This window comes from Argiope bruennichi, chromosome 9 (genome assembly GCF_947563725.1).
Source record: "Argiope bruennichi chromosome 9, qqArgBrue1.1, whole genome shotgun sequence".
Lineage (NCBI taxonomy): Eukaryota > Metazoa > Arthropoda > Arachnida > Araneae > Araneidae > Argiope > Argiope bruennichi.
Genome location: NC_079159.1, coordinates 3441642 through 3585820, shown reverse-complemented (window position 1 = coordinate 3585820; position 144179 = coordinate 3441642). Strand labels below are relative to the sequence as shown.

Here is a 144179-nt window from a genome sequence, read left to right as displayed (position 1 = left end):
ATAGAAAAAACATGCCAGGCAGAAAAAAAAAATCTAAGCAAGTGTTTAATAACAGGCAGATGAATTCAAATAAAAACATTCGATAGGATAACTACCAAATAAGGAAATGACTCATTAACTTTCTTCAACAAATTCTCAATCAATTTGTTACAATTAAACAAATTCATTTCATAAGTTTTATGCTCATATTAACCCTTCACAAATCAAGAAAAAATTACAATTACAAAATATAATAACACAAAATTTGCATAATCACAGTAAGTTAACATTTTTCATTTAAACATATATCATATATAATATATTTCCAATAAAATTTAATAAAGGCAAAAAAAATGAATAAAATTTTTAAGATAAGCAACAAAGAGAATTCATGTGTACAAAATTACTAAAAATTAAATTAGAACATTAAAACAAGATCTTTAAAAATGCAAAAAAAAAAAATGGAATTATGCAATTATTTTATATAATTCAAGTTCAATTCAAGTAATTTTATTTAAATTAGCAAATATTAATGCGAACAGAAACGTTGGTTCTTCAAAAGTTAAATATAAAATTAATAGAACAGAAAATATTTTATACATTTCAAAAGTATTTAAAATGATTTTTGTTTTGAATACTTCATACATAATGGAGAAAAACAGAACTTTAAAGTTTGAGAAAATAAAATAGAATTGTATAAAATTCAACAAAAAGGATGGGGCTCCTTCCAAACAGAAGTATATCAAACACTAGCCAACTTTTGCTGACCCATTTGATTCAACATAGGTTGTTAGAGTTGAAAGTGCTGCTGTCGTGATAAGTGAATCCCGAAACCAGCATTTGGCATCTTCTACTGTTGTGGTTGATGCTTCTTCCTCTGGTGCTTCATATTCTTCTTGGTTTTCCTTTATGGCAAATGGCGCAAGTGCTGTAGTGGCCGCACATGCAGTGGCACCTTCTTCAACTTGCCATGATTGGGCAACATTTGAATCAACAACTACTTCTTGTTCAACCATTACATACTCTTGAGGTTGAGAAACTAAGACAATAACATTATTTCCAATCCAGCCCATATTCTCAGGGGCAACATCGGCGACCAAGACTGAATTATCGCAAAGATTGATCGATTTATTTTCATCCTGGATCAATACAATTTCAGATGCTGGAACAGCTAACTGGACTTGGGCAAGGTTAACATTACTAGTGTCCAATACATAGGTCATTTGACCAGTAGGGTTAACAGATAGATACCTTGGGGCCATGTCGGTTGACATACCCATAATGTTTTTAACAGTGCCAATACAGCACTGTAGTACAATTCTACGACGCTACGTCTATTGGGTTGCTCTTATGTTGAATAACTACAGCTTCTCCACTTTTTTTCTTTACAACTATAAAAAAGAAATACGAGCAAATAAGCAACATATTACATAAATTCACATTATATATGAATCTATGGACAATAATAAAATTTGTTGCCAATCTAAATTTACTTTTTACGAGGGGCGATAAAAAGTTTAGAAGATAAAGGAAAAATGCTTTATTAACAACAGACACAGGATACAAATGATAATTAAGAGACATGTGTGATGGTCACTTCTCTACATAATCACCAAACCTGTTAAGGCATTTTTCATCCGCTGGACCAGTTTGTTTAACTCGTATTTTTAATAATCATGTTCTCGGCACCTTTTTGAACACCACCCTCCAATATGAACTTTGTTTTGGATAAGTATTTCTTCAATGCTGGGAAAAGGAAATAGTCTCTGGAAGCCAAATTGAGTCAGTATGGGAGGGGTGGCTCCAGACCTCCCACCTATACGTTTCCAGCAATCTCTCTGCCTGCTTCAAAAGAACGATACTATTTCACCACCTGTTGTCTACTTATTGCTTTGTCCCCCTACCCTTCAACGATTTATCTGCGAATTTCTGATGGGGACACATTCTTGGCCCCATAGAAATCGTATCATGGCTAACACCTCTGTGCGAGACTATTTCTTTAGATGTCTTGCCAGTACTGTTGCTGTTTCAGGTCTCGGTACTAACACTATCTGCTCGAACGACCGGTCTAAGACAACTAGCGCCACGTGTCTCCACTCTGGATAACAATATTCCCATCTACAATTTCTACTTTCCAAATACTGCTGCTTGTAAACTTTTTTTTTGGATCACCCTTCATATTTTAAAACAAATTCTACAATTGTAAAATAAAAATTTTAATAATTAAAAGTCTGAAGTTTTCATTAATTATATTTTTTAAATTTACATTTGAGAATACTATCGATAACATAAAATGTAAATTCTGACTAATGACTATACCAGATAGTTGACAATCAAAAATGTATACATTTTAAATGCATGTTTGGTCATTCAGCTTTATTACTCAATAAATTTATTAAAATAATGCAACTTCCAATGGAGAATACATTTCAGTTTTTACTAATATCATTATAGGCCTAAGAACTGCTCTTGTATAGCAAAACTAGAATAAAATGCTTGTACTATTCAGTCGCATGATATGCACAATGTTTCGAAATGCAAGGTCTCGAAATTTAGAAAGTGGAAATTTCCTTATATCCATAGAACTAAAAATTTTGATCCCTTGGAACACTACACTGTTAAAAGCCATCAATTGTTCAAACGTTTAATCTTAAAGTAAAGCGACTATAAAATTCTATTCTACGATATCTACAATCCCCCCCCACTGTAAATTGGGTTTAATTTCGAGATTCTTCGAGTCATACATGCATATTTTTCCCTTACACATCTGAATTTGTAATTTTTGAAGTAAAAAAAAACAGTATAATTTTTTTTGGACCATGGAACTTGTGTCTTTTACATGGAAAAAGAAATTGCAAATCGTAACACATGATGCAAGAATATAATTATGCAAATTAACAATAATGCCCATATTTAAAAGAAAGTGCAATAACTTACTGATCAAATTGATTCCCTAAAGGCCGAAGGAATAAATTTTATTTAAAAACATTGCAACTAACTAAGTACTTAAAATTTAATTTAAAAAAAAAATCAAAATTATAGCATTTTTCTGTTAGTAGTGCCAAAAATTAAAATTATTTGAAACTTAATTATTCTCATCAGCATTTAATCTTGATGATGAAAGATACTATTAAAAGGCATAAAGCCAGTATTTAAACTTGTTGGAACACGAGACCCACTAAAGGAATAAACTATATTAAATATTCACATTTCACAGAAATTTTAAAATTAAAGAAAAAACAGTATATAATCATGAATTTGTTTAAACTTGTAACTGCATTTTCTCTTGTGCCAAATGTTTAAATAGAATTGCTAAAATATAGAAGAAAATATATTTATTCAGTATACATTAAAAAATATATTTATCAATTAAAAAGTGCCCTTTTATTCTTTATAACATTCGCTAATGCTCTGTGCAACACAAGAGTTCTCCAAATATTTAAAATGCCATTAGCTTACATAGTAATAAAAAGTAATATTGTGATTAAGAGAATCTTCATAATAAACAGAATCAATTAAAAAAGTATATCAATTTATCATTATGTACTGATATCAATTACAATTGTAATGTTTTTATAATTAACAATGCTAACGTAAATACTTTTTATATCAGCATTATTAATAAACAAGATAAATTTTTTAGAGTTTTCTATTACACCAAGTAAAATCTTTCCAATATATGAAAAAAAAAATTTCTTTTTTATTAATTACAAGAGTATTTCATTAAAAAAAACCTTCCTTGTGCTTACAATATTTAAAAGTGAAATCCAAAAAAAAAAAAAAAAAAAAAAAAAGAGACTTATTAATATATTATTTTTATGCATGTTTCAATTTTATTGATATAGGCACATAAATCGTTCAGCTTGCAGATCTGAACAAAAAAATTTTAATCCAAAATACTTTGTTAATAATTCAGCAAATTAATTGCAGAATGAAATGCAAGAAGCTATATCGGCATGTAAAAAGTTACATAACGGATGGTATAATTCTTGTGAAAATTTTCTAGGTAATCTAAGAGAATGCAAACAAATGCTTCACCTAATAAAAATAATTATAGCACATAGCAGAAATTAATATGTATCGAGATAATTTATCAACACATATTCTAAGTAAATTATTTAAAATCCCCTAAATTATTTTGCTCTAGAAGAAAAATCTTCCCGAAATTAAAAATATACTAATAATACTAAAAATCATTTCAAAATAACCTTGCAATACCCTTAAACAGCCCAATAACTAAATCTCTGCTTAACATAAAGTGGAATTTAAATAAAATAGGTTTATTATATTACATATCATACCAGATATATATACATGCCAGAAAAACCATTTAGTTTTTGCATTAATAACAGGTAGTATCGTAACAATAGTCTAAATGCATTAAGATAAGTTAAAAAACAACTTGGAAATAAATTATTCAGTTGGCTTTCTGCAAAAGTTTTAGAATTAAGAAACATATGATTTTGTTACTAAGTTTGCAAACCTCTATTCTCCCCATTAAATACAGTTTTTTTAAGTGTATATATAGATAATAAACATTTTCAGAGCTGAAAACAAACATCCATATCAAATATAATAAATCTTATTTCAACTACTCCATAATTTAAATACAGTTCTTCAAAGATCCTAACAATTCTTAGCTTTTATTAAATGGCCTTTAGTTCTTTTAATAATAAATTTATTATTGAGAAATAATTAATGGGCAAATGTAATTTGCTTGCACAATAAGCAAGATTTGTTGAAAAATTAAAAACCAATAATAATTCTAACATTATTATAAATATACAAAGCCTTTTACTCAGCATGTACAACTGCTATTTTACCCAAAATTTTAACAATATATATCATTAATGAAGTAAATGGATAATTTAAGCTACTCTAATAAAATTTATGTTTTATCAAATTATTAACAATAAAATTTATAAAAAGAAATAATATTGAAAAGAAATACATTACTGGTGATAATTCTGCAAATATCTAGAAGTATTCAAATTATTTATTAATACAAATTTAGATATTCAAAAAAATTTACAATTATTATTTCTTCCAATAAAAACTTTCCGTTGATGTTAATAAACTATATGCATTTTTAAAATTTATACTAAATTTATTAATTATCAAAATACCATTTAGATGCTAAATATTTCACATGGTAAATATCAGAAGAGGTTTAAAAACCACAAGAAGTGACATAGTAAACAATCTAAATATAAAATAAGAAAAATTTAAATTGAACAGTTACTACTTATCAATATATGTGGTCTGAATTTTTAAATTGTAAAATGTATTGCATTTTTCTCCAAATTCAAGCTGTCAATTTCCTAATTAATTATCTATAAAAGGAAAACTCGAAACAACTGCCTTTGAATTTGAAAGCATTCATAACTTTATGATATCATTCTAACATGATATTCACAGTTTCAATGATAAGTTTGAAAAACAACATTTTATTTTTCCTGAATACAATTTTCGTTATGCAATAATAGATGAAGAAAATTACAATAGTTGTGTGAATCAAGAAAATAAAATAAATATACATTTTTTAAGCGTATATTCTAAGATCATATGAAGAACAAACAATAAGAAAAAATGCAACTTCCAAAATTTAGCTTTATTATTGTATTTAAATTAATAGGAAAAGGAAAAAGACGGTAAAAATTACTATTTAAAAATATACCACGTTCCGAGATAAATTTTCAGATATCAAATTCTCTACATATCTGTAAATAGCATACCACGGACTAGAACATTCAACTATGTAATGTACATTTCTTACAACATGCATTATCGTCCTTCTGTTTTAAAAATTAAGAATAATTCTGACAGTTATCTTTCCTTTTCTATTATTTCAGGTCATAAGACGAAAAAAAAAATGTAAAAAATAAAATGTAATACAAATGAATTTAAAAATTGAAGAAATCTAAATAACCATTTATAAATAAATTTCATACCTGAAGAATTACTATCCAATGGCTAACTAAATTAAACTACTGACATAACAATGCAATTTCTCAGAATAATAATTCAACACATAATTATAAATACCATTCAGGATGACGTAATAGATTTACCTAGTTTTCCATTTAATTCACAAACACGACGTCAATAACATGATGCGATGAAAAGTCGAAGTCACACTCAAAACAATATTATTATGTCTTGAAAATTTTATTATTTTGTAAAAAATTGTGAATATTGCTTTTAAATAGGTAAATTGCTGACACATTCAACTTTTAATACAGCAAATAAATAGTTTTAATTAAATTTATATTTTATATAAAAATCTAGAATGTTTAATAGTCTTTGATATGGATTTCCAAATTTTTGTCGCTCAATAATTAGCAGTTCATGAACAGAAGAAGGACTGCAGAAGAGTTCAGAAAGTAAGATATGTAAGTTGATAGTCTGAATCTTTGTTGAGATAGATTCGTATTGCTGCCGATAATTCGCTGATCAAATCCATAAGCATTTCAATAACTATAACTATGATTTAGAAAGACAAATAAAAATGGTACATAATTACTTTTAGAATTGAATCACACTATAACACAAACATGACATTAATAGCCTAAAATAAATCTAAATGAGAGATTGAAGAACACGATTTCATTCGGGATTTAAAATCATGTTCTCAATTTTTAAAAAAATTACTGTATAGAAAATCACAAACCACATGTTTTCCATTTTTTTCATTTCTATTGATACTATTTATTTCTGATTCAGCAGAAGATATCTCTATTAATCGAAAATACTAATCAATATTGTTATCATATCTTCGTGAAATTGAACCGTATTCGTATTATCGAGCAACAGCATAGCAATGTTGTTCCCCTTCTGAAACCAAAGGTGTGATCTTCTTGGAACTTCTTTCTATATGAGCTCTAATAAAGGTATTTAAACTGTCGCATAAAATTGTAAACTTCGGGTAACGCTATGAGTATTCAGATTTTTATTTTTAGATTCACGCAAATAAGAGTTTTGTGTTTCGTAACATAGTAAATGGGAATGAATATGAGTCTGACACCTTTCTCTCTATCGATTGAAAATATACTTTGATGCAGAGTCACAAAAATGTGGTAATAAGATCATATATCGAATTTCACTTGGTCATTGTGTTTTAGAATTATCGCATTTTCGTGTTTGTGAAAGTAGATAGACAGATAGTCGCCCTCTTGAAAGATTTGGTTCAAAAATTGATAAGGATCGCTTTAGATGCTAAAAATGCTTACCCAATTATTTCTCTTTCTTTTTTTCCACCAATTCTTTCTTTAAATTTTTTACATTTTGAAGTTACCGCGTTCACTTATATTCGGACCACTAGATAGAACAGATTTTCTGCGAATGAATTTCATTCGAAATTTAATAAAAATCTATAAGAATTTGGTATAAAGACCAGCATAGTAAATTTTTTCCGACTTGATCAAAGTCTTTTTTATTTATCGTATTCTCAAACATACAGAATTATACACTAATTAATTTCAAAAATATTTTTCGAATATTTTAACATCAAAATATTCAAAAATATTTTCTAAAAAATAGAAATATGTCAAAATATCGAATTCGAGTTTTTTGGTGATTACAATACTTTCTTTTTGTATATTTTGTATACGAAAAAATCAAAATGAAGTTGTTTAAAATTTTTGCTTCTAAAGATTGAATCCACAATCAAAAACCTCACCAGTACTTCTGTGAAAATTCAGTTCCAATTCTACCAATTATTATTATTGGTAGAATATTATTATTGGATAACAGTATTATTGATTATTATTATTGGATATTAGTATTATTATTGTTTAACAGTATTAATAATTATTATTGGATAACAGTATTATTGATTATTATTATTGTATATTAGTATTATTATTGTATAACAGTATTATTGATTATTATTATTATTATTTTTAGTGAGAGAGGGAGGGAGAGAGTGATACAATTATATGAGGCATGAAATAGTTTCATTGCATTGATATTAACAAAGAAAAAACAAAAATAATAATTTAAAAACAAATGTATAAAATTTTAATAAAAATAATAAATAAATAAAATTTCCAATTCATTCATGTATTTAAACTCCAAGAGGAAAAAAGAACATTTCCATAAAAAATCGAAGGCTTGTAAATTAAATTTTTCAATTCAAAAAATTATTCATGCCATTGTGCCGAGTTGAAGGTAAACCAATAATCTGCATTTGCTGAGAAAAAGAAAATAACCAAATACAGAAGATTATTATTATGACTAATAATTTCCCACAATGAGCCTAGCAATTATTTTATTGTTCACATTATTTATTTATTTTGCTTTATTAGCGATTCCAGTATTATGTATAAGTATAAGCCTGAATGCATACAGATCTGGAAATATTTCATTATTTAAAAAAAAAAAAAAAAAAAAAAAAAAAAAAAAAAAAACCTTTTGTGAGAGCATAATTCTGGCATTGCATCCGCCAACTCGTCAGAGTCGGGTTATAATGATTCTTTTTATTCTAACAGGACACTAATAGTTTTTTTTTTTTTTTTTTCGAATTTTCGAAGATTGAAAACTTTTGAGCTTTTGAGATTAAAACTTTGAGCTGAGACACAGAATAGTTAGAGACACAGAAATGCCGCCTTTCTCAGTTCTGAAAGATTTAAAGATAATTCATTGATAATACATCATTTTTATTTATTCAAATTTTTTTTTGAAAAATTGGGCATTATAACAAAAGAAAATAATAAATAATATTTTTTAAAAAAAATGAAATATTAATTCTAATTTTGATGCTGACCATCGACTTATTTTCGCATTCATTTAATATTTTTATATGTAAAAAAACTATTTATTAATTCTTTTTTTCAAAAAAAAATTCATAGTAAAAGAGGAATGTATAATCACTTGAATTTTCCTAAGACCAAATTTCTAAAAATACAGAAACAAGAAACCACGAGGCATATTTATCCTAGATAGGGATGACGAATATTTTCAGAGCGGTTATTACGTAACCAATATCAAAAAGTCACAAATACAAGTGATCAATACTTTTCAAAGAGGGGTGTGATTCAAATCCTTGATACGATCTTACTGATGATATTTCGATTACAGGTTTTGGATCACGATAGAAAGTAACAATCGATACGATATCACTGAAATTTGCCGGAGCAGTGACTTTACTGGAAAGTAAGAATCGATACGATCTGTCCAATGGAAGCTCTCGAAAGAAATCTGTGATTGGATTGAAAAGTGAACGGACCGGTTATTGGAATTATCGTATTGTATCATTGAATTGCATATCACTGAAATTTATCGGAGCGGTGATTTCACCGGAAAGTGCGAAGTCACCGCTACACTTTACGGGAGTGACCGATATTCGTATTTGATGATGCGTTATTCCATACAGATCATTTTTAATTGCTCGTGGCATGATTGATTTTGATTGCATGTACTCTGTTTACTGCTGGCGCCATCTATTGGTAGAATATAGGACTAAAGTAAACATTTTAAAGAAATGACATATATTTTAACTCATCTTTTCCAGAAAATGGTTCACTCTAATAAATTAAATAAATAGTTTTGAGAAAAAAAATTTAAGAAGTAAGCTGAAACAGATAAATTAATTCAATCACACGTTAATTAAATTAGTAAATTAAGTATTAATTACAATTAATAAATTTTATATTTAATATTAAATAATAATTTTTAATTAAAAATATGATTGGAATAACAGATATTTGGAACGCATATTTAAAAATAACAATAGCAATATTATTTGTTATTCAAAAAATCGTGGATTATGCATCTCTAATCCTAGAATTTATTTCCAACATAAAAAAAAAAGAAATTAATACATTTCGTGTAGTAGATTTCATTAAAATATACAGAGCGCACCACAAATTCGTACGAACTTCAAAAAATCATAATAAAAAAAAGTAATGCTGGAAATCAATTATGTTTTTGCGTGGATTTTTTCCCATTAAAAAAACTGCTTCAAATAATGAACTATGGATGGCGTTCACACGTCAAACCGAGACGATATATATAAAACACAAGGTTGGAAATGGGTCCATCATTCTATGCTAGCAGCATGCTATCATTACCAGATCGAGCATTAATAATTTAACTTTTCTATAAAAACTTCGAATCCATGACTAAAGCATTGCGAAGTTCCGCACGTGGAAAGAAATCGAGGCGAATAAAAGCCCTATTTCATGAAATGGGATATTGAATTTAGTAAACCGTTTATAAGAAAACGGGGAATTTGGAGGTTCATCCATGAAGTGGTAGATCTTCCGTCAATCCGGACTGCGTCCTTGTTGTACAAAGTGTTCGTGGAAAATTTAGCAGTTGGGACATCAGCGGGAGTAGCAAAATACGTGAATCTGAGAGAATAGCGGAGTTTCCGGAAACCTCGATCCGACGCATTCAGCACGGAATCTTGAAACTGCATACGTAAAAGATACAGGCACTGTATTAATTGTTACCTGCAGATTCCAATGAAAATCAAGTCTTTATTACATGAGCACTTGTACAAACGGAACGTGACCCACGATGATTGCTGAACAGCATTCTGCTCGTTGTTCATTGTTTTGGCAGAGTGTAACGGATCTCAGTTATCCCCGCTTGATAATTGCACAATACGTACAGTATTCGTAAAATGGTCTTGGGGTATGCTTAATGTTTTTTTAATTGACCACAGTGAAAATTTCAAAATGGGTGATAAACGAAAAAAAAGTTGCAGTGACTAAACACGCTATACAGCGACTAGACTCTGGTGTAACATCAAAAAATATAGCTTCAAAGTTAGGAGTTGAGAAAAGTACTGTAGAGGACTGGAAAAAAAATCGGACAGAAATTGAAAAATGGTGCGTTGCTCAAGCTAGTGGAAGTGGAATAATAGTAAGATAAATCATGCTGAAAGGTAAGCTTAAAAAAGTTTAGGAAGCTTTGTTTTTGTAGTATGGACACTTAAAAGGAAAATATGTACCTATAATTGGACCAATATTCAGAGATTACTACCAATGATGGATGGTTTAAAACTCTGTATTCTTTTATTGGTCGACAAGGAAATGAGTTCATAGAGATCCGGCCCTCCCGCCACATTAGGCCGGATACTCAGGAGTATATTGTACCTCCATATCTGTGAAAAAGGGGGTTAAAGTAGACTAAGACGTCATAAATATACTTTCGAGGCAAATGCATTTGTCTGTACATCGCAGAAACCCATCAGCCGACATCTGCTCTTTTGGAGGGATCACCTCAGCTCTCTTTGGACAACTATCTCCACCTGTTATCAATGATTCAAGACAACGATGTTCGTAACAAAGACAATTTTTTCCCTCGGTTTTTTTTTTCAGCCAAAATAGTTGCAAGAAGTTAGAAAAAATATTGCAATTTGTAGAGCTAAAGCTAAATCTGTTTTGAAAAAGGTGAGAGAAATTTTTATCATTGTTTTATTTTCTTAGACTGATTTTTTAGTGTTATGTTTTTTAAAAAAAACAATCATTAAAGTAATGATTGAGATATTGGTATAAATTTGTGAAATATTCATTTATCAATCATGCATTTGATGCACGTAGATTCTTCTCTTACAATTAAGATATATTAGAAAGAGAAAAAAGTGTTTTATAATTATTATTTTAGAAAAGTAAGCTTACTAAACAGAGCAAAATAGAGATTGATTTTATGCTGATAATAAACTTAAATTGATATGAATTTTTGTTTTCCAATTATATTTTTTAAAATTTTGCAACTGAAAGCTCTGTTAGCTGAACAGATATTACATCAAATGTCTGCCATTTGGTATATTTATAAACATATCTTACAAACTAGTGTCTAAATAACATGTTGGTGTTTTTTAGTAGCTTTTGTTCTAGTGATTGTAAAGGGTGATCAATTTTAAATGTTTTATTTTAGATTTGATCTTTTAGAATTAATCGCTGTAACGCTTCGCATAACCATGTAAGTCGATGAATCAAATTTTAAAGTAATACTTCTAATATTACTCCAGTTATGAATCTTTATGAAAAGGTATACATTTTTTTCTTTTATTGTTTTGTTACATAATTTAGTTTCTATCGGTCCTTAAACGTTTTACCATTCTACTATACTTTTTCTTTTTGCCTATTTGAATTCATTGTCGATTTTCTTGAAATGCACTGACTATAAAGAATAGATTCCTTTTTGTAATCTGTAACTAACTGAAAAGTGGCAAAAACTGGTGCCAGTTTAGTTAGATTATTAGCAATATTCGACAGTTACGAAATGCAGGCAAATGAAACAATTGGTGTCCATTGTAATGATGAGCCAATGTATATAGCTAGGTAGAATGGGGTGGGATGAATTTCGAAGACGGTAATATGAAAGATGTATTTTGAGAAAAAGAAAAATTGAGGGTCGAAACATCGTTGCCTATTCTGGATTTGTTATGTTCAGAATTTTTGTGGCGTCAAAAACATATAGAAAAATTAATTCTATATTTGGATTTTTGATTAAGGTAAATTTATTAGAAACAAGGTTGATAATAAGGAAACTGCCTAAAAATTTAAAGCACATTAGCTGGTACCCGGCAGGTTGCTGCCGCAGAAGAAATAATTTAGGAAATATCATTTGAAATTTGAAATAGCTATCTTGTTTAATTAGGAATGATATTTATTTGCTTGTCGACAGTGAATATATTCATTGAAATTCAATGATATGTAAAGGATAAGTATAGATAATATTTATCCTATTTTTTTATACTTTATTATTCAAGTGCTTTAGAGCAGACAATATTTTTTGCTTTTTCATCTTCAGCAAAAATCCATTTCTTGGCTGTCCGATTCATAAGCATCCGACATACAACTGGTCATATGAAAAGCATGGATTTTCTAGGTTCAGTCTGCACATTTGAAGTGATTGGCCTTGCGCCTTATTGATGGTCATCGAGAACGCAAGAAAAATGGGAAACTGCAGTCGCTTGAAATCAAAAGTGGGAATAATGGGAATGCGTGGAAGGACCACATCTTCTCCAATCGACTTCCGTTAAGAATAGTTGCCTCTCTTCTTGTCGCATATTGGTCTTTTGATTCTAATGCGCTTGATCAAGTAGCATATAAACGTTGTCTTTCAATTCTTGCCGCATGTTGATCTTGAGATTCTGAATTTGCAGTTCGTAAATGATTTACTTTATTTCTCGCTGGTCGTTCCTCGTTTGTTTAAGAAGCTCGAATTGGCTTATTTTTACGTGCTGCACTAGTAGATGTATTAAGTAACGAACGTTTGGGAACTTTTTTTTTCTTTGTCGAAGCAATCAACACGATATACATTTGTATAATCGAAATATTGTTTCTCGATTCACTGAATAAATAGAAAAATTAATGTTTGCACTAAAATTTCCATTATATATAACTTAACTTGATCATTATCGATAATAATAATTCGGTTTTGTATGTGTGAATAAACTCTGAATGATATGTGCGGGGGGTTGTCGCAGACAAAACATTATACATGCTGAATGACAACTTCCAGTGTAGAAGACTATTCATTAATGAGAAGAAAGAAAAAAGAAAGAAAAAAAGCGCTTGCCCTAAATATTTTCGATTTCGCTTCACTCACAGTGATTGGCATCAACCATAATAATTTTATTTTGTTTGACATATGTGCGATTAACTCCGAGTGACATGTGCCGTTTCCTGTTTGCCAATTTTTTAAAATAACCTTCGCGCGGGTGCCAGCAATAAGTTGACCAAGTTTCATCGAAATCTGTTGAACGGTACGACGGCGCATAAGGTACGAACAAACAAAAATTCATTTTTATATATCAGATTATGGATGAGATATTGAATCTGAATTCGGTGATGAAATGGTACATTTTAAGTAATTTATATGATTTTTCGAAACAAATGAAGGAACAATAATATCTGCAATGAATAAATTCTTATCAATTAATGTGGGAACATTTTCACTAAATCCCCAAATTCTTTCTAATTCTAACGATTACACAGATGTATTATTTACAGACAATAGTAGATCGTTCTTCCAGTTCTCTTCAACCATTTCGTTGAAAAGCTCTTAGCTTCCGTTCACTTCGTCAATAACCCGTTATTGACTCATCTCCGAATTCAAACGTGAGCCACGAGAGATTCTGTTCAATCACGATTCAAGCCAGCTCCCTTCGGAACCAACCGTAAAGAGCACCACACTCGCAGTTGCTACTGCAATCCCATATTATAGTCTGTGCATTTTCTGTAGGCGGTTCAAGGTTACATTTTCTACTTCATTACTGCTTGTCTGCCTCGCAACACTGTCACTCTTTTTTTTTTTTTTTTTTTTTTTTTACACAGTTGTTAAGGTATTCCGAAGGTAAGGTATTTCCGAAACGTACCGGCGTGGGGGAAAAAAAAAATACACGCTACATTGAAACTATGTGAAGTGTTCTATGTATGTTCTATGAAAAGCATACAGAAATTACATTGACTATAATATGTGATAATAAGGTACAATCAACTTTTCGATATATATTAATAGCGCTGAAGATTTACATATGTCTTATGTTGACAAATTCTACGAGTGAGCAAAATTTTAAGAAATTGTAACTACAGAAAAACTATTATATTCCGTCCACAAATCAAGAATGCCTGAATTCTAAGGCTGCGTTATGGCCCGTGAACATGAAGGCAAAAAAACTAAAAAAAGTTTGATTTCCAGAATATTTTAACAGAATATATATAAAACAAACCGAGGAAAATTACAATATGCGATTGTAAACATAACAATATAAATATAAAATAGGATTTGTATTATAATTTCATAAAATTATAATGTTTTAAATTTTAAAAAGTGCAATCCTATAATTAAAAAAGTATTTATATGTATTAAAAAGTTTGGGTATCTTTTTACTATTTGTTTCAAATAAAATATTTCAGTAATTTAAGTTTGTTCCACAATTTTTTTTAAACTTAAAAACTCTTTCATTGAAAAATATTTTAGTAAATCTACAAATTTTAAGTAATTAATTCAATTATTGAATAATAATAAGTTTAATAACTTAAATTTAAAATAAATTAAGTGTTAATTAATTTAAATAAGATAATAACTGATTAAAAAACATAAAATTGATTAAAAAATACCATTCACTACTTAGGACAAAGAAAGTTGATATTGTTTATTCCAGAATATAAATAGTAATACTTTCCCTTAATAGTTTGATTTATAATTAAAAAAATCATAATAGTTGGTGAAAGGTTGATGATGTAAGCAAATTCTTTTTTTAATGAGATCAATTGCCTTAAAATAAAAATGTAAAATAAAATGATTTTGTTCAAGTTAATTTTTCTCAAATTAAATTTTAAATCAAAATTTCTAAATAAAAATTTCTAATTTCTAAATTCTTGTAATGCCCATTCCATTTAGAAAATATGCAAAAACAGAAAGAAATCATTGTATCTTTATTCTTTTATATTATAAAAACATTAAAGTAATATATATATATATATATATATATATATATATATATATATATATATATATATATATATATATATATATATATATATATATATATATATATATATATATATATATATATATATATATATAGTGTCCGCCTTCAATTTAAATAATGTTTATTAGAAAATTAGCAAAGATAAATTTAAAAGCGCAAATTAATTTAGTTCATATTATTTTCTTATCATCACTACAACCTACCTAGGAGAAATTTCAGAATAATTTAGCGCCCGTGGTATCAAATTGTTAAAATCTGCAACTATAGTATATATAACACTAAAAAAAATGAGTGGCCGTCTAACCGTGACCCACGAGGTCTAAACGAGCCTTTAACCAGTCAATCAAACGGTTAAAAGCGGTTTGTTACAAATTTATTCGCGAAAGTTAATGGACAAAATCACATGCACATTGGCAGTGTTTAAAAATAATTCCATTACCAGGGGAAAAGAAAAAACATTTACAAAAACGAAAGAAAAACAACTGAAAACGAATATTAGCTGTTGTATACACTTTTGAACGAAATTGGATTATTATATTAAAATCAAAGAATATATATTTGGTGGTAGTTTAACTACATAAACTTTTAGCCCACCAGCCCTAATAATAATTAAAAAAAAAGAAAACCAACACGAATTTTAGCAGAATTCTTAATAAAATTGTACCATACAAAGAAAAGTGGAAAATTGATCCTTATCAAATTTTTTCCTTTATTGTATAAAAAGAGAAAACGATTTAGAAGTATTTACTTTCGCTACGCTTTGTATAGGAGAAGGAAAAAAAATAAAGAATGGCATGAAGGAATTTTAGTGACAACCTATTTCATATACATCAAAAAGTATAATTAAAATGCTACATCTTTTCTTGCGAAAATATCCAGAGAAATACGTCCCTCTAATATATAAAATCACAAATTTAAAGTGTTTAATATTATTTTAAAATTCAGAAACATTATAGCACAGGAGATATTCTGAAGATATACAGAATAAAAATATATTTAAAAAATAGTTGCAATGCCATGCATTCATTATTCTGACGATGTCTTATTTATTCCCTAATGCTAAATAATAAATAGCATTGACTATGTAAAAGCATGAATGCTAAACTGAAGCTCAGTTGCGACTGAATTAAAAAAAAATAATGCATAAAAAAACTATAATACTTTCGGATTACCATTATAATATCAAAAATTGTGAAAGAAATAGTGAGGAAGGAATGCATTTTTAAACGATTGATTGAACAAATGTATATAGTAAAGAATATTAAAATAGGACAAGTAATGAAATGGTTAGTTGATTCAAAGCAGTCAGCACAATTTGTAGCAGAATCTATTGTAAATTAGATGCTTAATAGCTGCGCTTCAATTTTGATAGTACATGATGCAAAAAATATTAACAGAATTTGCTGTCATAAAATTATAACTATGAGAAGAAAGAGAATTAAAATTCCCCAAGCCACTTATACATTATTTTTATTTGGTGGAATATTTACTTGTAAGTGATGTATTTCAGATGGGCGACATATTTAAATGAGACCATTTATTTACAACATTGCATATGTAAAATTGGAGTTGGAGTTTGAACCACTTCGGAAAGTTGGTGCCGTGTCTTCTTTTGAATAGTTTTGTACTGATATTCTTGAAGTAAAGAGAATTTGCTCTTATTTCTTTTGTTCATTAAAAGTTCTATTTTCAACTGGTGGTTGACAAAGGACATTGAAATCTGGAGAGACCTGTCCTTTTTTCACTATTGTTTTTGAAAATTAGTAAAGCTCAGCCATTCAAAGATTATTGTGGCGGAAGAAGATTTTAGTTTGAATTCTGTAAGCATTATGCAACCCATAATGGCGGATAAATTCTTCAAGTGTGGAAAATCCATAAACGAACTGGTAGTACGTCTCGGACAGAGTAAATATGAAGAGATAAATATTGTTATGACAAACGCAGATACTACATCAAGAATTCCCCAAATGAATCCTTTTACTCTACAAACCTTCATTAAAGGGAAAATAAATCGCCATGCAAATATATTGTTACAAACCAGTAATTTTGCTTCCCAACACGAATAGATTCATCATAAGAAAGATCGTTTTACAGTCATCCGTATTGGATGCTGTCGGATGTCGAGCCAGTGATTCCAGAGCTTGGAGACTTTAGTGCCAAAATGGATGATACTCGAAACTTCAAGAATTTTGTTGATCCATCCATTAGGAACAGAGATACGCCTGATTGGTCTAGAAGATTCTAGTTCCGCCTCCCGGAACTATAAAAAAACCGGCATTCTCAAACTGTGGTGTGTCGTCGTCGTGTCGAGTAGTCGGAGTCGCCGACAAGTAACGAGCCTTCCACAGATTAGCGAAGAAACAGCGAATTACCAGCATTGTGTGAAGCGAATCCTATTGTCTACTGTGGAGGCAGCGTCGTATATTGTATGTAGCCAGTTGTAAGAAGTAGTGAATCGGCAGCTAAAACAAAAGAAGACAGCGAATTCAGCCGTTTGGAGAGATCGTAGAGCAAAGCTCCGAGCAACCTCTCTCCTGCTAGATTCTGTCTAGCCGCTTCGTGTGCTGTGGACGATTACTACTTGTGGGCTACTGTCTGCTGTCCTGTGTTCGTCTCGGCTGTAAATATTTGTCATCTGTGTATTCGCCTTCTTTGTGTTCGTCTCTTCGTGTGTAAATAAACGTTGTTGTTTTTCTACTGAGGCCTGCTGATTGTGGTCTTTTCACACCATATCATTACCACTATCAAACGAACCTGACGGTGAAGGAAAATCCCTAACGATATTAAACATGAAATTTACCCGCAAGGGGAAAGTCATGTTTACAACACAAGATCCTGTCTGTGCAGCTCAATTACTTAGCCTAGACACATTAGTAAACATTCAAGTTACGACGGACCTCATATGGGAAAATATAACTACTCGTTTTCTCCTCTACGATATCCCCACAAAAGTCTCGCTGCTGGAAATTGCCGAAGAAATAACAAAAAAAAATAATGAGATAGAAATTGAGGAAATGAGGTGATTCTTAAAACAAAACGACCCTCTGGAAACATTACCCGTACTTATTACGAAACTAGGAACACGTTTGCCGGTGGATATTAAGATTTGGTTTACAAATAAAAGGGTGCAATTTTTCATTGATAATCCGCGACAATGTTCAAATTGTTACAGTTTCGTGCATCCTTCAAGGATATGTGAAAAGCAAAAGATTTGTCATCTTTGTGAGGACACTCACGCAGGCATCTGTAAATCACAACAAAAATGCGTAAACTGTAAGGGCGAACATTCAGCCACGTCGAGAGGATGACCATTTTTTATTACAGAAAAGGACATTTTAGAACTAAAATGTAAAAATAGTATTACAACAGCTGAGGCAAGACGAATCAGTCAAAAAAATCTAATTACGCGGCAGCTATTCAAATAAATGCATCAATAAAAAATATCGAAGAAATAATATGCGACAAAATGGAAACTGTGCTCAACAAAATGATTGATTCAATTTTGCTTACAATTAAAATCAAAATGGAAGAGCAAATAAACGCAATCCTAGGGATGTTCGAAAAATTGATGGAATCGTTATCGCATAACTTTGTGGTGGTAATATTATAAGCCAGATAACAACTTCCGGAGAAGAGAGTACTCTTTTGTCTAGTGGTTATGTTACTCGGCTATGAACCCTAACGTTGCCAGTCCGAACCTCAACCCGCACAACTTAAACGTTATGAGTAATCTTGGAAGCGAAACTCTTTCTCCATCAAGAAAGAAAAAAGCCTTAGAGAAGATTCGGAAAGCATCTGCTAGTCCAATGCAATTGGATGCAGGTGCTTTTGGTTAGTTCTTGGAATCTCTCATTCCTTTTTTTTTCTCTCTTGTGTATCTTTAAACGTTTTCGTTTTCCCATAATTCCACTGGGTTTAGTTTTTTCGTAATTTATTGTTGGTTTTCTCTTTTTCAATGACTTTCGTATAGTGGAACTGTAGAGGTCTTAAAAACAAAAACAAAAACAAAAAAAATTGGCTAAAAGTTTCATCCTTTTTCTACATCCGAATTCTGGATTTTCCAAGAAACATGCTTCAAGCAGAAATATCACTTCTTGTGTTCAACAAAAATTTTGTTTTATTTAGACAGGCAAGATCAGCCTGGAGTTGGTTTAATTACTGGTATACCGAATAACTCATCTGGTAGAATTATCTCAAATAGTGCTACACATAATAGCAACCTTGAAATACTTGCAGTTGAAGTTTTCCTTAAAGGTTCATATTTCATTATCATCAACTTATATGCCCCAAAGGTCTCAATATAGAAAATGTAAAAAGTTTTTTTTATTCTTTTTCCGTCCCTGTTTTTATGTTTGGTAACTAATCTTCATCACCCTCTTTAGGGATCAAATAAATCATCTCCTCTAAGTAATAATTTCGTAGAATGGCTTCAAAATTCCAATTTTATCTTCCTTAATACTTTGAACCCTACATATGCCACTTGCTCTAGATCAGCATCGCTGCTCGATCTATTTCTCATAGCGTTGATTGTTATGTTTCGGATTCATTCTTTGAAAGTGATCATTGTCCGGTCATAATTATATGGTCAAATTTAGAGCCTAGTGCAAGGTATTTAAAGACAATTGTTTGGAATCGGACTATGGTGAAATCGGCAAAAGTTTTGACTACAAAAACTGATCTAAATACATTTATGCGCAGAAAATACAAAAAATAATACCATTGCCGACAAAAAATCATCCTCCCTGGTGGAACCTATCTTGTCACAGTTTTCAAAAATTGAAAATTATGTTTCGAAAAAGAGCCACTCGTTTCATTTCAAAACCAGACTGGATAAAGCATAAAAAATATGCAGTAAGACTTCGTTTTCATATTAAAAAGGCTAGTCGGAATTATTGGGACAAAATTTGTAATATTTCTACAAATCCCAGAATGTTTTACTCGATACTCAACAAATTTTACAATCATTCAAACCAAGAATTGAATGTCTCAAATCTCATTCAGCATAACAATCGTTTTATAGCTAATCCATCTCAGGAAAGCAATCTCTTTGCTGATTTTTTTGCTGACTGTGCTTTCGAGCATGAGCCAATTCCAGTTGATTATAGCGAAGACGACACTGCTTGCCTTAATTCCCTTTTTCACCTACAAGAAGTCGGACACGCTATTAAAAAAGCAAGGAATTCCACACTTGGAGCTGATGGTATTACAGCAAATTGGTTTAGAAATCTTAGCATCACAGATCTAATAAATATCACATCTGTCTTTCAAAAGATTCATACAACATCTTTTATTCCGGAAGAAAGAAAACATTCACTCATTGTTCCAGTTCCTAAGCCTAATAAGGACGAAACAAAAATCACTTCTTATGGACCAATAGCCCTCACCTCTGTTTTCTCAAAAACATTTAAATGAATTTTGATTCAATCTATCATTTAGTAACTGAGAGAAAAATTCCTTCTTTTGTGAATGGTTTCCAACCCCTCAGGGACAATCAGAAGGCAGTATATAAAATCCATACAGCCATTATAAAAGCCCACAATCTAAAAAAATATTTTATTGGAATTAGTTTAGATCTTAAAAGTGCTTATGACTCGGCTTACATTGATGGTCTTATGCTGAAGTGCCTTCAGCTTGGTATCAAAGGCAATATTGCAAAGGTCATGCATAATTTTCTCCAAAACCGAACTTTTCAAGTTCGTAGGAGAAATTCACTTTCTAGAAAAAAAACTACCCAGAAAGGTTTGCCTCAAGGAAGCGTTGTATCACTCATATTCTTTGTAATTTTCCTTGCGGATTTCTTTGAAACTCTCGATGTTGGTGTGGAATGCTCACTCATCGCTGATGACATTTTTATATTTTGTGCGCATACATCTTTGGACTACATTTCAAAGCTGCTGCAAAATACAATGGAAAATGTCCACAAATGGTGTAATTATTGGAAACTTAAAATCAGCCCCGAGAAAGGCTCTATTGCTGACCTATCCAAAAAGAAATTGCAATTGACAACTCGAATTATATATGCTGATTTCCCTCTCCCTTGGAAACAATATATTAAATATTTAGGCATAATTTTTTTAATATAATCCCCCCCAAAAGGGGATTATATTAAAAAATATACGTGATAAAGCGCTTTGAAAAATTAATGCTTTAAAATCTATAGCGTATAAAACTTACGGCCCCAGAACAACGGATATCATAAACATAACCAATAATAGCATTTTAAGTCTATTTTATTATAGCAGCTCTATTACCAATAAATTCTCCGAAACTCAATATAAAGCTTGTAATTCAGTACAATCTATAGCTCTTAGAATAGCACTTGGGCTGCCTAAATGGATGCCAAATATTGTCCTAATGAAAATCACGGGCCAGGAAATGCTATCAGAAAAAATTAAAAGATTTGCTGCGCAATTCTTTCTCAGGCAACTTGGCAATGGCATTCATTCATCTATTTATCATCAAAGCTCAAATCTTGGAATCAAATTAGCTAAAAAAGACGAAATTGTAATTGAAAATTTATTTGCAAATCTGAATGCTACTACAAATCATATTATTGCTTTGCCAGACCCCATTGTCTTCCAAAACAATTTTTGCAAAATTCATCTTTCAGATTTTAGTTTTCAAAGTAAGGCTCTTCCTAGTTACATGATCAAGAATCTCTTTGAAGAAACTATATGCAAAGAATTTCAAGATTTTTTCATTATCGCAACGGATGCTTCCAAATCCTAAACTTTCTATTCAAACTACTGCGGGCATCTCTTGTAACCAATCCTTCATCTATAGAATTCCACCCTTTCAATTCCATATTTACAGCGGAAGCTTGGCACTTTGTCAAGCTCCAGATGAACTTTCAGTTACAGGAAAAAAATCTGCTTTTATTGACAGACAGCTATTTGGCTCTTCAAGCTTTAAAATGTCTCTCAATTCAATTCCCAAACGTCATTCATAGTCTTTTAGCAAAATTCAAGCACAGGGAAAACTGGAGACCACACCAAACATATTCAAAGAATGTGTTTGGTGTGGTCTCTAGGACATTCACAAATTCATTGGAATGAAAAGGCGGATGTACTCGCAAAAAAGGTCGCGGATTCGCACCCGTTGCTGAAGTGGATTGCTTCAGAAGATCTAATCTCTCATTATCAGGAACTCTCACTACAAAAAATGAATCACATTTTCCAAAATAGTAAATATCAAGAAACTATTGGCGATGTCCCCCCCCATACTTTCCCTTAATTCTTTGGCTCAAAAATAGGAAAAGATATCATAATTGCATGCCTTTTAACCCGAATGATTTTAACTCCAGCTCTATTGAATAGATTTGGACTATATAATTCCCCTCTCTGCCAAATTTGTAATCTTGAAAATAACATTGAACATATCATCCTGTTTTGTTCCAAATACGCAAACCATAGGTCAAATCTTTTTGCAAAACTTAAAATTAACATTCATACTTGTTCGTTTCTCAAAGTGTTTATTCGAATAGCTGTCTCTAAAAAGCAGTATCTCCGGATTCTTCTCCAATCTCTGAAGTTTTTTAATATTTATTGAATGAACTCTCTTGGATTTAAAGGATAACGGCCTCTGTTGCCAAAAATCCCATTCTCAATCCATTTCAATCAAATCAAATAAAAAAATATGTAAAATTTATTGCAATGCCTTTTAAAGAAAAGTGCAACATTAACTATATTAAACGACGATTACTACACATATATATTGGAATATAACTCAAAACCAATTAAACTTCATTAAATTATCTCTCACAATATTTTAAAGATTAATTCAATCTGTAAATCAGAATTGATAGTTGAAGATAGAATCTTTTTGTAATTTAAACTCTATTTTTGAGAAATCGATAAAATTCAATATGTAAACATTATTATTCTAAAAACATTTGAGTAAGAACTTCACAGTCAATTTTATTAATTCTATTGAAGAATTTATCTTTATTGGGAACTAAAAATTCGATTGGTGGCTCCAAAATTATTCACTGGGGGGGGGGGGAAGTATTAATATACAAACATGCTATAAGACGTTCTTTTCTGTAAATTGCACGATATAAAAATTGCCATGCACATGATGCAGCAGCTAATACTATCAAGTCTAAAACATTATCATGCAATATTTCACAGCAGAGGTTTGAAATTTCTTCTTTTTTTTTACAATTCAATTATCAGAAGCCCAAAATTTAATATTGCATAAATTATTTTTTTCTGCTTGCAAACATCACAAGTTAATTTTAATTATTCGAATTCTTTGCTAATGCGTAATACATTCAATAAAACATTTATTTATTAAAGAAAAAAGTAGAGTATGTTAGAAGTAAACCACACTCTTTATTTTAAAGTGCATCTTAAAGAGATTCCACTAGCAGTCCCCATGACTCATTTGGCAGAACATCAAACTATTAATTTGTGGTTTGAATCCCAGTCATAATAGATTAATATAAGAGCTGATATTTTAATTCAAATTATTATTTATGTTATTAGCAGCCTTTAATAAATATTTCAGAAAATTTTTATAAGTGGATAAATTCCAAGTCCCAGAAATCATGGGCAAGTTCTTTTGTTATTTGATTTATACTAATAAATCTAATTTTTTGTGCCATTTGATTCATTGCATTTTAACAGCAATACTGTATTGTTGATTTATTAAAATTTATTTAATGATAAATTTATAGCTTATTATATATTTTTAAAAATTATTTTTTAAAATTATCATAGACAAGCAATTAGTACAAAGATAAATCAAACCATTATATTTATTAATCCTAATATTGCAAAGTTACCTTGCAAATCAAGAAATATATAGGCAGAAAAATACAATCATCAGGATAAAGAACATTTTATTTTTAAGTAAAAAAATATTAAGTGCATAAAAAAATTATATATATAATGAATACATAAAGCAACTATTAACTTTTTTACAAAGTTCTTCACAGAGAATATTATTAAACAAATTTAACACGTCTATATACAAATTATCCAAGTACAAACACCAAATATGAAACATTATCAACATAACAAAATGAAATTTTGTAATTTGTTTACTTTAATTGGAATTTTCATAAAAGTGGATTTATACTTAGACACTACAATCCACCAGTAAGACCACTCATGCGCAGAAACTTATCTAATTGAGACAAGAAGTTGTTATTGTCTGTTTTCTCAGTGCATGCACAATCTTCTTTCTGTGCATGTGTGACTTATTGCAATCTTATAACTTGCTGAGTGTAAACCCAGCTTAATGCTGCTCCTTACACACTCGATAAAATAAGTAATAAAAATATTAGTAAGTTTTTAAATATAGAATTCAATCTTTTGTACAGTTTGAAAGATATGCAAAATAAATTTTACACAATGTTAGTAATTAATTTTTCATTCCAGACAACAACAAAAAATCATAAAATGTTTTAAACATTGAGTTCAAATACTTTTAAAACAACAAATTAAAAGGTCATTATTTAACATGTCACAAACTCTTTAAAAAGTTAATGAAAATGTAACATATGCAGTTCTAAAAATATTGTAGCAATCTAACAATTAATGGATAAAATACTAACCAGACAAGTATTATTTCTTTCTTGGAAAATGTAACCTAAGAGGAATTCTAACAATAAAATAACACCAACAAAGCAGACAAAGAACACATACACACAAACAAAAATTGATGAAAATATAATAAGTTCTTAAGAATAATCAAAATTTGCAAAATACCTTACAAAAAAAAAAAAAAAGAGGTTTTATACTATCTTCCTTATCTGGAATTATTAGAAGTAGCACTATTTTGGTTATTGGATGAAAGTCTAATAGATTTTCTTGAAGATTTTGCAGCATTTTTCTTTCTACACTGGCAACTCTTCTTTGAAATTCGACTACCAGATGGTCTACGTGTTGCTAGTACAGAACTTCGTAAGCAATGTCTAGCAGGGCTGTTCAGTTCTTTGGCAAAGTCTGTGTAGGTTGTACCATTAGGTGAAGCTTTCATGTTAACTATACCAGACTGGTTTCTTTCCATTAGCACCTTTTTTTTATTTTTTTTTGTACCACTTCCACCTGTACAAACATGCTGCCTGTCACATTTTCCAACTGTACTGGGCAATATTTTACATGGTTCAGAAGATGGAGTAAAAGGTATTCCAGCATTTGATTTAAGTAATTTACCAGGAGCAGAATTGGGCAGTGCAGATGGAGGACGTTTCCCCGGTGTTATAGCAGTAGGCTGTATCTGTGATCCAATTTTGTGTGCTTTTTCACTCCATTGATTTGTTATCAATTTTTTGTAATCTTCACCGTCATACAAAAATTTGCAATTATTCAATGTTTCATATTCTTCAATGTCCCTGACAATGATGGTTTCTAATGAAGGAAGATCTTTCTGTAGTTTTTTTCGCTCTCTCTCTTCTTGAAGCAGATTTCCTTTTCTGTTTTTAAACCTGTTTGGATCAGTAGCTTTGCTTTCTAAAATAGTTTTCAAATTCTTCAACTCTTCTCTTTTTAGTATATTTTTTAGAATATGTTCCACATCTTTATAATATGTTTTCCATTTTTCAACCTCATTTTCATAAGCTTCTAATGCTTCCTCTGTCAATACTTTTATAGAAGAATATTTAAAGCCTTGTCGAATAATTTCTGAAACATGACATTTGTCCCAGATTTCATTCAATTCTTTTTTAAGACAATCAATGACCATTTCAATCTTTTCCATTTTGATTTTCTCATAACGTTCAAGCTCCTGCTGAATAGATTTCAGTGTGGAGAGACGGCAATCAACATGCCTGGAAAGAAACTCTTCTCTTTCATTGTAATCAATTTGGAGTCTTTCCCACAAAACAGTTAGCTTTTTTAACAAGTCCTTCTTTTGAACTTCCAACTCTGTTCTTTTGTGCTGAACTTTGCTGATCACTTCTTCTAATGACTGAAAAGTTTCATTGGAAAGTGAAAATGTTTCAGTAGCTGAAAAAATTTCATTTTCAATGGAAGTTTCAGGAGGCAATTCTGTTGCTTCCCAAATTGCTTTTAATTCTTTTTTCATTAAAGAAAGTCTTTTAAGGCGTTTTTGTTTTTCCTCTTTTAACAGTTCAATATGATGTTTAATTTCATTTATATCTTTCTCAGAAGGAATCCCAGAAGCGTGTATTAACTTATGATCTGGCAAATTTAAAATTTGACAATATTCCAATTCAATGTTTTTCAAATCTTGATAAATTTTGATTTGCTTATTTTTTAATTCACACAAGTTCTCAAATTCACGGGATAATATTTCTTCTTTCTTTAATAAAGAAACTTCGCTTATTTCCTTAGGCTTTACATGTAAAATAGATGATAATTTTTCTATCTTTATCTTGTAATTCTCAATGCGTTCTACAGTTTCTTTATGCAAACTGGCCTCTTCCTCTAAAATATCTTTTGCCAAGTTCAATATATGAATCCATACACTCCTTGCTCGCTGTGCTTTCTGATCTTTATCAATACCAAAGTCTTCCCAAATGTTATATAACTTTTGCAAACATCTTTTAACATTTTTTATTCCTTCGTCCTCAATTTCATCCAAAACAGTTTCATTTTTATTATTCTTCAGGAATTCCATATTCATCAGAAGGAAAAACCTAAATGCTGTTAAAAAAAAAGGGAAATTCAGCAAAAATTATAGTACAGAATTACTTAAATTTCAAACAAACTTCTTCACAAATAAAATGACAAGATTCTTATATTTATCAATTAGTTTTTCAGTATAACTGCATAGAAAATCATTGAACTACAAAACTGTTGTAATAGATATCTGCATAAATAACATTCAATCAAACTGGATGACAATGAAGCAAAATAAATGCGAAATATGAAGACACTTTAAAACTCTATATAGTAACTTGTTAGCTTTAGTCTACAAATGAAACAGTTTTCCACTAATAGTTATTTATAAGAAATTATAAATTCAGTCTGATTATGAAATTTTTATTGAAATTTTTGTTATTTATATATGTATATTTACTAAAGATTAAAAATATGCAACATTGTTAAAAAGCTAAAAGCAAGTATAGTAAGAAGTTCATTTTAAAAATATGTTTCACTAAAAAAATATTTGAATTTTGTCAATAAAAATATTTAATCATCAAAATTTATCTCCTTAAAAATAAATCCTACTTGACGTAGTACATACATGCCCAAGCACTGAAATATTTTTTCGAACCACATCCCTTCTTCAGCAAAGTTTTCAATCAACTTGAAAGAATTCCTACAAAGTGATAATTTGAGTTTTTCTTTTGTAAAATTAATGTCTCCTTAAAACTACACAAGAGCTATTTTGAATTTTAGAAAGAAAGGAAATCAGAATTAATTCTGTTGCATTCAGTACTTAATGTATGGCATTTGTTACATTTTTAGTCAAAAATTAGTTTAAAGTACTGTGTTGTGTGATAGTGTAAAATACCTGAATTGTCTTCTCATAAATGTAATTGTTATGATAAATATTTTCATAAAAATGCCATACAATACCCAAATAATACTTTAATGATTGTCTATCCAATTGAAATGTATTTCTTCTGATAGTCTTCTATACTTATATAAAGCTCAATGTGTGTGTATGTTGGCACTCTATAGGCCAGACCGTTTGACCTACAGCTACCAAATTTAGTACACGTATACCCTAGAGGTCGGGAATCTGCATCGGGGGTTCCTTTTTTTGAATTTTTAATTAGATTAATAATTAAAAACTAACTTTCCCGCCAAAAAATCTTTTTCATTTTCCCCACAGCCAAATGAGTAAGGCTTCAGTTATTATTTTTTTTTCCCCTGCAGTAATGAGGCTAGGGTTAACATTTTTCAGCCGATTATTTCAAACGATTGTTTATTTTCTTAAAGTAAGATGCATTTAAAAAAAAACATTGCTAATTAATCAATCTTTCAGATTCATTCTGAAGTGCTTTTGAATTAAAACAAAACAAAATAAATAAAATTAAAAATTTCTAAACTGCATAGGTTACCCCAACTCACGTAGAATAATTCACACATTTGCATTACCATAACTGGCGATGAAAATTCACGCATATGCATTGTGTTCTGATTGTTGAGAACGGATGCGGATTTGATTTAAATTATTTTTAGGTTAGTTGTATGCTTTTGTAATTAAATTGTTTTTTAAGTAGTTTTTTTTCATCCTGTTTTCAACCGATTATTTTAAACTATTCGTTTTAGTTTTTTAGTGTTTGATGCATTTAAAATAAAACATTATTAATTAATCGATCTGCTCATGATGAGCTGAGAAAATTTTGTTGCGAAATTCTTGAGATACTATATAAATTAAGAAAGATATTCTTTAGTGCCTATAAAGTTTAAACGCTCAGTGACTCTGTTTTCAGTAATCATATTATAAAAAAATGTTTTGTTTCAGTAAAAAATATTATTATATTAATTGCAAATTAATTCTTTCCACTTTAATTTAAGGAATAAATTCTACGGGAACTTAGAGAGATGCATATTATGTTTATATTTAATGAGAAATTATGATTCAGTGAATATTAAATGTGCACCTGGGGCCCCTTTTTTTGAATTTTTAATTAGAATTTTAATTGTTAATTAAAAACTAACTTTCCCACCAAAAAAAATCTTTTCATTTTCCCCACCGCCAAATGAGTAGCCATTAAAGTAGGAATTACATAAAATATTTAATTAACGGGAGCTAACAGAAAGTTAGAGAGAAACATATTACGTTATGACTGAAGGTCTTTATAATATTATGAGTGAATTATGTGACTATCAAAATTTGAAGTTTTAAAATATTTTGATAAAGAAGCTATTAAAGTAGGAATTGCATAAAATATTTAATTATTAAAATTTTAACGAACATTAAGATTGGCGAAGAGGCTGGTCGCCAAATCCGGCTAGTAATAAATAAAAAAAAGAGTGCTATTTACATTAATGAACTTAATTTTTCCAAAAATTTGATGTCCTCCCTTTTTACATCAAAGGTGATTGCTTAGTATACATATATATCAATATCATGCTTTCATATCTCATTATTAGTTATAATATGTAACATGCATGCACGAGCAGAATTTTATCACTTGAGTATATGTCCATTGATCTATCTGAGATGAAATTTATGAGGAAAATTTACTTCTTTTAGACAAGCATATGACAACACAATGTGCAATTAGATGTTTGTTATATAGAATTATAAACTTATTCCTACAATAATTTTGACACATTAACAGATAATAAAAACTGCAAATAAATTTTTTTTCCTCTATTAGTTCAGCACAAGCAAAAAGTCACTAAATAATTTAGACCTGTGCCCCTCTCCCAAATTTATAAACTTGTATGTAAGTTGATACAAGTCCTGGCAGTGTCTTTTTGGTACAAGCACAAATCATTTGCTGACCTTTCACTTTCACTTGAAACCGAAGAGTACCAAACTACTTATATTTAAGGAAAGTAAAAATAAATATTATACTTTAGATTAAAATTGCTAGCCTCTTTTAATATAGTCCAACAAATAAAAACAGTAACCAAGATAAACATATGTATAGAAATAAATTTATAAGGTTTTGGTAAGCATTCAAAAAACTAATAGATCAAAATATCAGTAAATGTAATGTAAATGTAAATATCTAGTTAAGCATTAAAAATTATATCGTCACATTAAAATTGTCAAACCATAAAATATATATGAAAGATTAATCTTTAAAACAAAAAAAAAGTGTCATTTCTGGAGTAAAAAGAGAGCAGTTTTTTAAAAAAATAAAATAAACTGCCAAACTATTAAGGAACATGCATTTTAAAACCAATAAATTAATGGTAAAAATATCAGCAGCAAGACAACGTAATATAAATATGAATCATAAAACCCTAATTTATGATATTTGATATTTCATTTATTCAAAACAATAACAGACGGCGACAGGTGCCAGCATACTTTTTAAATGTTGCTTACATATGAATGGAGGAAAGTGATGAAAACAAATGCTCTAATCATTTCTATACGATTATCCTGTTAGTTCATTTAAATGATTTTTCACCTTGCTAATCACTGCATAACTCGTTTCTTTATATTAATAGGAACTGCAAAAAATATATATATAATTAAATTAAATGTCAACATTTGAAAAATATAAGCAATATACCTTATAAAACAGAAAATACAATGTAGCAAACACATCCGATTGATCATAAAATTGTTTGTATCAAACCGCGGTTTTAAATTTAAACATGAAATTAATAATGCCAGATTTGTTTAGAAATCTATACGGAAGTAAATTATAATAATGTTTAATGAATAAAAATTGATGCTAACATTTGTTTTACGCTTTTGAAAATCTTCCAGAATTTTTAAAGCTCAAAATAAGGTTTTTTAAGATTAACAGAGCTCCTGAATTAATATTTCTTGAGTTTGTAATCGAATTCTTTTTGTCCAAATTTTGATTCTGCTTAACTGTATACTGTCAAATACTTTGTTATTGTTGTGAAATGAAAAGCATGTTTATTATTTTCTGAATAAATCATCGCATCTTTTCTCAAATATTTGTCAAATAAGAAGTTCATAATTTCAAAATTATAGTTAAAATGCTTCTGAGAACTTTCTTTCAAGGAATATTATTCAAGAATAATATCACTAACTTTTCGAAGTTTTCATGTATAACGTAAGTTGACAAACACGAATTATTTTTCACATTGAGTGAAGGTTAAAACTATTAGTTTTGTAGAAAATAATACTGTAGAGATTTTATTTAGTCATTTTATAACCGTATATTTTGTTTCTGTACCTTCGAATCAAGTTAAATTTATATCACATGTGTTCTGCGGAATCTAGAATTCATATCTTGCTTTTCAGCTGTGCTAATGACCATTTGGGTGATCGAGTTATCTCGATCGGCTTTCTGGATGAATAGCTTCATCCTTATTAAAACAAATGTCATAATATTCAGTGACTGAATATTATAAGACATTTGAATATTCAGTATAACTGACACACCAAATTTTAAATAAATGAATGAATGTTTCTATTTTCCACGATCAACTAAGACTTATTTATAAAGTTTTGAATGTTAAAAATTTAGAAAAACTTAACATTTTCATAATCTTAGGCCAATTAATCTTGAGAAACCTGGGCGCTGATTGACGTATTTTCTTTGAAACGATCGACGAAAAATCTAAAATTATCCTTTTTTTATTGAATAGTGATATATAAATATTCATAAATCAGTCAGTTTTAGTGATTGATTTAGTTGATTGGAAATTAACTCTTTTTATTTAAAATATTAGTGTTTCAAGAACATTTTGTTATTCGTGATTTCCACAGCAGAAGCTTTATGTAAAATTATGAAAGTTACAAGTTTACGAAACGTGCTCGTGCAGCTTAAATTTTATTTTTATTTTGTACGAAAAAAATTGTTGAAAAATATAGTTAACATTTTTATTTAAAAATTCATTAAAAATAGAAATTTAATTTTAAGGTTAAAACATTGGTATCATTTAAAAGATAAATTTTTGATCTTTAACTTCATGTAAAAATCTTTTTTGTGCGGTAATATTTTCGGAAGTTATAGCAGAAACACACCAAAATTTCACTTAATTTTTAAATAAATAAAATTCTAATTAAAAATTTGAAAAAATAACCCCCAGGTGCACATTTCCGGCCTCCAAGATATACACGTGCCAATTTTGGTAGCTGTAGGTTGAATGGTCTGGCCTGTAGAGTGCCAACACACACACACATTGAGCTTTATTATAGGTATAGATTAATCAAAAATTTCTGCTTGTACTAATTTCTGCCATTTTCTGTATTTTTCATGTTCTTAATTCATTTTGAAAGTGATATTTTTTATGCAAAAATATTTATTTAAACCATATATTACATCTGAATAATATATATAAATGAAAAGACAAATTTCAATTAAACAACAAAGGAATGGTAAATGTTAAAATATCTTTGTATATAGAATTATTTTATTAAAATTGATAATAATTTGTGATCTGTTGCAATTGCTGTCACCAATTTTTTTGTAATTAATTTATTATTATTTATTTCTTTTTTTCATTTTTTGTATATAAGACTTCATATATGAGAATCTTAAAAATAAGTTTACTTGCAGTCAAAAAATAGTTGAAAATGTTGGATTATATAAAGAGAATTTCTGTGCTAATTGATTTAATGTAATTCCTCTTTTGAAAAATTTCAGCACTTAAATATTTAACTTGAAATTTCTTCCAGCTTTTATGAAAATTATTTGAGACTATCCACATATGCAGATTCTAAAACTAAAGCGGTTTCAACCTCTCGAAATTTTCATACAAGCCATCCTAGACAAGATTTAATGGAATTTTTTGATGATCCTAAGAACTTTGGTGAAAAAGAAGTTAAATCAGGTATATTTTTAAAAAATTATCATGAGATTATCATAAGAATAAAATTATGTTATGAATTTTATTGTACTAATTTGGAAAAAAAAAAATTATATCATTAAACAGTAAAGCAACTCTATGAATTTTGTAAATAATCTGTTTGCATTTAGATAAATATATTGAAATATTTTATGTAAGACATCAGGTTAAATAAATCTCTAATTCAGATAGGGTATATAGTTAAATTGAACTCTAAGCTTTATTATAGGTTTCTCTTAGAAAACAACTAATTTTGTATGATAATGCCATAATAATAGTTCAGTTTTTTGCTAAATTTGGTAATGAAGTATTGATTTTGTGAAAGTTCTTTTATATATGGCTTGTTGAGAATATATATATTTAAGGAAATAGAAATGTCAAGTTGAATTGTTTTGGTTTAAGTGGCACAAAAGGCTTTGTTAATATAAATCATGTTATATAGCTTTCGTTGCTGAAACCTCCTGTTGTATTGGGAGTTTATTTCTGTTAATATTTAGAAGAAGAGAAGGATTCTTCTTGGTAATTTTTGTTGAAGATTTAAATAGTTTTATTTTTATTCAGAACTTTGCAGTGTAATTTCAATCATCTTATTTGAATGCTGAAAATGAAACATCTTTCAAGGAAGTATTTCCTCTGGAGTTATTCAAAGTAAGGATGATTTGTCCACTAGACATTTTGTGAAGAAATAATTATTTCTCTCTATATAATATGAAGCCAGGAGAAAAAAAGAGGGATTAATTTGTGAACAGCTGGAAACTGTTAATTTTTTTATTGATATGAAAAGATAATTATGTCAACTTTACTAATTTTCTGCGTACGATGTCTAAATATAGTCTCTTCAAAAACCTGATTTTCTGCTTTTTGGATTTTAAGCCTCATTTTTTTAAAATGTAAAATGCTTAATATATAAAATACAATAATTTCAGTTTGCTACCAGATCAAATTTTATATCTGACTCTATTTTTTAACCTAGCTATTATGTTTTCAATAATTGTCTATCACCCTACTAACAAAGTACATACCCAGTTTTGTGCACTTCTAGACAACACTTATGATCGCTTTCTCAGAAAAGGTCATTTAAGCAGCTATCTTGACTTTGAAAGTCTTGAATAAATCCTTATCCTATGCGATAATGAATGAGTCAATAAAAGAATGCTTTTGTCTTTTGTTTTCTTCCATGCTTACAGAGAAAAGAACATTTTGAACACAGGAAGAATTTTGCCTTCAAAATATATATAATTCTGTTAAAAAAAATGCCTTTTATGTTTAAAAAATAAATTCTGATGAATGTTTACAAAAAAAGGCATTTTCATCATAAAAAAAAAAATCTGATAAACTCTGATCAGGAATTTTAGTTTGATATGACTATTTAACATACATTGATAAGAGTTATATAAAATCCTGGAGATTTAATTCACTGGGGAGGGATCATCAATTGGCTAAATGGGTTGAAACTGTGTCTCCATTTCTGGAAATTTCCAAACAAGTGGAATTGTTTTTGTTTTTTTTAAATCATTTTGCACCATTGAATAACATATGGAGGTGAAACGTATCTAGAATAATTAGGTATAGTAATGACCGTAAGAAAGTAGATTGGTTCCTTTATAATAATCCATTCCCAAATTGATAGTATATAATCTAATTATTTTTGATGATAAATGGGAGTGAATTGTCTGACTGAATTGGACATTCAATCTTGGAAAACATTATTTTATAAAATTTTCATCAAATAAGATTCTTTCTGAAGAAAGAGAGAACAATATAAGGCTTCGGCAGTACTTTCAAGTGATATGAAATTGAGAACACTTTTTTCCCCTCAATTTCTGTATGTGTACCTACTATTGTTCTTTTATAATATCCACAACTTTAAGCTATTAATGTTTTGCAGAATGTTTAGCCACAGTTAACATTAACAAATTTTTTACCAAACTAAAACTTCTTCAAAAATTTGATTTGGTATACAGCTGTTAGAATAAATTATAGCTTCTGAAATCTTCATAAAATTAAGTTTTATTGCATTGCAAATCCAAAGAGAGTGTATTCCTTAAAATTTTATTGAATACTCATTAATAAGTTATTTTCCCTTGGCATAAAAATTATATATCTTGGATGAGGTCATGAATGCCTTGAGAGCTAAGATTTTTATTTCAGAATCCTATTAGTGAGTGTTTTGTGTAACACAGCATCAAAAATTAGTATACATTTTGGATGCCTTTTTGAGACAGAACTATAATTTTAGTTACAAGACTACTGACATACCAAATTTCTTTTATCTAACTTGTTGTATTTTTGAATTATCATGTTTGCATGCATATGAGTATACAGGCTGACAGATGATAAATTCAGTGACAAATTTGATTCCAAATTTGATACAGATCTATATTTAAGTGGAATGCCTCTTGAACTAAGGAACTGTTTTGAAGCTGGGAATCGCCAACTATTCTGCCAGCTTCTGTCATCAGAAATTCTGTCAAATTTGGATCTTGTTTTGGCAATACGAGCTATTTCCAGCAAGAAGTATAAACTGTGAAGATCATTGAGGAATGATGGCCTCTCTTCTACGTTGGTAGCCACATTATTTGTTATTATTTACATTTTTTAAAAATTTATATTTTTGATTCTTGTTGTCGTATCCATGGAAATGCAAAAAGTGAGGAAAGAAAGTCTCAGACATGCACTATCCATAGAAAGAGGTTTGCCATGGCCTCAGAGAGTTTGGACTTCTACCTGTTGGTCTGCTGGAGGTATTTTATTTCCCTTCTACCATCCAATGATAAACTGTTGGTGAGGCATTTCCCAATCTGCCAACAGTTTTGATTTTGCAAATATATGTTTTTGCTACTGTTGTTCAATGATATTTTTTGATTTAGAGACAGACCCCCTCCCCTTCCCCAGCCACATAAGATGATAAAACTTTGTTTCAAGTGTTATCTTTCTGGTACTTTATGCTTTATAATTATAATATCCATTTGCTACAAATTTAGTGTAAAGGCCACATACCAACTTTCATTCACTTAGTTCAAAGTGTTTTTGAGTTAGGCAGTTTGAGTTTCAGGCAGAGTGACAGACCAACAGAAATAATTCCAAAAATGTGTTATTCAGATTTGTAAGTCAGCTCTGAAACATAGAGATTTTTGAAAATCTCGAGGTTGAAGTTTTTGATGATCATAAAGCTTTCTTATTGTATACTTTGCAGACAAGGGGGAAAAAAATGGGAAAAGGCATCCAAAAAGAGTTATTTTTATGTTTGGATTGATGAGTGGAAAAGATTTAATTATTTGTGATCAATAATCACACAATTATTTAACAATGTTATTGTTAAATAATTGTTCGCCTCACATTTTCCAGATCTGTAGATCATACATAAGATTAAATAAATTTTATTTCTCTTCCTTAAATAGCATTTTCTACAAATTACAATTTCAAACTAGTATCCTCGTGTCTTGGAATTTATTTAGTGAGGTTTTGTATAGTAAAGAGCGAGTCAGTCATCTTATTATATATGCTTTATTATCTGTAATATGTAGTTGTCACATGTATCTTAAAACACTTTCATTATCTTTAATATAGAAGACGTTGATTTTAATTGTTAATATTTTTGTTAACACAAATTACTTTCAATTACATTATTTATATTTAGATATTCAGTATGAATAACAATGCTGGTTTTTCATCTATTAAATCCTTTATTCAATTTTTTTGTTTAATGATAAACTATTCTGTGACAATGTATCTGTTATAAAAAGATTATATTATTTAATCGTTTTTTAAAAGAAGGGGGAGGGGGAAAAGACTAATTTATGTTTTCCCAGTTTCATAAATAAGTTTAATGGTATTATTATTAAACATGATCTTATTTTTCATATTTCAATAGGAAGAGCGTGGACAATTGATGAACTTCGTATAAAAAGCAATTCTGATCTTCATAAGCTATGGTGAGATTTTATTTTTATTGTTTTTTAATTAATTTTACATTAATAAAAAGTAATTGATCACAAATAAGGAAGTTCCCTGTGCCTTTCCAAGTTAATGTTTTTATTAATTTTTATTTCAGAATGAAATACTTTTTTTTGTAGATTTATATTAATTTCATTCACTAACATATTGTTTTTTTTCTAAACTGGAATATAATAAAAAGTTTTATATATCAGATACATTGCCTCATAAACTTTTGTTAACAAAGGTATTTATTATAATTATTTGCCAGGTTTGTGTTGTATAAAGAGAAGAACATGCTTTTGACAATGGAACATCACTGTAAGGAAGAGGCAGAATATTTTCCTAGTCCTGAACGTATTGATAAAGTAAGTTTATGCATCGCACTTTATGTGGAAATAATTTAAATTTTTTTTCTTTTGAAAGTTAGTAAATTTTATGATTCATAAGACCCATGTACAGCTATTACACCATTTTATTCTTAAACGTTTTGTTTTATGTTCAGATAAGATCATCTCATCAATATTTATTATATATTAAAATGAATCTATTGTTTTAAGTTCTTTTTAGGTCTGTTATGGGTTTCATTTTTAACCTTTATGTCTTAATTTGTTTTGAAGTAAAAAAATCTAGTTAATTTCTATTTTATTCATGAAAGGAATAAAATAGAAACTAGTTAGATTATTGTGTTCTATTAACATTATCTGACTAGTTAAGCATTACATTTGGATAAAAATGAGTATAAATATTTTCCTATGTCAGCACTCTTCTTTGTTATGCATTCATTTCTACTAAACAGTCAGTTACATTTTCAGTACTTGATTTCATTTTATGAAAATCAGTATAGCATCATACTAAGAAATATATGCTAATGTGTAATAAAAATTTTCTGATATTTTATAGATCTCAAATTCTGAAATAACAGTAAGAACTTCTTCATGGCCTCTCTATTCTTTTTCAAATTAATGGTATTTCTGTACACTTTCCATTTATCTCATTATATTAATCTCTGACTATTCAATACTTAAACTCTTTACTACAAGTGGAGGAAAATTGTAAACCCTCATTAACAAAAAAATCTTTTAGCAGCTAAGGCCTTAATCAGATTTGCTGATTTTAAACAGCCATTTACCACAGAAAATCTCATTCAAGCATCAATATTACTGGTTTTTGCCACTGCCAATTTGACCATGATTAAATAAGCAATGTCAAAAATCATAGTTGTTTAAAACTAAAACATATGCATGTTATATTTTATATTGGAGAGACAGAATTAAACAATTATAAGTAATTTCATAATAATTTATATATTTCTTAGTGTGATAGCATGTAACTTCTGATTTTTTCTGCTTGCCATATTGTCAGTTTTGTTTTGAAATTCCCTATATATACAATGAAGTTTCATGAAACTCTGTTTTGTTAGGTATTGATATACAAGTGAAATTTTGTAAGTCTATAGTTTTACAGAAACTAGTCATTTCATTAAATCATAGTTTAGTTTTAAATATTAAAGGTTTTTTAGAGGTACAGAGAGAATATTTATTATTAAAAAGTCATAATTCTATAAATTAAATTTTGAACTAAGTTGATTGATTTATTGAAAGAATTTTCAAATTGATGCATTGTTTTATACTTATGTAAAGTTTTCATTATAATATGATAACTCATTTTATGAATGATTGCATATCATTATATGAATGATAACTTGTATAAAGTTGTCATTCATATATATTTTTTGTATTGACCTATCATTCTTATAAGAAAAGGAGAACTTTAAATAAATTTATAATAATCAGTTGTCTTTAATTTCTAATCTTCAGATAATTTTATATTATGAAATATATTTAACTTTTCTTATCAATCATATAGAAAAATCGAAAATTTTTCATCTCTTAAATATATTTGTTAAGTATATTCAATTTATGAATTGTAGGTTGAAATCAGTATGGAAAATTTAGAAGCTGTAGTAAGAGAACGAAATGAAGCTTATTATTTATTAGAAACTGGGAAAACTGGGGAACGACCACATGGATGGAAGGAAGATTATTTTGGAAGATTTGACATGTAAGAAGCTTTTTTATTTCACACATTTTTTTAAAAAAATTTACAAAATGATATACTTTCTGAGTATGAAAAACATGTATTGTTCCTTTTAAAATGCAGAACATTAAAAAAAATTATAAAATCTTATAATTTTCTTGTATGTTCTTAATTATAATCATGTTTTATATTGCTTCCCATCTTTAACTGATATTTTTTCCTTCTGTAAACCTTAAATTGTTTATTATAATAATTTTACTTATGATTTTTTTATGGTTGTATGAGGAAATCATAAATTATAGTTCCTGATCAAAGTGCGACAATGAGTGATGGTTGGGTGTACATGTGATTAAGTTTTTCATTTTACTTGATAGTAAGGAAAAATAAAAATTTAGAAACTGAATGACTTTATTTCAAAAAATAGAAATCTACATGATTCTACAAGTACAATACGAAATGCAGTAGATTCCTGTAGTCAATTTCAAAAATAACATAGTTATGTGGTATAGAAAAAAGTAGCAATAATTTAATTTTTTCAAGTTTGAAAGTAGTAAATCATTCAGTAAAATGTTTTGTGTTCATGAAGGTAAACTATAAAATCACTTAGGCTCCTTTTTGTAGGAGTCTCAATTGTATGCTCATATGTTAATGAAAGAAGAGTGTGAATTAGAATAATAAAATCTGTTTATTGTATGTGAGTGTGTGTGCGTGCGTGCATGCATGTGTCATCTTAGTAATTTTAGATTTAATCCATTTGCTATCCTGGCCAGAAATCTTCAATAATTTAAATGGCAGTTCTTTGACTAATTACTAATAGTTTTAACATAAGAAATGAAAAATTAAGAAAATATTCAATCTTCATGTTAATTCTTTGCTTAAGCATTTCTTAACAAATTCTTGCTTTAAAGTCTTCTTAAATTTAATTCAGAATTTCCAACTATGTGGCTATTTAGAAAGAAAAAAAAGTTAAGCTACCAAAAGTTAAGTAACATTCAAATCAAAATATATAATCTCTAATGCAGATTTTTCTTTTATTAAACCTTCATGAGCAAATTTAGCACCTAAACTTTCAGGATGGCACCATTTCTACAAATTAAATTAGTTTGCTTATAATTTTTAAACATGTACTCAATATCATTCAACATAACTTATATATTTTTATGATATAAGATACTCAATAAAATTGACTGAATTAAAGAATGCAAACAACCAATACAAAGCCACTTTTATTATTATCTTGAAGTATTTGACAGAAATATATAATTTTAATAACTTGGCAAACTTCAGTAACTCAATATAACAATAATCAAAAGTATTAGCCAAAAAAGTCTCAGATTAATTATGTTATTCCATTAAATATTGAAGCAAAAAAGAAAAAAATCATTAATAAGAATAAATAAAGTGGTAAAATTGAAACTTAGATTTCAAATATAATCCGGGTAGCAAAATATGAAACTGCTTTATTAAGGTATAATCCACGTTTGGAAGTTTTGTTAATTGCAGGGTAAGCTCTCAGTATGAAGAAAACATTTATTTTGTGAGCGATAATTTTGCGGCACTATTTCTTGTAGAGCGTCTCCATAAAGTCAAATGGGAGTTCTGTTTATTCTAAGGCCAGATAGGCAGCACTGGACAGGATTTCTTTTGGACTACAGTGGTGAGATCTAAGAGGGCAATGCCCATTTCTTAGATACAGCAGGCACCAAATAAAAAGAATCTCATCAGCAGAATGTAGATCTGACTAAGGGTAAACAAATCACTCCATCAAGTAAGCTGCGATTTCGAATGCTCTTTTAACATGTAACTGTTCGGTAAAAAGAGGATATCACAATACATTACACCATTAAGAGAACTGCAACTCAGGATATTTCAACAATGTATTTATTACCTGTCAATTGCCATTTACTACCATAGTTTCCACTAATTGCCATATTCTCCTCATTGTCAGTGTCGTGTCATTCTACCTAATCTTTTGCAATCTTATAGCCAAAATTGTTCAAGCTTCAGAAAATCTGCACCTAAAAATTGAACAGTAACTTTTAAAAATTTCAATTGTGGCAACCACCAAAAATTCTGTAATGCTGATTAGATCAAGGAATTGCAACCACTTAACCTTGCAATCCTTAACCACTAATTGGAAGAATGATGTCAGCAGATTGGAAACAGGTGTAGAAATACAAGTGGCACAAAGGTTAAAAGTCAGCTTTTAAATGAGCAGAAATTGATTCAAATTTCTGCTGCTAAACATAGCAAGAATCCTATTAGCAAGATAGTAAAATGAGAAACCTGACTATTTTCTGGACCATGGGAGTTCAGAGATCAGAATGGTTGAACTTTCAGGAGTGCACCTGCATATAGAAGGGTAGTCAATTCTCTTACCTATTTATAGATCACAAGCAAAACCATTTATTTCTTTTTTTAAAGGACCCAAAAATCAAAATAATGCACAATAAGTCATAGAAAAAGTTTTGATGTAAATCCCATTTTAAGATAAATTTATCAAAGAAAAACGAAATAAGAAATATTTATTAAAATGAAAAAAGCAAAACGAATTAAATAATAAAAATGTTGAGTCAAGATGAATTAAAATCTATCATCACAACATTGAAGAACAGTTGCAAAAATGCATAATATGGGAAAACTATTCACATTAAACTTGTTTGGTAAATTTCCTGTACAGCAAGATTTTTATTAATGTGTATTTATAGAATATGCAGTTTTTTAATTTCATTTCTTATGTAGAAACTAATGGTGCACTTGTTGAAATTTATATGTGGTGAATTGTTTTTATTTCTTTCAATAAATTATTAGCTTTTTTTTTTTTAACTATCCTTTTTTTTTTATCCCAGTTGGAAAATCATGCAAACGTGAATATCACAGAAGAATTAGCTGTGCAATATTGTACTTTTTTGAAAAATTTTCTGTTCAAGATAAAACATCCCCTCCCCCCTTCCAGTTTTATTTGAGCAGAAGAAAATCTTCTTCTGAGTTTTAGTATTTCTTTTACACACAATTAAAATGTTAGTTCATTCACTCACTAACTAATTACAAGCTATACTAACTTAAAATTTTCTAGAGTAAGCTAAAATAAATTTTTAATATAAATAGGGTATAGGAAAGAAAATGAATTAATAAGAACTGTATCAAGTTGAATGATATTCATTTAGTACTGTAAAAAGTAATACACTGCTTGAGAATCTGCATGGATAGAAATAATATATATATATATATATATATAATTTCTATCCATGCAGATTCTCAAGCAGTATTACTTTTTACAGTACTAAATGAATATGGGATATATATCTATATATCCCAGAAGGATGTAGAGAAGATGGTTCAAGTGAAGTAATTTGTGCAAAAATTTTGCATTTGAATTTTAAATCTCTCATTCAACTTATTTCTGAAATTGTTCAGAAATGAATTTCATGTTCTTGATGTCATAGTCAGATGGTAACTATAAATATTGATAATATTGAACATCTTTAACTTTTTTTTTCTTTTGCTATATCCACTAAAATATAAAACTGAAATGCCCTGCTTTGTTTGAAGTGTACCATGTGGGCATGAATTGATACCTTTCAGAATAAATGACTATTGTCTAATGTTCTTATCTTGAATTTTCTTGTGTTAGCATTTTATCTCTTTATGATGGTTTACTAAGATTGATGAAAAGTAATTTGCATTTTCATATATGTATAAAATGTAAACATTATTCATTCATAATATCTGTAATTATTTATTCAATTTCTGATAAAAGGCAGAAAAGAGTATTTAATCTGTATTGTTTGAAGTAATTCATCATATGCATTACTTCAAATATTTTTATATTATATTCAAACATTTTACATATATATTATATTCATTCATATTATATTCAAACATATTACATACACATTATATTCAACATATTATATTCAAAATAACATGTAATCTTTATGCATTTTGTTATTCAATTAAAGAAAGGGAAGTTAAGCATTCATATTAAAATATTAGCAAAAATATGAATTATTTATTTGTATGTAAGTAAAACAAGTCATAATAATTTTCTGTATTTTTTTTTCTTTTTTAAATTATTATTAGTGTACCTTTAAAGGAGCATCTGATTCCAATGAAAGAAAATAAAGATTTTTTAGAAAATGAATTATTTCCAACAATGGAGACTGTTAATCCAACAGTTCCAGAATTCTTACTGAAACTGAAGGAGAAAGAAAGAAATTTAGCCAGAGCAGAGAGACGAAAAACTAGAGGACATATTAAAAAACTATTAAAAGAATTCCCAAATATGGATATGGAAGCATTACAAGAAGAATATCCTGATATTGATGTGTATGCATATAAAAAATATTTAGAAGATAATGATGAACTATAGATTAATTATTTGTAAAGTAAATAAAGTTATTGGGAAAAAAAACTGTTTTCTCTTGTCCTTTTTTTTTTTTTTTTACATATAGGAATGTGAGATATTGTCATTTTTATTTTAAAATTTTAATATATTTAAATATATATGAAAATCATTCATATATACATACATAATGATATTTCATTATTTAAATTTTAATTAATTTCCTATTTTTTATTTTAAATTAGACAATGTTTCTTTATTTCAATATATTCTCTTATTTCCCGATTCAAATCCACTTTTTATTTAATTATTTCTAACATGTATTCTAAAAATTAATATAATTGCAATTTCTCATTACTAGTGTATTCATTCCATGGGATAAAAATGCCCAACTCCTATGCATTCTTTTCAAGCATACCTAGAATTCCCTTTCCTAAGTCAACACATGTCAAAAAAAATTCTTAACAGAATCTTTTAGTAAAAACTAAAGGGAAAAATTTCTGTCATTTTTGCTCTGGTGTTCTGGTGCGAACAGACATGTACACACAATCTTCTTTTCATCTCCATGTACAAGTCATGTCACCAGTGGTAAGATAAATTGAAGTTTTATTTTCAAAAGTCTTTTCTTTTAGGCTATTCATCTGCCAAAATTATACTACATACATATAACCTTAAGTTTTCATTAACAAATTTTAATTATTAATCTCTACATGATAAAATGTAGTAACATACATTACAATATACATTGGTTATTTGTAAATGACAGTTTCATTAAAGATAGTTTTTAATGACAAATTCAATTTATATATGTTAAATGTTTATATAGAATCTAATTGTTTATATAAATTATAGATAGTAGCATTATAAATAAAAATATTTTTTGAAAATCCAATTTATGATATTACTTTTTCATCACATATAATTGGAACAAAATACATTTAGAATGTTAATTTATCTTTTTAGTGTCATGGTAATTTGATTAAAATTATAATAAAAAAATTAAAAATCCACTGCAATACTGTTTCTTCTTATTATAATAATTCTACATAAAATATTTTTTTTTTATTTAATTACTAAGAACAGTTTACGCTTGCAACTCCAAACATTCTTTTTTTTTCAATTAAAAATAAATATTTGTTTATGCCATGTTTGTTAAATTTGACTTGGCAACAGATTTCAACTATCAATAATTGCAAATATCCCAGTATATTTTGCATTTATTTTACTAATACTAAATTGAATCGGCGTTTGTCAAGTAAGTATAAAAAGTTTGAAAAGTCTTTTGTAGATATTTAAATTTTAGATGATATTGTTCTGCTTTTAATAAAGCGTCAATATTATGCATACTCTTTCACATATCACTAAGTAATATTATTAAGTAATATTACTAACTTCTAAAGTAAGTAATATTACTCCATTTTGTTGAATTTATATTAATTCAAGAGTTTCTGTATATAATTCCCTCTTTCAATCCGGAGTTCCATGAATGGTTAAAGCAATGGATTGCATAGCAAACTGGTTATGGTAATGCAAGCTGGAAGTAATATACCGTTCTGAAGCCATCTCTTCATTAGTTGATCACAAATATCAATTGTTGGAAAATTTTGTTTTATATCAGCTTCACTGTTAAGATTAGTTTATCAAAAGATTGATTTTATTTTGATTTATTTAGCTTAGTGTGGGAATTCGTAGATGGGCCATCTAGCTCAAAGGGAGTGGAAATGATGGGGGTTAAAATTTTCATTTCACTATAACTTCCATAATACTGAAAATAGAAAACTGAATTAACCAAATTAGGTCCTCATTAAGGCAAACAACTTTTGTATCTGGAAAGCACGGCAGTGCCCCCGCCAAGTCCAGAAAAACCAAGCGGCACAGCCGTACCATCCTTTTCTCGAAGCAGTTCAGGCCATTTTCGAACCCCTATAACTTCGTTGTGGGTAAAACTAGAAGCCAGAATTTTCAGTAACCAAGCAGACATTATATAAACACGATATATTTCAAATTTCATTAAATTTGAACCAGTAGTTTAAGAATTATAACTAGTCAAAGTTTGTGAATTTTGTCACTGACTGACTGACTGACTGACCGATCATCAAAACTCTAAGGCACTTCTAGCAGACATAGAAGCTTCAAATTTAGAATACAATTAGTGATTAGTGTATAAATCAAGGAAAAACTAAAATATCCGTGTAATAATGGACGAATCGATAAATTTCTCGAAGTTTCGAGCATTATCCATGTTTTCGGCAAATTCGTCGCCAAATGGTCGCCAAGTTTGTCACCAAGCTCTGGGATCACTGGCGCGGCATCCGACAGCATCCAATACAGATTACTGTAAAACGGTCTTTCTTATGATGACAGCGTTGGAAGCAAAATTACAGGTTTGTAACAATATCTAATTTGAAATAATACAATTTGAAACTGTGGAAGCTGCAAACGTAATGGGTGAATTTCAGAGAATCAATCTGGCAGAAGAATATAAATATATATTACAAAATATGTAATATAAATATATATACAAGTTATAATATATATGGTAGAAGAATATAAATATAAAGTCTGGACGGCTTACATCGAATAAATGTCGATTTGGAAGTATAAAAGAGCAGGAATCCTCAATTTGTGAATACATCAGACTAAGAAGCATTTACCGTCCAGACTTGTCAAAAATTGTAACATCAAAGCTTACAAGAAAAACCCATAGAGACAGGGAGTGGGCTTTGAGAAAAACTGTAGCTGAAGCTCAAGAAATAGTGCCGGAAAAGAAAAAGAGGAAGACTACATACAAAAATAAGAAAATGACTATCTACAAAAAGAAATGAGTTGCCATCAAAAACATAACTTGTAAAAAAAGCCAAGTCTCGCAACTCAGTTCTTCTGTCGTAAAAAGTTGTGAGATCCATGTAATACGACAGAAGAACCAAGTCGGTCCATTTATTCAGTCCCTACTTAAGGGTTCTTCTGCCTTAAGTTATTACATAATTAGCTAACCTAAAAACATCTTATAGTGACCATATCAATATTTTAAATCTTTTATGGTTTAAATAAATAGATTGACTCGGCAATCGCTCTAAACAATCTAATTTAATATAATATGTTAATGTAATCTAATTTAATGTAAAGATACATTGTGTTTTCATGCGATGGCCAAGTCAATCTATTTATTTAAACCATAAAAGATTTTTAATATTGATATGGTCACTATAAGATGTTGTTAGGTTAGCTAATTATGTAATAACTTAAGGCAGAAGAACCCTTAAGTAGGGACTGAATAAATGGACCGACTTGGTTCTTCTGTCGTATTACATGGATCTCACAACTTTTTACGACAGAAGAACTGAGTTGCGAGACTTGGCTTTTTTTACAAGTTATGTTTTTGATGGCATTTAAAGTTTTTATATAACTGCAATATGTTAGTTGTTAGGGGCTAAAAAATGTTTTGTAAGCCCTAATTTTGACGGTTTTTATCATCAACAATTTATGTTGGTAATTTTGAAAAACAAATGAAATAAAATTTTTAGTTTTCTTTCATTTTCCATAGTTTGAAATTGTTTAAATGCACATGGAGCAAAGATCAAAAACTTGAATAAAGCTAATGGAACAAAAATAAAGAAAACGATTTAACGGTAAGATTATGTAAAAATAACCAGTTTAAAAAGTTCCAGAAACTGCGTGTCTTTTTAGTTCTCTATATATCTTTTTTTTTTTTAAATGAACCTTGTTATTCCAGAACCTTTGTTAATTTGATGTCTGATGCATTACTGAGAATATGCTGTATTAAAAAAAATATTGTTATAATGAAAGACAATCATTGTGACTTTAACCCGACTATGGATACTTTTATTAACCGGTTAATAGCAATGAAAAATCAAAAACATTTCAGCAACGGTATCTATTGAGTTTGACAATGGTATGCAGTTATTAATAAATATAATAGTGCCTAAGAATTTCAATTTTTTTAAAAAAAGAACCTCATGATAAATTTCCTTTCACTTCAATTTATAGTAATAATTAAATGCGCAGCAATAAGATCTTAGTTTCGAAATTAATTAAGAAAAGCAGGCGATTTTTTTTCGACAATATAAATGAAAAATCAAAAAATAAATTCGTACTTTCTATCATAAAATGTTATTGTTTACATTTAATAACAATATTTGCAAACGATAATAATTTTTTTCAAATATGTGTAAAATGCAGAGATAAATGTTATAACAATAGCACTTGCTATTATCGCAACTGCTTTTTAACTGTTAACTGACTGAAGTTTCATCTGGAAATAGGGGATAACAGCCATTGTAGCAATAAATCCCAATAACCTACGTCTTTCAAGTTTCAAGAGCACTTGCTAAAAACTTCAAAGCTTTTCAGTAATATAAACTTTGTAGCAAACCTGGATCTGTATATTATTTTTATAATATTTGTACTTTCTTATAATTTATTTTGCAATAAATACTAAATTATTCGATAGCAATATAAGCATTACCTATGGTTACTTCAATATGTAATATTTCATTTTTACTTCATCGTAAACGCAGTATAGATAAAGTATTGTAATCATCAAAAAATTCGAACTCGAGATTTTGATGAAACTCTTCGTTTTGGAGCTTTCTGAGTCCGAAAAACATATTTTTGGCATTATGGCTATTTATCAATCTTTCTGTCTGATAAAGATAACTCAAATATGCTTTAAGGTATACAAAGGAAATTTCATATATGGTCTTTTCGCCAAATTTGTGGATTTCTATCAACTGTTGTGCAAAATCAGTTCAGAGAAAGTCTATCTGTCCGGTTGAGTACAAATGGACTCAATAATTAAAAAAAGTAAAAGTTATGTAAATAAAATTCTGCACACAGGTTTAGCATCTCAAATAGAGATTCGTACCACATTTTGAAATAAATCTGTCAAGTGGTTGACCATCTGTCGGTCCGTTCTTTCTCATGCATGTAAATGTGATAATTTATAAACTCAATTACTTAAATCGATGGATTCTTTATACTGTCTCGTAACTACAATTGTAGTTCCGTGTCAAATTTTGGTGCGAATCTGTCTCCAAAAAGGCGTCCAATACACGTGGCCTCAAAATTGATTCAGTAAAAATAGTAGATTCATGCCAAAGATCTGTACTTAAACGTGCAATTCTTTTATGTATATAAATTTCTTTATTTATTTCGTGTAGCTCTGAAACGGCTCTAATGATTTGGTCTAATTCTATACTTAAATAAGGTTTTGCTTTTTAAGTTTATCTATATAGGTGTCTTTCCAGGAAAAAACGCAATTTTGCACAAGAGAAAGAACCCCTTTTTTTGTTTTTAATAATAAATTCGCCAAATGCTTGCCAAGTTTATCGCCAAGCCCGAAGTCATTGATCCGGCATCCGATCAGCATCCAATACAGCTGACAGTAAAACAGTCTTTCCTACGATGGAACTAACTGTGCTAGGAAGCAACATTACAGATAACATTGGCCCCTCTGACGAAATGATGTACAGGCAGTCCCATTACAGTCAATAACTGGTACAGGCCACCGATTGATGTGAAAAATCTTTGCTCCGGCGTTGGGCAACTTTCGCAATTTCGCTGACACCATTCGCTATGTTGACGTTGGTACAAGATCCTTTTGAACGCTCTCGCTACTTGAGGCTTAGACCTCACCTTCGTTTCGGATTATACATCCAGACATGTTCCCGCTTCTTAAAATGCAAGGTGTCCCAAGGACCCGAACATCATATCGTAACAGAACTAACTCTCCGGAACTAATTCTAACTAAGCTGGCCGACTGCCCACTTTCAATTTGCTTTTTCGAACCGACCAAACATCAGGATGATTCAAGAATGTCTCCTAGAGTACACCTGAAAACTAGGAATTCTTCGCCAAACTTTCACGGGAATTTTTCCACTTACCCGCCTCATTCTAGACACTCGAGAACAGTCCGCAACTCTGAACACAGAATCCTTTAAAGAGCCCATCTGCCTTTGTGGGACAGGTTCCTCCTAGACGATGCAATTTTCTCTGGTTCTCTCTCGACGAAAGGTTCCTCTGTCCTATTCGTACCACACTCCTATTCAGATCCACAACAAAGTCGAATTCTTAAAGGAAAGCCAGATCGAGACTAAAGGGATTAGTGATTCTAGCCACAGAGACTTCATCAGTAGCAATCCAATAGGTTTTCCGTTCAACCTCTGGAAGCAGTCCACTCCCAACAGAATCACATTAGGTCTTGTATTTACTGACATCGAACACCGGTTGTCACAAACAGATCCCGTTGTCCAAGCGAAGTTCATTTTCTCCACTCGCAAGTGCTTGAATTTTTGATCCTGCTTCAGGGGCTTCATTCGGTGAAAACAGTTTTCTTTTTGCAAAATGGTCACGATGGTAATGATAGATAAGCTGTAAAATGAATATTGTAATATAGCAGATTGTTCCGAATAACATGCTAAACTAAGTCATCATTTTTTTATTATTATTTAAATAACCAAATCATATGTAGGTAAGACGGAAAAATATTCATATGTAATCCATATCTAAACATTTTCTCTGTAAAAATAAGATTTTACAAAAAAAAAAAAAAAAAATCTTCTTAGCGAAGCTTGGTTTTCTAGGTATTATATTTTATGCAGAGAGGGGAAATTAATTGGAAGGTATGCAGATTGTTTCGGGAAGACCGCTGCCATTGGTTTTAGTCTAAGGATCTAAAGGAATCTGAAAATAATAACTTAGATGAAAAGAAATCTACCTTTAACTTCCAGCTGCCGAGAGGATTTTTTTTTTTAAATAGAAGTAGCTTCAGAGATTAATAATCGTTCCTAACTATTATTTTTATTATTGACTATGCATTAAAATTTACTATTTATAATAATCGATTTTTTTGCTATTATCATTTCTTTTTCTTTAAAAAAATTAAATAATTTCATCACATTCCCTGTAAAATTTGTAATTTGCTTTCTTTTTATTTTTAAGATTACATATTTTTTAAAAATTATTATTGCTATTATTCTTGCAACTTTTTAATCAAAAGAATAATTTTCCTCACATGTTTTACTGCAGAATTCCTTTAATAAATTGGGATGAAATAATTTCTTTGTTGTTTTTAATGCATGTAAAGTTCATTAACTTGAGGTTAAGAAAGGTGTTGATTATAATGAAAAATAAATTTTATCTTACTGAAGATGAATGATAATTCAGTGTAAACTAATCAATATAATTCCATATTAATTAGTTTATACTGAAATTGTCTTGTAATTTTTCATTTGAAATTTCTCTGTGATGCTGATTGACCAAGTTACCAAGACCACATTACCAAGTTAATACTTATACATATATTATATTTCTTAGTTAATTTTTGACGTTTTTGTTTTTATTGACCTTCTGATTTACGAAAGGTTTTTTAAATAAATTTTTTGAAGACATTTTAAACAAAACAATTAAAGGTATGAAGGAGAAAAATTGGTATCTTTTGAAGATAGAAGAGGAATATTTTATAGAAAATTTTCTGGTACTTTGGATTGTTTAAAGCTTTCAGATTCAACAAAAAAATTTAAATAAATGAAAGAGCCTTTTTTCACCCTAACCATCCCAGCAGTTTTATGTAATAACATTTAGCTCTGAAAAATTACTTTTCAGGTAGGATAAATTGTTGATTTATTCGAATTTTTGAAATTCAAAGAGGTATAGTTTCATGGAGAATTTAAGAAACATGAGTTGAACAATTTTTTTATTTTGATCAGTGTAAAATGCTTATTTTTTGACATATATTACAAATCAAAAACATAAACACAAAGCTTCGTTTACTATATGTATTAAGAATGTAAACCGACGAGATGAAAGAACTGCTGAAAAGAATCTTGGAGAGGACAGATTCAGAGATACATGTTAAGATAAGGCTTAATGACATCTTTCTCCGACAACAGGCACTGCCATATACTGAATCGGTTGTCCTCAAAGGACAGTACGAAAAAAAAAAAGAGAGAAAAAAAACGGACTTTGCCATATTTGCAGCGGCATAACTAGGGTAAATGATGCTTGGAGCAAAATGTGAGTTTTTCCCACAGTAATGCCAGATATGGCACTATTTTTATGGCTTTTCATGAATTTTTTTTTTTTAAAGTGGCATAAACACATTCAAGTTTTGTTCCTATGAGCCCTCTTAAGACCCACATCCGAGATATCTATACTACCTTGCTCACTTCCCTATACGAATGGCCGCTACGAATTGGAATACTTATTCGATTCGAAAAACGTTCGAACTTTTTAAATCTTGCATTACTCATTCGATCTTCGTTAGTTTGTCGTTTTAGAACGATTTCTTGAACAACTTACTGAAGGGGTTTTACTGTATTTTATTAAATTGTAATTCCTTGCTATGTCTAATTATATTAGATTGCGTAAAATCAAGTGGGGTGAAATTTTAATTTGAAGCCGTAAATTTTCAATGGTCGGATTCTTTTGCGATGCATTCCCTCTCCCCTCATTTTTTGAATTATTATTTTTAGGATCATTTTTGCCAATTCTTAGTTTTTATTCGAAAAACAATCTTCTAGATCTGGTACTATATGTAGTTGATCTAATAAATTTTGCAATATTGTAACTTCAATCGTTCATACATCTTTTAAACTATACAGAAATCAAGCAAAATCCTCCTTCTTTAAATGTTAATATTGTATTTGTTAGAAAATAATGCAAATATTTTTAAAAAGTTGCAAAAATTCCATAATTATTAAATCGGTATTTATTTTTTGAAAGATATAAAATTCATTCTTATTCAATAATAATACTTTCAGAAATAATCACGGTAAAAGTCAAAATTCAACTTAATTTTTAATTAAAATTCTAATTAAAAAATCGCTTCGAGGTGCACATTTACTTCCTCAACGGTATATATGTGCCAAATTTAGTAACTGTAGTAGAAACGGTCTAACCTGTGGAAGATCGTCTCGCGCACATTGCACCCCCAACAATGTACAAAAAAGTAGAGGAGGGGAGTAAAGAAATACACAGTAACAGAAATTTTATATATTTTTATTTTTTTTATAAAAAATATATTTACAGAGTCATCAATCAAATATATTACAAAAATAACTTGAATAAATGTTATTTTTCTTTAGATGCCATATGCCGCATTAATTGACTTGTTAACTTTTCAATCTTCTTTACATCTTGGGTATGTTCTGTCAAATACATCAAACACTAAAATAATAATAAAAAAAACCGTTATGTTAATTTTTATTACACAAAGTAAAAGCACAATAACATCAAAATAAATTTGTTATTTAATTATTATTTAATAGCATAGAATCACTTGAAATTACTTTTCAAGAAAAAGTAATGGATGCAAGTAGTAAACGATCATTGGACAGATTGCAAATTCATTTTACTTAATATTTTGCAAAACACAACCTTAAAAAAGTATGAAGCACTTTTAATTATTATTATTATTATTATTTACATAAAGCATGAGTGAAATTTATTGATTGAAAATTGCTATAATTAATGAAAATGCAGAGCACAATCAGCTTCGAAAGATTTGGTTTATTTCTTTTACTAGAAGCAAATTTTAGCCGCGAGAAATAACTCTTAGCATATTTAAATAAATTATATTCTAAAGAAATAAAAGCAAAGGTATTCATATATGGAAGCAGGATTCCCATTGTTCTTGAAATTTACTTGAAATCTATTTTACTGAATCTGAACGAATCTCGGGAAAGAGTCTGATTTTTCCTTAAATCCTTGAAAAATAGGCAAATTCCATCCATTATTTTTAGAAGTGAGGAGAAAATAAGTTTCTGACTTTGCGTTTCCATGAGAATTCTATCTGAAGAAAAAGTGTGTTGATGTGCTAACACTGTTCATCACCCATTTTTTTCTCTCCATTGTTCGGAGAAAGTGAGATGAAGGCAGGTAAAAGTAGCGCTACAAGTGCCAACAAATACAGCATCTAATCCTGTAAACAAGCCATTATATTCTTGACAATGTTTAGATAAAGAATGGAAATTAAGAGTTATTATAAGAGTGATTCTAAACTTGTTCTCTCCCACGGCACGTTCATCCACAAGTTCTGTCGAGTAATAAAATGCTCTTATTTTATTCCAGGTATCAAGAACGTTCTATTTAAATGTCTGTCTGATCTTAATGTGCATGGTCTAATATCTGATGAAGCATCCAAGAAATATTTGCAAATGAAACTACACATTCAGTTTTGGAATGGGGAAGAGAGGGGGGAGGATGAAACTAGCATGTAGGTCATAGAAATTGCCATTTCACAAACAAAAGCATTTTATGAGACTTTTGTAATTTTACAGATAGACAGAATTTAATAAAATTTTAATCTTATTGTATGAGTCACGCATTTCCGATTTTCTAAAACTTATTGAATGATGAAATTCAAAAATAATTTTCGGTATTATTAATAACTGTGGATAATTGTAATCTTGCATGTTTCGAACAATTCATTTCGGCATAGTAAAATAATATCCGCATGAGATACTGAACTTTTTTCTTTATATACAATGTGTCTTATTTAATTGCTAATGAGAAGAACGGACTACTTAAAGCTTTCAGAACCAGATATCTAGAGAATGTAGCTGTGGTTGAACTAGAAATCAAAATGTGTTAATACTTGGTGTTAAATGCTGAAAAGAAAACATTTCCGATTCCAAAATTGAAATTTTTTGCAAAGTGTAGAAGACTCGACCCTACCAGTCAAAATAAGATTTTTTTTTTAAACATTTTTTTTTTTTTTTTTTATTCAATGACCAAAATTATTCAACCATTTTTAACATTTTACGACAGACAGCCCACCTTTTCCCTTTTCAGCCCAAGATTCGAAAAAGATGTTCAAAAGGAATAAGAAATGTGAATTGGATTTTTCAAACAAGTATTCATTTGTCGATATCCGTAAAGTTGGTCAGGGATTCTTTGATGTTAAAATGCTGACTTAACTAACCAAGTACTAATTTCAAAAAAGAATTTTGGGATGTTGTATATACTTTCCTTCACAGCGTTTTGGACGAGTCTTTTCTCAGTTATAAATATGAGTTGTTAAGACACCAAGTGAATGGTCAACAAGTCTATTCCTTTTATATCAAAATGAAAACCACTCTCTTTGCTCTTATGAATTACAAGTGATAGCAAGAAGAACAAATTCTATTAAATTTGAATCACTTTTTTAACAACTTTTTTTAAGAATAGTAATTCAACAGAATTTGAATTTTAACTAATCAAAAATCGGATTGAAAAAAATTTATCAAAATATTTTTTAAAAAGTTTGAACAAAAATCGAGGAAAGTAATGAGGGTTCTGATGATACTTTTCGATATCCAGAATATAATTGAAAAGGTTTTCCTTAAAAAAAATATTGACAATTAAAACCTTAAAGAATACAGATATTGCCAAATGTTTGGTTTTAAATGTTTTTTTATTTCGGTTTTTAATTACCTCCTCTTCAAATGAATTGAAACCAGAGTTATCTTCCTGAAACTATCTCGTATATTCACTAATACATTAGTAAGGTTATGACAAGGTCATGACATTGTGTATTATAAACTGCATGCTGTTGTCTAATAATAGTTACGAATGAGCCGATTACCGCGCGATCTTTGGGATTATCACTGGAACACACTCACAAGAACACCGCATACGTCTTTTGGATCCCCCCCCCCGATCGATTGAAACCAAAATTGGACACATAACCACATACCAATTTCAAATATTTAAGAAATTGCATTTGTTTAAGTTATTGCGTTTACATGCTTGTGAAAGCACAGACAAACACCGTGACGTGTTTGGTTCCATCCACACTTTAGATATTAAATCTGTGCACCAAACTCGAAAACTGTGCACTAACTTACGTCGTTTTGTAGTTATCCTGTTGATTCATATTCGGACACTTTCCTTGAATGGATTTCGTTCAGAATTTGATAGAAACCTACTCATTTTATTTCAGCATACAACGAATTTAGCAGAGCGCAATAGAACTAGCACAAAGTGTCTTAGAATTATATTCACATACAGAGAGACAGACGGACGGGCATAGTTCCAAAAATGTATTTTTTGTATTCAGGAAGGTTTGAAATGCGATTCGTCAAAATCTCGAGTTCGGCGATTTTTGATGATTTACATTACTTTCCTTTCATATTGAGAAAATAAAATTGAGGTGAATGAGAGAATTTTCAAAATAGAAAAGAAGCAACATTCTAATTAAAAAGTTCCCGCTCTAAATATGTCAAAAAACATAGATGAATAAATACTGCAATCCCAATAAGATTTAAAAAGGAAATATATTGCAGAAATAAATGATTTAAAATAAAAATTGGTTTTCTATAGGGTAGAAACCTGAAGGAACTAGTTGAAAAGTCAGAGAAGAATACAGATTTTCACTGCATACGAGAATAAAATAAATTTAGAAATTTTTTTATTCTGATATACACTGAAGCAGAATAGATCTATTTACAATACAGCTTTAAAATATTTTAATTTCACACAATTTCCATTTTGTTTAAATGTAAAAGGTTTCATGATCTGCAATTTGCACTTATACTTTCATTCTATCAGTGTCAAAAGTAAAATTAGAGATTTCTGTCGAGTTAAATTTTTTTAATGAATTTTGTTTCAGTTAATGTGTTTGTGAAATGGATATTCAGCAATAGCTTGAGCGAAAAAGCTTCTAGTATAGCAGCTAAGTGATCTTGAAATCCACTCTGAACTACGCTTTGGCTAAGAGAAATAATGGCATATTTGAAAGTAACAGAGAAAAGATTTTATTTAAATTTACCATTTGCATTTTTATGTACAAATTATGTAATTTTATGGTCTTTGAATTTTCTAAAAAAAAGTTCCTTGATTTTTTTTTCTTTCTTCATTAATGGAAATTTCGGGAAGCAATTATGCAATTAACTATAATTGAGTGAAGTTTAGGTTCAATAATTTAAATTGCGTTTAAGAATTATTACGGAATGAGGCAACATTGAACTAATTTCAGAAGTGAAACAATAGACTATTTATGCCGCAATTAATTTTAGTAAATGCAATAATTGTGTGTATATATATATCTGTCCTTTCCCACAAAAAAGTTGTACTTTAAAATATGTGCATTAGAATGGGTTTCATATTGCTTCATATATATATTACAAGATGTTTCTTCATGTGCGCATAACACTACTGGAATCTATAGAAAGCTGCAAGCCTGATAATTGTTACCATTAATTTCTGAGAATTAATAATCAAATAAAATACCAAGACATTTGCTATCTTAAATTATACTTATTTAATTTTCTAAAGTAATGAATTTTTATTAGTGCACTAACGTACCACTTATTTCCAGTGGAGTGCATTCAACCAAAGCAGTAAAAGTAAGGCAATAAGCAATTTATATTCTTAGACAGTCTCATTGTGCCTTCCAGTTTCTTTTCTCTTGAAAATTTTGAAATGAATCACAATTGTTTTCTTTGTTAAGCAGTACAAATCTCCTTATTGAGTGATTGTACAGTAATGGGACAGGCTATAAAGAAAATTGTTACGGATTTCACCGGGTTCGCCTGTAGTGGGTGTATGGTCTGAAAACAATCAGCAGGCCTCAGTAGAAAACAAACGATGACGCTTATTTACACAAAGAACGAGACAAATGCAATGATAACTACATATAACCGAAACGTACAGGACAGTACACAGCAGCAAACAGTAGCCCACAAGTAGGAATCAACCACAGCACACAAAGCGGCCTGACAGAATCCAGCAGGAGAGGGGATCCTCGGGGCTTTGATCTACTAGCTCTCCAAATGGCTGAAGTTCTCAGTCTCCACGCTACGCTTTAGCTGTATCCAGCTGCAAACTTAATACTAAATGAATGGCTACTCCACACACGACACGAAGCTGTTTCCACAATAGACAACAGGACTCGGCACACAACTCAGCTCAGCAATAGCTTGGGCTCCACACAACGCTGACACTCCGCCGTTGCTTCGCTGTCCTCCCGAAGACTCGATACTTGACTACGACTAGGCTTCAATTCACCCTGCAGTTTGAGACTGCCGGCTTTTTATAGTTCCCCGGAGGCGGAGCGAGAAGGTTCTGGGCGTATCTCAGTTTTTATTGGATTGATCGTTAATCATTATCCATTTTGTCGCCAAGCTCTGAGATCACTGGTTCGGCAATCGGACAGCATCCAATATAGATGATTGTAAATCGGTCTTTCTTACGATGACACTATTCGTGCTGGGAAGCAAAATTACAGGTTTGTAAGATTGCTCCCCTTTTCAAAGACTGACGTCCCGGCAGTCCCACTTCAATCCAACAGCTGGCGTACTTTCGATGATGACATTATCCACTAATTTGGCGACAGCTAAGTATCGGTCCGAACCTTCTCATTGCTTTTGACTCGGACCTCTTTGTCCTCCTTGTCGACTTGATATCGCTCTTTAAAATATAGTGTCTCATGGAGCCAAACATCGTTTCGCAACGGAATTCCCCGAAACGAATTCTACCTAGGCTGGCTGATTGCTGACTTTCAAGTTCTGCCATCGAACCATCGAATATCAGGATGGTCCAACAGTGCCTTCCGGAGACCATTTGAAAACCAAGGATTCGTCTTCGTCTTTAAAGCGTCGGAAATACTTCCGCCTATTCCCAACATTCGAGAATTGTCCATAGCTTTCAACACAGGAACTTCTAAAGAGCTCATTTACCTTTGCTGGAAGGGTTCCTCTGCGACGACGTAATTTGTCCGGATACGCAGGAGATTTCCTCGACTCCTATTTGCATCACACTTCTATGCAAGTCCACAGCGAAGCCGAATACTTCAAGGAAGCCGAGGCCGAGACTACAAGGATCAGCGATTCCAACCACGTAGTCTTCATCTGAAGCACTATGCAAGGAGCTACCAAGAGGCCTGCAAAGAGGTTGTCACTTTAAACACTGGGATGAATCCTTTCCAAACAGGGTCGCATTAACTCATGTATCCTTTGGCATCGAGCACGGGTCGCCACCAACAGGTCGTCCAAACATAGTTCATCTTCTGCACCCCCAAGCGACTGCACTTCCGATTCCACTTCAGGAGATTCATTCGGAGAAGAATGTTTCGGCTCGGCAAATATTCGACAATTCCCGTGTTGGCGACTCTCCTCATTAAACTTCGGTTCATCTTCGGGATCGCTAACCTTCTTTCAGGTCTCCATTCGATCTTCGGCCTTTTCTTCCACTTGGCTCTCGCAGTTTTCTTCTGGACTCCACTTTCCTTTGGACGTGTTCTTCCACTTTCTGGACATCTCTCACTCTTCCGACACAACTTATAAATTGGTCACATCGTCTTCCAATATGGTTTTTAAGTTCGTCACATTTTCTTTTGTTGAATGCTTTGAATTCTTGCATTTCCTCTCGCCAAGCTTGAATATCTTCCACCATTTTCTCCTGCATAACTCTTTTCTTTTCCAGCAATTTCTTTAATTCGCCTAACAAAAAGCTCACATCAACTTTTCCCGACATTTCCACTCGGGATCTCGACAGCACCATACACTGCTAACCACTATCCCACTTTTGACACCAAGTGTTACGGATTTCACCGGGTTCGCCTGTAGTGGGTGTATGGTGTGAAAACAATCAGCAGGCCTCAGTAGAAAACAAAGACGACGTTTCTTTACACAAAGAACACGAGTATGCAGATGAGACAACTACAATGACGACAACTATACAGGGTATTGCCGAATTCAACCAACAAATTCAGAGGAGTGATAGTAGGCATCAAGAGGATAAAGAATCACCATACAACATGGTGTCCCAAACGACGTTTCAGGAGTGAAAATCGCAAAAATATAGAGTCGGGGAATTGTTGGAAACTGTAAAAAATTAATTAAAAAATAACAAATGGTGTTTTAACTATGAATTTTTTTACAGTGAAAACACATTCTCAAAGGCAATTTTTTATGTAAGTAACATGCTGATTTGATGAACCAGGGGGTCGTATATTATTGAAAACGAAAAAGTAGTTTAGAACCCTTATCTGCAAAATTATTAAAACTTTAAGAAAAATAAAAGCTTGAAAACATAAGGAATTTTTAATTTGATATAAGTCTGTAGTGTGAAAACTGAGGAGGTTTTAAGATATTCAAGAAAAACAAATGTTTGCCAGGAAACATCGCTGCAACATTGGTACCGATGTTTATAGAGGGTGTTGCCAAATTCGAAAGGTAAATTTAGAGAAGTGATAGTAGGCATAACGGAGATGAAAAATTATCATAAAACATAGCGTCGCAGAAGACGTTTATTCTGTGGATTATTCGGATTTGGAACAAGGTAGTCGAGAAGAAGCTTTCTCGTATGTAAATTTTCCATGAATTCAAGGTAGATAAAAGCAGCGAGCATTGCAGAATTGCTGGTTCGATGAGTATTAAAGCAGCTTGTATTCATTAAAGAGCGGCGCAGAAATGATAGTCGATAAGTTACATTTGTAAACAACATGTCAGATTTCACGAATATGCGGATATGCATGTAATTTACGGCCGAGCGGATGGTAATGGACGTCTAGCACAAAGAATACACCAAGAGCAATATCCAAGTAGGCGTTGCCCATACTACATCACCTTTGCAAATATTGATCGACGGTTGCGAGAGACAGGATCCTTCAAAATAACGAGGTCAAATGCAGGGAAGAACGCAGTGTGCGCACACCTGAAGCAGAAAATCGAGTTTTGAAGCGCTTCGCCGATACCCCATCGACAAGAATGCGATCAGTTGCAGCTGAATTGGGTATTCGGTACGAAATGGTGTGGAAAGTCATGCGTGCTGTAAACACGTACCCCTTAAACTTGCAGAAAGTCCAACTCCTATGCGATGACGATTTCCCACGTCGGGTGGAGTTCACACGCTGGATGCTTGATGCCACACAGATGCACTCTTCGCTGCAAAAATTTTATTCTCAGATAAAGTATTCATTAAAGAGCGGTGCAGAGAGAGTTAACTAGAGAAGGCGTCTTCAACACGAACAATGCACATATTTGGTCATTCGAAAATCCCCATATCACTATCTCGTCGACCGTGCAACACAGATTTAGTATTAACATCTGGGCAGGAATTCTTGGAGATCATCTGTTGGGACCGTATCTTATTCCCGAACGTTTCAGTGGCGCAGAGTACCTCATTTTCTTGCAGCTCGTTTCCGGATTTATTTCCGCCAGAACATGTGGTTAATGCATGATGGTGCACTAGCGCATTTTTCGAATTCTGTGCGTAACTACCTAGATGATACAAATCCTGGGAAGTGGATTGGACGCGGCGAACCTGTTGATTGGCCTCAACGTTCCCCGGACCTTAATCCCTTGGATTTCTTCTTTTGGGGTCACATGAAATCTCAGACACCTTTGAATACAGTGGAAGATCTCGTAGCACGGATCGTCGCCGCTGCTGGTGATATCGCAAGTAAACCTGGTATGTTTGAGCGCGTCCGGTGGCCTTTAAACGTCGGTGTCGGTTGTGTAACGACCTTCGCGGCTACAACATTGAGCAATTTTTATAAAAGTTTTTCACCGTCTCCTTTCTTATGTTAAAATGTCTGTGCTGTAAATGTAGGCTGTATCTGTATTCCACCAAATAAATTTTCACCGTCGTTTGCGACTTTATATTTCTTTGGAAATTCTTATAGCCTTGATGCCTACTATCACTCCTCAGAATTTGTCGGTAGAATTTGCAACACCTTCTGTAAACATCGGTGCCGACGTTGCAGCGATGTTTACCGGCAAACATTTTAGTTTTTCTTGATTATTTTAAAACCTCCTCAGTTTTCACACTACAGACGTATATCAAATTAAAGAGGATAAAATTCCTTATATTTACAAACTTTTATTTTTCTTAAAGTTTTAATAATTTTGAAAATAAAGGTTCTAAGCTAATTTTCGTTTTCAATAATTTACGCCGCCCTGGTTCATCAAATCGGCATGTTATTTACATGAAAAATAGCCTTTAAGAATGTGCTTTCACTTTAAAAAAAATTATAGTTGAAACACCATTTGTTACTTTTTTATTAATTTTTTACAGTTTCCAACAGTTTTTTGACTCCCTATATTTTTGATATTTTCACCCCCTAAACGTCGTTTGGCACCCTATGTTGTATGATCATTCTTTATCCTCTTGATGCCTACTATCACCCCTCTGAATTTGTCGGTCGAATTCGACAACATCCTGAACACAGCCAAGACGTACAGGACAGGGCAGCACACAGTAGCCTGCAAGCAGTAATCGACCACAGCACACAAAGCGGCCAGACAGAATCCAGCAAGAGAGGGAATCCTCGGAGCTTTGCTCTACGCTCTCTCCAAACGGTTGAACTTATCCACTGTCTCCTCGCTTTAGCTGTATCCAACTGCCGACTCACTACTAAACGACTGGCTACTCCACACACGACACTAAGCTGCTTCCACAATAGACAACAGGACTGGGAAACTTCCACAATAGACAACAAACTGGGCACACAACTCAGCTCAGCAATAGCTTGGGCTCCATACAACGCTGGTACTCTGCCGTTGCTTCGTTATCCTCTCGAAGACTCGATACTTGACCACGACTACGCTTCAATTCATCCTGCAGCTTGAGACTGCCAACCTTTTATAGTTCCCATGGGGCGGTGCGAGAAGGTTCTAGGTGTATCTCAGTTCCTATTGGATGGATCGTTAAAATTCTCGAAGTTTCCAGCATTATCCATTTTGTCGCCAAGCTCAGGGATCACTGGCTCCGCACCCGAACATCATCCATTACAGATGATTGTAAATCGGCCTTTCTTACGATGACACTATTCGTTTTGGGAAGCAAAATTACAAGTTGGTAACAATATAAAGAACAAGTTTCAAAATGATTAGTGCTTCCCGTTAATGTTTTTGACTTTTGAATTCATTAAAAAGGATGATGCAAGAAAATCAGTGTTCAAAAGAAGTTAATGAATTACAGATTATCTTGCTATCTATAGCTAATTCCATAGTATTGCAATCCATGTAAAATTCCTCTGCCTCCACACATTGAACATTTAACTTTTCAAAACTAATTCATGTTAACTAACCATTCCACAAAACTAAGCATGTAATATTATTATTTATTTCTAAATGCAAATTTGTATGGATAATATGACAACTATTATGTGTACAAAACTACCAAATGCAACAGGTGTTTTAAGATCTATTACATAATTTCTATTTTGATATACAAAATCTTAATGATTTTTATAACAGAAATGAAAAACATTGCACGTTAAAGAAAGAAAATGACTTAGTTTGTTTTAAATAATATAACGACAAAAAAGAAACCCTTATAAATGCAGAAAGCAATTCAAGAATCATATTTATATTCTCCATTCCTCCCCTCTGTGTTAAAAGTACAAATTATATAAATTGAGCTTCACTATATATATATATATATATATATATTGTAACCAACAGTAATTAGTTAAAAACAATAATTTAACTCTTTATTAAGAGCAAGAGAAACAGTTTCAGTGAACCTTTCAGTTATGTTTTGGTGTTTGTCTTTTATGCAAGTTCATTTGCTTGCATTAAAATTATCAGTTTCTGAAGTCTTATTTCAATCCCAGTGCAATGATAGACTTCATAGGTCATGTTTTATTAAATGGTATATAAAAATATAAGAACTGAAACCATTTGTGACATGTACATAATATAGCCAAAATTACAAAAACTCAGAAAATACTTTAAAAATATTGGCTTCACATTGTAAAAGAGGAATAAATTTTTAGAATAAAAAGGTTTTTAACAATATTGAATCTTCATATTTTTTTTAACATTAGAATTCCATTCAAAATAAAGGTTACTCAAGTTAAACAATTACCACAAACTAAATCGAACTAAGGCAACAAAATTAGTATGAGGTATACAGTTCAATGCAGACAATGGGAAGAAAAAAAAAAAAAAAAAAAAGGGGGAAGGAGGAAGAGAGAGAGAGAGAGAGAGAGAATGAGAGAATGATTAGGCAGAAGAACTAAATTAAATAGATTTTACTTATCAATATTTTTGAAAAATGAGGGAAAAAATATGAGGATATGCCAACTTCTAGATTTTCCCCAGATATATAATTTCAGAGTATATCTAGAAAGCATGATTCGGCTTTCGATATATTTTAAATACAATTAATTTTGCTTCATTGGAAATAAAACATTTTCACCTAATTAAATAATCTCCCCATTTGTGCAAATTCCTGTAACATTAAATAAATTTCCTCCACTAATTAAACTATTTACAAGTCAATGTTCCCAACTGAGAACATCAAAGTGAAACTTCATCTAAAAATAAAATTTCATTCATTTAGATTAGAAAAAATAGTTATATATGAAAGAGCTGAATTTATATGAAATCCTATTTCAGACATAAGACAGATGATGTAGAAAAGTTAATTAAAATGACTTTTCTTAACATTTTAAATTTTACGCAAAAATTTATACAAAATTGAGAAATGATACAAAATTTCTAAAATCTTCTAGATATGGTTAAAAAGTAATAACATTACTAATAATATCATATATAATAATATAAATAAAAATATATTCATTATAACTCATTAAATCTCCATGTAATCAATTGGTAATGCAAATAGTTATTATTCTGTAAATGAAAGGTTTTTTTCTTACTGTCAATTGTTATTAAAAATTAAAAAGAATATTTATTTTTAGGATAAGTAACTTCTGTTGTGGATAAAAAAAAAAAAAAAAAAAAAAAAACGAATTTAGAAAATTTGTTTTAATAACTTAGGGTATTCGATTCTAAAAGTGGCAGATCAGCAATTACGTACCATAGGAACGACAATTCTAGAGTAAATGTTTCATCTTATAATTATTCCTTTCAATGAAGTTAACTAAAAGATATTCTTGTACACAAAATGGAGCATATGGAACACCTAAACTTGACTCATCAATATAATTTTTATGGAATTAATTAGTTGAATAAAATAACTACTGGCACCTACCCTCATAATTTCACAATAATAAATAGTAGCAAAATTCATTTGGAAATCCATTAAATGTAGCTGCCACTGTTTAATGATTATTATACATAAGACAAAGAAATGATAACCAACTCATTCTTTTAGAGTTTCATAGAGATGTTACAGCTATCCCTTTACAAATTAAAGCAAAAAATAGACAACAGACTGGACCAAAAGTTAACTGCTATATATCACAACAGAATAATGATGTCTTAAATCAATTTCAGGCAAATGTGCATATTGTACAGGAAAACAAGAATATGTATCATGCAAAAAGTGAAAAAAAAAAAAAAAAAAGGAATTATATTTGAGTAACTTACTGAAGCACTATAAGATATTTCTAAAAATTAACTTCCTGCCTGTATTTTTTTTTGTACAAAAACTTTTTTTATTTATTTAAATTCATTATATTCTAATTATAATTAATATATATTAATTATTATACTACATAATTAATATATTAATTATTATACTACATAATTATTATATTACATAGTTATAATTAATTGAATAAATTTTTCATTACTTATTCAATCTGGTCATTTCTACATCCTTTTTTTATGGCTTTAAGTTAGAAGTTACCAATGTATATTCCTAATATGGTACATAAAAAAAATTGCCATAAACATTTTTTCTTTTGGATTTGATTGAATTTTATCTTTCACTTAAATCATTATAAGATAAAATTTCAAAAAAGAAACAAAATCTGTACCTGAACACATACAGTAAATGGTCAACAAATTATTGAATAATAATAAGAAACTAAAGCCTATTCTTTATTAGGATTCTTTTCATCACACTATCTTTTGGATGTTTTAACTTGACTTAAATATCCATTTGAATACTTATACCCTTTTCCTCAATTCAAATGTAAAAAAGGGTCTTGGGCAATATTTAGCCAAAAAGTATTTCGTCTGTATACGTCCTAAAATAAGAATTGAGTTGTTAAATGTTTGACTAATTTTGAAGCTGCTGTAAAGGACTTATAAACAAAAGAATTCATCTCTGAAGGCTTCAAATTAGGATGGTTCAAGAATCACTTGGTAGTGGCAAATTTGTGTTCACAGTTTTTTTTATAATAAATGAAGACATCATTTGAACAACTGATGATTGGATTATGCATGTTCTTGCTCATCCTTTCCGTATTGTTCAATTTGCATACAGCTGAATTCCTAATTATTGTAGATAAGCTAAGATTTTAATATATAAATTATCTCAGCAAATATACAATGGTTTGTATTAAATGACTAACTTTTCATTTTACTAAACAAAACAATTTTACTTGAAAGTATTAAATTATTCCTTGGCAAAAGCTGTGAATCCATTAAAACAAGCTTAAAAGCTGTGTAACAGTAATGGCAAATTAAAATTACTCATTTTGTCCAAGAACACTAAAAAATGACTGATCAACAAGATATCATAAAAGATCTGAACACAAAAAAATACAACTTTTGCTCATGCAGCAATATCATTTAAGGGTGATTTTGGAATCTGACAGTCTTTATTTGGAAAAGCATCTATTATTGTTCCAATTAAAAAGAACAATATTCTATTAAGTTTTAAATCGTGCAGTTTATTACTTTTCTTTTCCTTCATAAGATTTTTCTTGAATAAGCAATTGGCTCAATTAACCAATGACCAAACAAGTAGAAATGACTATATTATAGTTTAATGAGCAATATATTAGCTATCTTAAGAATATATAAAAGCAATTACTGTTAAAATCAATGCAATAAATCATATATGTTTCATCCAGCTGACTGCTATTTTAATAATTTTTCTTTTTCTATATTATTTTTTCATTAACCCATTTCCGCCCAGCGTCATATTTATAGGACAGTTCATTTTCACCATTATAAATAAAGCTATTCTACATTTCATCTATTCTTTTTCTGCCCCCTGAAGAGTAAGGGTTTCACCCTACTTACTTAAACCGATTTGGATCGGATGGAAGCATTTTTCAGCCAGCTGCAGACACGTAAACTTCGCCATTTTCATGATTTTTTCTTGCTGAATTTCATTGTAATCGTACGAAAAGGTTTTAAAGGAAAATTTAAATATTTTTTTCAGAATTTATATTTTAGATATTCTATTACCAGATATCTTATAACGTTTTAAAATTATTTTTACTTTTATTAGTTTTAATTACAAATTTAAACTACTGTCCTAAAAATAGGACGCTGGGCGGATTCGTTAAATTCTCCGATATGTAGTTTATTTCATAGGTGCTCAAGATGTCGCGGAAATTTTTTTTAAAAAACTGCCGAGGAAGTTGTAGAATATCTATTTTTGGAGGAATTAGAGTCCGAAATGATTGCTTTACCACCTGAAGTAGATGAATTAACAGATGAAAAAGGTTTTGATGACACTGAAACTCGGGTATAAGATGTGGGTATTATGTGGGAACAATGGTTACTGCTATAATTTTGATTTGTATTGCGGCAAGGAAGTTGTCGGTGCTGCTTCTACCGTGGTTCTTTCAAAAGAGTCCTTGGGAACTCGAGTTGTAAAAAAAATTCTTCAACCAGTTACTGTCATATAGTTTATTTTGATAATTTCTTTTAATTCCTAAAATTTGTTAGTTGACCTAAGAAAGAGTGGATTTCGAGCAACAGGAACAATAAGAAGTGACAGAATACAGCATTGTTCCCTTGAAATTGATTCTACTTTAAATAAGACTAGCCGTGGTTCACATGATTTCTACTTTGATGTGAAAAATAAAATTACTGCGGTAAAATGGAATGATAACAAATGCGTTACACTTGCAACAAATTTTGACATAATTGAGCCACTAACATCTGTTTCAAGGCATGTAAAAGGAAAAGCTGAAGAAAATAAAATCGAACAGCCATGTCTCGTAAATAATTGTAATAAAAACATGGGTGGTGTTGATTCTCATAATGGCTTTTAGAGAAACATACCATAAAGATCCGTGGAAAAAAATGGTATTGGCCAAATTTTACCCGAAATGTAGACATGGCTGTTGTAAATACCTGCATTATTTACAACATGGTAAATGCAGAAAAAAAGAGTATCAAAGAAATAAGGAGACACATTGCACTAGCCTATCTAAAAAAAGGCAACACAGGACAAAAACAAATCAGTAGACCAAGTTATACAATTTCATCTCGAGTGAAGGAAATAGACACTGTTAGACGTGATGGAGTTGGCCATATAATTGGTAAAAGAGAAAAACAAAGACGATGTCAAATGCAAAATTGTTCTGGAAAACCTCTTACATTTTGAATGAAATGTAATGTAACTCTATGTACCAAATGTTTTCCAAATTACCATAAATAGTGTGAATATGTTTAAACTTAATAAAAAATGTCAAATTTATTTGTGTTTCATTTTATTTTGCATTAAATACTAAAGTTCAATTGTTTGGGAACAGAAACATAATCAAGTAACTAAAAACAAAGGAGAAGTACTAAGAGTTCAAAAATTTCCATATTCGCCCAGCGTCCTATTTATAGGACAGTAATTATCTCAGATCCTAAATTAATGGCGTGGAGTTTAATTGCATATTATATTTAATTTAAGTGTTTAGAACATAATTTTAAAAGTTTTAAACAAAATTTCAATTTTAAATTAAGTTGGGCGTTAACGGGTTAATAAGATAACAGCTAAAATACATATGTCAAGTATTTCATGAAGCTTCCTTTATAGTTTCATATTATTTAACAATATATAATTGCTTTCTGTTCATTGTATGTATTTGTACCAGCATTCAAAATAGAAAAAATTTAGTTATAGACAAATGGATTTACAAACATATTAAAAGTATTTAAATCTGAAACTTAAATATGAGAAATACATACTGCCTGATTATCTGTTATTTTAACAACTAGCTTGCCATCACAATGTCGATACTTTAAAGTAAACCTAACCTAAAAAAAGAAAGCAAGAGGCATGAAATCAATCAATCAGAAATCTGCATAAACACTAATTAAATGATTATTGTTATATAGGGCACTGATCTTTGTAGCAAAATTTTCATAAAAATTGATAAAAAAATTCAAGTATTTTTATTCTATTGCAATTTGTAAATGCTAAATAGTTATTTAATTTTTTATTCATAAGGGACAGCCTGAAATAATATTTATAAAAGTAACAATAACTTTTTATTGCCACAAAGTATAAGACAATTTGAAAAATCAAAAAAATGAATAAAAAATAAAATATAGGGAAACAAACCAAAAATAAAACATAACCACAAAGTTGTAAATACACTCCAAAAATCACTTAACATGCAAAATAATAGAAGGTTGACAAGCCAGAACCAATCAACACCATATTTTATATTATAAACATGTAATTTATTTATTTTTAATCACAGATTTGTAAAAAATTACACGTGACAGTGAATATTTATAATGCATATTTATTCAAAATTGTGCAAATACCAAACAAAATATTACATGACATTACTACATCACAAATTTGCACCAATCATACAATTAAAAAAAAAAAAATCTTAAAACCAATAATTCTAACATCTAAGATCTTTTTGAAGGAATGAAAAAAGAATATCATACTATGAAAGAGCTTAATTCATAAGTAATGAAAGAAACTGTACCTTTAAATATATTTTGATCCAATCTAAAGTACAAGATTAACTTTCAGAATATGATTGAAAAATTCATTTTAAATAATATCTCATTTATGCTCATCCAGCAAGATATTCAAGTTAATGATTCATCATGTTACTTGCAAACTATTCAGAAGTAATACAATTACAACATTTTACTATTATTTATATGTGTTTGACACTTAAACCCTAAAGTTCAAATATATTCACTTTAAATTAGTCTTCTGACTTAATTTCATCCCCTCTTCTTTTTCTAAATATAAACAAGGAAATGTAAAAAGAATTAATGGAATCAATGACATTTATATTAACATAGTTAATTGTAAGAATATTTGTAAACTACGTAAAGAGATTGTAAAATCAGCAGTGTATGCACAAAACTAAAATTCCAGGAACAATTAAGTTTGCTATGAAATCTTATGAATGTTTTTCCACGAGATTTTCCTTACATAGAAGTAATTTCCTAAAAGTCATCAAGGAATGAAAAAATTAAATGTCGACCGTCCGTATGCAAATTTTTTTAAAACTATAAGTCGACAGAAAGTAAATTTTTCTGAAAATGAGGAATTTTAAAATATTCATTCTAAAAATCTTTCATCGAAATTCCACAAATAGTTCCGCTAGTTTAAGAAGTTAAACACTATTTGAATGTCTTTGTAACATTGTCGAATAAAATGAAACTCGTGTTTTATGTTTAATAAAAATTTATATAAATTGTTCATTTAACATAAATCCTTTAATACAAAAACTTTCTTCACAGATGCCCTACAGACACGTGCATCTTCATATTTTATACACATGTATAAGCAAAGTTAGAGCCAAAAAATAAATTTCAGTGTTAAAAAAATTCTTATGTAATAACAAAAAACAATTTTCTCAAAATTTACAAAAAAGTATATATAAAATTCATGTAGCATTAAATAAAAGCGTGGCCAGCTTTTTCTTACTTTCATTGGATCACTGATATACAGCCTTTCGGCTGCTTTTGCAAATTCTTCCCAAGTTGAACAGTAAGGCATTATGAATAGGTTTTAAAGCAGTCTGGAAATTATAACAATGCGGCTAAATAAATGAAATGAATTTCAGATAATGAAGCACTTATTTTTGTCAGAATCATAGGCACACGTATTCTTTCCTTCCGAAACCAACGGCATAGCAACTTTCTCGTGGCAACTTCCGTTGTGACATTTCCGGTTTACCGTCGCTCCCTCTAGTGTTCAGATAGCGTCATATAGTAGCCGATACAATTTTGGAGTTGGAAAAAAAGATGAAGAGAAGTTGTTGTTGAAGAGGAAAGACTTCTTTTTTTCCAGTATAAAGCAGTGAAGTTCTGCTTACTACCCTTCAGGATTCGAAGTGACAGATCTCTGAGGCACAAAAATGAGGTAAAATTTCATTCTTTTGCAAACTCTATTGGAAAGTTGGTTCATTTACTTGAGGGGCTGGGCTGGGTCCTTCTTATTTTCTTTCTGTATTTCATCTCGGTTCGAGAAAATAATATGCGTTAGCAAATGAATAAAATTTTTAAAAAATCATGATTTTTTTCTCTTTTAATTGTTTTGCCAACCGATCATATAAGCGGATGGTTCTTACTAAAAGCTGTAGTCATAGGTTTCTCACCCGTCCATTCATCCCTCAGTATTATTTATCAAGAATTTATTTATAAGGATGTTTACACTGTGAAAGAGATATCACCGAGAACTGATATCGCTTGCGTAAAGTGTCAAGACAAGTCATAGCCGTTGCATTCAACGGAAATAGAAACTGAGTCAATCTTCATAAATTATATTCACCGTGCGGCGCTTTAAATGAGTCATTAATGTAATCTTTATCATAATGCTAACAGTTGTGTGGCAATTTTAATGAAATATTCCAACTTTTGAATAATACTGTTTACATTTTCTAAAATTGTTTATTGTTATTTTTTTCTATAATGATACTGTTTCTTAAACTATATTTTAATTTATGATATTCTTGCAGTGGAATAAATTTATTGAAGTCAAAAAATATCTTCTTTAATTTTTAAATAATGTTTCATTATATTTTTAAAATGTTATGTGTATTATTTAATAAAGTAATATATGTATATATACATATTGGAAAATTGAGAATGTTATTTTCAAAGAACAGAATGTACTGTTATTAAGCTTAAAAATTTTAATCCAACTTTTATATGTATATGGAAATAGTTTTAAATTTTTATAAATATTAAACTGATCATTTTGATGTTGTTTAAAATTTAATATTTTCCAAAATAACTTATTGTGATCTGTTTATTTTTGAATATTAAAGATCATGTAACTTTAGCAGTTATTTCCAAAATTAGAATTATGCCTTCTTAATATTTATTAATAAGAGTGCTTTTTTATCAGGAAAACAAATATAATATAATAGATGACACATGCTTTTGTGATCAGAATTTACTGATTATTATATTGCTAGTGAGTTTTTAGAAATTTGCTTTGTTTTAATTTGTAAATTTCAGACACATTATCTTTTTATTGTGATTCAAGAACATATATTTTATAGAATGATAATCAAAACTCTTTTCACATGAATAAACATAACTTGAATGTGAGTCATATGCAAAATAATCTGTATTTAAAACATCTGAGAATGATAAACTTATTTGAAATTGCATCTTGGCTGTATTTCTTTCTTTCTTTCCTTTTTTTTTAAATATATATTGGCAAAAAAAAACACCTACATTATAATTATTTCACATTTTCTTTAATCAGATAGAACAATATAAATTACATATGTAGTTTAATTTGATCTTAATTTAATGAAAATTACTAATTATTATTTATTTTTTTGCATGCTATATAATTTTCTATACCATTTTATTTTCTTATCAGAACTTTTACATTTCTTTTTTTATATGCCACTACATACTTTTTTTCTGTTGTCATTAACAAAAGCCTTTCTAAGAATTTATCATTTTACTTTGTATGTTTGAAGTTTGTTTAAAAGAGAAATTCAGTTTCCTTTATAAGTATGATAATAAATACTTTTTATATACAGATCTGCATTTATTTTTGTATTTTTTAAAAAAAAATAATAATCATACTTACACAGTTTTGTTTTATGTAGTTAAAGGAAACAGAGTGCATATTTTATGTTTCATATAGAAGTATTGAACATGAAATGTTTTGCTTGAAATTATTTAAAAATAAGGCCTTCAATATTTAAATTTTGATTAGCATATATTCAGTTTTAATGCTGAAGAGAAATCAAAGAATGCTTGAAATTCTATTATGTGATTCTTGGGGGAAAAAAAAAAAAAAAAAAGATAAGACTTTTTCTTACTTTTTCTTAAAATCTTTAGTTGCATTTTAGTTTATAAATTGCAAACTGGTTTTATGTGTAACTTCTGATATTATCAGAAATCTGTAGATATGAAGGGAGGAACCAACATTTTTTACTCATGTATAAGTAATATAAATTAAACTTGACCTGTATTTTGAATTTTAATCTGCAGAGTTTGAGGCATTCGAAATTCATATTTTATAATCTGTTGTGTGATATTTATTAATTATGGTATTTTAATAAATTATTTCAAAACAGTATTTTTTTAGTTAATAGTAGGATTTTTATTTACACATAACATCGAATAAATTACTCAATTAAAAATTAAATCACTTGAAACTTTAGGATAATAAACTCTACATCTAATAACAAGATATTTATATCCTAGATAATGAAAATAATAAAACAAATGAATTTTATGTAATGTTCATACAAAATTTTTCTTCATCAAAGAAATTTAGTGTATATTTTTTATTGGAAACTTCTTAAAACCATTGTATCAATTTGTAAGTTTTACATTTTATTATTTGCTTCAATACATAATATTTATAGCACATTGATTTTATGCAGAAAAGAAAACTGTTTGAAAATAAAAGCTCTAAAGTTCTTGATATAGATTAGAATGTTTTATTCAACATTTTTTATCATTATGGTATTGCAAGAATATTTTCAATAATATTATTTAATTTTTGTTTGGTAAAAATTCTGAATAGACTTTGATTATAACTGCCAAATGTATTATATGGCGGTTATTTAAAAATATTCTCTTCAATGAAAAGATGTTTTAAAAGTATAGACATAATTTAGATTGTATAAAGATGAATAATTGTTTAATTATCTATGCAAAAGTAATTATTTTTAAACTGTATTCTTATATTTGATAAAGATTTTTAATCTGAAGTTCAATGGTTATGCATTTCTTAATTTTTAATTAAATATGTTATATGATTACTTCAATTAAGCAAGAAGAGTGAAATGAATCTATTACGCAGCAATCTATTTCAGGTGCTATGTATGTATCCTGTAATCACTGTACTGAAAATAAAATGTGTCATAGATAATACATAAATATAAAAGATTGGCTACTTGGAGATTAATAATAATCAATTTGGATTATTAATTTCTCTTTTCTGCATTGTTTCACAAATTTTTACCTTATTTTTTCATTCCTTTCTTTATTAGAATGCAAAAACTTAATTTATATGAACACTTTTTTATCACTATAGCAAAAGTATTATCATTTATTCAGATACATTTATTTTTTATTTTAGTTCTCAGTGGCAAGGCTTTGCAAACTTTTATTTAAAGCAATCTGATTAGAGATGAAGCAATTTCCATGGTCCCATTTTCACTAGTAAATTTATACCTTAAGTCGAAGGTTAGAAAATAATAAAGTAACATGCTTGTTAAATATTGATGTATAGTAAAATTTTCAAATATAGCCCAATTCGAAATTATCAATAATTAAAAGTAAATTCAATTCAAAAATTGTTGCTTACAATTTTCTTTTTTTTTTATGTTAAGCAAGAGGATTTCTTTAAAATTAGTTTTGTGTTACAAACGTTGAAGAAGTGTAACTAATTTTCTCTTGCCTTCAATATTTTTCCAAACTACCGTTTAGGAGTCGATGATACATTTGTTATAAGCTCTATCCGTAAATTTGCAAAAGAAGGAATTGAAATAAAAATATATCAATATAGAAAACATGAATATGAAAAGCTTATTAAAAAATGGAATTTTCATACAAAATGAATACATGAGTATTGTTTTGAAATTTTACGGTTGATTTGGATTTGACTTCATGTGCAGTGATTTTTATAAATACATTTCTTTCTTCATCTTTTTCACAGTACTTGCTGTGGTAATCGCATTTAATAATTTTTTTTTCATTTATTTCAAATAACGGTGATAGTTTCAGGTAATCTCAAAACTGAAGCATCTATTGTATTTAAGACTACTAAGATTATTCTCCTTCTTCAGTGTGTGTGAAACCATTTTTAGTTTTTGATATGCAACTCTTGTACGATAAATTGGATAATCCAAGCTCGAGCTTTATTTCTGTCCATTTTCATGTAATCTGTACGCTCCAGTAAATTTCTTTCAAAGGTAACAAAAGTAGCCTTGGTGGATTTTTCTTTTTTGTATGTTTTTCTTCCTTTTTTCCCCAGGAGAGGGGTGGGGGGGTTGACGAAATCTACCAATGGCACCGTGACGTAATGGCGTGTGACGACAAGAGGACATGTAGGGCCATCTTCCGCTATGACGGGATGTGCTTGCCGAAAATAGATAGGCCCGAAACGTCTGGTGTGAGTGTTGATGAAGCCGCAATGTAATTGATGGATGCTGCTTATTTCTTGGAGCATTTTTAAAGAATATATCTCGTGCCGTGTCACTTTGTATATTTTGCAATATGATTAAGTGAGAAATGAGCTGAGTCATTTAATTTAAAAGCAGGTGCTTTCTAAGAAATCTTCTGAAAGATGAAATAATAGATTTCTTAATCAACCGAATCTATTAAAATAACGACACTTTTGAAAGTTTTAAACTCAAAATTCAAGTTACAAAAACAAGAAAGTTATTTAATGTCTGCATATCTTTGATTAACAGATTAAGTTACTTGTCTCATCGCATAACTATGATTAAAAATTATGAGATCCTTTCCCAAATAGCTCAGTGCGGGACCCTAATTTAATCCAAAGATCATTGAATTAAGTTTGCATGCATCTCCTTACTTTACATTAAATTTGCATATTTGTATCAAAATTTGGACCAAGTCAATTAATAAAAAAAGATTCAAAATGTATAGTCGATTCTCTTTACAGTTCTGTGAAACTGAACATTGTGAGCTGCTGTGGCCTGGTGGTAAGATTTCGGATTCGGGAGCCATTACCACCGAAGAAACGGCGTGTAAGCTGGTCTTGAGCACGTTAAATCCATCTGAGACAAATGTCCTCCCATTGGTGTGGTGCAAAAATTTAAAGTGGAGGTGCCCGCTCAAGTGTCGTCATCATTTGACTTTTGTTCAAAATTACGAGGTTTGTCCCAAAAAAGCTCTAGCATTGCTTTAGAATGGAATGTTAATACAACTGAATTAAAACTAAAGGGAATAGGAATTGCGCTATCTATTCATTCTTGCTAATTAATGATGTTTAAATTCGATTTTTGAAACAATTAAAAAAAATTGCCACATTCAACGATCAGCTACTCACCTACTATATTAACGGTATTAATTTATTAATTGGCAAAATCGGTCCAGTTCTGAGGATTCAGATTGCCAAAGTTTTATTGTAATACCTCTTGAAATGGAGGAGGTAAGGGGCCGACGACCATATCGAAAATTATGCATGAAATAAAAATTGTTCTGTGGCTGGGAAACTTTATTTGAGACTTTTCCCCATTACGAACGTACAATGAAGTCTTGTTTGTCCGATTTTTCTCAAAAATGAAGAGCAGTAGATTGCAGGAAACCACTAATGATATATCTATGGATCATTTGTTTTTATATAAAATAAAAAATCGGTGAATTCAGTATAATGACTGAATAGGGAATAGTTCTTTTTTACTGATTATTTTAAATATAATAGATTAGATACCTTCAGTGACTATCTGAAAATAATTTACAAAAATAAAGATCTAGTTCCCAAACCTCAACCATTGGTCCAATTTCTCTGGCTTTTATATAAAAGGTCATTACTTTTAAATACGTTTCCAGTGGTTGCTTCCACCTGTTCTTCTGTTCCACCTCCTTTTTCTATTTCGAGAGATATTGTAGAAGAAAACTTCAGCAACCCAAGAATTCAAACTGAGACTTGAACGACTGAACCGATTTCGCCAATTCATTTCTTCACTTTGAAGTATAGCTAATTCATTAGAGAGCTCTATCATTATTGTGCGAGTTTAATTTTAAATAATACTCTCTTTTTTGAGATTAGATGTAGTTCTCCAAAAATTATTGATATGATTAAATTAATCTAATGCATACTAGTCGCCTTTGACAGTCAAATTAATAATATTCGCATTGTCATAATGACCGGTTTTGATGAAATAACAACTTATAAAAACATCAGAAAGTAGTATTCTAAATTATCTTTACACATTATTGATAAAGCATTCTAATCGGTTTGCAAAGTGCAAGAAATAATTGGCGACATAATAGTAGAAGAAGTAAAATTTTTATTTACTTTTTATTTTTTTGTAGGTAGAGGTAGCGATGTGGGCATATAATCATTGATATACAGAGATCCTAAGTTTTCATGTAAAATAGAAATGAGCTCAATCGAGTTGAGGCTCAAGAACTAGTTCTTTGGTTTTGCTTTTTATTTTTCATGTATAGAAAAACTACTTCATTTCATTTAATAATCCGCTGTATCAAAAACGTTAAAGACTGTCTTGAGGCATTTTTGCAGTCTATGTTTTAAGACAGTTTTATTTGTCTTCCATTGCTCCTTGAAATGACGCTTCCCTGCAGTTATATTTTCAATATCATTCAAGAGCTTGTGTTTCTTAAAAATATGCTAACAATAAATAAGCATTATCATTACTCATATGAACTTGTAGCTGAAAAAATGATCTGCATTGTCAGTTAAGTTGCATTTTTTAAATATGTATGTATAAGAGGAAAATCATTTCTTCTCAATAAGGTTTTCAAAGCAATGTCATTCACGTCATTTGCATTAAATCGCCGCACATTTTTATGTTGGTTTCTCATATATTATTTCATCTATGCTTATAATAAAGCTCAATGTGTGTGTGTGTGTGTGTGTGTGTGTGTGTGTGTGTGTGTGTGTGTGTGTGTGTGTGTTGGCGCTCTACAGGCCAGACCATTCAACCTACAGCTACCAAATTTGGCACGTGTACACCTTGGAGGCCGGGAATGTGCACCTGGGGGTTATTTTTTCGAATTTTTAATTAGAATTTTATTTATTTAAAAATTAAGCGGAATTTTGGCGTGTTTCTGCTATAACTTCCGAAAATATTACCGCACAAAAAATATTTTTACATGAAGTTAAAGATAAAAAATTTATCTTTTAAATGATACCAATGTTTTAAAATTAAAATTAAATTTCTATTTTTAATGAATTTTTAAATAAATATTTTAACTGTATTTTTCAACAATTTTTTTCGTACAAAATAAAAATAAAATTTAAGCTGCACGAGCATGTTTCGCATTCATGGGAAAAAATTAGCTTTTTTCAAAGTGTTGCCATCACATTGATTAAAGCTCCAACTAAAAATAAATTAAATCTTTTTGGAAATGAAATCTGCAAAAATATAATTTTCGGCTCGCTTTTGTAGGAAATGAAACAAATATGAAATATTATCTTTTTAAAAAAATAAATTCAAGAAAAATTATTTTATGATCTTTTACACTCTCTATATTATTAATCCAATAAATCAGTTTTATTTTAAGGCAAGTTTTGTTTAATATGAACAGGATATCTATTCAAATCAGGGCCACACAGCTAATTTGTAAACCTTTAGTAAGAATCAGATCTGCTAAAATGGTCTAAATGGAAAATGATTATATTTTATGTAACTTGATTCAATAAATGCTCTAATAAATAACGAATTTTTGATTTTACATAAAGCTTCTGCTGTGGAAATCACGAATAACAAAATGTTTTTGAAACACTAATATTTTAAATAAAGAGTTAATTTCCAATCAACTAAATCAATCACTTAAACTGACTGATTTATGAAAATTTATATATCACTATTCAATAAAAAAAGGATAATTTTAGATTTTTCGTCGATCGCTTCAAAGAAAATACGCCAATCAGCGCGCAGGTTTCTCAAGATTAATTGGCCTAAGATTATGAAAATGTTAAGTTTTTCTAAATTTTTAACATTCAAAACTTTATAAATAAGTCTTAGTTGATCCTGGAAAATAGAAACATTCATTCATTTATTTAAAATTTGGTGTGTCCAGAATATTTCTCAGAATATGATACCTTATTGCATTAAATTTAGACTTCATAATTTTTGAAATATATTTATAGGCCGGAACAAAATATTATTATTGATTTCATTTCAGTCCTTTTGAAAGCAAAACTAAAAACTGAATTTTATGCTGAATCTGAGAAATTTTTGTTGAATTATTGTTTATGATATTACATAAATTATGAAAAATATTTTGTAGTTCACATAAGACTTAAATACCGAGCGATTCTGTTTGCAATACTCATATTCAATAATAATAATAATAAATAAATAACAATAAAGATGATAAATAAAATAAAACGCTTGGTTTTATTAAAAAATATCTTTATATTAATTGCAATTTCATCATTTCCACTTTAAATTAAATTTGAAGTTTTACCGGAAATGACAACAAATTAGGAAAATATATAGAGTAAATTGAACGAAACGATCTAAACAACAGTATAAGTTTGGTATGACTATCAAAATTTGAAGATTAAAAATGTTTTGTTTGAGAATTTATCAAGAGACCAGTTACTTAAAATGTTTCATTGAAAATTGTAGCGAGCGGTAATACTGGCGAACCGGCTGGTCGCCAAAGGCGGCTAGTATTAAATAAAAACGATAATGGTCTCCCCAAAACTTTTGTCTTTAACAAAAGTGTTATTCCAGAGAACGCTTTGCATGGCATTCGCGTACTATAATATTAACCTTTGGCGTGAATTTGGCGTTTTTAAAAATGTATCGCCTTGGCGAGGGCAATCCTTGGTAGGCTGTTAATGATATCCGAAAGTCGAGTTTACGTTTGAGACAGCGTTTTTCCCAATCGATTGAAACAAACATTGGACTCAGAATGACACTTAGAGTCCCAAAATCACTCATTCAATGTGATGTATTTAAGTCATTGCATTTGTGAGTGACATGTTTCTGAGAGCACAGACCGGTCATCTCTTGTTTGAGTTGATAGGCGTCTACACTACAGATATTAAATCTGTGTTTTGATCTACCCACCTCTCTTCGTTATCGTATCAACATATTCGAACTGCTTCCTCAGAACGGATGCATTCAAGGAAATGAATTCCGATTTGCATTAAATGCCAAATTCTATTGCATTTAATTTCTGATTATAATTTTTTCCTTAAAGAAATCTTGGAAGATGATTTATGGTATATATATATATATATAAAATGAGTATTGGCTGCTTGTTTAAAGCTATAAAGCTCTCATTGAGCTTTGTTATTCAACGTATTTCTTTACAAGACTATTTTTCCCCATCAGATTTACGATTTGGAGGAAGAATAACTCGCCCATTTCTCCATTGTCATCATAAATTTGTAAGATGATTCATTGACTCCTGTGGTTATGCTCCTGCTATCAGATCGTCGTGTGATGTCAAATCAGTTCAGTGAACTGTTTTTGTTTATTCGTCTTAAAACGAAGTGGAATCGTTACTGTGGTTAACGACAACTTCTGATGGGGCTTAAAAATTGTAGCAATCGATTTTGATTTTCAGTTTATAATACACTCATTCCAGACTTAAGTAAGATATTCATGTAAGGGATAAACATTTCGTGTGTAAATGTATTTTTGAGTGTGTGAAGCAGCCTGATAATAAGGAGAGTTTTTTTATTTTAATTGAACCAAATTGTAAACTTGCATTTTTATGTTGTTTTATCTAAGAAGCACGTTACAGCCATGAGCACGCTATTCTTCTTCGGGGAACTTACTGCAGAGGGTATTTACACATTTTTAGAACGATTTAAGCAAAGAATTTATTGAAAAAAGGCAAATCTTTTGCAATAACAATTTCTGGCAACGATTTATTATTTGATCTGTGAAAAGTCATCTTCTCCTTTTCAATTTATTTTTTCTTCAAAATGCCGCATTTAAGCAAGCTATTTGATTGAAGGGTGTGTTTTTGCGCTTTCGGAAGATAAATATTTCTATTCCATAATTCAAATACGATATGAAACACATGGTATTACAATTTTTAAGTTCAAAATAAATAAAACTATATAATAGAAAAGGAAACAAAGTTTGTCATTACTTTTACTTGGAAAGAAGATACCAAACGAATATCTGAGGAAAGGATGTACAATTTCAAATATTTCTAAAATGAAATTTTGATAACAAGAAAATATCAGCAGGCACAGAAATCATTCGCAAAATATTTAAATACATCTGTAGCAACAATAAATAAAATAACAAACCAAGATTTACAAGAAAAAAAAAGTCTTTAAAAAAACACAATGCTTCACCTGCTTTTGCCGAAGTATGTTATTCAATGCAGAACAGTTTATAGGATCTTATATGAAAACTATTTAACAAGAGATAAATGAAAATACTTCCGACTTTTGAGGGTTAGTTTAGTTATATTAAAACGTCCTGTTTTAAAGCAGCACTAAGGCTATTTTGGGACGGACCTGGTAAGTTTGAACTGCGGTCAGGTGACGAGGACGACACATGAGTTGGCACCCCTCTTCAAATTTCCATACCACACTAGCGGGAGGACGCTTGGCCACGACAGGTTTAACGTGCACTAGACCCGTTTACACGACGGTTCATCGAAGTAATTGGGTCTCGAGCCTGAAACCCTGAACGTTCCAAAGCCGAGACCTTTCCACCAGGTCACCTCGGCCCTGCGACTTTTGAGGAAGCATGGGTTTACCAAAATGACTGCTACAAAAATAGATCTATTTACTATCGAAAAGAGAGAGAGAGAGAAAAGCACAAATTTGATTCTGTAGTAACATTTGTTTCTTGGTTTTAAAAGTACATGTACCGAACTATCTTGAACTCGAAACCATATATACGCCCATCATTTTATATTACCACCAAGATATAATATATAGGAGACAAAAAAGTACTCCTTCACGGCTTAATGTTAGCTCTGTTGTATTCATTTTTATTTTTTATTTTTTTCTGAAAGAAAGGAAAAGAAAATGTTAAAATATGCGTATGGCAAATTAATGAGGGGGGGGGATTCGCTTATGAAGCATATTTTCTCTTTCGTGTATTTAAATATCAGGGGATCACTCATCAGGGACTCACGTCTTTCTATTGTAGATAGTTCAGAAAGTCAGCAAATTGTCCTATTTTTATTTGCTAAATTTATACTTCGTTGGGAAAATTTTTTGCTTTTAAATTTTTCTGGCAAAAACAAGCAATTTTTTTAGAGCAGCCTTGTGAAGTAATCTTTTTCCTTTAATCTTCAACTCGTTTTCATCCATGCATAATTTCTTTGAGTTTTGAAATGATCATAAAGTGGCAGTTTTATGGCAAAAACAGACATTGGATTTTATTTTTCTTTCCTAAATTCATCGTGTATGTGAAATTAGTAGAAAGATTACTCTCCCCTCCATTTTCTCGTTTACTAAACAATATGCTGCGTCTTTTACTTCGTATTATAATGAAGTAAATTAGTCCCAAAGTTTTTTGATGCGTTAGGAGTAAAATTTGTTACAAACCTACAGCTCTGGTGTCAATACTATATACTAAATTTCATTTATCTAAGCTATTGTATAAACTACACGTTCACAAATGTGCGAATGTTCAGATTGGCTGACGGTCAACACATTGACAGATTTGGTCCAAAATTCGATGGAAATTTGCTGTTTTGTGTTAGGGCCACATACAGATTTAATCTGTCTGGCCCAATCAGTTTTTGAGTAATAGTGGTCAGGAACTGACGTTATTCAAAATATTTAAATAAATAAATTTTTTAGCATAACATGTTTTTAAAATGGACAAAAAAATATAAAATAGGAGGAATTAATTTAGACTTGTCAATTCATTTTTAAAATATGGCATATTAATTTTTTTTATTTAAATAATTATTTTCTGCCTTTTAGTCTTGCGTGTGTGAAATTTTGGGGTCGATTTTGAATTAAATTCCCGATGAGCTGACGATTTTGCTGTGCGCCATCTGTCAGCAATAAAAGTTTTTAATCGAATCGTAACAAACAAGGAAATGAGTTATTATTGCATTGTCATCTATTTCTGAGCTATTTTTTTTAGACAGATTTGAAGACATTTAAAGCGAATTGTTGAAATAAAACCCATTAGGTTTGAAATAATTGGAGTTTCAAGTCTCTATCTTGTCGGGAAGTTATTTTAAAATGGATTTCAAAATTTGCACAGACAGACAGATAGAGAAGAAGGCGAGTTAATAAAGTGGATTTTTCGAAGAGCAAGAAGTTGTAACAGATGAGTTTTCTCAGAATGTGAGCGTCTGATATTTTTACGATTGCTACACTTTGTATAAGTTATATACAAGAAAGTAAAAACTAATTTTTTATTTAAAATATTTTTCCCTTTACAAAAATCTTATATTTCACTTTGAAAATATACATTATTTCTGTAATAACAATAGCCATCATTCATTTTTAAGCTATAATTTATATGAAGTTTAGTTATATTAACGTTCTGTTTCAAAGCAACACGAGGGCTGTTTGGGGAAGGACCTCGTCATTTCGAACCGATTTATCGCATGAACTTATTTTGACACGAAAAATGTTCTCGTGTATTTTTTTTCTGTAATGTGAGATGCAACATCTTAGATAAAGACGCCCCAAATCATCCTCCCCTTCCAAAATACCGGAGAATGCTAACTAATTTTCCTTCAGGACATCGTTGTCCTAGCCTGAGATGGGTGCCCCAGTGGCCGACTGCTGGAGTGGGCCCGAGTCATTTCATTCTTCTCCACGCGCCAACAACACAAAATTATAGACTGGGAGAGGGCAACGCCCCCCTTTTCATTCATTCCCCTTTCCCTGATGCTCCGTCCGGCTGCGCAATGAGCATCGCTGTTCCATGTGGATGCCCCACTGTCCGGCGCCCACTTTCGATCTCATCTCGTCATGGGAAGTTGATTGAAGAGGAGTATTGTTCGCAGTCGTCGCTATGTTCTGCTGCGTGCCTGTGCTCACGGGAAGTTGTGTGAGCAACAGAACTTCTGCTCAGTGCAGGTGAGTCGAGACCTTGCTCAGAATGAAAACCTTTCAAAGAATTGGCGTAAATAGGGTTGCATTTTAATGGTGGTGTGGTCTTCATAAAACCCATATCCTTGATCCGTGGCGTTATAAGTGGTCTTGTGATTTGTCAATTCTCGATCGTATTGGTGAATTTTTAATAGCCGAAATTTAATGGAAGATGTCTTTTTATAGGTGTTTTGGTTGTTATGGAAAGTGTATTTAAAATTTGCTAGCTTCAAATAAGACTATTCTTTATCCTGTGCTTAGACTTCATTTTTCATTATTTTTTTTTTTATTATTATTATTCTAGTAACTTTTATTTAGTTTAGTTTAGTCTAGTAACTTTTATTTAGTAATTTTTTTTTTTCGTATATCACTATTATTTTTATCACAATCGTTGAAAAACATTATTTCTAACTGTTGGCTTTGGCGATTTATGTTTATCTGGAACTATTTATTATTTAGAATTATTGTTCTTAATCATCTTTATTTTTTCGTAAATGTACGATCTATCATTGGTTGTTCACAAGAATTTAGTGCTTGTTCTTGTGATCACTATCATATTACAATCATGTGCACACTTTCGTGTGCAACGAATTAAACTTCCCTGCTTTTTACAATATAGATTGCTACAAGGAACCATTCCAAAACAGCGTTTGGGGATTGTCTTATAAAAAATAAAACTCTAAGGTTTCACATTTTCCAGAAATAATTAAAGCGTTATACAAAACCTGTTGTGTTAGGGATTGCTATTGGTGCAATGTCTATATGCCCATGCAACTATAGTTGGCATTCTGGTTATATTTTAGAACATCATTCATTAGTATGTTCCACCTTGATAGAAAGATGATTGCATTACTTTTAATAAGTGACAATTTCCAATGAAAAACTATTTTTTATCAAACGACAAAGGCTTATTTTATGCATTTTTATACTATCAGCAGTTGCAGTTGTCAAAATGCCACTAATATCTTAATAAAAATGATTCGAAGTGCTGTTTTCATGAAAAAGGAGCGTAAGAAGAGATATTAAAATATAGTTAAGAACTGTAAAGAGCTACTTAAAAGACTGTGATTTGTGATATGTTTTCACTACTTCAATAAAACTACGCGCTCATAATGCATTAATTAATGTACCCGGTATCATGATTGCAAGAATTAATTTGTTGTTTTGTGGTGCATGTGTGTTGCATTGGTAGCGGATAAGGTTGTTATCATAATAATGATAAAGAAAAGAATTGTTGCCAACTTAAGTTCCAGCGAAAAAACACTTATTCGGGTGAGATAGGAATTCGCTATCGATGCTTAGAAAAAAAATTTCTGATAATCTAGATTCAGTGTTGACAGTCATTAACGAAATGAGAGCGCCATATCCAATTGTTGCCGGAAATGTTTTTTGTTGTTGTTGTTGAGAGATAATCCCCAAAAAATACTCTGTGAGGTAATATAGATTGGTTTGTTTAATTAAAACGTTTTCAAATAAACAAAAAGTAATGGAATGTTTCCTAAATGAAAATACTTTTAAAATTGGACATTAAATACGAAACTTTTTTCCGTAACTGTTAAGAAGGGGGCTGGGGATCGGAAGTCAACCCGTAGAGTGGTATTTCTCGTTTCCAGAATGTTCGGACATTCTCTTGTAGTGGGAAAAGACTGCCTCTTTTAATCGGTTTATGATAGAACTTTTGCTTTCATATTTTTATATTCATTTTGTATTTTAACATTTCATTTCTTTTATCTTATTATATTTCACTGTCATGTTGTGTTTTTTTTTTTTGGTATTTAATAATATATGTTTGTGTTAGAGTCTTAATTGAATTAGCATGCTCGGGTCTCGATTCAAGCATCTGTAAACTTTTGATTTTTTATGTTTAATATGAAGTATTTGTAACACGTTTATTTGGGTGCTATCTTTTGTAAATAGACCTCGAGTTTTTGGCAATCCTTGTTTATGGATGAAACGAAAACTAGCTTAGTTCTTATTTGAGAGAACCAATTGTATTTTAATTCTCTGAGCTTATATTTTTTTAATCCTCTGTTGAAATGTATGGGCCCTTTTTATAGAAGATACAATAGTATTGTTATGTGAATAAATTCAGGATTTTCCTATCTGTCCCCCCCCCCCCGCCTTCTAATTACGAGCTAGCAATAAATGGCACATGGTTTCTTTTATTTGTTTTGCGGGTCGAAACCAACTTAGCTTCCCACCTGGTAATCGAAATGTATGGGCGTATGGGGGATTGCACCACGGTGGTGTGCGCGCATGCGAGAGACAGTGATGTGTTTTTCCGTGGCGGTTATTACTCATGCTTTCAGCCTCGGGGGAATCACCGTCCAAGGTCGTTTTCTGTGTCGGTGGTTGGGTTAATGACGGACAAAGGATTGTTTGTTGATACGCTGCTTTGCATTTTCCGTCAGCTGGCGAAAAATGACTGCGCCCGAGAATAGGATACATTTTAAGAGTAAGGATGTTTATAAAGATATAAAATTTTTGACGATGCCGATTATAATAAGTGTTATCATTTGAAAAAATGTATAATCAGCTGAAAATGGCTTGATTTTTCAGTAGTGATTCCAAATAGCGTCGTGTAGGAAATTCGGATTCGTATAAGGTCCAAAATGCAAAAAGAAAAATATTGTAATCGGCAGAAAATTCGAAATGTTTGACTCCACATTTCAAAATTTTTTGCGTTCAGAAAGAAAACATTCTTGTGAACACGATCATTCAAATATGTTTTGAATTAGACGGGTGAAATTTGGCCTGCTGTTTTTTTTAATGGCAAATGTGTATATTTCTATCAAATTTTGGACGGGTCCATTGACAGGGGATTTGTTTATCTGTCTCTCAGAGGGCAAGTGAACACGGTAATTACAAAACTAAAGTGTAGACCAAATACATAAGTAGTTCGACCGTCTGTCAGTCCATACATTCGCATGCATGTAAACATGACAACTCAAAAATGCAAGGGAAATAAAATTTGGTATGTGATCTTATTTTTAAAAGTATAGTTCTCTGTTGAATTTTGGTTTCAGTCGGTCTAGAAAAAAATGTTCATGATGCATACATAATGCAAAAAATGTTTCTTTATTATTATTATTACATTATGAAACATGAAACGCTCATGTGCGGGAAACCTGAACACTCGTGGTACTCACAATCTTATTCAAGATCTACAATTTTTATAGTTCTTTTAAGAAAGAATACGCAAGCAAGTTTCGAGAAGACCCCTCCTGCTAGTTTATTTGTCTTAAATGACGGCTTTACTTTTCTACGTTCATATATTTGAGACCGTGAAAAAGTGCATACGAGTGCGTGGGAACGAAAGCTTTTCTACTGAAAGAAAGTTTTACTTTCAAAATTATAGTCGGAGGGTTTTATGTTCGAGACCCGATTCCACCGAAGAACCGTTGTGTGAGTCTGGTGCACGTTAAATTCGTTGGGACCCTACGTCCTCCCGCTGGTGTGGTGTGGACGTTTGGAGAAGGAGGTGCCCGCTTAGGTGTTCTTCGTCATCTGATCGCGGTTCAAAAGTTTTAGGTTTGTTATAAAATAGCCGTAATATTGCTTTAAAACGAAACGTTAATGTAATTAAACTAACTTCATAATTGTAGTGTTCAATAATTCTGACAGCATATCCTTCATCTTCAGTAGAGAAATTTCTTTCGGTCTATTTTAATGGATAAGAATAGAAATATTTTTTCGAAATGGCAGTTAGTGGTGAAGGGCCGTGAAATTTCTGTCCGTGACATTTCATTGTTAAATTAGCACGTAATTTTATTGATTTTTGAAAATATTTTTTTTTTGAAATTATTGTGTCTTTTGTAAAAATTAAATCTAATGGATTTGAATTTATAAGAATTCTAAAATATAAAATAAATACTTCTGAAACAAATAAAGAACGTTATATATTAAATAATTATATGTGATTAGACAGATGCCTTTAAAAAAACCTATATTTTACATTTCTTCATATTTTGTACAAGTTGTATTCTAATTTAGTTTTATGAAGAGAAAACGTAGTAATATGTCCTTGTGGTATTGTAAAATTCAATTTTGATTTTATCTTCAAAAATATTTCCCGTTCATAAAATCATTCCCGTTTGGTTGTTAAATTAAATCCTCGTCATTGAGGAAATGGGTAGCCAGAGCAGGAGTTTTTGCACTGTATCCCCGTATCCCCCCTCCCCTACTTGTTCTGTAAAACAAACTTCGATATATCGCATTTTTACTGACGAATGGTTGAGCTTTGCATAATATTTCATAAGACTTTGCAATTTTCACCTCATTCTTTACAGTGCGTGAATATTTCAGCTGTTTGAAAGCAGATGCATTAGAGCCAAAAGAATGCATTCTGCTATTAACACGTTTGGGTGCAATATTCTAGCGTTCAGTAGACTTTCAGTTTGTTCAGTTGAAGCTCTGAGCTCGTAATAAACAAGCTGAAAACAGGTGAATGATCCTGACAGCATTTTTATAAGCTGTATGTAGACTTACAGTTGTCTTGATTTTTTTTGATACGGTCATTGCCATTGAAATTCCTTGGTTGATGCACATACAATATCCATTTCTGTCAATCAGATTCGTCTTTTTTAGTATGAATTATTTCTTTCTTTCTTTATTTTTTGTATTTTTTCCCGCACAATTTTTTTTTTTTTTAATTGAGGGAGGGAAAGCTTGGATTTTAATTTCTAAAAAGGAAATAATTTTTTTAAAGAAATTAATACCAAAGAATTTTTGGGTAAATCTAAAAAGAAACGGGTATGTGTTACATAAACTGAACAATGTGTAGAAATAAATTATGGATCAATGTTTGAAATAATGCTATAATGGAGAATTTACAAATCATGAAAATTTGCATAAAATGTTGTTACTACTCTGTATTGTAATATACGTGCTATGTTAGTATAATCGCTAAAGAGAGAGATTTACAGCCATTCTTAATTGTCAATGACCTCTGATCTTGGTGACGAAAGTAAAGATTCTGGAGAATACAAGAATTATGACCTTATATCTATTAGAAAGAGATAGCTGAGGATTATTTTAGAGAATTCTATGTGATGTTACATTTTGTGGGAGACTATAAAAACCGAGGTACCAACACGATAATTAATTCTGTCTTTGGAGTGTTGATCGCATTGCGAAATTTTTGGTTGTTATGCTCAGAACTGTTATTTATTTACTTTTTTTTTATTTATCGATTTTCTGTCTTGTGTTGTTAGAGTATATAATTACTGTTATATACTCTTATAATTAGAGTATATAATTACCGTTATATCCGTTTTTCGCGTTTTCTAGTGGAATAAAGCAACTTATTGGATTCCATTTACCGGCAGCTATCGTACAGTTATCTTTAATAATGTCTATTTCTTCAGTGTAATCAAGTGCAAGAACCGGGACCCAATATTTGTGCGTTTATGTTACAATGAAAGTTAGATTTGATGTTGGAAGGGAAACTAATATCATATATCCTAGAGCCATTGACTCTTGGTAAAGCGCCAGTAACGATTGTAGGTGGTAAAATCATGAAATGTTATCTAGCCTGACTGTGCTACAGGTGGTATTAACCAACCGGCAGCCGTCATCATCCTCAAATGTTCTCGCTATTAAAGGTATTATGTCCACAAAACTGGATAACTTGGAGCAAGATGGGAAATGTCAAAATACATTTTTATTTTTTTATATTGATTTTTTTTTAATTTTCGTATTCCCATATGTGAGCGCTTTCTGGTTCATAGGATAGTGAAGAACTTAGAGTCTGAATTCTGCACATATTTTTGTCAACCCATCGAAGCCCAAATGTGATAAAGAACTATAATTTTAGTTATAAAATCACACACTATATTTCTATTCTCTTGTCGCTGTGTTTTTCAATTATCGCTTTTATATGCATGCAAATGTACAGAACGACAAATGACAACCCTTAGACCGATTTGATTCAAAATTTGATATATGTCCACATTTCTTATATTAAAATAGGATACCCTATTTCATCCATCTAGTTCTTTAAATTTTGTATTCGTTGTGTTTACTGTAAATGAATTTCTTCAAAAGTCGATGGAAATCGGTAAATTTTGTTCAAAGACCACATGACATTTTCCTCCTTCTAACTCAACGCATTTTTCAGTTATCGTGTTCACAAAGCTACAGGCATCATTTTTAAAAATGTGTTTTTCGGAAAGTTCGAAACGTGAAGTTTGATCATGTGTGCTACGAATACAAGAAATTAAAAATGATTTTTTAAAAAATTCAATTAAATACGATTATATATGTTAACAGATGAAGGGCCATGAGCTTCGATTTAGATTTCAGAACTTTTCTATCTGGTTTTTGAATGGTAATAAGGCAAAATAATCAAGAAAACAATCATGCTCATTTATTTTATTTTTAAAAAAACGATACATTATTGTTTTCCTGTATATGAAGTATAGAAAAAGTTTTGTCATCTACAGAAAATTCGAACTCGAGATTTTGACGGATTTCTACATTTTAAACCTCCCTCATTTCGAAAACCACAATGTTGGAAAATGTCTGCCTATTACAAAGATAACTCTGAAACGCAGCGAGCTTAACGAATGAAATTTTGGTGCATGATCTTTAACCAAATCTGTAGATTTCTATTCAATTCTGAGCAAAATCCATCTCGAAGTCTGGTGGTCCGTCTGTTCGAATATAAGTTAACCCGATAACTACAAAACAAAGAGAACGAGATGGATAAAATTCGGCACCCATACTTAAATTCTGTATTGGGGGCACCTGTCAAATGTTGAGCCAAATCCAAAAGGGGTTGACCATCTGTCGATTGGTGCTTTTGCATGCATGTAAATGCGATAACTGAAAAACGCAAATATCCAATTTGATATAGGATTTTGTTATTGCTATTGGTCTTGTATCAAATGTTTGTTTTTCAATCGATTGGGAAAAAACGCGTGGAAAACACAAATGCACCTTTATTTGAAAGTATGCGAGAAAAATATTGGTAGACCATCCCCCTGGTTTTCTTTTATTAGTTGTCAGAATTATTCTACAAATGCATTCGTCGGGTTGCGCGAAGAAAATTTTTTCAATGCATGGAGCTGGGAATTGAAAATTTTAGGAAATCCCTAATAAATCTAACCGGCTATGATAGATCAACTTTTATTATTTTAGTGTTGTTTTTGCACTTCCTCTGGCTTCGGTGGTGCAATCTCGACTTCGATACTTAGAACACGGTTCGAAATGTGATCCCTTCGAAAATGAATAGTGTACATTGATCTAGGGCGCGTTAAATCTTATATGAGCATCATATTTCCTTCTACTTATGTGCTGAAAGAGATTTGGAGATAGAGTCAAAATTGTCAAGTTGTCGCGAAATAGCCCTCGTATTGCCTCAAAATCGAATGTTAACGTAATTAAATTGAGCCTTCCTTCCTATCACGCATATCTTTTTTAGATAGATTCCTATAGGAAGACTACCTATTGCAATGGTTTTCATGACAAGACTTCGGGAAATTTTTTTTTAATTCTTTACTGATCATGGTTCCTAGAATCCCAAACCCTTCTTCGTCCAATAGTTAACGCTTTACCCATGTTATCTTGTGAACAGGATAATTAGAGCAATTTTTTTTTAATTTTAATTGGCTTGGAATATGTTGTTAGAAATGCAAAAATCTCGGACGGGTTCGTAAATCTAGCTCAAAGAGGGAGTGATGGTGGAAATGGTGGGGTTTTGAAATTTTCATTTCGCTATAACTGTCTTAATATTGAAGATAGAAAAAAAAAAAATCGAAATGAGTTGAAGATAGAAAAAGTTGAATGAGTCAAATTAGCGCCTAGTTAAGATGAACAGCTTTTGCTATTTAGTTTTTCCATTACTGCGATATCTTAGAAGTTGTGGACTGAAAAGTGATTTTCAACTTCTAATTTTGACTGTTTTTAACAACAACAATTTATGTTTGCCGATAGTAATTTAGATGTAAAGAAATCTACCTTTGCTTTCCAGCTTGCTGAGATGATTTTTAATTTCAAATCTGGATTTGAAAATATGAGTTGTACTAAAAATATTACTCGGGTGTTTACGCTACTAAGCTATCTAAAAGGAGATCGGTGCAACTATGAATTGATATTTTTAATATGTAAAATGGCTGAAAATTAATATCCATCAATATAATTGTGTGTCTGAAAGCTCATAATTCAAAAGTGTGCATTAGGTTGATTTAAAAAAAAAACATATTTCTCTCTCATTTTCGCGTTTGAACAAAGGATGTTTTGAGTGATGCTGCATTCTCACAAGCATGAAGCGATGAATTAGTTCTGCTGGTTATTTTTGAGAGATTCGTCCTCCCGATCCATTTTTCATGGCATGCGAAAGTGGAATGGCCATTTTAATAAACAGTGTTTTACATTTCCTCCCCCAGCGTAGGTGGTGAGCTCCAAATTTCTTTGGTGCGATTGGCAACAGGCCAAATGAAGTTCTTGATTTTTGGCACGAATATTCGCGGGGAATGGCCTCTTGGCGAATGACGATCCACTTTGTTTAATTGATGTGTAGTGTTTGGCCCTTTTTTTTAATATTTAGGGCTTTGCTATAACTGAATTTTAAAGATGTATTTTCGGTTGTAACAAAAGTAACTAACCTTTTGAAATAGATTTTTTGAATGCTGTTCTTGAATTGATAACTTTTAATCTTGTTGGGATTCGATTTTTTTCCCCTGTACTTCATGCCTGCATTCTTTATTATTATACTAGCCGCCTTTGGCGACCAGCCGGTTCGCCAATCTTAATGTTCGTTAAAATTTTAATAATTAAATATTTTATGCAATTTCTACTTTAATAGCTTCTTCATCAAAATATTTTAAAACTTCAAATTTTGATTATCATATAATTCATTCATAATATTATAAAGGCCTTCAGTCATAACGTAATATGTATCTCTCTCATTTTCTGTTAGCACCCGTAGAATTTATGCTTTATATTAAAGTGGAAAGAATTTATCTTCAATTAATATAATAATATTTTTTACTGAAACAAAGCATTTTTTTATAATCTGATTACTGAAAATAGAGTCACTCAGCGTTTAAACTTTATGGGCACTAAAGAATATCTTTTTAAATTTATGTAATATCTCAAGAGTTGGTTAACAAAATTTTCTTAGATTCATTATGAGCAGATCGATTCATTAACAATGTTTAAATTTAAATGCATCAAACACTAAGAAAATAAAACGAATCGTTTAAAATAAACGGTTGAAAACGGTAGAATTTATGCTTTAAATTAAAGTGGAAAGAATTTATCTTCAATTAATATAATAATATTTTTTACTGAAACAAAGCATTTTTTTATAATCTGATTACTGAAAATAGAGTCACTCAGCGTTTAAACTTTATGGGCACTAAAGAATATCTTTTTTAATTTATGTAATATCTCAAGAGTTGGTCAACAAAATTTTCTTAGATTCATTATGAGCAGACCGATTCATTAACAATGTTTAAATTTAAATGCATCAAACACTAAGAAAATAAAACGAATCGTTTAAAATAAACGGTTGAAAACAGGTTTTAAAAAAACTACTTAAAAAACGATGTACTTAAAACTATAAGCATATACAAAAAATATATAACTAACATAAATACAATTTACTTACAAAAGCATGCAACTAACCCAAAAATAATTTAAATCATCCATTGATAACGTTGTCATGGCAACAATCAGAACAGAATGCGCATGCGTGAATTTTCTTCGCCGGTTACGTAACGCAAATACCTGATTTTTTCTACGCCAGTTGGGGTAACGCTATGCGGATTAGAAATTTTTAATTTCCTTTATTCTGTTTTATTTTAATTCAAAAGTACTTCAGAATGAATCTGAAAGATTGATTCATTAACAATGTTTGATTTTAAATGCATCAAACATTAAGAAAATAAACAGAACCGATTGAAATAATCCGCCGAAAAATTTTAACCCTAGCCTCATTACTGTTGGGAGAGAAAAAAACTGAAGCCTTTCTCGTTTGGCGCTGGGGATAATGGAAGATTTTTTTGGCGGGAAAGTTAGTTTTTAATTAATAATTAAAATTCTAATTAAAAATTCGAAAAAAGAAACCCCAGGTGCACATTCCCAACCTCTAAGGTATACATGTACCAAATTTGGTAGCTGTATGTCAAACGGTCTGGCCTGTAGAGCGCCAACATACACACACACACACATTGAGCTTTATTATAAGTATAGATATAGATTAAATACATAAACGAATGCCTAGTTGAGCGGAAATAATTTCGGGAATTGCTATTTCCTTGGATGGATATTCGGTTAATTTTTTTTATTATTATTTTTTATTATTAATCTATTTCGCAAGTTGTAGTGCTTTTAATTCCGTTCATTGCATATTCCATTAGTAATATATAAAATTCTTATTATTTAAAAAAAAAAAATTCTTATTTATGTATTATGTCTTGAAAAATCACGAATAAAAATCGTCAGTACCTTGAATTAATTTTATAATATTTTGAATTTCTTCAACTTTACTAGCTCATTCGTTGTAGCACTTGTTTGTGCGGGTGAATGGGGGGGGGGGATCAGCAAGTGAACTGACTAAGCCCACTTAGGGAAGGGGAGAGGTGAGTATTGAATTTCTTGATATAGGTTATTATCATTTTAGTCTTTTTTGCTTAATAATTATAAATGCATTTTACTATATACTAGTTCTTTCAGTATGTTTGTTATGAAAAATTGTGCACTTGAACTGATGTTACTTGCTAGAAGTCTTGCATGAATTTAAAATATACGATTAAAATCAAAAGATTCTGACAGTGGTGTTATTGAACTTCCCCCTTTTCTACTCTCATTCATCATCTGATTCGTAGTCTGGTATTTGAGCAAGATATCCAGATATACTTCAGCAAAAGCATTGTGACTTTTCTCTCTCTCTCTCTTTCTCTTTGCCTCCTACTGTCTGGAGAGGAAAAGGGTTCAAAATGAGTCATTCTGGATTCGTCTTGAAAGCATTCCCTGAGTAAAATATGCACTTGTTGAATTTGGAACAAATGTATTTTTACAAATTGTTTTGTGTTGCGATTGAAAAAAAATGGCGCTGTTGGAGGAAAGTGCTGTTTGTTGATGAAAATGCTGATAAAGAAGAGACGATTCCTCAAGCCGGAACTCGGAAATTTTGGAAGTTGATCAACTGGTTGATAAGCTGAAGACAAATACCCTGGATGTAAACTGCCGAAATCAAGCACATAATGACTCTTGCTTCTGTAAGCTTTAGTTCTAACTGTTCTGCTCAGTTTTTTCAGCGGCAGATTATTTAATGTTTCATGTATAATTGTCTGTAGATTCTTTGGGATTTAAAATCTTCACTAAGAAAGAGATGCTCTCAAGAACGCATGTAAAATGAAATATAGTCAAAGTATTTCAATGTTGAAAATGCCACTTATTCATATATAAATAATTGATATATCCAAGCTTCCATATATTCAAGCGAAAATTAGGAATCTGTGTGGGTTTTTTATTTATTTATTTATTTTAAAAGTTATAAATAATTTTTTTTAAAATGACCTGCGCGTCTAGTTTTGAAATAAAATTATTAATGAACTTTGAATAAATAGTATTTTTTTTTTCGTAATTTCATCCCCTCCCAATTAAAATTTAGTTTAAAAACATAAATAATATTTTCGGGGAAAAAAATCAAATATTCTTTGAGACAATTTTATACAAAAGAATTAAGATTTTTGTTTGTATGAGTGGCTCAGTAACTGGTGTCATTTTAAACCTGGTTCAATATGTCTTACTGTATTGGTGTTTTGTTTGCGAACTTCTTTCTTTCTAAAATCGAACCAAAAATAACCTTCCCTTAACCAAATCTACCGGCTGTCAAGTCATTAAAAAAAAAAAAAAAAAAAAAAAGATTTTTGCATCTTGCGTTGCATGGTTTCCTTCAGAGATTCGTTCTCGTTGTCTAGACAGTTTCAAGACCGTTCTCGAAGAAAAAGAAAGTATCTGCATGTGCTGTCAAGGCGAAATAATCGAGTTTTCGATCATTTTTTTATACGTCTAAAGACGAGACTTGAAAACTGAAACAGAGTAAAAATGCCTACGGAAGAAAAGTTACTATTTTAGATACTGTTTGTGTTCATCTGATTTCGCGTTTGTTTAAACTGATCGAGGAAAAAAAAAAAAAATGACTCGACCTTGTGTTAACTTTTCATCATAGCATTTTACTTTACATGAATTCATACATATTACAATATTTTATTGCTCTGCCTTATTATGGCTGTGTACATTTTATGTGCAGCACTTCAAGTCCGATTTCAACAATGATATCTAACATTTTTCATTGTTATTCATATTAACTTAAAACGTATCAATTTTATATTCATTAAAGAAACATCCTTTTAAAATATATGTTTCTAATAAAATTTTCATGGAGAATTTGAAGGAAAATATTACAGCATTCAATTATAATTTGAAATATCCTTGTTATTATTTCTGAGCAATTGAAAAATAATTTTTTGGCTACACATTTAGGCGAACTGTGGGAGGTTGGAATCGGCCGCGTTGCCCTGGTGATAAGGTTCGGGCTTCGGAACCGGAGGGTTTCAGGTTCAAGACGTAATTCCACCGAAGTGCCGTCGTGTAAGCGGGTCTGGTGCACGTTAAATCCGTCGGGGCCAAACGTCCTCTCGCTGGTGTGATGTGTAAGTTTGGAGAGGGTGTGCGAGCTCAGGTGTCGTCCTCGTCATCTGACCGCGGTTCAAAATTACGGAGTCCGTCCCAAAATAGCCCTAGTGTTGTTTTAAAATGGGGCGTTAATGTAACTAAATTAAACTAGAAGGTTGGATTACGAATTTTTAATCATTTTCGAGTAAATACTCTTGATATATATATATATATATATATTAATTAATTAATTAATTTTCACATTGTTGGTTTGCAAAACAGCCAAATTGAAAAAAATAATTAGAAAAAATGAAGAAAAAAATGAATCACTAGTAGATATACTTGATGAGAATCGCATCAGAATTAATATTTAAGAGTGCTGTTCGCTGAACAGCTCTCTAGAGCATCAAAATTATCACACGTAAGTCGGAATCTAGAGATTCTTCCCATTTTGATTGGCGGTGGCTCGGCTGATCTGGCCACTAATCAGGTTTGGTGTAAAGCATGCTGTGTGATTCTTTTCATTTTCCCTTCCCACATAATGCTAGCTTTCACCTTGTTTTTCTTTCCTTTTTCTTGTTCGTTGTTATTTATGTGTGGTTTTCTTTCCAAATTTGTCTTTGTGGAAAAATCATTAGCTTTGAAACAAAATATTTTCCAAAGAACATAAATAAAGGAGAAAAAAGATTTGGAAAAAAAAGATACATCGACAATTTTCTAAAATATAATTTTAATAATTACATTTTTTAACTATTTAGAGGTAAAGCCATTTTCTAAAACGTGTATTCGCTTCATAAATATTTTCTAAAGCACACTTCCCCGAAATTAACCTCCCCTTGTTCCACAAGTATTAAAATAAAGTAAATAAGTTTAGTAATAAAAATTAATAAAGTTTAAAAGTTAAAAATATGTAAATTATAAAAGCTAAATATATATAAATTATAAAACTTAAAATTAAATAAAAAGTTTAAATTATGAAAGTAAATCACTATTAAAGTATTATGAATGTAAATCTGGTCGTGGAAATTTAACGCGAAAGATAGCAGAAAGAACGAATTATCTAATATCTGATGAAATAGTAAAGCTCCCTTTCTGAAAATTCTACTCTTCAAGGCATATTATAACTAATTTAAATCTTTTTGCATCATAATAATTTTAATTTTTATTTGCAATTTGTATTTTCCCTTCAAATGAATATTGTTCAAGTGACTGACAAATAAGACATCCTGTTTAAATTAAACTAGAACTTTTTTTTTATTGGTCTGCATTTTAATCTTTTTGCTTCTCTTGTAGTATACGGGAAAAAAAAAAGTAATGCACTTGCCAAAATATTTCACCTCTAAATTTTAATGGCTGCCTCCGGAAAAAAGGAGTAAATATATTAAATTATTTATTTTTTTTTTAAAAAAAAAGGAAATTTTAAACACTATTAACGATATTATAACTTTTCAGGCCAAGAAATTATGCTGTCGAATTTATATCATCTTGCTTTAACGAATGGTACCATTATACAAGCCTACTTAGATTGAAGGTTTCCGAGTTCTCATGAAGTAGACAAAAGAAGGTTATACTCTGGTAGAATCTTGCAATTGGGTTTAGCATATCATCTCTCTCTATAAAACTCTTAACATGTGTGATACAGAAATCTCTCTTATTAATGATTGTCAAATATAAACAACCGTTTAGCCAAACATTCCAGACTGTTTTATTGAACTTTTTTTTATATGTGCACTTCATTCAGCACTTCGCAAATGAATGGATCTGTAAAATATTATTAGAAATGTTCCGGCGAGAACCCCAAAAGTTCAATTCAGTCAGAGGTGAGAAGATGTAATAGAAATGAAGGAAAACGTATCAAGCGGAAAGATTAATCAAGACTTTACCGAATGCCTGATTGTTATGACTACGTATTGATGAAAATTGTTGATGAAAAAATCTTTCAAAATTATTATCACATAAAAATAATTTTATAACTTGGTTATGGGGTCTTTCCTGAAAGTTGCAAAAAGTACCCTTAATAGAGCTAACTCATCTAAAAAATGACACGCACTGAGTCCAAATGTGTGATTTACAACTCCAGGTCTTTCATTCCCCCCACCCCTTTTTCCAAACAGTCTCGAAACGGGAATAGCTTATTTTTATAGATTATTGTAAGAATAAAATTGGATTTAAACCCAACTGTAAGGAAGTTCTTTAAATATATTCCTTTTTTTTTTCCCCTCTCTTAATCTCTTTAGTATCAGTTCGTTTATTCTCTTACTCAATGATATATCGTTGTTGCTCGAGATCTTCCTAGGTTATCGGTCTTCAGATTTCTCAGCTAAGGACCATCTTAGCGTGTCTAACATTTATCACTGTGCACCTACACATTTTCTTCAGTGTGACATCCTTTCGGACTGTCCACGTCTTGGTGAATGACCCCTTGTCGATTGTTTCAGAAAAGAATTCAGAACGTGACCATCGTCTTCCACTGACCAGTCGAGGAAAGAAAAAGAACTGGCAGTATCAGTTTTCCCCTGTCGTTTTATTAGGACAAATGATCTTTGAAAAAAAAATGAAATAACAAGATTGTTTCCGGGTTTTTTTCCTGTTGTCGCTCCGCCAGCCCGAATAGATTTGAAAACCTTTCCAAATATAACTCTTGATTTGCTATGCGATCATAGTAACAGTTACGTCATGTTCGTTATGTAAGTTTCAGTTCCAGGCAGATGACATAAAATGCATGAAATCACAATGAATTGTCTTTTTATTTTCTCGTATACATATATTAAGAGAAAATATTGTAATCGGCAAAAAATTCGAAATCGAAATTTTGTCGAATCTTCATGTTTCAGATCTCCACGAATTCGGAAAATGCATTTTTGAAATTATGTCCGTCTGTCAGTCTCTTTGTATATGGCGAGGACTCAAAAACGCTTTAAACTAGACGGTTGAAATTTGTTGTACTGATTTTACACCTAATGTGTAGATTTCTATCAAATTATGAGCAACCTCCGTTCAGGGGAAGTCCGCCTACCCGCCTGCTCGAATATAAGTCAACACGATAATACAAAATCGAAGAGAGCTAGATGGTACGCAGATTTAACATCTACAGTAGTTAACATCTACAGTCATATTTTGAGCCAAAGCCATCAAAAGGTTGACCATCTGTCGATTTGTATTTTCAGAATCATGGAAACGTGATAACTCAAAAATGCAGTGGCTTAAGTAGGATATGATTTGGTATGTGATCTTGTAGCTCTATCACATTTCGGTTTCAAACGGTTTGGAGAAACGCGTCATATATGTAATCGAATATATGTTTTATATTCGATTTTCGAATTCTATGAATCGCATGCCAGGGATTAATCACCAAAACGCCGTCCTAGGATCGCACGATAAATTCAGTAAAAATCGCCAAAGGTTAAGATTTCATAACTATTGTACGCCATTGGCATGCAAGGCGCTCTCTGCCTTACCCAAGGTCCACAATTTTTTGCTGTTAGTGAGGGATAGCACCTTTATTAGAGAGCATACGAGAAAAGATCACTCCCGCTGGTTGTAAGAACGATGCCGAGAGCCTTTGAATCCATGGATCAGGTTTAAAGCCGGTTGTTTTATTATCCTTTCTTAATTTCGATTTTGTGGTTTCAATAAAAGTAACAAAAATCAAGTTTGCGTTTTCAAAATGAATTCGTTCATAAATTACTTTATATAAACCAGATTATTTTTATAATATAGTTTATTATGAAAATGCCATCGATTCCTTTTATATAAATCATATATAGTACAAATTAGAACGAAACTTTAAGGAAAAAAGCATGCAATAATAATTGCAAACTTGAATTTTTTTTTTAAATATAAATTCCATTCTAGTCTCTGTTCTCCAAACCCAGTGAAGACTTGGTTTCTCAAGTTTTCGTCTTTTAAATCTCTCTATTACAGCAACCTTGACTGTGTTCCACAACATTTCTAAACCCTGAATATATTTTTGAGCATATACAAATATTGTGAGTGTTGGAAAGAAAGTTGAACCAAGTTGGAAGAAGTTGAAAATGTTTAAACTGGCGAATTGCCGGATAGAGACATCCTTAAATAAAGATGTCGCTGTATTTCGAAAAGCGGTAAAAGAGAAAATAAATCTGTTTTTGCCCGCGGAATTTATATGTTTATTCCTCAAAGTTACTGTTCATTTTTCATTACGCAATTTCTACCTATGTAATTGCGAATAGGAAGTTTCAAATGCGCGGGCGAAAAGCACTGTTCTAACATTTTCTTAAAATCTAGTATTTTTTATTTCGAATGTTCCTATTTCTGTTTCCGATCTGATACAAACAAACTGTATCTTCCGTGTCTCACTTCACAATTTTTCTGCACTCTTGAGAAAAACAATTCTATGCATTTGGGCGATTGTGTTGCTTAGAGAAATCACAAAATATACCATTCCGTTTTGTTGTTTGTTTTTTATTCTATAGAAAGAGAGAGACGAACTACGTATAACCGACACATGAAGCCATTTGGGTTATTTTCGAATTGACAGTTGAGATGAAATGTTACCATTTCAAAAATTGTGCTCAAAAGCGTTTCAAATGACTCATGAAGCCTCAAAATATTGGTTATATACTATTAGATTAACGGATGTCTGCGGCAAAGTCTTGAAGGAAGTGGCAGAGGTTAATTAAAAACTATAACGCAGTTTATTTTAAATTTGCCGATTGAAGATGAAATTTATTCTTATTTTCAAACATTATTGGCAGCGAATCGGAACTAAGATTATCGCAGAGAAAATGGACATAGTATCGTCTCAAAAATAGGAAAACACAGAGAGAACGAAAGAAGTAGTGATTTTTTTAACAGCACGAAAAGAGAGCTACCCTATTCGAGAGTGAAATTAGAACACAAGAATTTCGTGGGCGGTTAAAGCTACAACTATTGCATCCCGAAAGCCTTCTAATTCTAACCATCGGATATATGGACGCAAAATATAAAAAGGACACTTTTGTTGTTTTACCCACAAAAAAATAGTTCCCATTCCCAGGTCAGTTGCGCAAGATCCTGTAGCGCCAGAAAAGCACGTTTCTGGCGTGAAAGTGCTTTCGGCCGATTAAGAAAACAATTTGCGTAGCCTTCACACTCCAACAGTCCGGTGTCACGCCCCACTGGCGGCTCAGAAGAGATGCAGAGCGGCTTGATCCGCGCCAAAGGATTACTGAGATGGATGTTAGCAACTCCGCTCCAAATGTGTCCATTTTCGCAGCCTGAGGAAAGAGAAATTTTGTTTTTATCCAGTCAGGGTTAGAAACTTTAAAAAAATGAAGATCGAAGCATTTTGTTTGTTTGTTTCTTTTACACCAGGGGTGAGCAGACTTTTCTAGGATACGGGCTACTTCTAATTTTTTCAAGGTGTTTCGGTTCCCCCAGTGGCGTAGGTGTGGTGAGCTAAAATAAAAGATTTACAATATTTATTACAACTTAATAATAAAAACGGAATATGTAACTTAAATAACTACAAACATAATAATAATAGTGAGATACAAACACAATAATAACAGCCACCATTTAATATCAAACAATTCAAAATACATTAAAAAAATAAATCATTTTCGTCTGAACTTAGTCCTCGTAGTTATAGTTAGTACAAGTACACTTAGTCTGCGTACCGTCCGCCAAGCCTGAATATTTCGGTATACAATAACTGACTGCTAGTCTTGCACTGGATTCCAAGTGTGAGACGGGAACGTTGAAAATGCTATTTGCACAGAGGTAGAGCCAAAGAACGATGTTTTTAAATTAGGATACTTTACTTCGTCCATTAGATTCCAAAAGTTATTCTTAGGTTCTGAACTACATGCTTTTAAAATGATGGCATTTTGAAATGGGAAATTTCGTTTTCCTCAAGAGATAATCAGAATATACAATTTATATTTTCAATTATTTCTTCCACATCAACATGAATGTAACAATTGATTCTAGTCTAGTACATTCTTGAAAACATCCCTCGAATTCGGAGTGAAGTTTTATTATGTCATCATAATATTTCTCTTTGTTTAACGTACCTCCGTTTTTAAACAACTCGTCAGAAATATTTTTGAAATATTTCGTTGGTGTTTCATAAATAGGTTTCTTTTAGCAAGCGGGTCTTAGTAAAGGCGATGACTTGGCTGTCCACCGGTTGATCGCGGTCGACTTAATGCCCACCCCTGTTTTACACTTTTGATTTTGTAAACAAAAATTCTTTTTCTTAAAAGACATAAGTGTATCAGAAATATTTGTCAATTCGTGTCGTTTCATCTGTTTCGTTTTTTGATTGCTTAAATTTCGCATTGAAATGGAAGTATAATAATATGAAGTAATCTCATATGTACTGTTCTGTGCTGACTTCATTTCGGATGTCTAATTGGAAATATTTTTAGATTCCAGTGGTTAGAGACTGGTGGAAACAAAATTGAACTGCTTGAATTCGGCGCATTTTTTCTTTTGTAAAAAGGAGAGGAGATCGGAGGTAGCACTAACATACTTTCATTTTGTCACTGCGAATAGATAAGGAATTATTGAATCTTCGTCCCCCTTCCTCCTTCATTTGACTTGTAAAATTAATTTATTTTGTTAACGGTTATACCTTCTTATGTTTTGCCTAAGCTAATGAGGAATATACGAAATAATAGTGCTTTACATGTATACAGTATGAATACAAAAATTTAGAAAAACTCCCTGGCAATTAAGTATGGTTAAGTTAAAAAGAGAAGTACAAATGCCAGTTATAGTGCTTCTAATGCTGTATCTATATGAATAAAGCTTGGGGTCATGTTTTTGTTTGGTTTTATTTAATCAATATTCCATTTTAAAGCAACTTCATGGCCATTTTGGAACGGACCTCGTTATTTTGAGCCGTGGCAGATGACGAAGGTGACACCTGAGCTGGCATCCCCCTCTCCAAACTTCCACGTCACGCCAGCGGGAACACGCTTGGTCCCGACGGATTTAGCGTACACCAGACCCGCTTACACGGCGGTTCGTCGGTGGAATCGAGTTCTCGAACCTGAAATCCTCCGGTTCCGAAGCCGAGACCTTACCACCAGGCCACCGCTGCCCCTGTCACTTTTTTGTACTCAATAGAAGTCTAAACTACTGAATAAAGTTTCATCATCCTTTGCTCACAGTACAATAAAGCATCAGAATTAAGTTTTTGAAATCTGAATACTATAAAATATTGATCCTTCCATGGACCAATTGCTCCTCACATTTATGTTTACTTACAGTTTTGGTATCAAAACCATATTCCAAATTCATCTAGCGTGAGTTATCAGGGTCACGAATGGGCGGGCACGCTTCCTCTTCACAGCGTTTCGTCGAAAATTTGATTCAAATCTACAGTTTGCGTGTGAAGATCACATATCAGATTTCAGCTGTTTAGCTTACTGTTTTTACTTTGTAGTGTAGGGAAAGTATTTCTATCGTAAGAAAAAAAAAAAAAAATCGAACTCCAAATTTTGATAGATCTCTATGTTTCACACCTCCTTGACTACGAAAAACGCATATTTGACGCTTTGTCTGTCTGTCTGTCTGTCTGTGAACACGAAAACTCAAAAAGGCTTTGAGCTTGACGGCTGAAATCATGACCAAATTTATAGATTTTATTAAATTCTACATGAAATAAATAATTTCTTTAAAGCTTGAAATGTCCATTTTCGAAAAATGGACTGATTCTTTACTATATTTTAAAATATTAAAAAAAAAAAAAAAAAAATCTCAAACGATTAACAATTTAGCTTTTCAAAATTTATCTTGATAAGCATTTTAATTTATAAAATTTATGAATATTAATTAATAAAAATTCTTGTGTCAACTTATATTGTTGCAAGAATGCAATTTAAAAGCTTATTAAGTTCATCGAGAATTAACTTTTCCTCCTGATATTGAATTTGAACTTTAATGAATTCATTATTTCACAAATCCTCATGTATAGTAGCGTCTTGCATTTGTCATACTAAGCTTTCAACAAAATGGCAAGATGATTAAAAATCTATTGTATTTTTTATAACAAAGATAAAATAAAAAAATAAAAAAAAGAATCCCATATTACATAAAATACGTCGTTTATCTTTATTTTCTGTAATCCCCAATGGGAAGTGGAGGGGAAGCATCATGTGAAAATAAAATTTCTCTCATTCGTCATCCATATTGCTGAATTCCTCCCCCCCCCCGCCCCCCGTCTCTTTTGAGGGACTGGTGAGAAAAAAAAGTAAAGGGTCGAGTGAGAGAGCAATGCTTTCCGTATCGATTTCTCTCCAAGGTCGTTGGACCCATTCGTTGGGAAGATGCGGAGCCAAGCGGGATGACAAGTGCTTCTATCCCACATTCATTAAAACCACATTGAGATTGCGCTATGCCATTAACTTGCGCCTTGATAGCCGTTCGCTCGATCTGAAAACATACTCGCTTGTAAACAAAACCATTTTTTTTTTCTCTCCTTCCACCGTTAGGTTTTGCATCTGCTAGCACTTGAACTCTTGAGTTTTTCTTATAATAAATATTATTAATCTTTAAAATAATTTGTTACTGATTGTAGTAGTAAGTGTTTTTTAAAGTGAAGAAAATTCCGAAGGATATTTAATTTGTTTATTCAAACTCGGAAGATTGAATGAAACAGAGAAGAGTGATTTATTTTTGTTGTTATTGAAATAAAAAGATAGCTTACAGATTTGGACGTCCACTCAAGTTTAAACTGTTTATCTTTTTATGATGATGTTTATAATTGTTCTTTTCCATTTACATTCTACGGAATTCGTATACGGATATGTTTTATAAACTAATTTATGATTTTTTATGATTTAAGTTTGCTTGCTTCTGATCTAATCAAATAATACGAGTTTAAATTTCGCGTTGCATTATGTTGTGATGTGACTTCTCGTCCGTTTTATTCACTTTTATTTAAGGGGCTAGTGGATTCTATTAGACATTTTTGGGGAATTATTCACTCAGGGTTATGAAATTTTTTATGCATATGCATTAAATACACCAAATTAAAAAAAAAGGCATTTTAAGACAAAATATATTATTTGTAAAAAAATTTAAAAGATATAGAATTTTTAAAAATTCAAAAGCATTTCAGACTTTTTTTTTTCTTATTATTATTATTATCAAATGTAAATTTATTTGGAACAAAACTACGTATGATTTTGTAATTCCAATTAAATGCTTATTTTTAGAAATTTTTTTATGCACACTTACTGAATTTTCATAGGGGTTTTATGCTTGTTTGAACTAAAATTGACTTTTAACTATCTAAAAAAAACTCCAAATATAAAATGCATATTCCATTTTCTTTTAACGTTTGGCCGAAATCTTTACTATCGATTTCATTTAATGTCTTCAAAAACTAAGACAACTGGAACATTTCAAATGTATTTAAATCTAATTACAATATCATTTTGAAAATAAGTCATTAAAACGTGTTTTTTTTCTCTTAACCCTTCAAATATTTATTTTAATGAAACTACATTTTATAACACTATTTTAGTTGAATGTAAAAACATATTTGATGATGAAATGATAAAAATAAAATTGCCCATTTTCGTCCATTTTTGCTTATTTCAAAGTCCACTGTCCCTTTAATAAGAATGGTTTCTGTTCATAAAATTGGAATTTTTCACTGATGTGCTAGAACTCTGAAATTTTGTTCAAGTGTATTCTCGATAGCAAATTGTTTTGAAATTGGCAGAATTTTTCAGCTAAGTGTTGATGCTGTATGACTGGTGCCATCTCACAGTGAAAGAGGGGAGGAGAAATTTCAGAATTCTGAAATATACTGATGAATTATAATTTCAAGACTAAATAAGGAAAATAATTAAAACATAAAATTATACATTAATATAAAAAAAATTTTAAGCAGTTTTTATTCTTTTTACAATATGTAACAGATTCTTGAATGAAACGGCCACTGTGGTCGGAGACTTATGAGTAAATTTCATCAATTTAATTCAGTGCACATTAAATCCTCAAAAGGAATATAGATGACACGCGCACAAATAAAACATTGAGGTTTTCTTGCCTCTATTTTTAGGTAATATGATGAGAAATCAAAACATAATCCTGATCGCAGTTCACAGTTGTTAAGCCACTGATGATGACGAAGGCGATAATATCTTATAATGCCTAGGCTCCTCTTATTTTCACCACGCCATTAACCCGCCTCTGATATGAATGGAAATCTGGGGATTAGGTGTCATCCTCATCGTCTGACCAAGATTTTAAATGGCTGGTCGCAAAATAGCTCCTCCTTTTCCTTCAAAACAGAATGTTAATTTGACTGAACTTAACTAACTTCCAACATTAAAAATGCGCATTTGGAGTGTATTACATGAATGTCAGTTAATTCTATTACACATATTAGAATTCCCACTTTTACTCGCCTACTTGTTTTGCGTGTATTTTATATTTACAATGTTTTTGAACATCTAAGTAAATAAAAACCAAGTTCTTATTTTCTGAATTCATTTCTTGAAACTATTTTAAAACTCTAAAAATGATCACTGGGCACAAATAAATTTTTATAACTACTTCAAAATATGCTAATTTTATCGACATGTTTTTACCTCCATGTTATTTAATTTTTATATCGGATGTTTTAAGTTTTTATTTTAACGATTTCCATATGATGCCATTAATACTAGCTATCCTGAATAATATCGGCTGACTCTCGTATAAATCTCTCCTGTATAACTTGAATTTGTACAGTGCGACTGCTCATATAGCTGATGGATAGAAATTTAATACAAGTGTATTCATAATTTTGCATTTTTCGTTTAGCACAACAAACTTACCTGTTGTTTATATCTGAACAATGAAATAAATTTAGTTATATTAAAGTCCCGTTTTAAAGCAACACTCGGATTATTTTGGGATGGACTTCGTCATTGTGAACCGCGGTCAAATGACGAGGACGACTCCTGAGCTGCCCCCCCTCTTTAAACTTCCACACCACACCAGCAGGAGGACGTTTGGCCCCGATGGATTTGGCGTGCACCAGACCCGCTTACATGACTTTCTTTCGGTGGAACCTGAAACTCTCCGGTTACGAAGCCGAGGCCTTACCATCAGTTCACCGCGACCCTGTGCGTAACAGCTGTAAAAAAGTAACATCTCACTCAACATGCGTATTTACAAATTATTGATTTATTTGAACGCATTAATTTCTGCAATAATGCATGCTCTGTATAACGCGAAATGTGTTCCTCTAATTTGTAAAAGAGTCCTCTCGTACATTAACAAGAATATGATGTTTTTAAAGAAACACTTAAAAAATTTTTTAATGCTGATATGTATTCACTGTCGTCTTAAATCATAGGTCAGATCTTTTTGCAAAACTTAAAATTGATCTTCATCACTGTTCTTCTTTCAAATCGTTTATTCAAAAAGCTGTTTCAAATAAGCAGTATCTCCGGATTCTTCCCCAATCTCTGAAGGGTTTTTTTTTTATTTTTTTTATTGAATGAACTCTTTTGGAATTAGGGGATAACGGCCTCTGTTGCCAAAAATCCCATTCTCATCCCATTTCAATCAATCAATCACTGTCGACTTTCGAAAGAACTTTTGTTGTATCAAAATTTCTACGTAGTAATCGAAATTTCGTAGAAATTCCCATGTTTTCACGGTAAAATATGCGGCACAACTTCTAAACTAGGTATCAGATTATTCCGTGCATTTCTATTTAGGTTGTTTGGGAATTGGGAAATATTAAGAATTTTTTTTTGAAGTTCGCTAGTGCGACTCTATTGGCTAATGAATGTCGAAAGTTGATGATTTTTAAATTTATATTGTGTCTTTTTTGGAATTTTTATGGAATTTAAATGATATGCTTGAAAAATACATTAAAGATTTAATAACACAATAATAATTTTACTATATGCACCTTTTTATTGTAATATTTCTTTAATAACCATAAATATGATGATGAATGAATTTTGAGTTGTTAATTTTTTCGAACTGTCAATAAATCACTTAACAGATAATGACATTTCTATTTTATAAACATATTCGATATCTTTGATCGCGACTCAAGATGCTGTTTCTGTTATCTCTGTAGAAAAATGTATGCAAACTTGAAGCATTGGATTTTTTTTCAACGTACAGTGATAGAGAAGTAATTTTAATAATAAAATGTTTTTGTAGTTTATTTGTGTTCAGAACAATACTATTAACTTTTTTAAAACTATATTACAATGTAGGAAAAGATAAGCATAAAAAAGTTCTATCATCTTCCGGTTGATTTCCCAGATGAGACCACCAATTTCTTTAAATACAATTAAAGCAAAGATATATTTTTTTTATTTCTCAAATTCACGCCATCCCAAAGCGTATAAACGCATGCTTGACATTTTATGTAGTATTGTATTATTTCATTTTCGATGCATTTCTATTTTTGAGGACCATTGGCGACAGTTAAACTATTTTCACTATATCGCCAAAATTTCAACAAATTGACAGAGTTTTTTTTTTTTTTCTTTGCAACCTTGCGCCATAAGTGTAGTAATAAATCATGTTAGATTTACCACAATTAATTAAACGTCACGCCAACAGTTTTTCGACTTTTTTACGGCCCTCGGAAATGGAAAAGTACCTCTTTTTCTTTCTTTCCTCGCAACTGATACAAAATCACTTAGCCTTTTGTTCCCTTTAGCCAATTCTTGTTGTCCCTAATATCCTTTCCTTCAACTTGTTCTGGTCTCGGTTTTTGAGGACTACTAGTGCTAGTCAATGACTGCTTCCAAGAACATTTCTGTAGTTTGACATCACAGCCCTATATGGGCTTCTCTACATGGGTCTGAGCAAATTTTGAATAAAGAATTCACTCAACATCATCTTCAAAAATATTTCATAAAACAAGTTTGAATAAGCGAGGGTAATTGGGGCCAGTTGCATAGCATTGTTTTTAGTCCCTCCCCACTTAGGATATTTCTCTAAAAAAAGTGACATCAACTCACTAATATTTGTTTTTATGGGACCCTAGACATCTTGTCTCCTGGTTCCTATCCCGCTGATCAGATTATATACAAACATAGTTTCTTTATTATTTATATTTTTTAAGCTCATTTTAAAATAGGGGAGGTACTAGTAATATTTTGTTAAAATATTTGTTTGATGTTATCTAAATATTCTCTGATTGCAGCACGTGACACTTTCTCTACAAACGATTTCATCCATTGACATCGTTGCAACATTTAGTCCCTATTCCGCAGTCCATTTATTTAATAGAATTAAAGTTACTATTAAATATTTGGATCGCAGCGATCCTGGTGATGGTTCAAATCGTGCAACTCACCCCTATTTATCTTTTTCTGCAATTGATTTTGAAATGAGACTTTTCGTAAAACCCCTATCATATTTTTATTCTTATTGATGCAATGGTAATAGCTACGATTCTTGAAACTGAACATCTGTGCTATATTACTACTTTGTATCTCTAACATGTCAGTGCAGATGTTAATCACATGGATTATTTTCCTTTTCCAATTTTAACTGGCTCTTTTTTATACTGTCTGCCTGATTAGTTAATGATTTTTCGATCACATGTCACGGAAGCCATATTTCCTGCATGGGTGGGTGCACTTGCACGAAAAGAAGGTTTACAGTTAGAGGTGTTTCCTTTCATTCACATCGTTTAAACGTTAATTGTCTCACTCCCTTTTTTTTTTTTTTTTTTTACTATTTTATGAAAGAATTATACACTGGGAGAGAATTTTTATCGTTAAAAAATAAACTTTTGATGTATTTCGATGTTTCTCGCCGAAAAAAAAAATTAAAAAGCGTTTCTTGATGTAGATTAATTTGGTAATTTGCCTTACCTGTGTGGACGTACAAATTCATTTGAATTTAGATCTCTTAGAATAGTTTTAGTCGAATAATATCATAGAAAAATTTACTTTCTTTTGAAACTTTGATAGTAAAATTTAACTTATAAAAGGAAATTATTGCATTTAATTTTTAATTAACATTAATAATTCGCATAATTAATAAATCTAATTTTTTAATAATTTTTCTAGTTAATATACGAATTGTATTTGGTAAAATGATTCTAATCTTTAAAAAAAATCGAATCCGAAGCTTTGATACAGTACTGTACAAATTAATTGGGACAAACTCCCTTTTTTATAAATTTCTTCATATCTCGGGAATTTTCTGCCTCAAACCGGTTTCAACTGCATTTTCTTACAAAAAAAAAAAAAGTCGTTCTTAACTAGTTTAAACTGGTTTGACAATGTGATAATCACATGTAGAGCATTTTACCATCAATTGTGTTTCAGTTGCTGCTGGAGGTTGATTGTGTGAGTTGTCTATTTCTAATGCATATTACAAAATATATATACCACTCCCAGGAAAAGGATTAGAATTGGTATCTTCAATTAGCACACTTCAATAACAATGAGAGATATTGCTGCAGCAACTGGAATTGGAAAATTAAGTGTTTCAAGGATTATTAATCAACAAATTAAGTTTGAGACAGTTTCTTCAAAACAAAAGAGTAAATGTGGATGCAAACGCAATACAACACCTCAAACAAACAAATTTCTTGTAAAAAATAGTAAAATGCACCCTCGCAAAACAAGTACAGATCTTCAGAGAGAATTATTAACTACTGGTGTGAGCATTGATTCATCAACAATATGACAAAGCGTTATTGAAACCAAGAAAATTGATGGGTAGAAAACCAGTAAAAAACAATTGTTTACACCTGCAACGACGAGAAAAAGTTTGTATTGGGCCAGGAAATATCAATCTTTGACTGCACAAGACTGGAATAAGGTTGTATTCAGCGACAAAACAATTTTTTTGTGCAAGGGATTCAATCAACATTTATCAGACGAAGTGCTGGAAAATCCATCAGAGAACAATTTCTTAAACAAAAAGTTAAGCATCCTCAGAAGCAAATATTTTGTGGTCATTTTACAACTATAGGATCTGATAGCTTAGTACCAGTTGAAGGGATGATGAACTCTAAAAATACATTCAATACTAGAAAAAATAATTGTGCCTCTGAAGCAAATGTTTGCTGGCGTGTTGGTGTTTTTCAACAAGATCTTGCTCCAAACCACCATTTCAAGGTGGAAAAGAATTTTTTTCAAGAAAAGGTATTAACAGTTTTGGATTGGCCTGGTAATTCCTCAGATGTCTCTCATTTGAAAATCTCATCAAAAATTTCTGGAGCAGTGTGAAGAAACACGCGAGTAAAACGGACTGTTAAACTAAGAGAAATATGATTGAGAATATCATAAAAGTTTGGTTTCATTTTGATGACATCAAAAACGTATGTTATAAATTAGTGGAATCCATGTTAAAACGTGTATAGTATCTCATTAAAGCTACAGGAGAACATATTTGCTACTAGATTGCTATACCATGCATGTAAATGAACCGATACTAATTAAACAACAAAGGTGAAATTTTTTGTGTTTGTCCCAATTAAATTGCACAGTACTGTAGATTGTGACGGGCCGCTGTGGCCTGGTGGTAAGGACTCGACTTCGGAATCGGAGTATTTCAGGTTCGAGACCCGATTCTACCAAAGAACTGTCGTGTAAGCTGCTCTGGTGCACGTTAAATCCGTCGGGGCCAAACGCCCTCCTGCTGGTGTGGTGTGTAAGTTTGGAGAGGGATGCCAGCTAAGGTGGCGTCCTCGTTATCTGACCGCAATTCAAAGTTTTGAGGACCGTCCCAAAGCAACACTTAAAAGCAATACAAACTAGGGCTATTTAGTCCTAGTATTGCTTTAAATCGGGACTTTAATTAAATTAAAATAAAAAAATAGATTGCGACGATTTCCACGGAAAAGTAGTATGTAGATTAATTTGGTAATTTGCTGCTTTTTAGAATGATTTTGGGAAAACGCAATTAAAATTACTTTTGGAATTACACGATAAGCTGAAGTTTAAGGAGGAAGCTTCTAGCATTTTAATAAAAGCATTAATATTTTCACTGTTCTATATTTATGAAACATTCATGAGTTGTGAAATATTCATGTATTTATTCTTTGTGTTTTATTTTCAGTGAGCAATCAATTGCTTCAGCCAGAGCCTCTGTGATGGTCTATGATGACACCAATAAAAAATGGATCCCCAGTGGATCTTCCAGTGGGTTGTCTAAAGTTCACATTTACCAGCATCTCACAAATAATACCTTCAGAGTAGTTGGAAGAAAACTGCAAGATCATGAAGTATGTAGTTATAGAATAATCTTTTGTGTATGGGTATCCAAATAATCTTAACTATTTATTAAAATTAGAAATTCATAGATGATTTGTATGCTGTAGATATTCAGTTTGCTACAAAGGTTATTCATATTTTCTTCATTAACACTGTAGAGCATTAGAAAAATTTTAATGTTGTTTCATGAACAGTTAAATATATAATTATTATAATTAAATATATTTTTTATAAGTTACAAATTATTTCTTTAAATAAAAAGGATTATTTTATCTTCAATGTTATTGAATGAAAATATGGCAAATGTATTTAAATCTCTAAGTTGTTCTTTGCAATGCTACCTCAAATTTACATCCTTCTTCAAAAATTATTAATGACACATAGAAAAAATTGGATTTCGTTTTCTACCAGAGCTAATTTCCAAACACTGCACATATATACTTTGGAATGTGAAAACAAGTGCCTCAGAGAGAATTAAAAAAAAATTGTATTATAATTTTGATGGAATTTTGCCATTTTACAACTATATTTTTTGAAAATATTACAATACAAAAATTATTTTTATATTATCATAAAATTTAAAAAATTATTTTTTCAATGATATCTTTTTTTGTTGTATAATTTAATTTTTCTATTTTTAAAAAATACTTTAATCATATTTTCTAAAAAATATATTTGACTCAAATTTTTAAAAAAAAATTAATCTGTACAATTACACTTATGCTTGCATCTCAGTCAGTTTTTGTCATCATGTTGACAAAAGTTCAAATAATATATATATATATATATATATATATATAAAGATATTCATTCCAATCAGGGCCCAACAGCTTTCTAAGCCATCAGCAACAGACTTAAGTATCTAATAAAGAAAAATGATCTAGATGAAGTAAATAATACTATTTTATGCAGTTTGAGTCAATAAATTTTCTGATGAATAAAAGATTTTATATTTTTACATAAATTTTCACTTCTATGAGTCATTTTTAGTAACTGAATTTTTTACTTATGGCACAAGGACCAGTACTTGCCAAATTATGGCACATCATATTTAGTAAAATATTCTTAAAGCACTAATATTTTAAAGAATAAGAAAGATCCACTTTATTGCAACTAAAACTGAGGGAACTATGAAAATTTAAATATTTACTGTGTTATAAAAATGTGAGATTTTAGACCACTCCATTGGCCTTCTTTAAAAAAAAAAAAGCTAATTAGCACTGTCACTTTTATCAAGGTTGATTAATCTGAAATTATAAAATTGTTGATTGTCTTAAAATAGTAATATTTGAAACTTCATTACTCTATCAGAATTGATCACAGAAGATAGAAATTTCTTTTATTATTATTATTTTAAACATTAGAATACCAAGAATTAGGGATTCAGCTGAATTCTAAACCGTTAGTAAAAGATTTACACATCCATTAAGAAAAAAATTATATAAATGAAATTAATAATATTATTTTATGCAGTTTGAGTAAATAAATGTTTTGATGAATTATGAGTTTTAAATTTTTATACAAATCCTCTAACCTATGTAATTTGCTTAATAGAATATATTTAAAATAATAATAATAAAAATTTCAATTCTCTTGTAGCAAGAACTGATTTATTATGAAAATCCAAAAAAATAATAATAATAATAAATAAATAAATAATAATAATAATTCATAAAAATGAGCAATCTTAGACTACATGAGGGAAAATACTTAGAGTTTGTCTAAGGTTGGCGGCCTTAAATAATGAAAATGTTGATTGTTCTGAAATAATGATGTTCAAAACTTCATAACTTATTCAGATTTGGTGGCAGAGGGTTGATATGTTTTTTTAAAGTTTGTGGTCATGAATATTTTATTGGATATAATTAATTAGAACTATATAAAATCTAGATTTCATTATTTTTCCAGGAGTACATTTATTGACTGAAACAAAATAGAATATTATTTTTCACAGTATTTAAATCCTTTGGAAGTAAAAACCGAATTTTATGATGAATTAGGGAAACTTTTTTGGAATAATACTTTGAAAATTTGCATAAATTATTAAAAATATTCTATAGAACATATAAGACTTCAGTGATGAACAATTCTCTTTTTGTACTCATATTTGAAAAAAAAATATGTTTGATATCAGCAAAAAAAAAAAAAAAAAAAGTTTTTTGTATTATTAATGAATTAATTATTTCAACTTCAAATTAAGGCTCAAATTGTAGAGGAGATGGCAGAATATTCGGAATATGCATAATAAAATGAATATGAATGCCAGAAGACCTTTGAAATATCTGAATGATATATCTATCAAAATTTCAATTTAAAAAATATTTTGCTCAAGAAGACATTAAAATTATGTTGGGTAAAATATTTAACTGACATTTTCCCCCCATTTATCTTGGTTAACCAGCTAGTCATCAAAGGCAGTTAGCATTTTATATAATAGTGTTTTTAAAATTAAAAATATTCAATCTGAAAATTATTTTCATCCTAAGCAATGCTTGGTATATCAGCTAGTATACTATAATATTTAGATGAATCTTTAAATGTTTCTTACATTGTATAAAATAACATTGTTAATCTATGAATGTCATATAAAGATTCATTCCAGTGAAATGATTTTTTTTTTTTCCTTCAATATTTTTCTTGAGGGAGTGGAGAATATGGACTTACTTTATCTCAGAATTAAACTTCGGCAAAGAAAAAAGTATGAAATAATGGTTTATTAACTAAAAACTCTAATGGATTATGTAAGTTTAGTGAAATGCTCATGAACATGGATCCAATATAAATAAATAAATAAATGCTGATGTATGCCATATGATGTAATAAGTATATAATACTGATGTCAAGCAATCTAAACTCCGTCATTCAAACTGAGCTGAATATATAATAGGTGGATATAAACTTAATTTATAATTAAATGCAATTTTTTTAAAAAAAATAATAATTTTAAAAATTTGACAAATGCCAAAGGTTGTTTATATCTGTTCTCAAAATGTTTTAATTCCATCAACTTTCTAAGAAATCATCAATTCTATACCATCTGATATTAAACAATTACAGATATGAAATAAATTACTTTGTCACATTTCAGTTTATAGTTATTTAATAAAAAGATTCTTGAATTTAAAAATTGTAATTCTTGTTTTTAATACTTCCACTTTAATATTAAATTCTACCAGAACCTTTCTTTAATTTTGAAATTAAATTCTTTTTAATATTATATTATTGTCAGATAATAAACAAATACATTTTCGCGATTAACATATTAATAAATCACATGCTTACAAATTACATTTCTTAATGATAACACACTCTTAAGATAATTGATGCTGGATGGTTCTAAAATATAGGGTGCAAATTTAAAAGTAGGTAGAATAAACTGAAATAAACCAGTTTTATCAAGGAATGTGTGGTCAGAAAGGATGTCTTGAAGAGCTATAATGAACTGATTCAAAACTTATTAGACCTTACATTCTATATCAGTTGAATGGCAGCACAACATCTTTATCGCTCTCTCTGTAATTGTAACTACCTATCTGAGTATTCCATTACAAAATCTGCCTATTTCAGTTATCTCTATTTGTCTTTAAATTTTCATTATAGATCAAAAACTATCTTGTATAAAACAGTTAAACATAAAAGTTAGTCACTAATTCGAATTTCAGAAAAATTTGGTCGATATTTAAGTTTAACCTTTAGTACAGGGCAAACTAAAACTCAAAAAATCTTACTCTGAAAATTTTACCAAAAAAGGGGGGGGGGGTGATTACCATCTTGATCCTATTTCTGTTTTCACTGTTACTAGCCAAACTTCTCAGCACATATGTAATGAATGAAATGAAAAGATGTGAAATGGTCATTTAAGTGATTGGAATAGACACTGTTTAATTTAATTGACAAAATGAAATCCAGTTTGTTTGCTGATATAGCATCTGCACCATCTTTTAGGAAAAGGCTAAGGATTGGTTTTTGTATACTTTATTTCTAATACAATGGGGGGGGGAACTAAAATTTTATTTTTTAAGCTTTTGTCCTATGTTTAAACATTTTTCATTTTTATTCATAATCATTCGTAGGTTGTCATCAATGCCTCCATACTCAAGGGACTTAAATACAACCAAGCCACACCAACATTTCACCAGTGGCGAGACAATAAACAAGTTTATGGCCTTAACTTCAGTAGTCGTGATGATGCAGAAGCATTTGCAGTTGCCATGCTTCGAACTCTTGAAGCTGTCAACCAAAATAGTATGTGTGTCTCTTTGACTTGTTTTCTGATTTATTTAAATAAACTAATTTTATACATGTACATTAAAATCGTAATAATGAGAGAAATGATCAAAGAAATTGTGCCATTTAATGCAATTAAGAGGTTTCTGCATTTTAATCAAGTAAAATATTCATTACTGCTAATTTTTTTTATTTCATTTTTGATCAGAGAAGTTCTTATAATTTTTTTTCAAAGAATATACTGTGAAAAAAATGTGTGAAACAAAAAAAAAATGAATGATATGAATGTTCAGAAATGAAAATAGAATATTTGTTATTAAAATTTAAAGATTGAGATTAATTAATTCTAAATCGCTTGTTATGTGCGATATTGATTAGGACATATGTAAATATTCAGTGTGACCAAGAGTTATATTATTTTATTTTAGTGGTGGTTTATTTTGATTAAAAATTGATGTTTGACTGAGTGGCATCCATTTTATTGTTTCTTGTTTATTGTAAGCTTTTTTGCTGTAGATTTTAAATTTATTTCTCATGCATTTGTAAACTATTTGCATATTGTATTGATATAATTGTTAGTATTTTAAGATAATTTTTGTTTATATATATATATATATATATATATATATATATATATACACATATATATACATATATACATATCTATACACATACATGTATGTGTGTACAGATTGCAAAAAAAAAAAAAAAAAAAAAAGTGGAACAAGCTCTTATTTTCTTAAATATAGAACCTAATCATATATTTTTTTTCCATGCATAATAGATATCATTAAAAAAAAGATAGGAAATTGTATGAAAATGCTTTGGCTTTTGCAGAGGTTGATAATAAAATATTTCCCTCTATGTGCACAACAAAATTCCACATTTGTATCAACAGAATATGCAAAGATATGTTTATTTTTGAATTAAAAAATCTAATTCCGAATTTATATGTAAAAATTCCTTTCAGAATTGTACAATACAGTAAAACTGTCATAACTGTACATACAAATATTTGTCTAATTGTTAGAACTGGTCTTATCTATAAGGGGGCCTGAGTGCAAGAAACCATTTGGGGGCCTATATTTTTTTGTAAAGTAAAAGAATTACAAGCACTAACATATATTACAAATGCACGTTTATATAGTGGGATTTGGTTTTCTCCATTAATTACTTCAGAAAAATTTGAGCATTTAGTGTTCTGCACACATGCTTGAACGAAAACATTTCTATACTTTAATTTGCTGAAAGAGAGTTCAGAACGTGCTGTAATAACTGGCAATGTAAAGAAAAGTTTTAATGTAATTAATATATTTAGAAATAATTCATTATAATTATTATTTAGTATGTATTGCAGTATGTCTTGTGCATTATTTACATCCCTTTTATTGAAATTCAAATCCCGTAGCAAACCAATTTCTTCGATGAAATTTCCATTTATATCATTGTTATAAAACTTTACAAAGTTTTTGGAATATTAACATCTAACTAAACATATGATCCTGCAATGAATTTCACAGTTTCAATATTTTCATTGCAAAAATGTATAGTTTTTGTGGAATGCGAAGTTGCCCCGAGCCTAGCATCTGCTGCAGCTCCCCCCCCCCATGGCCGGATCTGCTAATTGTACATTATCTAGTCATCATGACTTCAAAGAAATTTACTAATCAACTTCGACGGCTTACTGTTGGAGCTTCCACTTTATAAGGGAAGAAGATTAAACATAAGAAACGTATTTTAGAGAAGTATTGGAATGTTGAGAAAAAAATAAAATTCTTTGCTGAGATTTGTGAATACACTTGCATGTGTGCGTGCCTGCATGCTTTAGAAGAATGATAAGTTTCAGCAATTAAAAACATTTGGATATGCTAAAGATTTATGTTTTCTGTAATTATAATGTTGAAATACTCATTGGAGAATACAAATGCTGTCAACAAAAGAGTAGTTACAAACTACAGGATCCTTAATTTCCTGAAAAGGAATGGTGAGGTAGAAAGCATCATACTCGTGATGCAGAAATTGACATTTTGACTTATTTTTAAAGTTAACTTCATAATAATATACAAACTTTCATTCTGAAACTGACAGTATTATGTTAACATAATAACTAGCATCCATGCAGTTATTCTGGACTGTTGAGACTCTGGACTGTTACAACAGTTACATGAACAGCAGAATAGAATTTTACATTTGGGTCTTGCTTTAGGTAAAATCAAATCGTTTTTGAGAAGTGAGATTTGGACAAATGAATATAATGTATATTAAGATATGAGTATTATATTTAATAATAAAAATCCATTCTTCTTCAAACATTATATATATTTGAAAAGATTAATTGCAGATCATGATATATTTTATTAACTTATTGTAATATTTTTATAATGGTTTGAAATTCATATTTTCTTCAGGTTCTTCCTCCAGACCTCCGCCCCCACCCCCTATGAACTCACAACCTGTCTATCAAAGCATTTCTGGAGATATGGAAATGAATAACATTGATCAAAAATGGTCAGTTGACTGTTGCAAGTTGTTTTACCTTCTAATTTTCTTATATTGAATTTACTACTAAGATTTAAATCTTCTATAATATTAATGATACCCTCATAAATTGCATAGTTGAGTTTTACTTATTCCTCATTGAATATTACCTTCTTTTGAACAATTAGGTCAGACAATGGAATGTCCCATCAAGTACAGTATGGAAGCAATGCAGGTAAGTTGTAATTGTAGTTATTCCCACCTTAATTAATGTAATTCTAAATTAAAAAGAGATATGAATATAAAAATTATTTTAGATTTTGCTGTTTTGTTTGTGAGATATTATTGTATTTTAATATGGCAGAAACATATTTCTATACACTTTGATTGCACTTGTCTTTACTTTATAAAATAGTTAGAACTCCTCTTCAAAGTGAATAATTTAGTGATTTCTAAAGTCATATAGAAAATATTCAGACACTTAAAACCTATTAAGCATACAAAATTTATGAACTTTTTTTTAATTAAACAGTTTTGCTGTTTTTTTATTTCTGAGGCAGAATACAGAATTCGTGCTCCCCTACCCCCCCACACACACACCCTTAATCATGAATTTTTTGCTTATGCTATAAAACAAATGATATTTAATAAAACACATTTTATACTTATGTAACAAAATCATGAATAGTGAATTAATTATTATTTATTAAAATATACCATATTTAATTGGGAAGAAGTGAAGAATATTTTCTTTGTCGTTTTTGCCTACTAGTGTTAAATATTCTTACAAAAACTTTTATTTATAAAAAATTTCTTAAATCCAAATTTTCTGCATAACTCCATTTTGATAATTGTCCACATTTTAAAAACCCTTTTTATAGAAAGTTTTTAAAGCATATTTCTTATTGCATTTACTTGTTATCTCTGTCATTTATTGTAACTACCATATGGCTACTCATATATATTGAAATTTACAGTGATTAATTATTTTAGTTTACAGGTAGAAAAATTAACAATTTAGAATCACTAGTTTTAATTTGTACCAAATAAAAAGAATTTTGATATTTGTATGGTGTTTCATTTCTAAAGATCATTGAACTAAATAAATAAATCTTTTGTTTGATTACACCCATAAATTTCACTTTAAAAAATCTATGTAACTTACATTTTAGAATTGCAGGCTTAATGAGTTCTATTATTGAAGTCCATTAGAAAGGACCCTTGTATAATAACTTTTATTTCCAATGTGATTTAAAATCAGATATTATATATTCTCATATTATTTCTCCGTATGATTTGTGAATATGTTACATTCTGAAAAATATATTGTATCTTATATGTAAATAGTTTTCAAAACACCAGACATTAACTTACTTTTCTTGTTTCTGTAACTTAGAAATAGTGATGTATGTTTGTAAGATTGCATCTCTCACTTAAAGTAGCATGTAAAAAATAACCTTTCCTTAAAATTCAGATTTTTAAAAAATTCAGTATGATCTGAAGCAAAATTTGATATAGTATCTCAGATTGCTCTGATCTATAGATTTAGATAAAAATTAAAAAATATTTTGGGTTGTCTTAAACTGAAAAATACAGCTTTGGATGTTAGATAATTATCTAAGGCAGAACTATTCATTCCAAGATCCCGAGCCGCAATTCCCAGTTTTCGATGATTGTACTTCACTAAGGTGTAGTACATAGAAAGATGAGAAGTTATGCATTACAATTCTATGAATATTCTAAATTCATCCTATTGCTAAATGTAAATTTCTCTTCCTTTAATCTTTCCTCTTATTTCTTTTATTGAAGAAATAATGGCCTCCTGGTGCATTTACAAAAGCCCGGAGGGTTTCGAAATCAGAGAATGAATAGTAAATAGTTATGTATTTATTATGACTTGGAAAAAGTTTTTAAAAAGTTCTTTTTGGCTCGTCCTATATATAATATATTGTTTCTTCTATATTGAAGTTGAAAATGCTAATTGGCTAAAAGTTATTACTCTTTCAAAGTGAATATGTAGTAAGAATTTTTTGCTTCTTACTTGGGTCTTATATTTTCAGTTACAATTTTTTAAATTTATTGTGAAATAGATTGATTGTGTTTCAAAGTTAACTTATAGCTTTGATGAGTTTTTCAAATTTGTGTTTTTAGATTAAGAAATGCTAGATTTTTATCTTTCTAACTTGGGGAGGAAATCTAAATTAAGAATTGCATAAAAAAATTTCAAAATTTTAATTAAATTTCCTAATTAAAGAAGCCCATATAATCTTAGTTAGTTATCCATAATCCTTATTTTTACTTGGTGAATAAGGAGTATCCCTTCTATAATTTTTTTAACATGGAATATAAGGTTGCACCTTTTGTAATTAATGCAGAACATATTATAACAAATGATAAGTGCAAAGTATGTAGTATTGCAAAAAGAGACATTTACAATTTCCATATAAAAGAAAAGAAACACATATAAAATTATTGTTATTCCATCAGGCAGCTAATTTACCATTTGACTATCTATGGTCTTTTCCCCACTGTCTTGTGTATCAGATAAAATATTCCAGTACTATCATGTGCAATATTTTTATTTGTTATCTATTTGAAATTTCTACTTGTACATTATTAATTATATCGTACTTTTTAAAGAAAATATTCTATCATTTAAAAAAAATTTATTTATTTATTTATAATTTATAATTCTTTTATAATTTCTTTTCAAAGGTAATTTATTTTCATTGAAAAAAATATTCAAAACAGTGAAAATGCAAACTAATTCTCGTTAAGTAAATTTACATTCATCCTGAATAATTTGAAATTGTAAAAGGGAGATTAAGGTACAAACTCTAGTACTAATACTTCTAAAGGTTAAACAAATTTCTATAATTATTTGTATGAAATGCAAATTTGGCATAAAAAATAAAGATGAATATTACCTTAGCAAGGTATGGTTATTTTGAAATTTTGTATTCATTCTTATTAGTTTATTTTATTTATCAACTGAATTAAACTATTTAAAATGAATACATTTCAATATGAAGTTACACATTACAAATACAACATTATATGGAAAAACAAAGTATTTCAAACATATTTTTATTGAAAATTCATTTTAATATAATATTTAAATGAAAGCATGGATATAGCAATAACTCTTATATCTCTGCAAAGCCAGGTTGAAATCCTCATGTATATAACATGTTAGTAACTGTAAAGATATATTTATTCTTAATCTCTAGTGGCTTATCAATTCAGAAATGAACACTGTTACAAAAGTATTTATTGCCCATAAGCAATCTAAAATATTTAATTTCAGAACCATGTGAATATCGTTGCATTTTGTGCACATTAAATAACTTGCATATATATCTCTTCTAATTTTGTCACTTTATGTGAAATTAGAAGTGGTGATTCAATAGATAAAATTATCAGAATTCCCTCCTCCCCATGTGTACATTGTCTTATTTGCCCAATCGGCTTGATAATGTTTGTAATGCCTCCTTCAAATAACTGATATTGTAGGATATTATGTTTTGCTTAAACATATTAAATATATTTTTTTTCTTTGAATACTGAAGCTGCTTCAAAATGGCTATTTAACTGTCCATCAAACTTCCAGTAAATTTTATTAATCTTGGAACAAGTGATCTTAAACCTTCACTGTGGCCATAGGTCAATTTATGTTTTCTGCAAAATTTAATGCTGTCAGTATTTTTTTATATAAATTTCAATTTTCACGCCTGTTTGTTATTTTAATTATATCCAACCAGTATCCTTCACTTCTATTATTCATCATATAGCAGTACTCACTTTACCAAGCATTGCTATATCTATCTTTCTTGAATTTTTTCAGAATTTTTGTGTCTTTTTATTTTTATTGGAAAATAATGTAAATAATTTACATAATTAATAGTTCGTGCATCACAAAGTAAATATGAGAAATGAAGTAAAAACATCACAGCCATATAACTTACTAAATTTAGAATAAATTTGACAGTGAAATTTTGTTTATTACTCGTTTTACCTAATATATTTTCAAACAAAGATCAAATCTGGCATAGAACAACCTATATATTATACATTTTTTTCATTCAGTAAAGCTTTTTACAAATAGAATAAGAATTGATCCTTCCTTGCCAAAATTTTCATCTGAATTATTTTTTGGGAAATTGTCTACTTGCCTTTTTTCTGAAGAGTGATTTACAAAGGAAAGTGAATATTTAATAAACTAAATATATTTCTGTTAAAGCAACAAAACAAGAAATTGAAACTTGTAAGTAATCAATAAGATGAAGCAATTATAAAAAAGTTTACTGGGGTAAAAAAAAGTTTAAATGTGGATGGAGGAAAGAAAAAGATGAGATCAATTCACCATTCTCTGTGGAAAGTCAGTCTAACTGTAACTGTTATTTCTAAATTCAAAGGAAAAAAAAGCTTCGCTTTTGGTCGTCAAAAAATTCATTCAGTTGTGTATGCAGTAGATGATTTTGGAGCTTTCCCATATAGACCTGTATATTCTCTTGCTTGTTAATTCATTTTCTGTCTTTTACATTATTATTTTCATTTTTGTTGGTCATTATGCTGTCATTGCGATTAAATAAAAAATTCATTTTTAAAAAGAAATTGAAATACAGTTTTTAAAAATAATTTCAATGGCAACTACAGTTCTACAACCATTACAAACAACTTACCACTGATTGTAATTATTCAACTGTATGTTGAACTTGATTATCTTTTTAATATTCAGTTTATTATCTACCAAGAATCTGTAATGTTTCTTCTTGATTTTTTATTCTGAATGAATAAGTGAGCAAATATTCAATTATTTTATTAAAAATATAATTTTTTCAAACTTAAAATGTTTTGTAGAGTTGTGCTTTAAAAAAGTTGATTATTGCAGTGAATGGCTCTCAGATGAATAATATGAATTCTGGATCTCCAAGTAATACACTGCACCGTTCAGCAGCCCCTAGCTGTGCTCCACCTGCTCCTCCTCAACCACCAACTCCACCTGTTCAACAGAATGTTGCACCTCCTCCTCCACCACCCCCTCCACCACCTCCTCCATCTATGAGCATACCTCCTGCTCCTCCCTCCATGCCAAATGCAGGACCACCCCCTCCCCCTGCTCCTCCTATGGGACTCTCTGGGCCACCTTGTCCCCCTCCCCCTCCTGGCTCTTCCATGCAGCGACCCAATACGGCAAATATGTCTCTGGCATCAGCCCTTGCTAATGCAAAGTTGAAGAAAACAATGAAGGTGAGTGTTTAAAATTTGCTGGGCATTGCATAGTAACAAAATATCCTTTGCATCTCTTTTTAATTGTTACCATTGAAGAAACTATATGTATTCTTGTTGTTTTTGTTTGACATTGTTTTACTCTACTAAATTCCTCTTAAAATGTTCACCATTTAGATAAGTAAGTTGTAACTCACCAACAGCATCCTTATACTCAAATAAAAAAAAAAGTGTTTAAAATTTGCCATTCATTTGTATATGCAATATGCTATTAATTAATAACAGCAGATTATGCTCTAAGAAATTATCAAGCATATTAATGCCAGAACTTCAAATACAAAAAGCAAATTTCAAAAAAAATTTGTACTCGAAAATCCAAATATATATATATATAATAATTAATTTGATATTTTTTTATAGAGATGTGCATATCTTATTTAAATGTGTAATATCTCAAAAGAATCATAACACATTCAAAAAATTTAATTTCTAAATAGCAATTTCTTCACATCTAGATTATTTCATTTGTATTTCTGCTTAAAAAAAATAATCTGTGATCTAATAGTTTATGCAGAAGTTGAAGAATAAATATGTTTTATTTCAAATCATTGTGTTTTTAAAATGTTAATAAATGTTGTTCATACATTAAACTTTTGCATGAAAAATAAAACAATATTATTTTAATCATTTTTATTTTAATCTTTTAATTGCCTGTAATATCTTTTTGCAATTGCAACCACTAGTTTCTTGTTTTTCCTCAAGGTCTTTTTTTTTTTTTTTTTTTTTCCCATTTCCCAATATTCTGTTTTTGTTCATTTTTTCAATATAAAACTCTGTTTTACAAAGTTTCATTCATAAAATCCTTTTGGGAGTTATGATTTGTGATTCTTAAGAATAGTACAATGAATTTGTGACATGACTTTGAATTATTTTTTAGACTGAACCTACCAATGATGCTAATAAGACACCTGGTCCTCCTTCTGGTATGGCTAGTATGATGGACGAAATGGCAAAAACACTTGCAAGAAGGTAAAGTAGCTCTTTAATGAAAGATCACATTTTTGTGTGGCATTTCTATCTGGTAAGGGGGAGAATTAAAGAAATTTTATTATTTTTGAAATTTGTTTTTAAGCATCTAAAGTAGAATTTTTTGAGATATTTAAAAAAAAAATTCATAATCTGAGGTCATTTATTTAAAAGACAAAAAAAAAAATGAAATGCTATTTAAATTTTTTCAATATTTAAGTATGCTATGTTAAATGTGTCAGTGTTTTTCATTTGCATGTAACAATATTTGAAACATTATTTGAATGGGAAAAACTTAACTAAATGAATAGAAACGGCGAGGAATGAAATTGTAATCTAATAGCATTTTGCAAAGAGTGTTAGTTTCATTATAAGACAACCATAGAATTTTCATGGATAATCATTCATAAAAAACATGGGAAAATATTAAAGCCATTACCAAAATATTTTTTGAATCATTAATAAAATTATACTACTTATTCCATTTTCCCAAAATTTTTATCACCAGGAATAAAATTCAACTGTTCATTTCCTTTTTTTAATTTAAATTTTATCTGAATCGCATTACAAGTTTTTACGAACTTTTTATATATTAATATATAAAAAGCAGATACATTGATAGTTTTTAAATTGAGATAAAATTTAAAATGAAAAGAAAGTTATCATAAATTATCTCTTCCAAAACAAATTTGCTAAGTTTCAACTTATATTTTTATTTTCTCTTTTCTGTGCTTCACTTATGCATAATTAACGTGTCACTAAACACTGAATATCTTCTGATGTCAGACATCTCCATACTGTTATAGGAGTATGTTTTCAGGTACAAATGAGTTTCTTAGTAATTCAAATATCTTAAGCATATCCAAAATGATTTTTAAACAAACTGAACTGAAAAGAAGTTTTTGAAAACAAAGTATATATTAAATTACCCACTCTAGAAATAATTACGGATTACAAAATTGGCTAACACTGATTTTTATTAATTTTTTTAATGATAAGAATGAACATAGATTTTTTTTCCTTGATGAAAACCTGCTAACTAAGAGAATTAAAAGGAATTTTGTCAAGCGAATATTATTGTATTTGAACACAACCTTTTCCTTTATCAAAATTAAATGTATTGTTACATTTTTTTATTTATTTATTTATGTGATTTTTCCTTTATATTTTTTTTAGACGAGCTCAGGCAGAAAGCTCTCAAACCATGGTAAGCGTGATTATACTATAAGATATTATTTTATAGATGTTGAACAGAACCAATTGGTTCATTATTAACATACAATCTGATTTTTCATTAATAGGATGGTAATTCAACTTTAGATGCTAAATGGGATAAAAATTCTGCTAATGGTAACAGCACAAATGCAGGATTGGAATCGCCTAAAAGCAGCAGGAGGTACTAAAAGTTTGCATTTCTGCCTGACTACTTAATATAGCTATTTCTGTAAATATTGATGTGTATGATTATATTATTCTACATTACCTTCATTTTTTTTAAATTAAGGTTTAGTTTATCAAGTGTGATTATTTATGACATTTTAACTTCTTATTATATACTTTAGATTCTGTTTATCAATAGCTCTATGGATTCCTCTTTCATGCTTAATTTTCTTTTAACATTTTACTTAAAAATATTTTACTTTTTTTAAACATTTTATTTTAAAATTATGCATTTTAATTGTAAATATGCACGTTTTTATAGTTAAGAGGGCATTGAATTTTGGAAATATTGAATAATTTTAGAATGATTTTTTTAAATTTAAAAATAAAAGCATTAATTTGCTTTTGTTTTGTCTAGAGTTATGAAAACATTTTAAGAAACTGTAGATTTTTTTAAAAAAAAATTTGCATGGCAAACTGTTATTGATCTTCATGATTTGAAGATTAAATAAGTATGTAAAATTGTAGTGCGGAGTGCACATGTATATTCGAGTAAATCATAAAATCCTTTCTTGTTCCCGTACTGACAAAAATTATCAATTGATGAAAGGAAAATTTAAAAAATAAAATTGTTCTATATTTTCTATATGCTTCTATATATAATTGTTCTATATATAATTGTTTTCTATATATAATTGTTCTATATGCTTTTTGAATTGTGCTGTCACACAATTCAAAAAGCATATGAAGTAGCAAAAATCGATTGTTTTTCATTAATACGTACAATTTTAAAGTTTCTTTTTATCTACTTGTTACAGAATTAGCTGTTAATTGTTTCACTAAAATTTTAAAAAAAATCCTCAAAATTGGTCAATAATTACAAATTGCTCGTATGTTTCAAGGTAAACAAAAAATTTGTAAAATTACTTCAATGTGCAATTTTTAAATCCTAATCGTCATAATAATTTTCAAGAATCATCTTAGAATAGTGAGATGTATATGCATGTCAATTTAGTAAATAATGTATCATTTTAATTTATTTTCTTTGTTTATTACAACACATTAACTAAGAAGGGTTAAACACCAAAACTGAGTAAAAATAAAATTTGCAGGCAAAAAAATGATAAAAATGCAGAAAGTCATGATACCTTTCAGAAAATATTTTGATTATTAAAATATCTTTATGTATTTTTAATATTTGCATTGCATTTTACTCTTTCTTTTCTCTAGATGATACTTTGAAGTCTGATTTATGGAAAAATTTAGACATTACGGCCCTACACATTATAGTGACGACAAAAAAAAAAAAAAAAAAACTCGATAATGATTAAAAGTTTATAATCAATGTTTCAATAGCCATGAAATTGGTAAAATACATTGAAGAATTGTCTATCCTTAATTCTGAATAAACAGTTGCATTTCAAAGTTCTCATATGAGAAAAATAAACTAAAAAAATTATTATGAAATTTTTTATCTTGCAATTATTAAATATTAAAATCGAGAAATACTTCACAATTCCTAATTATGTTGCAGGCTGTTGAAACAATGGATTACTTTTCTTTAAACTAACTTAAAGCTATCATCCCATGAAGAATAAAATGTATTTTCTTTGTCCTACTGAAAATGTGATATTATATTGGACAACAGAAAATGTTTCTGAGTATTTATCATTATATAAATTTTATAGGCAAGAAGTCAGTTTCAAAGAAAGCAAAAATTCAGAAATTTCACGTCATAATCTTTTGGAATATTCTGATTGCAAATAATATTGATTATTTTTTTCTTTTGTGCTTATACATTAATATCCTTATTTTTCTTTTTAATTTTCAATTCACATTCACGCAGGTGAGGGTCAAAAATATAGAGAGGGAAGTCAGTTATGTATTTGACACAAGTGCCTTAAAATCTAAAGGATGTTGTTAATCATCAGCATTTTAAACAGTTTTTGAATCCAGAAACCATGCTATTGCCTGTGGTATCCGAGTTAAAATAAATCTGATTTGAAAAAAGAGTAAAATGTCATGCAAAAAAATTACATGGGGATAATTGAATAGTGAGGTATTATTGTAAAGATCTCTTAATTTTTGTTACTTTCTATTTTCTTGTCATTTGCTCTTTGCTAACAAATGTTATTTTAGTTTTTGGAGCTTAACTTTGCAATACGATTGCTAGAAACAAAAATAAATAAATGAAGCTGTTGTTTTTAGACCTAAATAATCTTTTACTATGCATGTACTTCAAACTGCTGCAGTTCCTCTTCAAGAAACTATTTCAAAATTATATTGATGATTAGGTGTGTATAATATGAAATTACTTCAGATCTCATGTATTTTTGCATATTTTGAAAGGATTCTGCAAATATACATTATGAACTAATTTTAATAAAGTAAATCATAATTAGTAAGTTCAGAACTTAACAACTAATTCTATAATAAGTACATAGAGCAAAATTTTAGAAGCTTAAAAATTAATAAAAAAACATTTTTTTGCTACTGTTTAAGCCCATGCAAGAGCAGAAAAATATCAGTGCATTTTATTATTCCCTCCTCTTTATTATATTTATCATAAATTGGTAACTTTTCACTGGTACAACAGCAATATGAAGGGAAAAAAAATTTTTTTTTTAGCCCTTCCTAATGTATGTAGTTGTAAAATTGAAAAATTAACAGTTATAATAATTTAAAGCTCTTGCGTGATATAATTATTTGCAAATAATTTACATCATAGATTTCTATTTGTATTTTTAATATGAGCAAGAAAATGGCACATTGTTCTTATTGTCCCACTAAGTACGTTTAGAAAAGTTAACTATCCAAAAATTTGAAACTATATTCTGAAATCACACAGAATACCAACACTATTCAATTTCAATTGTTTTTATGTTTAATTACTTTGCAGAAATTATATAAGTAATAAAATGCCATATTATACATACTTGCTTAATCTAGAAAAAATTTTAAATAATTTATACTGGTATATTTTAATTCTCTATATGCTTGATTTTTTAAAATTCTGACACCATCAATAATAGATAATCACTTTTATTCAGTTGCTAGGTTGTTAAAATTTTACTTCCCATTAATAATTTTTATAAATTCCTGAATTTGTAGCAATCCACATGCTATCAGTATAATGATTTCAAATATTTGAATACATTAAATGGAATAATGCACTACTTTAAGAGATTTTTATTAAAATATAAAGCTTAGTTAATAATTTTATTACTTATAAACATTGAGTGGTTCACTTATTTTTCCATTTTTTCATAACTTACTAAATCACTTTTAGTTTAAAATTCTTTTAATTTTCAATATGACCAACTATTGTTTAAAAATTCTTGTAATTTATAGTGGTAAATTACTGATGAATAATTTTTATTTCTACTTATAAATGTGTGCCTGTATGTTGGTATTCTACAACCTAGAGTTCTTAAACTTGGCTTATATATATTTTGGAGAGTGAAAATATGCACCATAAAGCAATTTTTTTTTTAAAAAAAACTAATTAAAAATTGATTAAAATTTTGGCACTTTTTTTTGTGATAACTTTTGAATACGTTGTAGCACAAAAATGATTTTTACATCATTTTAAAATTTAGAAAAATATCTTTTAAATGATTTTTGTTATTTTGCCATCTAATTTTTTTCAATTTTTAATGAAGGTTTTTTAAACACTAAATATATTTCCCTAAATATTTCACACAAAATGAACATAAAATTTAACTTTCATGAGCATGTTTGTATCTATATGAGAAAAATTAATTTTTATCCATTTGTTGCCATTCTATTGACAAAATCTCAAATTAAAAAATTAATCTAACTCCCACAACGAACCAAACCTAGAAAAATATATATTTGTGCATGTGTCTAAATATGAAACATGATTTTTTCTAAATAAATAAATGTAAGAAAAAGACTTCTGTGACTTTTAAAATACCATTAATTCAGTGATTCTGTATCTAAGGAAAATGTTGGCCAATATGTAAGGATAATTCTAATTTCTAAACCATTAGTAAAAGACCTTCACTTCTAATTTTAAAAAATGGTCAATATGAAGTCATTAATAATATTTTAGGCAGTTTGAGTCAATAAATGTTCTGATGAATTATGAATTTGAAATTTTTATTCAGACTCTAGGTCCTTTAGGTCTTATTTCATTAAATATTGTTGAGATATTAATAAAAAAAGTTCCACTATTTTGCTGAAAAGACTGATTTAAGTTGTGAAAATCTGAATATCACCGTTTTACAAAATTTCTTGATTTTAAAATACTTCATTGACCATTTTAAGGAGCATGTCCAAAGTCGATTAGTCCAAATTAATGAAGTTATTGATTTTCTTAAAATGATGATATTCAAAACTTCATAACTTGGTCTTCTATGATTAAATCTGACTAAAATGTTTTTTTATTTAAAAGTTGGAATGTCAAAATATTTTACTGAATATGATTCATAGGATTGAAGGACTCATAAAATATATTGTATTTTTTCAAACACACATATATTGACTGAAAGAATAAAATATTATGTAATATGTAATTTAAATCATTTTGAAGTTACGATCAATAAGTGAATGAAATTTTTATTGAATAATTTTTTGACATACTGTATAAATGGGGGGAAAAACGATATTCTTAAATATGCATAAAACTTCAAGCTAAACAATTCTTTTTCCTGTAAATATGCTTTAAAAAATATTTTTGTTTGTTTGTTTTGTTTTAGAGAAGAAGTTTTTGTATTTATTGAAATTTAATCACTTTCATTTCAAATTCAAATTTTAGAGGAAATGACAGAAAGTTGTAAAGATACATAGTACAATGAACAGAATATTATAAGGCCTTTATATCAGTATAAATTATATGACTACAAAAATTTGATGCCTAAAATTAGTTTGCTAGGAAACCATTAAGACAGAAACATAAAAATTTTTGCTGTAAATTTTAGTGACCTTTAATCCTCATGAACTGGCTTTTGTTAAAGGCTGCAAGTTTTAAATAAAATTAAACGTAAAAGCAGAATTAATTTTATCATTGTTATAAAATTCAACCCTTAATATGTGTTATTGCCTAAAATCAGTTATTAACTGCAAATCAGTATATGCAAATTTATTATTGAATAGTCTTATTTTAAATTGATGTTAAATTTTTCTTTCTAACTGCAGGCAAAGGATAGGATCCATTGGTGACATGGATAACTTAAAAACGAATGGTTTGGATTCTTGCGACATGGATCGATTAAAGCAAGAAATATTGGTAGAAATTCGTATGGAAATCAACAAGCTGAAACAAGATATTATTGATGGTAAGCAGCTGCATCCATATATTTTTAATAACTTTCATTTTATTTTGGATTCCCTGTTTCGCTTTTTTTTAAAAAAATTTTTAATATGTGAATGTGACTTATTTTCAGTTGCATTTTTGAATAATATAATCCAATGATTTTAGAAACTTTATATAAATATATATAGAGAGAGAGAGAGAGAGAGAGAATATTGATAACTAGGTGCTTACTTAGAAAGTATTTTTTATTTTAATTAATTTTAATTGAAAATTAATCAGGTTTTTTAAAAAAAGATTTTCCTTCAATAATTTTGAAGAATATCATAATTTAAACTGTTGTTTGTAAAGTAGTATAAAATATGTTATAATGAATATTTTAAACATATTTTACAATGATACTTTTCTTATTTTTTATTGGATTTATACCAATACATATTGTAAGGATATTAAACATATATTTTATGTGCACAGACATTTATAATTAAAAGTAAATTTTAAAATAAAAACAGACTAATCAAACTGAAAACATTAATATTCTATAATGTTTCAATTAGGAGTTCAGAACACTTTTTTACATGATAACTATCTGCCTTTGTTTACCAGCAGGGCTTATCATATTGATTTCCTTTAAGCTATTAATATAGGATATATACTGATTTAAAATTAAACCTTTGTTATTTAATAAGTTTATAAAATATGAATTTAACAGAAATTGAACTAACTTTTTTCTATGCCTATCTTCAAAATAAACATAAGGCATCAAAATAACCATTAGATTTTAACCATGCTAAATGTAATGCAAAATATGGTGAATTATTGCTTGCAAAAGAAATTCAAAATTAGTGACCTTCATTTTTATTTTTTATTATTAGTTCAAAAGAGCTGTTTGTTAGTTTTTTCAAGCTAATCAATTTTGTCAAGAGTAAAAGTTTCTTTTATATTCCTTAATCAAAGTGTCTAAAAGAAAAGACAGTCGGATTGTAATAATTGTAAAATTATTACAAAATTAAGAATTTGTGATTAGAAAGATGAACAAAAGACAGATATCCATTATCATCAGTAAACAGTATCAATTTGTAGCAAAAAGGAAAGGATATTTTACTCTACAAAATATATAAAATTAGATAAGACTTTCTACATTCAATAAGCTTGAGTTACAAAACTAATTTTTTAAGATGTACAACGTCAAATTGTGACTTAATTAAAATTTACTTTGAATTTAATGTAAGAAATATATATCAAAGAGAAGAAATTTTATCAGTTTTTGAAGCTTTGACTTTTTTGCAATCTTTATAATCAATAAGAAGATTGCCTGAAATTATTTACAAAATTAAAGATTAAAGTAAAAAAAAGAAATTGATAATTCACACCTTCTATTGATATCAAAATAACAAGTTAAGATTAAGAAACAATATATCATCTTGTATGACAATAATTAATCTAAAAAATAAAATTTAATTTTAAATAGCATGAATTATATGCAGAATTAAGTTTCACAAATGGTCTCTAACAAGCTGAAATTATGTTAATAATTGCAAATCTTTAAAAAAAAATTAATTAAAAATTCACAAAAATTAGATACGAATTTCACCAAAATTAAATTAAAGGCATTAATAAGGTAATTTTTTAAATTATAAAATGGTGCAAAAGTAATTTTTGTAAAATAATATTTTCTGAAAAATACCAATATCTTGCTTAATTTTTAATTATTCAGTATTGTTGCTAATTTTTGGACTTCAAAAAGCTTATGTGCCAGATTTCTTCAAGATTAAACAAAGACATTAGATTTTCATAAAAAGACAAACACTTCTTTTGTATATGTATTGATTTTCCTAACGTATAGCATTATGCATTCAAATATTAATTTAAAGCTTTTATTTTGGTTAACAGTTGTTTTTCTCCTCAAAACAAAAAAGTAAACTTTAAAAATCTTTTTTTTTTTTTTTTATCATGATATATATGTATAAGTAACCTTGGGTTGTCTTAATGTTGTTTTCAGTAAATTTCTTCAAATAATTCTGACCTAAATATGAAAATTTTTATTTAAGACCTCCTGGCCTTTGTTGATGTTAAATAAATCTCGAAGTGATATTGGTTTGCTTTATAATTGCCTTAATTATTTAAAAAATTGTTGAAAAGGTACATTTCAACTTTTATAATATAATCATGAACTTTTTAATCATTTAAATACAAAAAATAATCTGTTCTTCCTTTATTGCAGCCATAAGAATGGAGCTGAATAGAAGATAATACATCTCAATTTCTGAATGTGGGAAAGAAAAATGAGATGAAACAGCCTTTTTTTTTACTCAACAAATTACTGTGAAGAACTGGTCTTTATGTGTGAGTTTGCCTTCCATACTGGGTTTCGTACTGTATATAAATGTGCAAGACTACTTTTGCCTTCTGGGAACTATTTCAAAGGTTCGCATTTGTACTTTTTCTATAGAATGCTGAATCAGAAAAAAAAAAAAAAAGCATTGTTTTGTTCTTTAAAAAAAAATCTTTTTTTGACTCTGATATGTTTGAAAAATTTTTCTTTATGCCAAATCAAAAAAAAAAAAAAAAAAAAAAAGAAATTCATGCTAAGGATATCTAAATATCATTCATTTTCAAAGAATTAATTTTCACTTCTGCATTTTCTTAAAGCAAAGTCTTATTTATTTGTTGAAGCTTTTATTTATATATAATATAAACTTCTGAGAAAGTACATTTATAGAACTAGTATTGCATTTTTCTTACTATGTAAGTATTGGTAGGTGAAATTACTTTTCTTGCTATTGAAAACAGTCTTATGTAGCTATATTTTTGTAGCTATGGAGGGATTTTAATGTCACTTATACAAACATTTTTATGGTGCTGAATTCTAAACGAGCTATTAGATCAATTAGTTTACATTCTTTTTCAAAATCTCTCACTTTCTACTATTATTAAAATTTAGGAAATCTAAAATATATATTGCTTATGTAAGTAAATTAGTTAATAAAACACTATTTTGTGAGTGTTGGGTTAGGCCTAATTCATCCTAGCAATAGATAAAAATGATTAAAATTGTTTGTTCAGGCCTTTTCTGCTACAAAAAAAAAAAAAAAAAAAAAAAAATGGTTATTCAAGTTTAATAATTTTGATTTCAAATGCATTTGAAAACTATTTTTTTTTAGATATCTTTGGCTGTTTTTTATGATTCGTTTTATGTTTTTATTATTATTATTATGGACATTTATTTATGGTATGAATTTTTCAACATCTTAGATGGAAAAACTATGCATTTATTGACTTTTTCAACTAAGCATTTTATTTTATTTGACTGAGCATGAAGATAAATTTTTATAACCATATCAGGTGACAAAATTCTTTTCTTTTATTAATCAGTGCCTTTTTGTTGGCACCTGCTATGTGATGCTCTTCCATACAACAATTGCATTTGCGTAGCTGATTTCAAGTAAAGATAATTGAGTGTTTATATTTGAAAGTTTTGATAATTAAAAGTACCAGTTCTGACTTAAAACTTGTATGGCGCTGAAATACATGGTGATTTTTTTTAAATGTGTATTTACTAATACTCCTACTTACTCTATTAACAAAATTTATGTGTGTTAACTTGAGCTTTTTATAATATGAATGTAAGTGTAGTGTTTTTAATATGTTTTCATGGTAACGTAAAATCATTGTTATTAAAGTCTTGCCTTTTGATATCATGCTTAAATATCAGTGTTTCTCTTGTTGAACAAAGAATGCTGTCATTTTTAAGGCACTGTACATTGTGTATTGCAGTTTAATCTGATACCCATTGAAATTCTTACACACTGTATTTGTTTACTTTTGTAATTTTTATGACCCATTTTTGACTTAGAAAATTATTTCTTGGATATATTATCTATTAATTTGATATTGTAATTTATTTTAAAGGAAATATTTAATATGCTTTTTTTATTTATTTGTTTCTTCAGTGAATTAAAATTTTCTTTATTCCTCTATAATGAAATAATTTTAATCCTATATAACAATTTTCACTCTAGAAAGATACTTCATCAGTAGATGAGAACTAAATGTTTTTGTTTCAATGACAAATGTTATTAACTTGCTTCTGTATAATTGCCCAGAAAGTATCTATAAAGAATTCTTCAGGTGCAAAGGATGATTCAAAACTTTTTTTGAATATTTAAACATATCAATTTTATTTCATGCCAAAGAAAAATGTTTAGGACTGCATATTTCTTGTAGCTATTTAAAACTGAAGTTATTAAATTTCCTATTATTTTACTACATTTTCAGATTATTTCAAATGCTACATTCTATCATTTAAAATTATTTATATAGGAAAGCTGTAGTTGAATAACAAACTACATTTGAATATTGAAATATTCTAGAACTATAATTAATTCATTATAATGAGAAAGTGTTTAGTTTTCTATGTAATTGTAAAGTTTTATTATCTTTAGATTGGTGAGAAAAATAAATATTATTTTTCATTTTTATTGCATGAAATAATATTCAAAACCTGAGCTTTTGTAAAAGCAGCCTTATATTTTTGGAAATCATGAAATTTCGTTCTAAACAAGACTGAATGTTTGCAATTGCTTGTTGACTAAGATTTAAATGTTTTATAAATATTGGATATGTAGACTTATTTTAATTTTAGACTAATGCAGTTATCGATATGAACTTTTACTTTCATATTTTAGTGAGATTATTTTGAATTTATTTTATACTTTGTGTTAACTTTTTCTGTGTATGTTTTTAGAATGCTTAAATGTATGCATAGTAAACAAATTTTATTAATTACTTTTTATTAATAAAAAATAATTGCTAAAATATTTTGTTTGAAACAAAAAATCGTTATTTTCATGCATTAATACTCATATGTTTGCATTTATCTGCTTTTTATACTTCTTTCAAATTTTTATGCATTTTGTATTGTTTGCATTTTTATTCTCCATTCTCTACAGATTAGCAACTTTCTTTTTTCCAGTATCCTGCAAAATTTTCTTAAGTTCGTCATTGATAAATATTTGTTTTATCTTTTAGAGTAATCTTAATCAATGCAATACTGTATTGACAACTTGATCTAATATGGTAGTAGATAATCACTAGATTTTTTGACTTTGTATCAAACGACACAAAATTTAATAATGCTTTTTTTATGAAATGCATTCTTATAATATACACTTGATATATGAAATGTAGTTAAAAATAACAATAAATGATTAAAATTTGTATTCAACTTTAAATGTCCTGTTAAATGCTTTTTATTTAATGGTAATGCAGTAAGAAATGAGACAATTTTGAGAAATATTTTGTTATATGATATTGTTTGTATGTTCATTTTCTGTGATATTGCATTATATAAACTATAATGCAATATAATATTCAGTAATTAAGATGATGCAAAAAAAAAAAAAAAAAAAAAAAAAATTTAAGCATAATGTTTAAATGGAAGAGAAGACATATTGAAAAATGAGACATTTGTTAATTCCTGTCATTTATGCTACATTGCTATCAGTACTGAGCATATGTACTTATGGGCAAATTCATTTATGTGTGCAGTTTTACAACCTATTATAGAAATATGCATCTGTCCAGAAATGATAATTCACTGACATTCAATTTTATCAGCAATTGTTCTCCGTATCAGATTAAGTATTAATAAGTAAAATACACTAAAAAAGATTAGGGGAAAGGAGCATGTAATTTTTATGCAAAGAAATCAAAATTAGAAATAAAATTCAGAAAGAATAGAAAAAATTCCAAATATCTAGTTACTAAAATGTTGCAATAAAATGGCAAATTCAATGAAAAGAAAAAATGTGATCATTTTTAAAAATATTATTAATGCATTTAATTTATCTTATTATTATCTATAGGTTGGATGATTAAATTCATTATTGCTGCTAGTATTTTCATGATTAGGGAATCTGATTGATCGATTTAAAAAGAATAAAACAGAAATTTGTACTGTTCTTCAATAAATCTTCTATTCAGAAGAGTTTGGATATTTTGATTTTTTTAATTATTTGATAATTCACAGTTTTATTTATTTATTAATAACTTTGTATTGATATTTAAAAAATTTTCTGTGAATTTACTGGTGTTGTTCATAAAAGAAAAGAGGATATATTTAAATGTATTTGGTATTGTAAATTTCTGATAAAAATGAAAAGGATAATGTATATGTTGATAATGTGTATACATACAAGCATCATTCTATGTACAGTGATTTTTAGCTTATTGCATCATTGTAGTGTAAAGTAAAATTCAATTGTATTCAACTACTTTTAGCCATTAAATAGATAACTCGTATGCACTGTTCTCAAGTATCAAAAGAAGTGAAAAATGTGAAATTTTTTAAAATTACCTGTCATATAAGCTTTTAATCTACAATATCTGTATATAAAATTCTCATAGTGTATGCAAAAAGTTTTTTTTTTTTTTTTTTTTTTTGGTTCAAATACTCTTTTATTTTATAAGGGTGTTTTTTTTAAGGGGGGTGATTATAGGTTTTTCTTTTAACTTGTGTTTGTTTTAATAATAAGTAACTTTTTTTGTGTGTGTGTATTCTAGTTTTATTTTTAGCATATATTACATCACTTTGCATACTTTTTTTAATTGTTTCATTGCTTCAAACATTACTCTAAATCAAATTCTTTAAAAGTGATTTTCTTTTTTAAAAAAACCATTTTCCAAATAAATAGAAATTTACAATAAAATAGAAGTAAACAGAAATTAATATTAAAATCAATATATTAGTAGAAAAAAATTATAAATAAATACTATTTTAAAAGTAACATATCGTTAATAAATTCTAAATACATTGCATTCGTACATTTTTAGTAAATTGTATTATAATTTTCTATTTAAAAGCTGCTTCTTAATTATGTTCATCTATTTTATTAAATTTTCTTTGTAATTTTAATCTAAATTTTTGGCTTTTGAAAAAAACTCATCTTTCTTTTATTCTACCTTTAATTGTTATTGTAACGAAGTTTTAAAAAACAAAAATATTTAACTAAGCTGAAAATTTACTTATTTTATTAATAGAAGGTATGATTATATTCATTTAAATTTATTATTTTATTTATAAACTTGGGCACAAATATAATTAAGTATTGATTATTATAACTGCTTTTGAAAATTGTCTGTGTCATATAGGCTGAATTGTACCGTTTGTCTGTTTGTATTGGAAATCAAAAAATAACAGCTCTTTTTTGCAAACACAAAGACACAAAAAAACATTAATTGATGTATATTTTATCTCTAAATGATAATAAAATTTCAAATACTGAAACTTGTTGTAAAACAGCCATGGTTATCAAAAAAAAAACTATATGCATTTGAGCAAAGAATTCATCCTTTTCAGTGAAATCTATGCTTAATATCTAATAGAACTGACAAACTTTCATATTAAATTACAGAATTATGCCATAAACGTTTAGAAATCATTGTCATTTAGTTAAATATATTTCTTAAATGCTTGTGGAAGCTCAAGTTTTTTGAGATTTGGAAAGTGAAAATACTACTAATAATAAACTTACTTTAAAAGATGTGATTATTAATAAATACATCAAAGTATATTCCAAATATTTTGTTTGCTCATTTTTCTATTGTGTTTTCCTTGCTTTTTAGCAGTATTTTTTGTTAATTTTGTATTTTTTATATGAATGATATCTAGTCAATGTGATATTATGATTGTTGAAATTCTAATGATTTAATTTGTTTTGCAAAATGGATTTTATTTTGGAATCCTTTTGTCTGAAGAAACTGATGAGATTAATTTTTAATTGTGTTTTTAGTGTAGTTTGTAAGTGTGCGCTTTGTATTTGATTATGCAAAATCATATCATTAACTATGCAAATGGATCCAGCCTCAATTCATGCTCAATGCAGGAATCGGATCACAGTGAGGCAAAATGTGTCCTGTCTTTCTGAAAGCTCCTATTTATAGTGCGAAAAAATGTTCACTGTGTGTGTATAGTTTTAAGTTTTTAATTTGTTTCACTTTGATGTAAAGTCAGAGTATTGAAATGAAAAATAAAGTATGATTATTGGAAAGTGTGAAAAATGTGTATTTTTTATTCTTGCTAATATTAACTGATTATTGTAATTTTAATAAATGTTGCTCTGCAAAAGAAAAGGTTTAATCCTATGCTGCATTTTTAAAATTTTATTTTTCAATCATAGTTGTGAGCAAGAATGACAATTCCATTTTTCTTTTCAAAGAAAAAAGTCAAAGTTTTAAGAATTATTTTATTAATCTCTGATTAATTAATGAATTTAATTAATATCTTATTAATTTTTAAAAGAAAAAATATAAGTAGTGAACAAAAATGTCTTACTCAAATATTAATTAGTGCAAAATAGACAAAGTCATGTAGAACCTCAAAAAAAAAAGTTTCAGTATTTTTCAAAATAGGTTTGTTTTGAAAATACAGAATGCAAAAGATCAAGGATTAAGTTATTGTTTAACTCTTAGTTAATAAGTTAATGTTAACTTTTAATAATAAGTTAAGGTTAACTTTTAACTCTTCTCTGCTCCATTTTTTTTTTCTTCCAATTTTAAGGGAAAAAAGTTTTATTATTAAAGCCGCTGATTATTCATCTAATTTATTTCCTTTCATAAATGAAAATAATTGATCAGACCAATAAGTAGCTTCTATTATTTTTAAATCTGGCTGGCAAATGTTTGTGAAATTCGGACATCCCAAAGTCACTGAATTTTACACTTAAATTTGAAGAATGTTGGCATGTGGTAAAGTTATGCACTTTATGAGGCTCTCTTCTAATAACGAGGCAATTTAGTTTCCCTTTTTAACTTTATCAACATGTTAATAATCTATTTTAGTTTAATTTTTTTAATAGCTTCATGAAAATAAATATTTTTTTTAATCTATATATCACAGGGAAAGAAATGGCTAAAGCACTTTAAGTTTTTGAAGAATTAATCATAATTGATTTTCCCATTTACAAATAAAGACAGTTATGTTTTTAATGGCACAATGATATCATTACGGAAACTTTCCAAAATCCGTCTGTTTATTGTAAGTCTAATAGGTTCAATAACAAATTTAACAAAAAAAAAATTGTAACTTGAAATCTTGAATTCATAGCAAAAATGTGTGAAAAACAGCAATAAACTGATAATAAAAAATTGTAACATCACAAAGCGCTCAGAAAAAATTCGCGTAAGTACCGTTTGAGCTCAACTTAACTTACTCAATTCTGACTGATTCTCAGCTTCTTTATAATTTCCGTGACAGGGCTAAGAAGCTTTTAGAAAATAACGTGACTTCACTCCTATTTCATATAACGCCGCTTTCCTGCCATTTCAGGTATTTTTTATTGGCAAATGGCCTCCATGCAGGGGGTCATTGACCCAGCATCCATTAGAGCAATCTTTAAAACTCTCTTCATTACCATATAAGAGACTGTGCAGAAAAGAAATATTACAAATTCATAAAATATCATGAAACGTGACTCACGTACACAATACCGGTATCAGGCTATTAAGAAAACACTTTTTGCTTTGTTAAACGAATCATGAACATCAGGTTGTGAATAAGAGATCTAACTGAAACTAAACGCAATACTAGCGAGCCAGTCGCCAAAGATGACTAATGCCTAATATTTCAATAAAATTGTTTATATTATTGTTCAAATCTATAAAATTGAACAGAAGATATCGTCTAAAATATACCTAATATAGGCATAAATTACTATTCAGAAATTTAATAGTTAAATCCATAAAGTAGCTGTTTACATAGATGTAAATACGTTTTGTTTTCTTTTTTAAATGTGTATAACTTAGCGATACTAAGTAGTTGCTTAATATTTGTTTTTTTGTTTAGTAATCATTGTATTAGAAAGAAAGAAAGAAAAAGGAAGGTTAAAAATATAATATTTTAATTAACTACTAATATGTTATAATCTGTTTTCTTTTACAATTAGATATTCTGTAAGAAATAGAATTTAAGATCTGTTTAGCAAAGCAAATTCAGAAATATTCACTGCCCTCTTCACTTTTAAAGAAAACAATCATATTCGATCATGAAAACATTGATTTTCACGAAATAAGTACCCGCACCGATCTTTCATTCACAGAAACGCAGCTCCAGACGCGCGTTCAAGCGTTCCGAACCGCGGGTGAAAGACTTCATTAAGCTGCTTTATTATTGGTGATGCGCAGACGCGCGCTAGGATGAAGATCATTGACCTTGAGGTTGAGGAGAGTGACCCCTTCGGATCCCTTTCTCTTTAATTGTAATTCGGGTTACTTGAGACAAACGTTCCGCATTAACAATTTAGTCGTAATGCGAAACCCGCGACGTTGCGACACAAAAATGTGGTTTGGGCAACGTTTTTATTTTGTTTCGTTTTATTAATATTTTTTGCTTATGTAAGATAAATGGCATAGTCACTAAAAGCCTGTTATTTTAAGATTAGAAAGAGTGTTTGTATTCTCAGTTTTGTGACATTTCTTTTGTAAAGATTTTTTTTCAATGAGTTGTAGGGTTATTTTTTTTTTTTTTTTCAGTCCATACTTCATTTTAACATTGAAATGAAATGAACTCACTTCCGACTTTTATCTTAGCTTTAAAAAAATGATAAGAGAATAAAATGAAAGAAGAAGGAAAAAAAAAAAGAGGGAAGGACGCTAAAGTATTTAAATTTCATAGCTTGCTTTGTCTTTTATTAGTTTCAGAGTTGTTATCACAGGTATAAGTTTTTTTTTTTATTTATTTATTTATTTGAAAGAAAGACCCTATTTTTAATTAATTTTTCTGTCGAAAGACGTTATGGATTTAATAGTTGAGTAATGTGCCTTTTTCTCAGAAGCCAAAAATATTATTCTTTTCTTCAAATACAACAATAAAAAGTTTTTACTTTTTTTTTTTTTTTTTCCTTTCTTTCTGCAACAGTTTTTGTAATAACTAGAACGAAGTCAAAAACAAACATATGAATTCGTTTTACGATTAGTTAAGAATATTAAATCGAGATTAAATTTATCAGAATATAATTATGAGGTTGAATTAATTCATCTCTTTCAGTTAATAGTTTGTTTGTTTTTTCGTTTATTACGTTATTAGTAGAGAAATAATACCTTATATTTTACGGAAATTAAGTTCTAAGAACTATCTGATTTAATATTTATCGCAAAATAGATTTTTAAATTTTTAATTATTAATTCGTATTGTGATGAAACTTTTTGGAATGGAACTTTAACTTAGGCAGTGGTAAATATCACTTTAATTTTTTTTTAATATGTATAACATAAAGATTTCAAACATTGTCTCGATTTCAATTCGCCGATTCTATTTCAGCTAGGATATTTGCATAAAATTTGAATCTGTTGATTGGTTGGATTTTTATACATAACACTAATTGAACGAAAATAAATCTATGAAAATAAAGTTATGTTTATAAATTAATATCAAAGAATTATAAATTCTCCTCATTTGTTAAATTTTCGAGCTGAATTAAGATTCAAAATTATGTAGTGAATAAAATAGTCCGCTCTTTAAAATTTTACTCGCATAAGCACATGTTGTATTAACTGGAATTAAAATAACTACATTCAGTGATTTTAGAATTGTGCTTTTATACGTTTTTATAAAAAAAAAATGTTGATGATATTTCAATTTAAAAAAAAAATATTTTGAGTAAAACATACCTCAGTATTTATTTGCAAAAATATTTATATTTCTAGAAATAATATAAATTAATAATACTTGAGAATAGTTGTTTATTTTAATAATTTATTATGATTATATTTTAATTTAAAATTTTATCAAAATTTAAAATAACATTTTTCGGTATATTGTCGCTTCAATTCTGCGAAAGTTTATTAAGGCTGTATCGTATTCAGCTGTATTTTAAATAGCAGCTGAAAAAGTGGATTTATCATTTCCCATTTAATCGAATGAATGTTAATTAAAAAGGGGTGTTTGTATATGTTTTCATCCCGTTTAAGATATTATTTTGAAAACGTGTCGAATTTCTTTAGCTCTCTCTCTTATACGTATTATAGATAAAATATAGTAATCGTCAAAAAATTCAAAATGAAGATTTTGTCGAATCTCCTTGAAATCGAAAAACACATTTCTGGTGAATGTCCATCTATCTGTCTATGACAAAGATAACTCTAAAACGCTTTGAGACGGAAGAAATTTGGTATATAGTCTTCACACCAAATTTATAGATTTCTATTAAAATTTCAGCAAAATTTATTAAAAGGAAGTGCGGAATTTCGAATAAAAGTTAAAACAATAATTACAAAACGAAGAGAGCTAAACAGCTAAAATTCGATACGCGGATGAAACGTCTATAGTATAGACATCTGTCAAGTTTTGAGTCAAATCCAACTGTGGGTTCACTGTCTGTCGGTCTGTACTTTCAGAAACAAGATAACTGGATAATTCAAAAAAAGTAATGACTTAAATATATCAAGTTTGGTATGAAATTTTGTAACTACACGTGCAATTTTTTGTGATTGCACCTGTCAAGTTTTTGTTTCAATGGGTTGAGAAAAATATGTCTGACATACGAATTCGATTTTTGCACACAATTAGCGCATGCGAGGAATTAATCATCAAAATAAATCGCCAAGGATCACACGATAAATTCAGTAAATTCACGAAAGTTAATATTTCATAACTTTTGTACGCCAGTGCCATGTAAGGCATTTTCTGGCATGAGAAGTCTATGATAGAGTGCGAGAGAAAGTTTGGGATGACCACTCTCGCTGGGTTTTTTTTCCGTTGTGTGTGTGTGTCATCTTAATAATTTTAGACTTAGTCCATTAGCTATCCTGGCCAGAGATCTCCAATAATTGAAATGGCAGTTCTTAGACTTGCTAAACCGGTTCATTTGCA

The 144179-nt window shown here is 29.5% G+C and overlaps 5 protein-coding genes across 11 annotated transcripts in view; 2 read left to right on the top strand and 3 right to left on the bottom strand.

Moving 5' to 3' along the window:
- The window catches only part of LOC129984127 (uncharacterized), a 9300-nt gene extending 3176 nt beyond the window's left edge, over positions 1-6124 (bottom strand). Inside the window, exons 1-2 of one of the 6 annotated variants that reach the window (XM_056093920.1) lie at positions 6051-6124; positions 1-1370 (exon numbers count right to left, since the gene is read on the bottom strand). The exon at positions 1-1370 is cut by the window's left edge and continues 3176 nt beyond it. In XM_056093920.1, the coding sequence (XP_055949895.1) occupies positions 729-1259 (531 nt within the window). In that variant the 5' untranslated portion in view covers positions 1260-1370; positions 6051-6124 and the 3' untranslated portion in view covers positions 1-728. Of the gene's footprint in view, positions 1371-5641; positions 5753-5930 lie in introns of those variants that run through there. The other 5 variants (XM_056093918.1, XM_056093917.1, XM_056093919.1 and 2 more) reach the window with 5 other exon arrangements.
- An 18276-nt stretch (positions 6125-24400) lies between these two features.
- LOC129983951 (protein regulator of cytokinesis 1-like) lies at positions 24401-30620 on the bottom strand. The gene is made up of 2 exons (XM_056093683.1): positions 30552-30620; positions 24401-27045 (listed from the first exon to the last, which is right to left on the bottom strand). Exon 2 carries the CDS (start codon positions 27023-27025, stop codon positions 25187-25189), a length of 1839 nt encoding a protein of 612 aa, XP_055949658.1. The 5' UTR covers positions 27026-27045; positions 30552-30620; the 3' UTR covers positions 24401-25186.
- A 262-nt stretch (positions 30621-30882) lies between these two features.
- On the top strand, positions 30883-43192 carry LOC129983952 (39S ribosomal protein L47, mitochondrial-like). Its single transcript, XM_056093684.1, has 6 exons — positions 30883-31067; positions 32639-32793; positions 36683-36743; positions 37016-37112; positions 38678-38808; positions 42868-43192. The coding sequence occupies exons 1-6, from the start codon at positions 30991-30993 to the stop codon at positions 43154-43156; spliced, it is 810 nt and encodes a 269-aa protein (XP_055949659.1). The 5' UTR covers positions 30883-30990; the 3' UTR covers positions 43157-43192.
- Positions 43193-52131: 8939 nt separating this feature from the next.
- On the bottom strand, positions 52132-69915 carry LOC129983692 (signal recognition particle 9 kDa protein-like). The gene is made up of 3 exons (XM_056093279.1): positions 69632-69915; positions 67915-67983; positions 52132-52315 (listed from the first exon to the last, which is right to left on the bottom strand). The coding sequence occupies exons 1-3, from the start codon at positions 69701-69703 to the stop codon at positions 52220-52222; spliced, it is 237 nt and encodes a 78-aa protein (XP_055949254.1). The 5' UTR covers positions 69704-69915; the 3' UTR covers positions 52132-52219.
- On the top strand, positions 69916-136020 carry LOC129983691 (protein enabled-like). 2 transcript variants are annotated; one of them, XM_056093278.1, is made up of 11 exons: positions 69916-70069; positions 111542-111707; positions 115770-115941; positions 118332-118431; positions 118590-118636; positions 123293-123651; positions 124568-124659; positions 125833-125863; positions 125958-126052; positions 131197-131336; positions 133536-136019. In XM_056093278.1, the coding sequence occupies exons 1-11, from the start codon at positions 70065-70067 to the stop codon at positions 133562-133564; spliced, it is 1236 nt and encodes a 411-aa protein (XP_055949253.1). In that variant the 5' UTR covers positions 69916-70064; the 3' UTR covers positions 133565-136019. The 2 variants fall into 2 exon arrangements, with proteins under 2 accessions (XP_055949253.1, XP_055949252.1); XM_056093277.1 differs by lacking the exon at positions 69916-70069 and adding an exon at positions 82785-82879 and having other exon boundaries at positions 133536-136020.
- The last annotated feature ends 8159 nt before the right edge of the window (positions 136021-144179 follow it).

Coding starts and splice junctions, on each gene's coding strand:
- LOC129983951 (XM_056093683.1), bottom strand. CDS start 27,025: ATGAATATGGAATTCCTGAAGAATAATAAAAATGAAACTGTTTTGGAT.
- LOC129983952 (XM_056093684.1), top strand. CDS start 30,991: ATGCTTCTGAGAACTTTCTTTCAAGGAATATTATTCAAGAATAATATC. Junction 31,068..32,638: donor TCGAAGTTTTCATGTATAAC/GTAAGTTGACAA, acceptor AATTTCTTCCAG/CTTTTATGAAAATTATTTGA. Junction 37,113..38,677: donor GTCCTGAACGTATTGATAAA/GTAAGTTTATGC, acceptor TATGAATTGTAG/GTTGAAATCAGTATGGAAAA.
- LOC129983692 (XM_056093279.1), bottom strand. CDS start 69,703: ATGCCTTACTGTTCAACTTGGGAAGAATTTGCAAAAGCAGCCGAAAGG. Junction 67,984..69,631: donor ATATCAGTGATCCAATGAAA/GTAAGAAAAAGC, acceptor TTCTTTTTTTAG/GTTAGGTTTACTTTAAAGTA. Junction 52,316..67,914: donor AAATAACAGATAATCAGGCA/GTATGTATTTCT, acceptor TTATTATTTTAG/TGTTTGATGTATTTGACAGA.
- LOC129983691 (XM_056093277.1), top strand. CDS start 82,815: ATGTTCTGCTGCGTGCCTGTGCTCACGGGAAGTTGTGTGAGCAACAGA. Junction 82,880..111,541: donor AGAACTTCTGCTCAGTGCAG/GTGAGTCGAGAC, acceptor TTTTATTTTCAG/TGAGCAATCAATTGCTTCAG. Junction 111,708..115,769: donor GAAAACTGCAAGATCATGAA/GTATGTAGTTAT, acceptor AATCATTCGTAG/GTTGTCATCAATGCCTCCAT.